The sequence below is a fragment of the Peromyscus eremicus genome, chromosome 8a (assembly GCF_949786415.1).
Source record: "Peromyscus eremicus chromosome 8a, PerEre_H2_v1, whole genome shotgun sequence".
Classification (NCBI taxonomy): Eukaryota; Metazoa; Chordata; class Mammalia; order Rodentia; family Cricetidae; genus Peromyscus; species Peromyscus eremicus.
The window spans coordinates 41,912,206-42,052,813 of NC_081423.1; the positions used below are offsets into that span (position 1 = coordinate 41,912,206).

Consider the following 140,608-nt stretch of genomic DNA (forward strand, 5'->3'; position numbering starts at 1 on the left):
ATGTTCGTCTTTTTTCAACCGTGGCACTGATTTCTGCAGGGGCTGCATCAATATGTGCCCCCAGCGTTGATGTACACAGGTTCCTTTCTCATTCTCCTCACCAGCACGTGTTCACTGCTTACTGGATGACAGCCGCTCTGACTGGTAGGAGAGGGAATCTAGATGCCGCTTTGGTTTGCATATGCCTGATTACTAAGAATGGCCAATGTTTTTACCATGTACCTATTGGCCATCAATACTTCGTTGAGGTGTCTATTCTATTTTAGTTGCCTACTTCTAAACAATTGATTCTTTTTTGCAGTTTAACTTTTATAATATATTTACTATATATTATATTGTATATATTGTACTATATCATATTATATATCTATATTAATCCCAGAACTAGGGAGGCAGAGGCAGTTATATCTCTGTGAGTTCGAGGCCAGCCTGGACTGCAGAGAGAGTTCCAGGCTGGCCAGGGCTGCGTAGTGAGACCTGGTCTGACATACACACATAAATAAATAAATAAATAAATAAATAAATAAATAAATAAATAAATAAATAAATAAATAAATAAGTAAGTAAGTAAATAAATAAATAAATAAATAATAATAATAAATAATAGATAGATGGATAAATAAATAAATAAATAAATAGTTTTATCATAACACTTTCATATATACATAGTTTGTCAGATGAATAGCTGGCAAATATTTTTCTCCTGTTCTTTAGGCAGGCTCTAATGTACTCTAAAATGTCAGTTAGAGATATTGTTTTATTCTGTCCCTTGAGTCTTTGATTTAGGATGACAGGACCAACCTTTGGGCATGTATTACTTCATACAATTTTCATTTCTCTGAGAAAAAAAACAAACTTCGCAACAGACTATATTATAGCTGTAGTCATTATGTTATATGTGTAGGGGGCGGTATGTGCACATGAGTACAGTGCCCTCAGAGACCAGAAAGTGTCTGATCCCCTGGAACTGGAGTTACAGACAATTGTGAGTCCCTGAATCAATGCTGAGACCCACACTCTGGTCTCCTATGACAGCAGTACACCCTCTTAACCACTGAGCCATCTCTCCAGCCCCTAACTAAAAGTTTCTACTTTAATCAACATTTCTCAGGCCCCTTTCTCCTGTAGCCTACAGTAAACATTTTTCTTGTATTCTATGCACTCAAACTTTAAAAAAAAAATATGCCTAATAAGTAAGAAAATGTGGCTTAGTTTTTCTGTGCCTGACTATTTTACTTAATATTAATGTTCTTTAGTCTCATTTATGTTATTCCAAATGATAATTCGTGCTATTCTAAATGGTTAGAATTTCTTTTCCTTTTTGAGGATGTAAAGCATCCCCATAGAAAATATTATTTATTATACTTTTTACCCATTCATGTATTAGTGGAACTCAGGTTAGGTAGGAAATGAAATAAGTACGTCTTGGCTATTGTGAATACATTTGCAGTGCATACAAGGTGCAGGTATTTCTCTTTGGCACACTGGTTTCGTTTCGTACAGGTAGCTAACCTGTCAGGGTCTTCAGTCCGGTGGGCTGACAGACCTCATGCTGACTTTACTTCTAGCCTTGCAAGCAGCTTCCATGCTGCTTTCTGTAAGGTCCGTTCTAATTTGCACTGTCATCAATTACTATATTCTTTTTCTCCTGATTCCAGTATCCTTTTTTCTCAGATGTTAAGTTAATGAGTATGAGCATCTAAGGAATATTGTCACTGAGGAAATAATATCCTCATGCCAAATAATAATAAGAGTGCATCAGGTCATTTGGCGAAAGACAAAGCCCATTTAAGGTGTATGAGAGGGAGAGGTGGTGGAGTACCTCTGTGATCCAGCAGTTGTGGAGGCAGGGGAATCAAGGTCATCCTCAGCTACGTAGTTTGAGGCTAGCCTGAGCTACAGGAGACTCTATCTCTAAAAAAGAAAAGAAAGAAAGAAATTCAGTTAGTATACACCTCAGTTTTGAAAACCATCAATGTTAATTTGCAGGTGAAAAGTTTTTGGCTGCTGCAGCTATGGGTAACATTGAAAAATCTTTGTACTATAATAATTAGCCCAAATAAAATATAAATTATGTATTAATACAAGATATCATACAAAAAGATGTCCTTGTAAATTTTTATTCAAAAATGTTTTATTTTTAAATATAGGCTATTAAGTTGAAATGTTAGAATTTTTATTATTTAACTGTACTTTTTTTTCACTTAAGTTCTTTCAGGGTTTTTTTTGAGAATTTCCTACGTGCATACTGTATTTCCATCATTTCCACCCCTCCCTGTTCCCTGTCCAATTCTCTTATTTAGGCAACCATATTACTGGGATTTCTTGAGACACCTTCCCAGTCATGTCCAGAAGACATGCTCTCTCAGCAGGTGTCCTGGTTCTAAATCTCTTAAAATCTTTCTGCTCCTCTTCCATGTTTTCCCTTGGGGTGTAGGGTTACGCTGTAGGTGTATCAGTTAGGGCTGCACCCCATGGTCAGTTGTCTGCATTTTAGCCAATTTTGGATTTCTGTAGTGATCTCCATCTGCTGCAGAAAGACGTTTCTTTGCTAAGGGTGAGAGATACACAGCCCTATGGGTGTAAGTATTTTGAAGACAGTCAGAAATTATATTTGTTTAGAAAAGTGGCAGGGCTAGGTTCTCCTCCAGAGTCTAGGACCTCCCTGGTCATGGATACTTAGCTAGGTGTGCAGTACCATACATGAATTCACTCCTATTGAACAGACTTACAGTCCAACTAGACAGCTCTTGGTTATTAATTTGAAATGTAATTTTTAGATGTCTATACCTTTTAAAAATGATCTTGCAACTGGGCAGTGGTGATACACTCCTTTAATCCCAGCACTCGGCAGGCAGAGGCAGGTGAATCTCTGTGAGTTCAAGGCCAGCCTGGTTTACAGAGTGAGTTCTAGGACAGCCAGAGCTGTTACACAGAGAAACCCCGTCTCGAAAAACCCAAAGTAAAATAAAATAAAAATGATCTTGTTGTGTCTTGAAGCATTCCTCAAATCCCCCATACATCTCCTTCAATTACCAACTACCAAATATTTGCTCACTGTTCAGTGTAATCTAGATCCAAATAATGAACTCAGTGCAATAGTGTTAAGTCTAGTAGTTTCCATAATTGTATTGAATTAAATGTTTTCACATGTGTTAAGAAAAATAAAATGATATTTGTTTACATAGTATTGTATTCTGGGATTCCTTTTCTCTCTTGGCTAGCGAGTAAACTAATGTGTTTTAAGTTTTTGTGACTAATACTGGAACAATGCAAACTAAAAGTTCAATATAAAAAAAAGAAGCACCAACTCAGTACTCATTTTAGCAATGAAATAGATTGATTAAAGTATGAATATGTTTATGTCGCATATGATGGCTTTTAAGTACTTTCATATGAACTGGGAAGGCAGAGAATATTGTGGCTTGCCATGTTGTACTCTGTACTTTGCTGAAGGGGTCTAGAGCTGAACTTAGACTCTTTGAAGGATATGTATACATCCTTGTAACTCATAGGCCTGCTTTATCAGTATGGCCCAGAATTCTTTCTCAGTCTTAAAATGTCACCAACCTCCATTTCTTTCCTGTCCATTATCAGAGCTTTTCTGGGTTTTGTTTTTCATTTGGGGTCTTGTTCTATCATGTTACATTTTTTGAGGTGCCACAGTCCTTTGGGTCTTCATATCCCTTAGTGTTTTCTGTGAGTTTGAAGATACGCAAACACTTTGGCTTTTATAGGTACTCTTTGAGGGTAGATGCTTAAGGGCCAAGTGAAGATGATGTGGGACAGCCCAAGTGTGCATGGTGTCTCTAACTGACTAAGGTGCTGCCTTTGCTCTGTTGTTGGATGAGGGGACCTGCTGGACTCCATTATCCAGTGAGACCGAAGGCAGAACTATGTGTGCATCGGATAGAACTACTGGCTGGGACTGAGGTCCACTGGACAGGTGTTCACAGACATTCGCTCTGGGCAGGCAGTTCTGCTATTGGGTTACAAACTGGGCACAGATGTTAGGTATAGAGTCATCCCTAAGGCGAGTCTTATAAAATCCAGTTGAAATTTGCTTTGTATCCAGCAAGTCCAGGCCCTGTCCTCTCTGTGTGGAGGTGGCACCTCTGTGTAGGTGTAGCTATTGGACACTGCATTAAGCAGAGCCACTGCTCAAGTTCCAGGTCAAAGTCTGGCCACTGTGCTTCTCCAAAGTGTTCAGACAGGAGTCTCCCTGTGAGCATGTGGTCACTTCATGCATCTTTGTTGTGAATAGAGAGGCTGTTCTCCTCATAAGCCAGGCCTGTTTACTTACTATCCTTCTCTGAAATGTGAGAAGTCTCTCCCCTAAGACATGAGAGACAGATAGGATTTATTTTGTTTTTATTGGCATGTGCCAAGCTCTGGGTACCGTCCTCATTTCTAGCATTCCTGTTCTTGGCATTGTGTTGGCAATCTATTGGCTGTAAATGCCTACATTCATTCCTAGGTTCTTTCTTTACAGCACAATATGGTTTTAGTTACAAGTAAAAATGAAATTTAATTTCATATCATACTATCTTACGATATAAAACTGCTATAACTAAAACCATTTGCTGAGGTAGGAATGATCTCTTTAAATATGAAGTTGTGGGGAAAAAAGAGTGTCCACATGGAGAAAAATGAAATTAGACACTTACCCCACATCCAAAAATCAGCCTAAATGAATTGCAGGGTTAAATATATGACGACCAATGTAAACATATTGGAAAAATATACGGGAAAAATTCCATGGTTTGGGGCTGGGCCTGATTTGGGAGGCATGACACCAAATCACAGGCAACTAAGCAAACACAGTCAAGTAAGATTATATCAAACCAAAAATGCCTTGTACAGTGAAGGAGAGAAGTAATCCAATGAAGCAAAAGGGAAAAAATGCAAACTTTACATCTTTACAAACTGAAAAAAAAAAACCAACATTAAAACATATCCCTAGTGGGTATGTGTATACCTTTTGACAAATATCTGTTCGAATACTTTGCCCATATTTTAATTTTTATTTTCCTGCTATAGATTGAGTTCTTCATATGTCTGACTAGCAGGCCCTCCTCAAAAAATAACAAAACTTGGGAATACATAAAGATACACATTAGAATTATAGAAAACAACATGCATGAATCTCACATACAAAATGTAAGTCAAAGAAGCCAGATGCAAATGTCAATCAGAGCATATTGGTAAATGTGGATGCCTGATCGTCAGATTAGCTTGGCTATCCATAGAGGTATGTTGATTGGGAGGAGGTACGAAAGACATCCAAGCTGATGGTCAAGTTTTGCTTGACCAGAGCTTTGGTTGCATAAACTTCTTCACGCAGCAAAATCACATAGACCTTTAGACTTTAGATTTGCATATGCTTCCACAATGACTTTGGCAAAGCTCAAGAAACAAACTGTACCAGAGTAGATATTGTAGAGAAAACACCAATAATGTAGACACACACACACACACACACACACACACACACACACACACACACATTTTGCTTTGTTTATCTTTAGACAGGACCCTGCTACATAGCCCAGGATGGCCTCAAACTCATAGTCCTCCTTGCCAGCCCCATCAGGGCTGGGTTTTGTTTTCTGTCCCCTAACCTAGATATATTTAAAATATGATAGATCTTGTTGTGAGCAATAGATAAAGAATTAGTTGTAAGCTTCAAAGGATCACTTATGGCATGTAATAGTAAGCCTGGCACTTAAATGATGTCATCCTTGGATATCTGTAAGGCAAGACAAGGCTCTGAGAGAGCAAGTGTTTGAGGTCACAGGTCACAGTAGCAGATATGAGTGTAATGGAGTTGTCTGATGCTTCTAAGTACCCTAAAAACTCAGACAAAGAAAATGATGAGTTCATATTTCACAATTTAATATTTGTGGCCTGAATAGAATACAGATATTTTTGTCTTAAAATAATTATCTGTCTCATTGAGCCTCAAATCTGAGCTTTCTAAAAATTCAAACCATAGTTTTGTTATACCCACTGGCAATTTCATGTGGCCCCAGGAAACATTTTATTTTAAGTTCTGTAAGATAACCCATAGGGACCCTGAGAAGTCTTAGTCAAAGGTATCTAACAGGAACCAAACATATTCCCAGAGCAAGCTCCCCAGGTAGGTCAGAGCAGGCTCTCTCCTTTCCCAGATGACCTGGAAGGTGAATCAGTTCACAGTATTTAAGACATGCAAATGGAATCAGACAGCTTCCTCCATCCACACCTCCAGCAATTCCCTGCCAGGGCAGCCGACCGACCTCCCGAGACAGTCCTGCTGCCTTGTCATCACTTGATGACCTTTGGACACAGAAAGTGAGCATCATTCCACCAGGTAAGAGCCGACTGAGATAAAACAAAACAACAAAACTCCTCTGTGGATAATCGCCTATCAATCAACTTGTACTTCTTTTAGGAAAATTGAAGGTCTATAAATTAGAGAAATTTCTATGAAAAAGCTGATCATTTTTATATCACAACTTCTCTGAATATGATTCCACCACTACCTCTTACTATATCATCAGCTGGGCACAAGACAAAATATGTGCTTTCTGCTTAATGGGCTTGTTTACATATTGGAATAGCAACTGCTATAAATTACTATTTCTAAAGTTGTTCAAGTATCTTCAGTCTAACTCAGAATATTGACAATAGACTGATAGTACAAAAATGTCAACCCAGCTACGTCAGAGGCAAAGGCAGGGGACATTAGGGAAGTGGGAGGAAATGGGGTTAAGGCCAATAAAGATTTAGACTGGATGAGAAAAAGCTTTGATTTTCAAACCTGAGCTCTGGACTCTATTGAGAGAGCACTTTGATTTCAATATATGGAGAGGTGTCTCACCCCATACTGGCGGCATATATATTTTGCCTATATATTTTGAAAATGACATAGGCTCTATTTAAACAGTTTCTGGCAAACTGCAAAGTAACTTGTTGAAAGCCCAGACTCTGCATCTTGGAAAATGTGATACCTAACACCAGGCCAAGTACTGAGCAGATCCCCATACATGCCCCTGAGATGACTGTCCCTCGTTGTCAGCTTGACTGGATTTAGAGTCACCTAAAAGACTGATGCCATTTCCTTTGTCTCTGGGTGTATGTTGACGTTAGCGACTCCTCCCTGCCTTGTCTTGCTCTTGTTGATGGATCCTATCTTCTAAAATTTCATACCCAAGTCAAGCATTTTGGTGACAGACATGGTACAGTAACTAAGACAATTTTCTAATAAATCATTTGCCATCAATAACCTAAAACGTTTACACTGTCATTGAAATATCTGATTGAAGGAAAAACGCATGGTTATATAGAGTGAGTTCTCCCACTTCACGAGTGTCTCAAAGCCATCCTTCATTGCTCCTGAGTACACTTCCCCCATCTAGATAGACTCAACCTCCTCCACACGTCTTCTGTCGGCACCACCATGAAGCCTGTCTGCTATCTCTCCCAGCCAGTCAGTACCACCAGTGGCCAGAATTCCACTTTCTCCAAGCATCAACTTTACAAATCGCGGATAATAGAATTGCTATAAATGAAGCCATGTAATTAATATCTGTGGAATTCAAAGAAGCCACTTAAATCACTGAGGTGGGAGATGGTGGCTGCCAATCCGAGAAAGAACGCCCGTTGAGGATGGAATGCAGAGCAGTGTCGGAGTTAACTGCTCTGCACCCCAACATTGTATTTGTCTCCTTTATTTTTTGGCCTGAGTCTAAGCTGGCCTTTCTCTCACAGCGTCTAGGAACTAAAATTACAAACTCATAGAAATTGGAAATAATATACACAACCAAAAAAATCTGCCTTTTAAATTCTATCTAAATTCAGTTAATGAGCCATTCTGGGGGGAAGCAGGATCCGAACACACTAGAGATCTGAATAATGAAGTTGACTGGAAATTGAAGCCAAGGTGAGCTAGGGATTCAGGCTGCAACAGAAAACACAGCAGGAGGAAATTCCTCCTCAGTTCACGTCAGGTGTCATGACTTAATTCCATCAACTGAGAGAAAAGGCAGGCAGGTCCCCACCTCTCATGCCTAAGGAACTACAATATTTAATCTCACTTGCCAACTTGATCAGATCTAGAATCCCCTAGAAGACAGAACTTCTAGGCACACCTATGAGGGATTGTTTACACTAAGGCTAGCCTCTGAGAATGTCTTGCTTGGATTAAGTGATGTGTGTTTCACATTACATGTGTTCCTCAATAGAGGACGTTTACCCAACAGTGTTGGTAGAATGATTTTTTTTTTTAAGTTAAAAAAGGCTCTTAAGAAAAATTAACAATGGAATTAATACTAAAGGTGTGTGAGGGTGAATCAGCAATGGAAAGAAAATGAGATTCAGAAAATCTATAGGATATTAAGAAGGAAATGTGTTAATAATGAGAGTAAAAATAAAACTGCTCTGTCCTTTAAAACAACATTGAAATGTTTATGAGTGGACTTGCTTCAACACATAGAAAGCAAATGCATGGGACTGCTTCCCACTTGACTCCATGGAGAATTAAGAGCAAGAGAACTTGGTAGGTGTGCCCTCTCTCCCCTCCTCTGTCTCCTCCCTTCCTCCTTCTCCTCTCCCTCCCTTTCCTCCTCCTCAGTTCTTTGAAATGCCATTTAGATAAGCTGCTTCTTGGCGTTAGTTTTCTGGTGAAAGCCATGACTCTGCAGACAACATGGAGCTGCAGACACATGTTCTGAGCCTGCCTCCTATTTCTGTCCCCTCCCTTAGCTGTGTGTGGTCCCTGCTTCTGAACACAACTTGAGCAGACATGTCCAATCACACAAGAGTGACTCACTTCATCCTCAGGGGCTTCTCAGATGTCCCACAGCTGAGATGGGTGGTCATCCCGTTTTTCTTGCTTGTCTACACATTTGGCCTCCTGGGGAACAGCTCCATCATCATAGCAGTGATGAGAGACAGTAGGCTTCACTCCCCCATGTACTTCTTCCTGAAGAATTTATCTTTCCTGGACATGAGCTACACTTCAGCCACCATCCCCAAGGCCGTGCTTATATCCTTCACAGGCTCGGGAGGCATCTCCTATCTCGAATGTGTAGCCCAGCTTTACATATTTATCACACTTTCATCTACTGAATGCTTCCTGCTCACGGCCATGGCTTATGACCGGTTCCTGGCCATCCTCAGACCACTGCTCTATGGCACCATCATGAGCCAGAAATGCTGTGTTGAGCTGGTGGTCACTGCCTGGGTGAGTGGGGCCATCTATTCAGCCTTCCACACTTTCAACACCTTCTCCCTCCCCTACTGTGGACCCAATGTTGTTGAACACTTCTTCTGTGACATCCCTCCAGTCATGAGACTGTCCTGCACTGATTACCGTCTCCATGAGGAGGTGGGCTTTGCTGTCAGCAGCTGCATTGTCATGAGCTCCTTTGCCCTCACGGTCCTCTCCTATGTGGGCATCGTGTCCACAGTTGTCCGCATCCCCTCAGTGGATGGCAGGTGGAAGGCCTTTTCTACCTGTTCCTCTCACCTGACCACAGTCGTCTTGTTCTATGGAACTGGAAGCTTCATGTACCTGAGGCCAGCCTCTCGGTACTCTCCCATCCAGGGTCGCCTGGCATCTGTTTTCTACTCTGTCCTCACTCCTTCTTTGAATCCAGTTGTCTATTGTCTGAGGAACAAAGACATGAAGTTTGCTCTGCAGAAACTTTATTGTGGAAGAAAGTCCTGAGTCCTACAAGACTGCAGTGTGTGACTCTTAGGGTCTGATGGCTGTTACTGGAGCCAAGTGTTACACACACACACACACACACACACACACACACACACACACACCCCATACCCCCTTTCCCTTCCTGTGACACTTGGCATTGCTGATCATGCCAGTTGCTGAACCTGCAGGAGGTCACCGCAGTCCCTGCAGTGACCTTTCAACTCCAGGGGATTCTATACCCTCTTCTGGCCTCCATGGGCATCCTGACCTATGTGCACTTATCTACATGCAGATATACACATCAAAAGTAGCATTTCAAAAATTCAACTATGTGTCTCAGAATGTCCTAAGAAATTACAGACTAAATGGCTTAAATCAAGTGAAAACAATTATACCTAGATAGATTCTTGAGACAGAAAGACAAACAAGCCAACAAAGAAATACATGTGTCTGCCACCAGAGACCTCTGACCTGTATTCAGCTGATGAAGATGTTCGGTGATTGGTGTTCAACCATATGCTGACCTGCCTTCTAACTCCCCAGTCTTGTACTAGAGGGTGACCTAGACAGTTCCTTCAGTCTTGTTCTCATCTCAGTTTGCAGAACCTGAATTTATACACGAGGAAATGGCCAGCCAGCAGGGCCTGTTTGACTCCCTCTTCCCAGGCTCTAGGAGAACTCTCAGGAGCACCGTTTTTATTGAGTGGCTGCGAAGTCCTCACATGGAATAGACTTTCTCCCCTAACCAGATCCTGTATCGCTCCCCCTATTTCACTGTGAATAATGTGCTATTGTGGGATTTCCACTGGATGTCTTCTACTGATCATAAGAGTGATTTTACTATGTCAGTCCTAAGCATCTTCACCCAGTTCTCAAATGTACCTTTTGGGTTTTACATACTTCAGGAACAGTGTTTCTCACTGCCAATGACAGACACTGTCTCTCTGACAAGCTCTGCAATGTGATTTTATCACAGGCCTTCGACTCTTGGTTCAGGGCTTTGCCTTTGTGTGTATGTATTTATAATCAGATACTGTCCACTCCTCCATGAAGTATTTAAGTTCCTTTATAATTAAAAATTTACTCAAATCAATTTATGAGAAATGTGGTCTCATCCCGTATACTTCAGGGATTGTTCTATAGTGCTGTTTTAACTCCTCCTTTTCCTGCCTCTGCTTCCCAAGTGCTGGGATTATAAGAAAGACTCACAAGGGTTTAGTGGTCAGTAAGAATTCTGAGTCCTGTTTCTTACTTTGTAACAATCATGGCACCCCCAACTCAGTATATTGGGGTACTTATCAAATTTTGTTTCTCAAAACTTACATTAGTGTTGGGTGCTGTGAACTCAAGTCAAACATCTAAAATCTAACATTTAAAATAAATAAAAATTAACTTTCTTAAGCTGGGTGGTGGTGGGTATGCCTTTAATCCCAGCACTGGGGAGGCAGAGGAAGACAGATCTCTGTGAGTTTAAGGCCAGCCTGATCTACAGAGTGAGTTCCAGGACACACAAGGCTACACAGAGAAACCCTGTCTCAAAAAGAAAAGAAGTAGAAAAGGAAAAGAAAAAGAAAAATAACTTTCATCTCAAAAAAAGATGTGATCATAATTTGTGATTATAAATATTTATAATGTTCGAGTATTTCCCTCTCTTAAATATTCATCAAGTTATACAGAAACAAAAAGTTTTCTCATGCAGTCCATACAAAAGAATCAAATATACATGAAGAATGTGAAGGTTCACAATTTATTTTTAGTGCTTTTCTGATAGGGAGTGTTTTATTTAATGCGGCATGATGTAGAATGGATATTATTTTGTGTATCTACATTACATAAAAAGTGGTGATACAGTGTTATTTTTACATTGGCCTAAGTTTTTTAAAAGATGCATTTTAGAAACTCAAGAACAGAGTTTTAAAAAATAAGTGTAACTAATACGCTAAAACAAAAAAATGAAAATAAAAAATAGAAGACAGAAAATGGTGAGAAATGGAAAAACAATTATAAAACATTTACAAATGCGATAGTCAAATCTAATTCTGTCAATAATTATTTTAAGTATAAATTATTAAAATATACCATTAAAAGACAGAGCCTTGCATAATTGCTCATGCTCATTGCTCTAGCATTTCAGAGGGAAGGATGAATAGACCTCTATGAGTTTGAGACTAGCCTGGTTTATATAACAAATTCTAGGCCATTCAGGGATACACAGTAAGACCTTGCCTTTAAAAATGATAGCTTAGATTTTTTTTAAGATACAACTATATTCTATCTATAATTCCATTTAAATAAATATATAGATACACACAAACTAAAAGTTAAGAAATTGAGAAATGTTGGGGCCAGCAAGATGGCTCAGATGGTTAAGGCCACCATCCACAGATACACACATCCACACAGATGCAAACATGCATGCACACATACATGCACACCACACACATACACATGAAAGAGAAAAACAAAAACAGAAACATGTTGCGATACTATCATAGACTCACTTTTCTAGAAAACCATGAAGGATATAAATGCCCCTATGTTCCTTGCTGATAGCATTTTTCTTCCCCATTTTTCTGGTTCATGAGGTCTGGAGGAACATGTTAATTTAGATTCATTTCTTTTTTTTGTTTTTGTTTGTTTGTTTTCTTTTTATTTATTTATTTATTAATGTTATAATTTGATTTAATTTTACGTATCAGCCAAGGATTCCCCTTGGCTGCCCCTCCCCCCGTCCTCCCCCCAGCCCACCCCCCATTCCCATCTCCTCCAGGGCAAGGACTCCCCTGGGGATTCAGCTCAACCTGGTAGATTCAGTCCAGGCAGGTCCAGTCCCCTCCTCCCAGGCTGAGCAAAGTGTCCCTGCGTAGGCCCCAGGTTCCAAACAGCCAGCTCATGCACTAAGGATAGGTCCCGGTCCCACTGCCTGGATGCCTCCCAAACAGTTCAAGCTAATCAGCTGTCTCACTTATCCAGAGGGCCTAATCCAGTTGGGGGCTCCTCAGCTCCCAATGTTCCTCAGCTCCCAAAGTTCCTCACATGAACTTCATGTGTTTCCACTAGTTTGGCTATTTGCAGGCAAATGGATGGATCTAGAAAAAATCATCCTGAGTGAGGTAACCCAGACTCAGAAAGACAAACATGGTATGTACTCACTCATAGGAGGATACTAGATGTAAAATAAAGGGTGACTAGACTGCTACTCACAACTCCATGGAGGCTACCTAGAAAACAGGACCCTAAGAAAGACACAGGGATTGCCCAATGACAGAGAAATGGATGAGATCTACATGAGCAAACTGGACTCGAACGGGGGGGGGGGGGGAGATGAAGGGCAAGGATCGAGGGAAAGAGAGCTTAGGGGAGCAGGAGATCCCAGCTGTAACAAAAACAGAGAGGGGCCAGGTGGTGGTGGCTCACGCCTGTAATCCCAGCACTCGGGAGGCAGAGGCAGGCAGATCTCTGTGAGTTCGAGGCCAGCCTGGTCTACAGAGCTAGTCCAGGACAGGCTCCAAAGCTACAGAGAAACCCTGTCTCAAAAAAAAAAGAACAGTGAGGGAGAACAAGGAAAAAGCAAAGTGCTAGAGAGGTCCCCAGAAATCCACAAAGATACCTCCACAATAGACTACTGGCAATGGTTGAGAGAAAGCCCGAACTGACCTACCTACTCCGGTGATAGGATGGCCAAACACCCTAACGGTCGTGCTAGAAATCTCATCCAGTGACTGATGGAATTGGATGCAGAGATCACAGCCAAGCCCCAGGTGGAGCTCCGGGAATCCAATCGGCGAGAAAGAGGAGGGATTGTATGAGCGAGAATTGTTGAGACCAAGATTGGAAAAAGCACAGGGACAAATAGATTCATTTTTATCAAATCTCTGCCTCAAAGACAAACATTATCTGACTTTATTTAACCTTTGCTGCTCAACACTTAAAGAACAGTATCTCAGGGAGAAATACAAACTTTCTACCTTAAATAATTCACAAGAACTTTTTGTTTTAATTAGCATACTCACTGTCCTTTCCCCTCTGAGAAGTGGCCCCATCTTTCAAGGCTACATTTTGCATCTCAGTTTCATGAACAAATAAGACAATTGAGATTCATGCAGGTCGTTTAGTACACAGACCCGTGTGAAATGACCATGGAACAAAAACGCATCCTGAGCATTCTTTCTGTACCTTTCCTCTTACTGTTCCCAGGCTTGGGTACAGCTCCTTGCATTCACATTGAACCATGTCACACAGGGACCCTGTGGTGACCTGGTACTCTAAGAATGATGCTCAGAGTCTGAAAGGCAGCACAGAAGCCCACAAGGACTGTGCCTGGTCCTGCTCTGAGGCTCAAACAATATAAGTGGCCTGTTCCACATGGAAACATTTGTCACCCTAAGGGAAAGTTCAGCAGAAGCCACATCTCCATTCACCAGGAACCCTATCTTCAAAGCAGAGAAGGAAAGACGGGTTTCATGGCAGGTGAGTTCCTCCAAAGTCCTGATCTTGAGATGTTGCTGATGGAGGTGTGACTAGCAAACACCTGTAACTGTGAGACCTAGATGAATGTTTAACTTTATTCATGGAGAACTCCAACTCCTTTCTCATATCTTACATTCTTTTGGTCAAATACATAATTATCTCACTTTATAAAAATGAATACATGGCTCAACTCCCACATGGCAATTCACAACCATGTGCAAGTCCAATGCCTCGTCTGACCTCTACAGGCTTATGCATGCACATGGTGCCCATACACATACAATTAACTAATTTTAAAATCATTTTTAAAGGTGGGCAAGATGTATTAATAGACATGTCTTACAAAAACATTGAAAATGAACATCTTCATACATAAACAAAGTAGGCCAGACTCAGAAAAAAAAACAAATATTGTGTGTTTTTCCTTGGAAGTAAAAACAATTTCATATGTAAGGTTTTATTTTTATTTACATGTTCTGAATGAGTGTATGCTCCGTGTTTGTGTGTGTGTGTGTGTGTGTGTGTGTGTGTGTGTGTGTGTGTGTGTCCATGAAGGACAGAAGATGGCATTGGATCCTCCGGAAATGAGGTTACGGGAGGTTGTAAGCTGCCCAACATATTATTGATTGGGTCATCTAAAAGAGCAGCAAGTGCTTTTAGACACTGAAAATAGTGGGGAAATGTTTAGAGAAAGTAACAGGACTTTGGCAAGAGAAAGGCAGAGCAAACAAGAGAAATAGGGGTGATGTAATTATTTTCAAATATATCACATTTGAATGAAAATACTATGAAAGCACTTTGAATAATGAATAAATCTTTATTGTAAGAAGGAATTGGCATTACCTTTTTGAGGAGACGTTTTATATGGTTTTATGTGTATGGTATAAAATATAAACTGGCCAAATTTGGGGGTGTGGCTATACAAATGGTAAGCCTTTAACATTAGCAAGTGTCAGGAAAATGCAAACTAAAATCACAATAAGTTACCATTTGTATGAGTGAATTTGTCAGTAACAGAAAAGTTGACAAGTGTTACTGAGAATGTGAAGATGAGCAACCCTTTTTTTTTGTTTTGTTTTGTTTTGTTTTGTTTTGTTTTTCGAGACAAGGTTTCTCTGTGTAGCTTTGTGCCTTTCCTGGAACTCACTTCGTAGCCCAGGCTGGCCTCGAACTCACAGAGATCCGCCTGGCTCTGCCTCCCGAGTGCTGAGGTTAAAGGCGTGCGCCACCACCGCCCAGCCGAGCAACCCATTTTTAAAAGGAGCTAAAAATGGACAGATGTTCATTATGGAAAATGTGAAGATCTCTCAAAAAGATTAAAATGCAACTACTGTAACAATTGGCAAGTCCAATTGTGAACATATAAATAAAGGATTTCAGGTCAATGTGCCCGAGATTCCTGCACTGCTATAGTTATTGAAGAACTATCCATAGGGGTCAAGGTATGACAATTACTTGTGTTCATCCATGGGTGTATGAAAAGGAGACGTGAATATCCACAATGAAATACATCTCAAAAATAGCAAAACCTTGTTACTTTAGACGACATAAATAAACCTGAAGGACGTCATGCTAAATGGAATAGCCAGGTAGAGAAAGAAACACACTTCATGATGTCGCAGGTTTAGTGGGAAAAGTCTAGGAATAAAGTGATAAGGACAGTCAGCCTTGTTCTATCAACGATTGGTACCCTTTACTGTCACTCAAGATATTCTATCCAATCATGGAGGAGACTTGGATCTGTCCAATCAGACCCATGCTCTGAGGCGGGGTGTACTTTCCCGATCTGTCTCCGGCTCCGCCATGTTGCTTCCGGTTTCCGCCGAGGTGGGCCCTGGTATCTTTGGCCCTACGTTCTCCTTCTGGTGAAAGCCACACAGAAGCTGACGTCCAGCACCAAGGTGAGTGCAGCCTCTGGGGAACCGGCGGGAGCTGGCCGGGGTCGGTCCTCAGCTCTTCGGCTGTTCCGGGTGCCGACGGCGCTGGGCTGGGAACCTGTGCGGGGCTGAGCTCACTGCCTATCTCTCTCCATTCTGGAAGCTGTGCTCAGCCTGGCCCTGTTCCTGAGTCCATCTCCTGCGGCTCCTGAGCTTAGTCCTCCCTCCACCAGGTTGTGGTGTGTGTCCCCACGCCGCAGTTCAAAAGGACATTGCAGACTGTCTGTATGATGTTTCATTGTAAGGGCTTCACCGGAGAGGAAGGCATTGAGGAGTCAGTCCCTTGACCGATTAGTAAGGGAAAAGCTGGTGGGAAGGATGTTGACTGAGAAGCGATGGCTGGACCCCTAGGTGAGGGACCAGCGACTTTGGGGTGTTAATCAGCTAGACCACAGTTACCAGAGACTTAGCCATCACTGCGTTCTTGCTTCATTGCTAAGGGCATCTCTTCAGACCTGTTGTGTCTGGAGGAAAGAGCTATGACACAGCGATAGTTCACAGAGGAGCCGAGCTGTCTGTCTTATTGTGGTTTCAGCTCCTTTGGACCCACACTCAGAACTGTGGCTTCCTGGAGCCTATGCTAGTTTTACTTCTAGTGTTCTGAATAACCAAATACTCTTTTTTAAAAAAACAGTATAGAAGCGGTGTGTAGGGACACAAAGTTACCATCTCAGCCAGTTCTCCTGGGATAACATTTTAAAAACTGTACAGATCTCATTTGTTGTAGCTACACTAGCTAGAGCAAGTGAATTTGTGAGAGGGAGCTACGCCAAGGCCTGACTGCAGGGAGACGAGCCATTGTGAAATATCACTGCAAAAGTCCTACAGTGAATTTGCCAGTGTAGTCTTGAGAGGAAACCATCTAGATTGGAGGAGACACACTTTCTGTGAAATTTAAATATGTAAAACACAATCTACTAGTAGACAGTTCTGTATGGTGCATTTGTATTGAACCGTACCAAACTGACAGGAACCTAAGTAATATTGCCTTTGTAGCTTCCTATGATTTCTGTGACTCAATAATGTTCATTAAACACCCATCCTTAAAACATTGAATTATTTTAGAATAACATAGTTGCTAAGCAAGCAGCAGGTGTTTCCATTAACCTGTGTATAATTGAATGATGAATCTCTACCATTTAATAAAATGCCTGGTGCTCCTTCAACAAGATCTGTTGTGGCAGTTTTCAAGTATAATACACTATTTCCGCACAGGGAGACATTTTCGTTGTCTTAGCTTTCTCCCGGTCTTTGTGAATTGGGATCTGAAAGCAAGATCATATCTAGTGAGTTAATTTCTGTTGACCTTCTCTTCTAGCTGTGATTGCACAGTCCTCTCGTGTCTGAAAGAGCTAGGACAATGGACACTTCTGAGGTAAGTTGTATAGTTAGCCTCACCTTGTTTTATACTGTAGTTTAGGACTTTTGAAAATTGGAATGGAAGAATAAACCTAATGTAAGGTAGATACATGCAGATGAGAGCATGGGATGTGTTGACGGAGCCACATTATAAGGTCTTTTGTAGAGTGATTAAGTCACATGCAACGTGGTCTCTAGTTTTCCTGACACGGTCTGTTTGTTGTAGGGGTTGGATTGACTCAGAAAGTGCCAGCTTCTTATGCTGGCATGGACATGTGCATGATGTGGACAGAGCTTCATTCCCAGGCTGGAGATGAACACAGCTTTCAGTAATGTCAGTTCACAAGTGCTCAAGCTCAGATCGATTCACAGGGCTCTTCTTTGCTGGCTAAAGTTGTATAGTTCCAGAGAGCTGTAGGAAGACCCCACTTATGTCACATGAGACCTGGAATGTATGAAGACAACGTACTGTGGGTCCTTCACTTCTCTCCCTGCGTTTCCTCTGCTTGTGTGTGTATGTAGATCATAATAATGTCCCAACATAAGTTTCTAGTAATAATTTGTCTTTACAGTTTGCATTTTTTCTCCTACTCACTGTACTCTTGGTTCAGATTCTCAACATCCATCGCAGTCAGATGGAAACACTGTTCTCTGCCGGCTGCCTTACTTAAATCTTCTGCCATGCTGCAGAGTTGTGCCCATCATCTTCACGGGAAGGTCTTCATTTCAGTCCTGATATTGCTGCTGCTTTCTTAGCTCATTTTCTTAGTTCTTTTTCTCCTTGTCATAGCTTACCCTTTTCTTCTGCTCAGTTCCCCACTCATCCCACCTTAGAGGACTTCTGTAATCCAGCCCTTTGAGTTTTAGTGACTAGTTCTTGGTAGCATGAGCCACTTGTTAGCTTTCAGATTTTAAGTTTAACTCCTGTGTTGATATGCAAAGGCATATCAAGCTCTCCTTGACAAAATGGAAGTCATAGCCTCCATTTTTTCCTCGTATATGGTATTGACACTGATCTACCTTATGGCCTTGATGAGTGTGCTGGAAGGAGGGATTTCTTTTTTTTTCTGGACCGTTTTTTTTTTTTTTCCCTCCACTTCCGTTCCCTGTCCTTTGCTCCCTGAGGTCTAATGTTAGGAGTTGCAGTTCCTGCTGGCTTTGTTTGTTGTTCATTCTTGGTCCAGTGGCAGCATGTGATGCTGTGGATGGTGAGGAAGTGTGGCTGCCTAAAGACGAGTATGTACTTTCTTGCTCACACTGGAACTGTCCATCTCTGCTAGGCTGGAAGGGTCTGTTCCTCAGTGGTGATGCCTGAGTGCTGATGAGCTGTACTGCTACAAGTGGGTGCAGTGCAGGCCTTGGGAGTGAGTGGGAGAAAATAGAAGTTAGTGGGATACCATTAGTGTGGGAGTCCTGAGAAAGGCACACAGAGCACAAGTAAAAACAGGAGCTTGGATCTGAATAATGTACATATCTTGATTATATATTTTATAATCAAGGTTTGTAAATCATAAAGAATATATTTCTTGCTCAAAAATGTCTTGACATTACTTTAAACACAGGAAACAGGACCAGCTAGATTGCAGTCCTGACAGGGTTGGGGCAGGATTCTCTACAAAGGCTATAAGTACACTGGGTCAAGTTCAACAGCTTGCCTGATGTTTCCCATAGACAGAAGCCAGAGTATAGGAATCCGCAGGTAAAAGTGAGAAGAGTACCATGCACTCGTACCTTCATTGACGTACACAATGGCTCAGATTCATGGTCAGTAGCTAAGAAGGAATTCTGGATTCAAAAATTGAGGCCAAACACATTTGGGTAACAGGAGTGTTGACATATTATCTGGATGGCAGAAAGAGATAAAGGTATTTGTGTCTCCTGTCAAACCTCATCAGAAATGACCTCAGCAGAGGACTTTACAAGTAAAGTACCCGGCACTAGGAACTTTTAAGACAAGGTCTCACTAGGTGTCTTTGGTTGGCCTAGAACTTGCTCTGTAAACCATGCTGGTCTTGAACTCACAGACCACCTGCCTCTGCTTCCCGAGTGCTGGCCTTAAGGTAAGCACCACCACACTCAGCAGCTAGGACTGTTGTTTTGTTTCTGTTCCCATAGCCACATGCGCTACTGGCCTTTCTCTCTTATATTGATAAGGGGCAGTGCTTCTAGCAAAGGCCACACCCATGAGACTGTTCAGCTGGAGGGACTGATTTTATCCCAAGCACTTTGCTGCTTCTGACTCCAAGGCAATAGGTGGAAAAGGAGCTAGTGGTGGTTTTCCTGAGTAATCTAGATTACCAAGGGAAAATCCGACTAGTCTACAATGGCGATAAGGGGGGATATTCATTACTTTTGTACTGCTGTGACCAAATAAATACCTGAAGAACCCACTTAGGGGAGGGACATTTATTCTGGCTCATTGTTTCAGAGGTGTGAGTCCATCATGGCAGTGGTGGCAGGTTGGAGTGGCTCCATCAGTGGAGGTGTGAAGAGGAGCAGCTGTTCACACCATGGCAGACCTGGAACCTGAGAGAGAAGTGGGAAGGAACCAGGGGCAGGTATAATCTTCAAAGACACCCCATTTCTAGTCTACTTCCAGCAGCCAGACGCTACCACCTAAACCTTCCAAAGCCTTCAAAGTAGCACCACACACTTTGGATCACATGCTCAAAGCAGTAAGCCTGTAGGGAACATCCCATAGTCAAACCACAAAAGGAAGAGTATGTCTAGAGTACAGGAGATCACTCAGGGCATCTCTTAGTATAACTGTGCCCTCTTGTAGCCAAAACACTCCCATCAGGAAGGACTACAAATATTCCAGACACTTTAGTTATGACTGTGGGTCAGGAATGTTTTTGTGTATGTCCACATATATCAAGCAAATATTTTGGATGCTGATTTTTCTCTGTAATTTTTTTTTTAGGTATAGAATTAGGAAGTAAATATTTTTAGAAGTGACTGCATCTTTTTGTGCCTGCTGTTTCTTTGTCTTGGGATCTAATTTTATTGTATATGAATTCAAATTTCTCAGCTTTTATTATAGTTGTGTATTTATTGACTACTTCCTTTTATTTCCTTACTGAAAATTAAAAGTAGAACAGTTCAGACCCAGAAGTCAGTGTAAGCTGTGAAACTCGGTTCAGTGTGCATGTGTGGGTGTTCATGAACGTTTGTTTGTGGTGTTCCTGGTCCATCCTCAGGCTTGGATCTTCTCTAGCTGATGCAGTCTATTTCCTTGGATGTCAGAGCTATAGGTTATGTTTTGATAAACAACACCTCCAGCTTTGGTGGTTATATAAGCAAGGTGTATATCACATCTGTGACCATGATAGCTTCACAGAATGGCCTTCCTGGAGTTTGCTGATGAGTGTGGAAAAGAGCAGCAAACCAAGTGCCAGCTTGAAGGTCATCAGAAGTGCAGGTCTCTTCTGTAGATAATTCTTTAGGCAGCATTAGCTGGTCCTGATTGAGTTGAAATGAGGTGGGAATGGAGGTATATGTTCTGTTCACATAAACAGCACCGGAAATGAGTAGGCAGTGGTCACTGTGTCCTGGAATCCTCTTCCACACATATGCCAGCACATCCAAAATACCATCTTTTTAGTGCTTTGTGCGTATTGTCTTGTGTCTCAAAATGATGCCAGGAATTCATTTAACACCCATTATGACTACTCTTGTCTCAGATATCTGGCATTTATAGATGAATTTCAACCTACCCTGTACAAAGTATAATAGATTGGAGTATGTGTGGGAACATGGTAATGAGCTGAAGGGGTAAACCTTGAGAGGCATCATCTTCACTACAGTCTTGGAGTCTTGGGCAGGTATGGTGGATGGCCTTAACCCTGAAGATTGGACACCTTCCTAGATGAGGCTCTGATTCTGCGCCCTGGTCATTACTTCCCAAGCTCATGGCTCTAGTTAAGGAACTTCTTATTCTGTTTCCTAGGAAGTTTGGTCTTTGCTGATGATAAATAAAAGCCTTTCCGATGTATTATGCTCAGAGAATAAGCAGCCCTTTCCTTCTCTTTCTCATTCACAGTCTCAAATGCTGCTTTTTGTCTAAATCAGTTACTAGGCACCAGCTTAAAAAGGTCATCAGAGATGACAGGTCACTTCTGCAGATACTTCATAGGCAGCATCAATTAGTTGTTACTGAGTTGAAGTAAGGTGGGAATGGAGGTATATGTTTTGTTCTGGTCTATACATACTACCATAATTTGCTTGTGTTCGAAAAGAAATTAGGAAACAAGTTATCATGGGAAAACAGTTGTTTCCAGGTTAGCAAAACCACAGGAGAAAAGAAAATCTATTGTTTCCTTCAAAAATTGCCTATCTTCTTTCATGTCACATAGTTAACACATCAGCTCCCATATAATTGTTTATGTAAAAAGTTTGGAAACAAACTGGCATTTTTATCAAAAACAAAATAAATTAATGAAAATGCTATTCTTAATTTTTATTTTCTGTTGCTGCTTTGTGTTTCCTTCTGTGATGAGTTCCCAATTCCTTACTACCTGTTTTGTCTGCCTAGCCCCTAACTCCTGGTCCCCCTGCCTCAGCCTTCCTGAGGAATGGGATCTGTGGAGCTTACCACATTGCATGTCTTCGGTTCTCTGTTCTTAGTGCTCTGTTTCCCAATATGGAAATTGTGGAGTGATTCTTCCCCTCTGGCTCTGCCCTAAGACCCTCCCCTTTCTCCTTTCAAGGGATGGCATTCAAAATGTCTAGGTGTTGAACTGGCTTCTGCTTGTTCAGATATTGCCCTATAGGATGCTAGTGATGTTTCTTTCTGTTGGATCTAGCAGTTCTAAATTTTGGAAGGGCATATGAGGGTGCCTATGACTGTACTTATGTAACTTACAGACAACATTACTTAGATTTGTAATTGTTAGAGTCAGAGATGTATTCAGTAGGGAAACCAAAGGATTATCAATTGCTTACATTTGTTTTCTGCCTTTTGTCTCTCATCATTGCTAAATTAGTTTGTTTGTAAGGCATTTTGCAGGTGATTTTTCTTCCAGGATAAGAAAACTTATATGCATATTGTGTGTAAATGATGCTTGTGGAGAGGTGTGACCTCCCATATTCCTATTTCTTGCCCAAGGCTGAAGGCTTGGGCTGAGGAATGTTGTTTCATTACAGGGGTTGGTGTCATTTGAGGATGTCTCTGTGGACTTCAGCTGGGAGGAGTGGCAGGACCTGGATGATGCTCAGAGGAAGCTCTACAGGGACGTGATGCTGGAGACCTACAGCAGCCTGCTGTCCTTGAGTGAGTGAAAGTCCCCAGTAATCCTATTAGAAGCTTTTTCCTTTTTCGTAAATACAGGAACTACTTCCAAGGATTTTTTTTTTTTTTTTTGGTGCTGGTGGCCAAACTGGTTCTTGTGCAGTATAGGTTAAGTACCCAGCACTGAGCTTAATCTCCAGACTGTTTGTATTTCTTTAAGATTTATTTTATTATTTTTTATATGTATGAATATTTTGCTTCCATGTATGTGTGTGCACCATGTGCATGCAGTGCCCAAGGAGGTCAGAAACTGCATTGGAGGCCCTGGAACTGGAGTTACAGACAGTTGTTAGCAGCCATGTGGTTGCTGGGAATCAAACCTTGTCCTCTTCAAGAACAACAAGTATTCTTAATTGCTGAGGCATTTCTCCAGGCCCTGCCCCATTTGTTTGTTTGTTTGTTTGTTTTTTGAGGTAGGGTCTCAACATAGCCCTGGCTGTCCTGGAACTCACTATGTAGACCAGGCTCTCCTTGAACTCATAGAGATCCGACCACCTCTGCTTTCCAAGTGCTGGGATAAAAGGCGTGCTCCACCACATCCAGTGCTATTTGTGATTTTAACTGGCACGTCATAGTTGTACATATTCATGAAAATATTCCTCCTCCCCAGTCTTGCAACATTAGGCTCGAAGAGCAGCTCCTCTGTAGTATTCTCCTGTGCCTCATTGTGGTGGAGTAGCCTGAGCTGTTAACACAGTGAGAAGCAGCAGAGAGAGCATCAGCACTGTCACGTTCAACAGCAGAAGCTAAAGTTTTGTATTCATTTTTTCAAAAGCTCTTCCTATATACTGCACATGATAGTGCACACCTTTGATCCCAACGCTTGGGAGGCAGAGACAGACAGATCTTTGTGAGTTCAAGGCCAGCCTGGTCTACATGGTGAGTCTAGGCCAGCCAAAACTACATAGAGACTCTATCTCAAAATAACAAAACCAAACACATTAAAAAAAAAAAAAAGAAACAAAAAAACCCAACTTCTTCCTGTTACCTGCTCTTTTGGTTTTGTGCTTGTATCAGTTTTTACACTGGTGCTCTCACTGGTATTTTCTTTGTACTGACTTCCACTTTGGTGTTTGTCCCTTCTCTGTTCCTCTTTCATCCCTTGCTTTTGTGTAAGAACTTACTGCTTTCTTTCTATTGCGTTTACCACATCTTACCACATTGTTGAATGGCGGTAGACTCTTTATTTGTTGCAGTGCACTTTGAAGTTTTTTGTTTGTTTTTGACAGTTCCTCATTCAGGACAGTGCTATCTACTTTCAGTATACTTTTCTTTTTAATGCCTGTCTTGGGTGGGGGAAGGACTGGATGTTTTATTTTTTGTTTGTGTGTGGTCCATGCACATCAGTTTGTGGAGTTTGCCTGACCTTTTACATGCATGAGGCAGCCACGGGAGGCTTCCTCTACTTTCCCCCTTATATCTTGAGGCAGACTCTCACTAAACCAGAAGCTTGCCTTTCCAGCCAGGCTATTGTTGGCCCACAATCTTCTGGAATGTGCCTGTGTCTATCCTCCTTCTGCCCCCACCCACCACCCCCTGCCACCACACCCAGCTTCATCCGATTACTGGGTTTCCTACCCTGATCATCTTTTCAAATCTGACCCCATTTGAAGATGGGCTCTTACTGTGTAGCTTTGGCTAGTGTGTTAGTTAGTTTTCTGTTGCTGTCAAAACACACCATGACCAAGGTAACTAGACAAGAAAGCATTTAACTGGGCTCCTGGTTTCAGAGGGTCAGAGTCCATGATGGCAGAACAAGGCATGGAGGCAGGAACAGCCGAGAGCTCACATCTTGATCTGCAAACATGATGCAGAGAGAGGACACTGGGAATGGCACAGGACTTTTGAAACTCAAAGTTTGCCCACAGTGACACACCTCCCCAACACCCAAACAGTCCTACCAAATGGGGACCAAGTGTTCAAACATGAGCCTGTGGACACCATTCTCTTTCAGAGCATCACAGCTAGGCTACGGCTCCCCATCCTTTGCCGCACTCTCCTCAGCGTGCAGATTATAGGTGGGAGCCACCATGTTGAGCCAGTCCTTACTGTTGATTTCTAGTCTTGTTCTTTGTGGTCTAGGACACCCAGGGTATGTTTCACTTTGTTTTGTTTTGTTTTACGGTACACTTGAAGCTTCTTTTGTTTCCTGACATTTGATCTGTTCTGGAGAGTGCTTTGTTGATGAGGGCAATGTGTGTTGGGTGGAATAATTCTGTAATGTTTAAAGCCTCTTTGGTCTCTAAGTAAAGTTTAACTGCACTGTTGATTTACTTCTCATGTGTTTGCATTGTGTAGTTGGGTCCTCCAGCAGTGGGGTGGGGTGTGTGTGTGTGTGTGTGTGTGTGTGTATCTGTGTGTGTGTGTCTGTGTCTGTGTCTGTGTAAAATGTTATAAAATGTCTACTATATATGTGACTGACTATTAATATACATATATCATTATAATGAGCCTTGTTTTTTTTTTTTTTACAATGTTTGGTTTTAAAGTCACTTTGTCTGACTTAAGTATATTTAACAGTTGTGTGGTCTGTATGTGTTGGCCATAGTTAACAGTTGTGAGGTCTGTATGTGTTGGCCATAGTTAGCAGTTGTGAGGTCTGTATGTGTTGGCCATAGTTAGCAGTTGTGAGGTCTGTATGTGTTGGCCATAGTTAGCAGTTGTGAGGTCTGTATGTGTTGGCTATCATTTCAGTCCTTAACCATCAATCTAGGTGTACCTTCATTGGCACACTGACTTTTGCTTAGGTAGTGAATCATCAAGTTTTTTTTCTGTTAGCCATTCGGCCAGCCTGTATTCTCTGACTCACAGATTACATTCTTACAAAATGCTGTTTTGGGAGTTTTGTTGTTGCTGTTTCTCTTCATACCTTCTGTTCTTTTCTCATAAATCTTGGTTGTTTTGTGGTTTCCTACATAGATAGGAATTATTTTAAACTTACTTTTTGTGCATCTGCTCTGCATTCAAGTTTTACCTTTCCATATGTTTTCATGATAGTATCCTGTGGACATTAACCATTTCTTGTCAAGTCAGCCTGAGGTAATAAAAGTTTTTACTTGTTTACATTTGAAAGTTGTTGTTTCTGTTTGAATGTTCTGGTTATGGTATTGTTGCTTGGAAATACTCTTTGATATTTTTAATATATGTCTCATTTTTTCTTGGTCTGTAAAGTTTCTGCATTTGGAGACATTTACTGTGCTATATGGGTATTGTTCAGTGTATGACATACTGTTTGTCTTAACGTTTAAAAGATTGTATTGCTTTTATTATATTTATTTCTGTGTGGTGGGGGCATGTGTATGCCTTGGGGTGTATGTGGAGGTCAGAAGACAACTTGCAGGAACTGCATCCTTCTTCCATCATGTGGTTCCTGAGGATTGCACTCAGGTCGTGAGTCTTAGATGCAAGTGCCTTTACCTGCTGAGTATCTCATCTGCCTTTTTTCCATTTTCTTACTGTGTAAAATTTAGTTTTTTTAAGCTATAATTTCTCGGCCAGGTACAGTGGTGTACACCTTTAATCATCTCAGCACTTGGGAGGCAGAGGTAAGTGTAGCTCTGATTTCAAGGCCAGCCTGGTCTACAGGATGAGCTTCAGGATTGCCTGGCTACACGAAGAAAACTTGTCTTGAAAAAACAAAAAAGAAAAGATCTCTCTCCACAGACTTTCCTTCAAAATTCAGTTCTGAAAGTATTAAAATATACCACATGCTGGCTCTCATGCTATCTTAGAGTTCTGTCTTTGTTTTGTAGGGTTTTTTAATCATATTTAATTATGTGTGTCTGTGTGTGCGTTTATGTATGTGAGTACAGTGTTCACACAGGATGCAAGAGGAAGGTAGATCCTCTGGAGCTGGAGTTTACAGTTGTTTGTGAACTGCCTGGGTTAGTGCTTAGAACTGAACTCTGGTCCTCTGCAGAAGCGTCCACTCTTCCTTCCTGGGTCATCTCTCCAGTCCTGTTTTGGACTTTAATAGTTGACTGTGATACACCTTGGGGATTGATCTATTTTGATTGAGTCTGTGGATGTTCTTAAAGCTCTTACGAAATGTTCTCATTGGTCCTGTCACTGCCCAATGCCCATAATAAGATATATATTGGTTTTATGTGTATGGGGTTTTTGCCTGCATGTATGCCTGTGCAAAACTTGAATACAGTGCCTTCAGAAGCCAGAAGAAGGCATCTGGTTCCCTGGGACTGAAGTTTGAAACAGTTGTGACCCTCCATTTGGGCTCTAGGAATTAAACCCAAGAGCAACCAGTGTTCTTAACCTCTAAGCCATCTCTCCAGCCCAATGTTTTGTCATTATTTAATGTACCTGACTTAGCAGTTAGCCAAAACTTGACAATTATTTCCTATTAATAGACCAGTGTGATCCCAAACCTGAGTTGATCCTGAAGTTGGAACAAGAAGCTGAGCCATGGAAGGAAAAAGATGTCCCAAACCAGAGCCTCCCAGGTCAGTGAATATACCCTGGACAAGGATGCCAAGTTGAGGAAGCTCATCAGATGGTGGCTGTGTTGAGCTCTTGTCTCCATTTTTCTCTTGTTCCAAACTTGAATTTAAGTGTTTTTACTCATCCAACAATCAGTATGTACAGTATATACAACAATCTGCAAGGAAGGCTCTTTCATGTAAATGCATACCTCTTACATTAGTCAGGGTTTCTTAGAGGAACAGAACTGATAGAACACACACACACACACACACACACACACACACACACACAAATACGGGATTTATTAGAGTGGATTACAGGCTGTGGCCCAGGTAGTCCAACAAAGGCTGTCCCAACAGAAAGGTCAAGATTCTGGTAGTTGTTCAGTCAGGTCAGTGAGACTGGATGTCTCCCCAGTACCATTTTGTGCTGGAGTCTCTGAGGATTCCTAGTGAGCTTCGGTCTTCAGTATGCATTGGAATCCTGAAGAGGTAGATCCTAAAACCAGTAAAGGAACGCCTCAGCAACAAGATAGATGCACTTGCCAGTGAGAGTGAAGACAAGCAGGGAAAAAGCAGAAAGCCCCTTCTTCCGTGACCTTTATATGGGCTGCCACCGGACAGTCTGGCTGATATTTAGAGTGGGCCTTCCCACTCAAATGATCCAATCCAGAAAATCCCTCACAGGTCTGTACAGCTGCTTGGGTTTAAGTTGGTTCCAAATATAGTCAAGTTGACAGCCAAGATTAGCCATCACACCACTTTAGTTATTTTTTGCCGTGTATTATCTTAGGCTTAGCAAATTCATTCCCCTTTCTAGATTTTTCAATATATTATCTTAGGCTAAATAAATTCCATTCAATCTGTGGTTGTTCTTAGACATGTTTGTTGGTGAGGTTATTTTATTTAAATTCTTAGTTGTCCTTTCCTCATTTGTATAGCTGTTTTGAGCATTTATTTATGTGTTTATTGCTTGTTATTTGGGTTTGATATTCTGGAACAAAAAGTGGAAGTCAGGAAATTTATCAACAGGCTAAAGAGCTCTGTTGTGTTGAGAAATAGAAATTTTGGCATTTAAGAAATCATCACCTCTCACCCAAAGTCTTCCCTGAATAAAAGAAGAAAAAAAATAGTTAAGGTCTAAAGAATATGCAATTTTAAGATTATCACTTTCTTTTGATTTAATTTAATTTTAGACCACTGGTTTCTAAACATAGTATACAATATGTAGTGGACAAGAACTCTCGAGTGCTTATTATTTTATTAAGAGTCCAATTTTGATGTTAATAGTTTGAAACTAACACTGAAAACATAGTCCTTTAGACAACTCACCAAGGGATTGATAAAATATGAGAAAAGTTGCTGAAAATAAAATCATGTATATGAAGATAGCAGAATTTGCGAAGTTAAGAAGCACCTAGGTAGATTCTAGGATGGAGTACATCTAGAGATTAGTGTGACATCTAGGAGACCTTGGACTTGAAGGTCAAATGACCTACAGATTGCTTGTTTCTGGGCTCATATTTTGTGAAGGGTTATGCTATTAGCCTTCCACTTTTCTCTTTGTGGAAATCACTCTGATTCAACATATGCAGTGAATTTGTAGAGGAAACTCCATTTGTTTTTAAATTTTAACATGGTCAACGTGCCAAAGCATAAATAAAGGAATAGATAAAGGAGAAGCATGATCCTATGAGTCAGTGTGTCTGTGTGTACACTGATAGGGAAGTGCCAGTCATTAATTTCAGACCTGTGCAGCAGTTCTCAGTATTGTGGGGACACCTTGGCTTAGGGAACCAAGTGTTTGCAGATTTCCCTATGTGTTGTATTTAATTCAGATTAAATTAGGAATATTAGTAATCGTTCTTCTGTATATGGAGGAAGATTATTAGTATTTGAAAAATACTGGAGGTGTCTGCATCATTTCATCAAGAAATTTTTTCTTAGGTAACAGACAAGTGTACCACACTTGATCTGTATGGGTACTAACCAGAAAACCTTCCCTTTCTTTATTTCTTCTAGATATGCAGCATGCGAATGAGATCAACCAAGACTATCAGAAGGTGCATGGATGCAATCTGGTAATTGCCAAGAGCAGCAGCACATCAGCTGAGCAGAGGGCTGTAGCAGGAAAAACGGTGACTAGCTCAAGCCATGTTTTAAGGCTAGCTGTAAAGAATGACGTGTCTTCTGGAATGAGACCTGGGAGGCTTAATATATGGGATCGTGTGCTTCTCCCTAGTGAGCCCAGTGAGATGCAGGCTATAGAGGAACTTGATCTTCCTCATGTAACCAGGGTGTCCCCCAGACTTCCTGAGCCTCTTAGTCTTTATCACAGTACTAAAGGTGAAGAAAAGCATTTTCAGTATTGTGGGCACAGTGAAGCTCTCCACACGAAGACAGTGTGGATACAGAACGCATTTCCTATCAGAGATCCCTCCAGTAAGTTGAAGAACTACAGGAAAGGATTAGAAAAGTTAGCTCTTCCTGCCCAAGGGGGGACCCAGGTACAGGAACACACTTTTGAATGTAAAGTGTGTGGGAAATTGTTCTATAAAAATTCTCATCTAACACAGCACTTAAAAACACACAAAGAAAAGGAATGTTATAAAAGTAATGATTGTGAACCAATATTCAATATACAATCAAACCTCCGAAAACATCAGAGTTTGAATGTGGGAGAAAAGCCTTATACATGTAATGAAGATGAGAAATACATTTGTCAGAAATCAGAAAAAAGTGTTCAGCAGAGAATCATAGGGGATGGAAGGAATGTGTATGAGAAAACTGTTTGCTCAAAATTAAATTGCAGTGTTCAACAGAACCCTCACAAGGATGAGAAATCCCATGAATACAATATATCTGGAAAAACAATTAGTAAGTCCAACCTCCAACTTGAGACACTGCACAGATACGAGAAAGCATATGAATGTAATACATGTGGGAAAACCTTTAACCATACACCAAATATCTACTCACATTCGAGAGCTCACACAGCTGAGAAACCCTATGAGTGTAAAGACTGTCAGCAGTCAAAACCCATTGTGAGTCAGCAAGCTCACACACAGGAAAAACGCTATGTATGCAATGTATGTGGAAAAGCCTTTTACAAAAGAGCCCACTTAAACGCACATCAGCGAACTCACACAGGTGAGAAGCCATATGACTGTAATGAATGTGGGAAATCTTTTAGGCTGAAGTCATTTCTTGTTGTACATCAAAGAATTCACACAGGTGAAAAACCCTTTGCATGTACTACATGTGGAAAAAGTTTTAAGCAGAGGACAAGTCTCTACACACACATAAGAATTCACACAGGTGAGAAACCCTATGAATGTAAAGAATGTAGGAAATCTTTTATTCTCAAGTCATATCTCACTGTGCATCAGAGAACTCATTCGGGTGAGAAACCCTATGAGTGTGATGTATGTGGAAAGTCCTTTAAGCAAAATTCCCACCTTCATGCACATAAGAGAACTCACACAAGTGAGAAACCCTATGAGTGTGTTGTATGTGGCAAAAGTTACAAGCAGAGTCCAAGCCTCTATACACATAAGAAAATTCATATGAGTGAGAAACCCTATGAATGTAAACAGTGTAGAAAATCATTTAGTTTGAAGTTCCATCTCACCAGACATCAGAGGACTCACTCAGGTGAAAAACACTATCAGTGAAATGTGTGTGGATGAGCCTTTAAGCAGAGTTCACACTAGTGTACATCAGAGAACTCGCCCAGGTGAGAAATCCTGTGAATGGGAAGAATATAGAACATCTCTCTACCACTAGTCATCTGCCCATGTTTATTAGGAGCTTTAGTGGGGAGAAACTCCATCAGTGTTATGTCTGTGGAAAGATCTGCTGCCAGATGTCAAGCTGGTACACACATCTGTGAATTCACACAGGTGACAGACTTTTATAATTAAAAACTAAGAAAATATTCCAGCCAAAGATACATCAGAGAACTCAGAAACATGAGAAACCTTAAGAGCATATAAATGTAAAAAATATCTCAACCATAAGATACAACTCATTAAAACATATGCAAATGGGTGAGATGTTGAAAAACCCTTCCCTAGATATCATATCTCAGCAGTTATTAGGTAATTCACATCCTATTAAAGAAACCCTATGAATGTAGAAAATCCTTCAACCATAGGTCATTCTTTACTGCATACCAAAGAAGACACATGGGAACATCTACATGAATGTTGTTTATGTGCAGAAAACACACACTCAAGACAAACCTTTGTGTCCACCTGAAAACTCAAAACTGAGAAACCCTATGACTATAAATACTGTAGGAAATATTTCAACCATAAGCCATCTGTTGCTGTACATGAAAGAAGTCACATAGGTGAGTAACCCTAAACATAGGTGAGTATAATGTAAGCAGAGAACCTTTTAAGGGATGCCAAGTCCATTTGCATTAGACATGCACTACTGAGGAACCCCAAGAGTAATGTATACGGAAATGCCTTTTTCAGTAGGCAGACCTCTCTGAACATCAGTGACTCTGCTCGGAAGCACATGAGTAATGTATGTGGGAAACTCTTTTACTAATGTCAAACCTTCACTCATACAGATGTAATCACTGTGTGTATCTGGAAGAGCCACATAGTATAAAGCAGACCTCAGGAAACATTTGAATTAGCACAGAGGAGACCTTGTAAAACAGATAATAATGTGGGCAGTGTTTCTAAGAAATCACTCAGCAGGAATTCATCCCACAAAGCCCTTAAGTCCAGGAAGCAGAGTACCATGTGCTTCCCAAGATTTATTTTCTTTGCTGCACTCATCAGCCTGTGTTTTGCAGTCTGTTTCAGTTTGTGGGACCTCGTGCTAAGCTCTTTAGTGGAATGTAAATGTACGTATCCCACTAACCCCCAAAATCTTAAACTCCACCTGGGAGCCCATCCATAGTTGGCCTGAAGTGCAGATAACCTTCAGTGTGTTTAGCAGCCATGAATAGAAGGGCACTGTAGCTTAGGAATGTTCTGTCCAGAGAGCTATGATCCTCCTGCATGTTTCTACCATCTCCAGTGTATGGAAGGGAAGTCTGCAGAATCTGTAATAGTGCAGAGCCACAGTCATTAGTTCACTCTAAGAGGTGGTGAGACAAACAGATTGTCTTTAGAAAACTATCAGGAAAGAGATCCTGTGGCCACTCTTCATTCCCATGCTGCCTTGTGGGGAAGAAGAAATCCTGGTAAAATTCCCAGAAATACTGAGTGTGTTTCTGGTAGGGATCTTCCATTAAACAGATCATTGAATGCACATTGCTTTTATGTGTGAAACCTTTCAATAAAATTTCCAGTCAGGTTTCGACCAAGGAAGATTATCACTATGGAATCAATACATTAATTTAGGGGGGTGGAATGTTAAATCTCATATTCCAGTTGTTTTTCAAAATCTGCATGCCAGGAGATGAATATTGGTAATGCCTATCAGTGAGCATCTGCCTGTCTGGGGACATTTGTGATGTTTTAGAGTTTGGGAGAGGCCAGTGGCACATACAGGGATGTAGCTGAACAGCCAGCCTACAGTATGTTGGATAGTACACTCATGTATGTATGGTTCATGGATATGAGTATGTCATATCAATTGTGTTCCATGATGAGAATAAACAGAAGAGACTCTCCATGGTTTTGTGTAATATGTTTTGCAGTGTGCATTGATTCATGTAATACATGTTGCAATATACATTGATATTTCCCCCATTTGATGCCATTCTGGCCTCTTTATATCTTCCTACCCTCAGACATTGTATTATATACTTTCTTAGTCTTGTGTCATCTAAATGTGCGTGACAGTTGTTACTGGCTCAAGTAAATAAAGGTATTCTTTTCCTAATGTGATGTCTTGGAGTGGGCCTGTGTGTCTGATAGGAAGAGTATTTACAGTCAAAAGCACAAAAAAAGGAGGTTTGTTCACAGCTGGAGTGAGAGTTGATTTTGGACTGTTGTGAACTGTAGTGCTCATTCCCTCCCACCCTCAGAGGGGTAATTTCCCCTTTGTTCCTCTTTCTCACACCTTTAAATGGGACATCAGCATCTGTGAGTATGTGCACCAAATGCTCTGTAACTAAGGTTCTTTAATATCCATTACAAAATAGAGCCTGTCTCAGTGTGATGTGCTGAAATTAAAGTACTTGCCATGTAACCTGGAACGTGATGAAACATCTGTCCTCTAAGCATTTTAGTGAATTCGTTTTCCTTCTTCCAAGTTGCTAGGAGCCTGCAGCAGAATGTTGAGCTATCCTCCAGCATTTCCTACTTTGCCAAAGCTGGATTTGATTTTGTTCCCAGTCCTACATACTGATCTAGGGATTTAGCTCTACTGTATTTCTAGTAATTACTTGTGATCAGTATTTTCATCAGTATTTCATGCTGTGCATGTGAGCCAGCTCTGCCTGTTGACATCCTGGGAAAGGTCCATGACAGCTCTTAGAATGTGCCAAAAAGACAAATGGAGACATGGAAGAAGTGAGTCTTCTGTTGTACACTGAAGGGGACAGACCTTCAGGTTCCAAATAATCCTTTATCAGTAGGATCCCATAAATTATCAGTATACAAAAACTATAAAAGCCCACTTCAGTGGTGCTGTGTAGAGCCACTGAAATAGCTGATATGAGAACTGAGGGATTTTTCTTTTGCAGGGGAGGGGGCATTTATTTACAGAATTGTGTTTATCTTGTTCCATAAAAATAGTTACCTCTGGGCAGTGGTGGTACATGGCTTTAATCTGCACTCAAGCAGAAGCAGGCAGATCTCTGTGAGTTCTAGGACAGCCAAGGCTACACAGAGAAACCTTGTCTCAAAAAACGGGGGTGGGGGGGGATAGTACCAAGTTACAAACCAATATAAGCAATCATGCTTGTGTGAAATTCAAGCACTTTGGAGGGATTGCCAGTATTATGAGTTTGAGGCCTATGTAAGGAGTCATTCTCAACCCATACACCTCCTTCCTCACACATGCGCACACGCACGCACATTTGTATCCTAGACTCATCAGTTTGAGTTAAGCAAAACTGCCAAACTCCCCAATAATAGACCTACTATAATAGTCATCATAGATAAATACTATTTTATGTGCAGACTTAAAGGAAAAATGGTGAGGCATGTAGAAGAAACAACATAGCCAGATTTAAAAAAAAAAAAAAAAAGTATTTCAAAGAATAGTAGATTACAGTTCAAAGTGGTATTTCAGACTTAAAAGCAAAGTAGATACAGAGTATTAAAACTCACTGATACAACATCTTTAAACGAGTATTTAACAACACTTCTTAGTATAAAAAGCAAAGCACTCAAGGGGGGCAGGCTTGGAACTAGAGTCCTGTGGTCAGAACATGAGGGCTAGAGGAGGTGTTGAGGGAACAGTATACATTTGAAGAAAACTTACCTTAAGTGAAAGCCATGGTAGTCCTGCTTAAGCAGACATTTGGATATGTGGAATCCTAATGCCGGGCAACCAGAGCCAAATCAATACCTCCCCGTAACAGGTACCTTAAGAAAATACGAGTGCCCAGAGCTTGTTGGAGTTGATTCTAGGCATGGTCAAGATGACAGACAAGCTTAGCCATCACACTAGACCATGGTCACTTACATTTAGCTCCAGAAGAAACCTTTATCTCCCATGAAATGAGCGATAAATATAATTATTTTATATTATTATTGACAAGTGCCGCCAGTCCATCACCTGTCAGTCTTCAGCCATCCCAATCTGGTGCTGAAGGCCTGGAGAGTTCTTCATGAACCACTGCTCATCAGTCTACACCAGAAACTAAAAAAAAAAAAAACAGGTTATAATAACAGTGACGGAATCAGCAGCAGCAACAAGGTAATTACAAAAGAAATGAAAAACAGCTTCCATATCATGGGAGATAAAGGTTTCTTCTGGAGCTCAATGTAAGTGACCATCGTCCAGTGTGGTAGTTAAGCTTGTTTGTCAACTTGACTGCATCTAAAATCAACTAAAACAAGCTCTGGGCACTTTTATTTTCTTAATGTTTAAGAAATTTGAATTGGCCGGGCGGTGGTGGCGCACGCCTTTAATCCCAGCACTTGGGAGGCAGAGCCAGGCGGATCTCTGTGAGTTCGAGGCTGGCCTGGGCTACCAAGTGAGTTCCAGGAAAGGCGCAAAGCTACACAGAGAAACCCTGTCTCGAAAAACCAAAAAAAAAAAAAAAAAAAAAATTTGAATTGAGTTTTCTCAGATTATTTGAAAATGGAAGACCCATCCTGAATCTGGGTAGTGCCTTCTGGTAAAAGGACATGAAAGAAGGGGACTGCTTTTTGCCTGCTTATCCTAACTCTCGCTGGTGAGTTCATCTATCCTGATGCTGCAGCATTCCTTCAACGATACAAGAACCAACATCTTTAGGATTCCAACAGAGACTGGAGACCAGTGACTCTCCCTCTCCAGGAATCCTCCGGGCTTTCAGTGCCAGATTGAGACTGCAGAGACATCCAGCCTCATGAACTGAGCTTACCCACAAACCAAATAAACGAAACTTCATAAAGCCACAAGATAGTCAAACTGCAAAAATCCAAAAATTAACACAACTGTCTTTAAAAACCAAAACTCCATTGGGACATTAAGCAGAATTCAAATGATTGCAGAAAATAACAAGCAAACCAAAGTATTAGAAATGTTTTGTACAACATTACAGAAGCAGAGATGATGAACAGTCCCGACTTAGTGACCTAACAAAAGAGGCTCAGAGTTTAGACTCAAAGAGCTGAACACAAACTTGTACTCTTATTGTTAGCTAGGGCCTCTTACAGCAATGTTAGCAATGCTGAAACTACCATGAACTCCAGTAAATACACTGTAGGAACCTGGTGTAGTCTCCTCCGTAGTCCACACAAGTACAAGTGAGCAAACACAGCACACTGCAATGAACCTGTGGCTCTGGGTTACAGTGGGCAAAGTCAACTGATTCACTGACAATGTCAGTATATCTGTGCAGAAAGTCAGACAGAGTGCTAGATCTGTCTTCAGCAAAGGGAAACAGGTTCTAGGGAAAACAGCTAATTCTAGGTCTGGGAAAGAAAATGTAAAATGAACCTTGAGTATTTCTCAGTGTCAGAAAGTAATGGAGTGGAGATGTAGCTCAGCTGATGGAATGCTTTCCTATTTCACTGCATGCACAATGTCCTCAATTAGATTTCTAGCACAGCGTAAAACCCCAATGGTAATTCATGCTCATAATCTCAGTACCCAGGAGATGGAGTTGGAAAACAACTCCCTGGGTAGGAACAAGAGAACATGTTCTGGAGTGAAGGGGTCTCTGTGACCACCATGGCCAGCAGAATAACAATTGGTGGGAGGCAAAGTAATTCAGTTCAGCATGACTCAGAAGTGGTGTTGGTTCAAACTTCAGGACTCTGACCCCGAGTAGTTTATTTTAGGCACATTTAAGCATAGCACAATTTGGTGAAAACTTTTCTGGTGATGATAAACTCAGTTCCATGTGCACAATAAAGCTAAGATATGACTACATCGAAACTCTTTGTAAAGTACACGTGACATTTTCCATAAAGATGGATTCTATAGATTGGCTACATGTGACACCTTCAATGAAGATAAATCCTATAGGTTGACAAGCTCAGGATAAGGGTCTGGGGGAGGATCCAGTGTGGTGCCACCAGATAGTGCAAACATCACCAGGCTACTAAGCACCTCCACTCCCAGCCTTCTGGGCAGATTACAGGTTATGCATCTTTCTCCTTGAAGGAACAACCCTATGTGTTTAATATTTCTGGTTCCCTTAGTGCTTGTCTGTGAGCACAAGGACCTCTGTGCCTCCCATGCTAGCGAAGTATAAAATATTAAAACAAATGAAGAATCTATGGAGGTATTTGTTTGTCAAAGGTGTACGTTTAAGGAGCTGGAGAGATTGCTCCGTGGTTAAGAGCACTTACTGCTCTTTCTGAGCATCCAGGTCGGTTCTCAGAACACACATGGTGGGTGGCTCAAAACTGTCTATAACCCCAGTTCCAGGGGGGGTGTAACATTCTTTTCTGGCCTCTGAAGGTACCAGGCATGCACTGGTGCACAGACATACATGCAGACAAAACACTCATACATATAAATTTAAAAAAAAATAAGTGTACATTGCTGTGGGATGGTCTGTATGTCAAGTGTGTTGCTGATTGGTCAGTAAATAAATCACTGATTGGCCATTGGCTAGGCAGGAAGTATAGGCGGGACAAGGAAAAGAATTCTGGGAAGTGGAAGGCTGAGAAAAAGACACTGCCAGCCGCCATCAGGACAAGGAAGATGTAAGGTACCAGTAAGCCATGAGCCATGTGGCAAAGTAAAGATTAATAGAAATGGGCTAAATATAAGAGTAAGAGCTAGACAATAACAGGCCTGAGCTAATGGCCAAGAAGTTTAAATAATGTAAGAGTCTGTGTGTTTATTTTATAAGTGGGCTCTGGGACTGGTGGGACTTGGTGGCGGGAGCTGGAGAGAAATTCTCCAGCAACAGTACATTTAATTGTGGCTTCATAAGCCAGGGGTGGTGGCACACACCTTTAATTCAAGCATTTGGGAGACAGAGGCAGGTGGATCTCTGTGAGTTCGAAGCCAGACTGATCTATATAGGGAGTACCAGGACATCCAGAGCTAAATAATAAAGAGACCCTGTCTAAAAAATAATAAAAATCTTAAAAAAAAATTGTAGCTTTGAGACTAAGAAGTGATTCAGTGGCTAAGAGCACTCACCACTCTTGATGGAGAACCCAGGTTTGGTTCCCATATTCAGGGGCTCACAATTGCCTGTAACTACAGTTCCAAGGGATCCAGTACCCTCCTGTGGGCACCGCACAAGAAGTGCACATAGAGACAAGCAGGCACACACACACATAGATTTAAATAAAAGAAAGCCAGCACTCGGGAGGCAGAGGCAGGTGGATCTCTGTGAGTTCGAGGCCAGCCTGGGCTACCAAGTGAGTTCCAGGAAAGGCGCAAAGCTACACAGAGAAACCCTGTTTCGAAAAACCAAAAATAAATAAATAGATAGATAGATAGATAGATAGATAGATAGATAGATAGATAGATAAATAGATAGATAGATAGATAGATAGATAGATAGATAGATAGATAAATAAATGAATAAATAAATAAATGAAAGTTTGCTGCTGGAGAGATGGCTTGGCAGTTAAGAACACTGCTGTTCTTCCCAAGGACCTGCGTTCAATTCCCAGCACCCACACTGAGTTGCTCATAGGAGCCTATAACTCCAGATCTGGGGGCAGGGAGAAACTCAAATGGATGCCTCCAGCCTCTTATTGTGAACAATAGGTTCACAATAAGACTGATTCAGATGAAATAGTTTCCAATATATGTAAAAATGTACATAGGCTTCAAAAAGAGATAAAAAGGAATATATACAGTTTTATAAACAAATAGTTTTTAAAAGTAAAGTCTTTAAAGAAACAATAAAGGTAATAAGCCACGTAAAGATGGCTATCACACAGAGAATCTGGATTATATTGTCTTTGATATTCGTAACTGAAGAAAAACATTTGATTGTAAAAGCTGTTCAGTTATGCCAAAATGTAAATTTTAAAAGTGCCTTGACTTCAAAATTTGGATATAAGGATATGTTACTTTGGAAAAGAGGTTCTGCTTTTGTTTCCACAGAAAGCCAGAGGCTATGGATTTGTTCCAGATTAAGATACATCAGGTTTGACCAGCCAAGACCCCCTGAAAGGTCTCCAATGACACCATGGCCCTGATGATCCAACATCCAGAACAGTTTGAAGGCATCTGGCTCAGACGATACACCCTCATGGACTACTCCATAATCCTAAAATTTTCTTTGTGTCCCCATAAGATACAGCGCCCCCCTCCAGCAGGAAGTAGCAAGAGAAGCTACGCCCAAATTCCCAAATATATCAAGCTGGCTTTAGGAGATGGAATTGGCTCACTCCCCCTCTAAACCCAGACATAGTGCTTAAAAAAAAAATGGTTAAAAGATTCTTGTGTCCCAAATCAGAAGAGCCCTCTGATGTGGGACAGAGAAAAACCAATGTTTTTATTTAAAACAGGTTGATTATAAATACAATCTCTTTCTAAAGAAAAAAAGGGGATAGTTTAGATATGATAGGATGAAAGGGTAGATTAATGAACCTATTTTTAAAGAGTAACAACTTGTTTAAAATGTTTTACATTGCTATAGATTTTAGTTTATTGATACAAATTTAAACTTAATTTTGTTATACTGTATATATATTTCTATTCTTGTTTGAGGTATTATGTTTATGTAACTCATTTAAAATTGTAATGGATAATTAAAAAATAGATTAATAGTTAGTCATCTATGATAATATTTGTAGCCATGTTAGTTAAGTCTTCTAGGTATACATAGATATATTTCAGATAGATAGGTAGTCTTCAAACACTTCAAAGACCTACAGAATATGGCATTTAAAATGTTTTAAAAGTTTAGACTTTTTGAACAGTGAGACATGTCTGCTCCTGACAGCACCGATTTACTTCAGAGAGGAGGATGGGCATCGAAGACACTCCATATGGAGTTTATCTTCACCTTGACAAAAATAGCCATTTGGGCAAGAAACTGTTCTTGCCTGGACTGCTTGATCAACTGGACATGCAGGACCCATAGAAAGATGACCACTGAACTTTGCTTGACAAAATGGTCCTTCAGGTTCCTGCTTTGCAGAGAAAACTGCCAGACATTCTACAGGACACAGAGAAAAATGAATAAGAGACTCTAGGCCTATGGGCTGAAGACAGATGCCCCAACTTTACAAGAGAACTTTGAATGACTGTCCAGGCTGCCAGCTGTCTCTGTCTACCCTACAAGACTCCTAAAAGTTGCTTATATCCTTCTCCATTTCTCAGGTAGTAGTATATCCTTCTGAGGTCTTTGATGTGGTTAAAGACTAGATACTTACAATTTTCCTTAGTTATAATAAAAGATAAGTTAGATATAAAACCTTAAACTTACAAATATAAGATAGATAGGATCTCTTCTTTAATATTGTAACTGTAATTCTTGCTTGATAATTGTTTTGTTATATGTAATTTTACTATGTTAAAGTTAAAACCTTCCTTTTTAAGAAAAGAAAAGGGGAAGTGCTGTGGGATGGTCTGTATGTCAAGTGTGTTGCTGATTGGTCAGTAAATAAATCACTGATTGGCCATTGGCTAGGCAGGAAGTATAGGCGGGACAAGGAAAAGAATTCTGGGAAGTGGAAGGCTGAGAAAAAGACACTGCCAGCCGCCATCAGGACAAGGAAGATGTAAGGTACCAGTAAGCCATGAGCCATGTGGCAAAGTAAAGATTAATAGAAATGGGCTAAATATAAGAGTAAGAGCTAGACAATAACAGGCCTGAGCTAATGGCCAAGAAGTTTAAATAATGTAAGAGTCTGTGTGTTTATTTTATAAGTGGGCTCTGGGACTGGTGGGACTTGGTGGCGGGAGCTGGAGAGAAATTCTCCAGCAACAGTACATTTAATTGTGGCTTCATAAGCCAGGGGTGGTGGCACACACCTTTAATTCAAGCATTTGGGAGACAGAGGCAGGTGGATCTCTGTGAGTTCGAAGCCAGACTGATCTATATAGGGAGTACCAGGACATCCAGAGCTAAATAATAAAGAGACCCTGTCTAAAAAATAATAAAAATCTTAAAAAAAAATTGTAGCTTTGAGACTAAGAAGTGATTCAGTGGCTAAGAGCACTCACCACTCTTGATGGAGAACCCAGGTTTGGTTCCCATATTCAGGGGCTCACAATTGCCTGTAACTACAGTTCCAAGGGATCCAGTACCCTCCTGTGGGCACCGCACAAGAAGTGCACATAGAGACAAGCAGGCACACACACACATAGATTTAAATAAAAGAAAGCCAGCACTCGGGAGGCAGAGGCAGGTGGATCTCTGTGAGTTCGAGGCCAGCCTGGGCTACCAAGTGAGTTCCAGGAAAGGCGCAAAGCTACACAGAGAAACCCTGTTTCGAAAAACCAAAAATAAATAAATAGATAGATAGATAGATAGATAGATAGATAGATAGATAGATAAATAGATAGATAGATAGATAGATAAATAAATAAATGAATAAATAAATAAATGAAAGTTTGCTGCTGGAGAGATGGCTTGGCAGTTAAGAACACTGCTGTTCTTCCCAAGGACCTGCGTTCAATTCCCAGCACCCACACTGAGTTGCTCATAGGAGCCTATAACTCCAGATCTGGGGGCAGGGAGAAACTCAAATGGATGCCTCCAGCCTCTTATTGTGAACAATAGGTTCACAATAAGACTGATTCAGATGAAATAGTTTCCAATATATGTAAAAATGTACATAGGCTTCAAAAAGAGATAAAAAGGAATATATACAGTTTTATAAACAAATAGTTTTTAAAAGTAAAGTCTTTAAAGAAACAATAAAGGTAATAAGCCACGTAAAGATGGCTATCACACAGAGAATCTGGATTATATTGTCTTTGATATTCGTAACTGAAGAAAAACATTTGATTGTAAAAGCTGTTCAGTTATGCCAAAATGTAAATTTTAAAAGTGCCTTGACTTCAAAATTTGGATATAAGGATATGTTACTTTGGAAAAGAGGTTCTGCTTTTGTTTCCACAGAAAGCCAGAGGCTATGGATTTGTTCCAGATTAAGATACATCAGGTTTGACCAGCCAAGACCCCCTGAAAGGTCTCCAATGACACCATGGCCCTGATGATCCAACATCCAGAACAGTTTGAAGGCATCTGGCTCAGACGATACACCCTCATGGACTACTCCATAATCCTAAAATTTTCTTTGTGTCCCCATAAGATACAGCGCCCCCCTCCAGCAGGAAGTAGCAAGAGAAGCTACGCCCAAATTCCCAAATATATCAAGCTGGCTTTAGGAGATGGAATTGGCTCACTCCCCCTCTAAACCCAGACATAGTGCTTAAAAAAAAAATGGTTAAAAGATTCTTGTGTCCCAAATCAGAAGAGCCCTCTGATGTGGGACAGAGAAAAACCAATGTTTTTATTTAAAACAGGTTGATTATAAATACAATCTCTTTCTAAAGAAAAAAAGGGGATAGTTTAGATATGATAGGATGAAAGGGTAGATTAATGAACCTATTTTTAAAGAGTAACAACTTGTTTAAAATGTTTTACATTGCTATAGATTTTAGTTTATTGATACAAATTTAAACTTAATTTTGTTATACTGTATATATATTTCTATTCTTGTTTGAGGTATTATGTTTATGTAACTCATTTAAAATTGTAATGGATAATTAAAAAATAGATTAATAGTTAGTCATCTATGATAATCATATTTGTAGCCATGTTAGTTAAGTCTTCTTAAATATACATAGATATATTTCAGATAGGTAGTCTTCAAACACTTCAAAGACCTACAGAATATGGCATTTAAAATGTTTTAAAAATTTAGACTTTCTGGACAGTGAGACATGTCTGCTCCTGACAGCACCAATTTACTTCAGAGAAGAGTATGGGCATCAAAGACACTCCATATGGAGTTTATCTTCACCTTGACAAAAATAGCCATTTGGACAAGAAACTGTTCTTGCCTGGACTTCTTGATCAACTTGACATACAGGACCCATAAAAAGGTAACCACTGAACTTTGCTTGACAAAATGGTCCTTCAGGTTCCTGATTTACAGACATTCTACAGGACACAAAAAAAAAGTAAATGAGAGACTCTAGGCCTGTGGGCTGAAGACAGATGCCCCAACTTTACAAGAGAACTTTGAATGACTGTCCAGGCTGGCATCTGTCTCTGTCTACCCTACAAGACTCCTGAAAGTTGCTTACATCCTTCTCCCATTTCTCAGGTAGTATTATATCCTTCTGAGGTTTTTGATGTGGTTAAAGACTAGATACTTACAATTTTCCTTAGTTATGATAAAAGATAAGTTAGATATAAAACCTTAAACTCACAAATATAAGATAGATATCTTCTTTTATATTGTAACTATAATTCTTACTCGATAATTATTTTGTTATATGTAATATTACTATGTGAAAGTTAAAACCTTTCTTTTTGAAAAAGAAAAAAAAAAAGGGGGGGAAGTGCTGTGGATATCGCTCTATATAAATAAAGCACTGATTGGCCAGTGACCAGGCAGGAAGTATAGGCGGGACAAGAAGAGAGCAGAATTGAGGAAGGAGGAAGGAAAGGGAGACCAGCTGGAGCCACCACCAAGACAAGGAAGATGTAAAGTACCGGTAAGCCACGAGCCACGTGGCAAAGTAAAGATTAATAGAAATGGGCTGAATATAAGAGTAAGAGCTAGACAATGATAGGCCTGAGCTAATGGCCAAGCAGTTTAAATAATGTAAGAGTCTGTGTGTTTATTTTATAAGTGGGCTCCGGGACCACTGGCGGGACTTAGCGGTGGGAGCTGGAGAAAAATTCTCCAGCTACAGTTCTTCCCAAGGACCTGAGTTCAATTCCCAGCACCCACACTGAGTTGCTCATAGGACCCTATAACTCCAGATCTGGGGGCAGGGAGAAACTCAAATGGATGCCTCCAGCCTCCTTAGATAACTGTGGGGTGTTACCCACCAACCCCACAGCTCCCCAGAGTTTTCTTGATTGTGAGCAGCAGGAAATATTAGATAGAAGGATTTATTGTGGAGATAAATGGATAGAAAATAAAAGATAGCCTCGAGAGGGCCTGGAACCTTTTCCAATGGCCCCCCGACGACTGTCTCTGCCCCAGGGTATTTATAGAGATGTCAAGGGGTGGAGCAAAAGACCTCCTCCCCCAGCACAGCCAAGTGCAGACCATCTCAGACACCTGCACTCAGGCCCGTGGTCCTAATCATCCTCTATGCGGACATGCTGGGTAAAGCCACGAGAAACCCGAAAATGGGCTCCCACAGATCCCCTTATGCAATGCAAAACCCCTACACACATAACTGATGAAACACTTTTTCAAAACTGTAGATCTCGATGTATGCACATCTGACTATACAAACAAAGGAACTAAAAATAAGCATGTATGGGTTGACGGGGTAGGGAATGGGTTAAAACAATGAAGAAAGTTTAAAGGCGCCTAATAAGTAGTTGTTGAAGCTGTGAAAAGTCTATTATATTGTTTAGTTCTATGTGTCTATTTACATAGGTATGTATATTTTTCTATAATAAAATATTTCCTAAGAAGCAAAGTTAAGCCAAGTATAGTAGCAAATGCCTATAATCCTAGATCAGTTCAGTGTTATCTTCATGGTACATTTACATACATACAGGCAAAACACCTATACACCTAGAATAAAAATAAATTAGTCTTAAAAACAACAACAGGCCGGGCGGCGGTGGCGCACACCTTTAATTCCAGCACTGGGGAGGCAGAGCCAGGCAGATCTCTGTGAGTTTGAGGCCAGCCTGGTCTACAGAGCGAGATCCAGGACAGGCACCAAAACTACACAGAGAAACCCTGTCAACCAACAACAACAAAGATCTTGGATACCTTTTGGAATAGGCAAGGCCAAAGTTATTGAAAGCATGGGAGAGGCTAATTTTTTTAACTGTTACACAAGTGTACTCATGTAATAATTCATTGAGCTTTTTCACATTTATTTTTGTTTGCATGCTATACATTAATAAAAACTTCAATATTACATATTGTCACAAAAAATTTCATGGCAGTGTCTTAGAATGATGAAAGAATTTAGTGTCCCTTAATGTTCATCTATCCCATCATCAGAAGGTAATCGTCTCCAAATCCTAAACCTTGGGCAACCCCATAGACTCATCAGTTGTTAGCTCAATTAAGTGATAAGCTCTACATTTAATTAAAAAAAGCTGTGTATGTGGGGGGAATGTGTAAATATGAGTGAAGGTGCCAAAGAGTCCAGAAGAGGGTGTTTGGGTCCCCTGGAACTGGAGTTACAGAAGGCTATGAGCTTCCTGGTGTGGATGCTAGGAACAGAACTTGGGTTCTCTGCTCTCAGGTACACGCATGCTTTTTACCAATGACACATCTCTCCAACCCCAACTCTGCATTTTTTTTAATGATACAACTTTTCCTTACAGTGTTCCAATACTGTGATGCTCCCCAGGCTCACAGTTAGAACAGTGTTCTTCACACAGCAGGGCACGTGTGGAACTGGGTTCAATCAGGAGCAAAATCAGTAGGAAAGGTTTTAACCAAGAATATACTTCTAGGAAGTCACTCTGGTTCTCCTTCAGGTCCTCAGGCATTGTTCTCCATCTAGTGAGATCAAATAAAACATTGCATCGTACAGGACATAGTTATTACAGAACAAGGTGAAACATTGTCAAGGGTGAGAGTGAGCATGGACCAAAGACTCCATTAGAAAATAGGCTTTTATACCACACACTGAAGTTTCTGGAGCAACTTCCCCAAGAGATTTCTATCCACAAGATTGACAAGCTTATTTGGATTAATTTGTAAGAATGGGGCAATGTTTTATGATTTTGTATTTATTGTCTTTATTTATTCTTTGATGTTTTATTTATTGTCTTTTGAGACAAGGTCTTGCTGTGTATCTTGGCTGTACTGAAATTCTTTATACAAACCAGGCTGGCCTGGAACTCACAGAAATCTGCCTGACTCCACCTCGTCAGTGCTTGAACTAAAGATGTGGGCCACCACACCCAGCCTGTGTCTTTGGTTTTATAATCCTTGAAGCAGTTTAAAATACCACACTTCTACCCAGAACCAGAGGTATGGCTCAGGTCCTCTACTTATTATTTTTAAAAATGTGAAAATATTTGAAGAAAGTTATATATCGGAAACAGCCTTCCCTTAAAGGGCCTCAACGAGCGGCTATTCTCTTCTTTCTCTCACGAAGAATTTTAAATTTTGAGAAGGGGCGATTGAATCCATGTTTCCCTCTTTTCATGTGGTGGTTTGAATTCTAAGGGCAGTTGTGGTACTTTGGTTTTCCTTAACTTAAGGTGCGTCCATCCACAAAAGACCTGATGGAATGCCTGTCTAGCTATTCTGGCTACCTAATAATTATAGTTTATTTTATGTATATGAGTGTTTTGCCTGCCTGTAGGTCTGTGCACATGTGTGCAGTGACCATAGAGAGTCCAGAGAGGATTCTGGATCCTCGGGGCTGGTTGTAAGCTGCCATGTAGGTGCTGGAAGTTGAACTCAGATCCTCTAGAAGAGCAACCAGTGCTCTTAACCACTGAACCATGTCTCTAGCTCCACAAGATGTGTGTGTGTGTGTGTGTGTGTGTGTGTGTGTGTGTGTGTGTGTGTGTGATGAAAAATAGGGTCTCTCTATGTAGACCAGGCTGTCCTGAAACTCAGAGATCTGTTCACCTGTCTCTTTGATGCTGGGATTAAAGGTGTGTGCCACCATGCCTACCCAGCTAAAGTTTTGTTTTGTTTGCATAAAGCAGTTGTTTCTGGGTTTAGCCTCACAAAGCATGCACTTTTAGAGCTTTGATGTATTCCAAAATGCACCGATGTCACCGGCGACCAGGATGCCCTAAACTGTCCAAGAACCCAAGACAGTTTCACACGCTCTGAGATCAGGACGGCCTCCGCCCACTTCCGGTCTGCTTCCGGAGCCGCCATCTTGCTTCCGGTTTCCGCCGGGGGTTGGATCGCTACCACAGTCCTGCGCCAGGCTGTTATGACATCTAGAGGTAGTAAGACGCCTGCCTTCTGGTGAGTGCAGCCGGTTTCTGCCGGCCGGGGCGGGTGCTCTGCGGTGTGCACACGGTGCGATCTGGGAGCCCCGTGCTGGGCTGAGCTGCGCCCCTGTCGCCCCCGGTCCTGACGTGGCTGAGCCTCCCCCGTCCCTGATGCTGCAGAGAGACTAGTCCTCAGCCGGACCCCTTCTCCTCCTCTTCCTGACCCCGGGACCACAACTGTAGTGTCTGGTGTCCCATTGTCTAGCAGTGACAGCCCTGGGACCTAGAGCAGCCTGAGGTGTGGGGTGAGCCTGGGCAGGGGCATCTCCTGCCCTCTCCTTCATCTAGAAGGCTCTTACAAGTGTTGGCTTCTATGGAGAGTGCACAGTAGTTGCACAGACTTTTACTGGGGAGACATACACAAATGTCTGTTCACCTCAGACGGGCACCTAGGAATGACTAAAGTAAAGACTTCATCATGGTCCAACTTGGTGATCCAGTGAGTTTATTGGGCTTACTTATATAGAGAGGATGGTACACACACACACACACACACACACACACACACACACACGCATGCACACACCCGACCACCAAGTCCCACCCCATTATGGATAGTGACCTCATGGAAGTCACCCCATCAAGCTCCATGTTCAGTTAATTTTTCATCTCCTGCATACTCTAGACCACTAGCAAGGTGAGAGAGGTGCCCTGGGCGGTAATGGTTGGAATCCCAGATGAAGGTCTGTAACGCCCCGCCTCTTCTACTTTAGAGTGTAACAGCTCCATTACCACTATTGCAGACCTGGGTTATTTGCCTTATTTCATTATTATGTCCGCCTGGTCAATCTTTGCTGCAAGATGGAGATGGGAGAATGACGTTAGCCCAGAGGAAAAAGCCATAGTACAATAGTGAGCAGTGAGCTGTTTTGTACAGTGTGATTTCAGTTCTTGTGGAAACATGCCAAACTGTGATTCCTGGATCCTGTGGTAGTTGTACTTTTAGTTTCTTGGGAAGCCTCGATGCTGTTTTAAAATGGATGTTATTAATAGGACATGGTAACACAGACTATAACCCTAGCAGGACGGCATGGGAAACCTCATTCGGAAACTGTACTTTTGTCGAATTGAGGCCCTGCTGGCCAGAGCACATGCAGAGACAACGCTAAGGAGCATCGTGGGAGGGAGCTCCCCCCAGGCATGGACACCATAGGCAGGCTCTGGTTAAACAGTACTTGGAAGGTTCTGCAGTAAATATGGGTCATGTTCATTTACAGAGACAGTCCTAGGCCAGAATGTTTAGACTGTACAAAGCATTTTGTCTGTGAAACTTAAATATGTAAACCAAGAGATGGAGATGGAATCCTCTGTGGTGCCTCTGCATTGACAGGAAAGTAGAAAATCCTGCCCGAGTGTTTTCTACAATTTCTTTGACTGCGTCTTGTTCATTAAACATCCGTCCTTAAAACGTTGCAGTATGTCTTCATGATATAGTCACTAAGCAGGCAGCAAATCACTAACCTATGGGTAAACCAGAAGTTTAATCTCTAATTCATTGTGTTCTTTCCTTTAGATCTATTGTGGCAGTTCTCAAGAGACTGTTTCCACACAGGAAGCTTTTTTGTTGTTTTCTAGCTTTTTCCCTCAGCAAGTATGTAGCAATCTTTGCACGGAATTCACCAAGGCACAGCAAATGCCAGTTCACCTCTGTTGGCCTTCTCTTCCAGCTGTGATTGCAAGGTGCTCCATGTGCCTTAGAGAGCGAGGAAAATGAGCACAGTTGTGGTAAGTGGTGTGATTATTCCCGACCTTGCTTTACGTTGTGGTTTCAGAGCTTTGTGAGAGTTCCTTAATTAAAATTGGAATGGAAAAACAAACGTAAGACAGATATGCACAGACAGAATAAGATCATAATGTAGACAGAACCATGTTATAAAGGCTTCAGAGTCCTTTGGACTGTGCACTGGTTTTTTCTTTCTTTTTTTGGGGGGGAGGGCGTTGAGACAGGGTCTTTTTATGTAGCCTTGGCTGTCCTGGAACTAGCTCTGTAGACCAGGCTTGCCTCAAACTCAAAGAGATTCAACTGCCTCCCTAGTATTGGGGATTAAAGGCATATGTCACCACCACCTGGCATCACTAGTTTTTCTGGTCCTGTGTCATTTGTTATAGCGTTTGGATTGACCTCAGGAAGAGGATATGATCAATTCTCATGGCCTGCGACATCTAAACAGGCTTCATAGACACATGCACAATGATGTGTAAATGCCTCACGCCCAATCCAGAGCCGAGCAGAGCGTTCACAGTTGTCAGGATTCTCTGGTACTCAGACACATGGCTTTCATCAGAATTTTAAATCATAGTCAAATGCCAGCACAATTCTCTAGCTGCCTTATGTGAAACTTCTGCCACATTTGAAATTACTATCAGTGATCTTCATGTGCAAATTCTTCCATTTCAAGTTTTTTTTTTTCTTGTGTGTGTGTGTGTGTGTGTGTGTGTATGTTTGTAGATGTGGGCAAATGTGCATTAGAATGCATGAGTGGGTGTATGCATGTGGAGACCCGAATTGATGCTGGATATCTTCCTTCATTACTCTTTTTTATTTATGTGGCAGTGTCTCTCACTGAGTTGATGAACTGGCTGGTCTAACCAGCCAGCTTGCCCTAGGGATCCTTTGTCTCTGCCTCCCAAGTACTGGGGTTACAGGCTGCCGCTGTACCTGCCTGGCTTTAATGTGGGTTCTGGGGGCCAGGACTCTGGTCTTGAACAGCAAGTGTGTTATCCTCAACCCTGCTTTCAGTTTCTGTCGTGACCCTGCTGGAACTTAACATGCGATTATCTTTGTGTTCAGCTCTGTGTCCCTTCCATTCCTCTGTAGACTTCAGGCCTCCCTGGCTTGCCTTTCTTAACTATTTCTCTGCAACTTGTACCCTTTGCTCAGCTTTCAGATCATAAGTTTGACGCCTGTGTAGCTATGCAAAGGCACCTCAAGCTTCCCTTGTCAAAGTGAAAATCACATGATCCATTCTTTCCTTATATGGTATTGATAACAATCTACCAAATGGCCTTTATCCTATACGAAAACGAAGAATTCATTTTTCTTTCTTTCTCTTCTCTTCTTTCTCTGGACTTTCTTCTTCCCTCCCTGTCCTTTGCTCCCTGAGGTCTGATGTTAGGAGTTGCAGCTCCTGCTGGCTTTGTTTGTTGTTCATTCTTGGTCCAGTGGCAGCATGTGATGCTGTGGATGGTGAGGAAGTGTGGCTGCCTAAAGACGAGTGTATACTTTCTTGCTCACACTGGAACTGTCCATCTCTGCTAGGCTGGAAGGGTCTGTTCCTCAGTGGTGATGCCTGAGTGCTGATGAGCTGTACTGCTACAAGTGGGTGCAATGCAGGCCTTGGGAGTGAGTGGGAGAAAACAGAAGTTAGTGGGATACCGTTAGTGTGGGAGTCCTGAGAAAGGCACACAGAGCACAAGTAAAAACAGGAGCATGGATCTGAATATTACATATTTTTGCTTTTGTATGTTTATGTCAGTGTACCAGCCTAGTTGGTAGACCACACAAAGTCATCAGTTTCTAGCTCAGACAACACATGACTTTTAATGGAACACCTCACTTCACAGGCAGCAAGCATGGCATGAGCCTGGGCTCTTAGAATTCACAGGTTTTGTTTGCCCTGGTCTCCACCTTCCTGAAGCTCCTGCCCTGATATAGAATATGGGATCATCATGAAGACACACGATGCAGAACCAGCTAGACTGCCATCCCCACAGTGTTGGCTGTCCATGGCTGTATGTGTGTTGGACTCAGGGTCAGTGCATTGCCTGATATTTTCTTCATAGGCAGAAGCCGGAGTGTAGGAATCAGCAGGGAAAGATGAGAAGAATACCACACATTCTTACCCATACTGACCTGCATAGTGGTTTGGGTTCATGATCAGCAGCCTGGAAGGAACATGATTGGAAAACTGAAGCCAGAGTCATTTAGGGGACAGAAATGCTGGCACACCTCTGTAAATACTGGAAGGAGTGAAGATGTCCGTGTGCCCTTACAAACCTCACCAAAAGGTGATCTCAGCAAAGGACTTAGAGTGCTGGGATAGGCACACTTTGCTTTCTCTTCCAAGTGACCTCATGCTCTGCTGGCCTAGAAGTCTCAGCTGCAGAAGGGCCATGCTTCTCTCAGGAGTCACAGGTCTGGTTCTGTCAAGCTTGTGGGTCTGTCTTCAGCCTGGACAGTGGTGATCTTTTTGACCTGAGGAGTACTCAGAAAGGAGGTAGGGTGCTGGTGAGGCTGGTGATCCAGACTGTCCTGAAGCACTAGCAAGCCTGGGGGACGGTCACTTCTGGCCTTAGGAAACCTGCCATTCCTCCTGACTCGTTTCTGACCTGAAAAGTTGTAGGTTCTGTTTGTTCCTGTTTGTGCCACCTGGCTAACACTGCTGTTACATACAAGCCGGCTAAGACTTGCCGACCGTACACCTCCCGTCTTTATGTCAGCTCCTTCCTCTGTCTGCCCTAGACCCAGACCTCCTGTGTGCCGCTTTGTACTGCTGCCTTATTATTATTGCTTAAAATTACCGTACTTTTAGAATTTTAAAGGTTTATTTTGTAAGTATGAGTGTTTGCCTGCATGTATGTATGTATAATGTGCGTGTCAGACTCAGAGACCCTGGAATTGAAGTTAGAAGTAATTGTGAACCACCATATGCTAGGTGCTAGGGACTGAACCCAGGTCCTTTGTAAGAGCAACAGGTGCTCTTAACCACTGAGCCATCCCTCCAGCTCCTAACATTATTTTAACATTTATTTGTGGGGTGTGTGTGTGTGTGTGTGTGTGTGTGTGTATGTGTGTGTGTGTGTGTGTGTGTGTGTGTGTAGGTCAGAAAACAACTTGTGAGATCCAGCTCTTCCACCATGTGGGGTCCGGGGGTCCGGCTCATGTTTGACAGACTTGCCAGCCAGCTCATTTACCAGTGGAGCCATCGCCAAGTCTTTAGGAAAAATCCCTAAAATAGAATCAAGTGAGTGACAGCCGCAGTGGCAGATGCGGCTGTGAGCCCTGTTGCTCACTAGCTGTCACTCAGTGGTGGTTACGTCACAGTTTTCCTTCTAAAGTTGTGTTTTCCCTTTAAGGGGCGTGGCACTACTTCCTGTGGTGTGCAGGCTTTGTAGTAACACAGGCGGGCTTCTTCCTGTCCTGCTCTGTGTCATGATCCCTAAAGACTTTATTCTGAAGCGCTAGAAGCCCACCAGACCATGTTTCCCCCCTGTTTGAAATGCTCATAGCTTTTTGAAGAACTTGAAAGTTAAACAAAGTGTGTTTACTTCCATGCTGGCCATTCTCAGTGTCGCTGCATTCATGAAGATTTCTACCTTTTTTCCTTGGTTTTTGGCAGCTTGGTCCTACCTGCCTCTGTGCGCTGACTTCTGTGCTGTTTCCTGATTTTAAATGTTCAGTTTCCCCTAAGGAAATTGTTGGTCACTACCAACAAGTTTTGAGGTTCCCCCACTCATCTACAGGTTTCGTAGTACCTAGAAAAAAAGAGAGAATTCAGAGATGTCATTGTACTTGTGGTTACAACTTATGCATAGGAGAGGATTCACTATAGTCAACGAGAGACCAGGAGCACAGAGTGAGGTCCAAGAGAGTCACCTTGTAGAAACTCCTGGCTGTCTTCGTCCGTGGAGGCCTGTGTCATTAGCTCTTTGTTTAGGCAACAGTGCCTGACAATAACCACAGCCAGTTAGCAAGTAAATCTCCTCCTAACCAATATTTTTAGCATTTCTTAGGATTCAGTTATATGCATGTCATTGACCACCATTGGCTGCTTTAGTCTCCTGCATATCAGGTCAAGCTGATAGCACATGATCCAAGCCTGTCCCCACAAATGCCTGCCACTGTGAGCATAGAGACCATACACAAGGCCCAAAGGCTTAGGTGAGTAGAGATTCATGCCCAGGATCTATGCAGAGGGCTCAGTCTTTCTTTGGGTAACTTTGACCCTCTACTACATACATAGCTTGTGATCTGTAGGCTGAGATTTATAGATTTGGGGGTTTGTGTATTATGTTATATTTATAAAATATTTGGCTTTGACTGTGGGTTATTTGTTCTGACTTTACATGATAGTAAATTCTCTAGTCACACGTGTTACACCACCTGTTTTGCCCTACTTATCATTGAGTTTCCAATGTTTTCAATTGAGAGTTCACAGTTTTTAAACCTTTTATGTGTATTATGTGTATATGTGTGTATGATGTGTGCTCATACATTTGTACATGGATTTGTATGCATGGACGTGAGTATATTCAAGTATGTGAGCGCCGTGACTTAGATGTGGAGGTCAGAGGACAGCCTGAGAGGTTGGCTGGCCCTCTACCTTATTTGAGACAGTCTCTGTTGTTTGCCGTTATATGCGAGGCTAACGAGCCTTTGAGACTCTCCTGTTGTTGCTTCCTGTCTTGTTGTGGGGCACTGACGTCACAGACATCTGCTTCCATGCCGATTTTACATGGATTTGGGCTTTGAACTCAGGTCTAACCGATCTCATGACACGTGTACTTTATGCACTGAGGCGTCTGTCCAGTCAAGGCTTTATATTAAATGGAGTCTTTCCCCTACAGTTTCTTTTAGAAAGGCCTTTTTTCTAAAAAAAAAAAAAAAAAAAAAAAAAAATGGCCGAGTAGTCCTAGCTTGTAATTCCTCAGTTCTTATACACTCTGTATGTGAATTTAATGTCACTTCATATGTGTATGTAGTGTAGTTATTCATAGCGTTTGTTGAGATGCTCACTGACCCAGCCTCAGGGTTCACGGTGCCTGCCGTCAGCTAGAACGATATTCTTTAACTGATGCCTCTTCCTGCATTTAGGATGTCAGGTGTGGTGGTGCTTTGGTAGCAACAGCTCCAGCTGTTTTTTACATGTTCATGCGTGTGTCCCCTCTGTGCCCAGGACATTATAGTTCGTTCTTGTTTTACCACTTGAAGTGCCATGTCTCTCCTGTCCCCACCTCCTGGCTGCTCTCCTCCGCCTCAAGTGGGTCCCCTTCAAATGTCGCCTGTGTGCTACTGTGCCCCCTTGATTCCTCTTCACTCTCCCGTCAGTTTCCCCCTCTTTCAGGGCACCTACATATATATGCACATATGGTGAGCATTGGAGTCTAGATCCCATAGCTGAGAGAAAACGTGGCGCTGGTCTTTCTGATTCTGCTTTACTTCAACGTAATAGTTAGCTCTAGGTCCACCCATTTTCCTAACTGGTGTTCTCATTCATTTTTTGTGGCTTAATAAAATTCCGTTGTGTTTTTATCACATTTTCTCATCTGTTGATGGACACTTAGCTGGTTCCATTTCTGACTAAAGTGAATATCACCACATTAAACATGATGATTGGATGTCTCTGTAAAAGGCTGGCTCAGATCTTTTTGAGTATATTTCCAGGAGTGGAATATCTGAATCACGTGGTAGTTTGATTTTTAGTATTTTGAGGAACTTTCATATTGATTTCTACAGGTGTATAAGATGTATAAGTGATATATAAGAATTCCTGTTTCCTCACACCCTCAGCAACTTGTTTTTTGTTGTTGTTGTTGTTTGTTTTTTAATTTGTTTGTTGGTTGGTTGGTTTTTCTAGACAGGGTTTCTCTGTGTAGCTTTGGAGCCTGTCCTGGAACTTGCTTTGTAGACCAGGCTGGCCTCGAACTCATAGAGATCCGCCTGCCTCTGCCTCCCAGGTGCTGGGATTAAAGGCGTGCGCCACCACCGCCGGGCTCCACTTGTTTGTTTTTAATTGATAACTGTTGTAATGGTGAGATTGGGATGCCAATGTAGCTTTTATTTGCATTTTCTTGGTAGCTGATAACAGTGAACATTGTTTTCATCTACCTATTGAGCATATATACTTCCTCATTTGAGGAGGATCTGTTTGGTTCTGGCCATTTATCAGTTGAATTGTTTGTGACTTTAGTATTTATTTTTTTGAGGTCTTTGTGTATTATATATGCTAATCTACTGTTAGATGTATAGCTGGCAAAGTATTTTTAACTCCATGCTGTCTTACTCATCAATTCTTGTAATAGATTCCTGAGCTTTTGAAGTCTTTTTCAGACAGTTTTGCCTGTGCCTGTATTTTGACAAACTCCTAGCCACTGTTATACTAAATGTGAAGTGCTGAAGCATTTCCTTTAACATCACTAACAAGACAAGGCTATTCAAACTGTACAGTGCTGGAAGTGTTGTCCAGGGCAGGAGAAGGAAATACAAGGAACACCAATGGGAAGGGCAGAAATCGAATCACCTTCATTTGAAGGTGATCATACACCTATCACTCTAAGGACCCCACCAGAAGATTCTCAGATCTGATAACACTTCCAGCAGGATGTCAGGAATACAAAATCAGCACATAAAACTCAAGAGATGTTCCATAAACTAGTAACAGTTGTACAGAGAAAGAAGTCAGTCACATTTACAATATAAATTTAGCAAATCTAATAATATGATAACTCTAAATTATGAAGTTAAAGACCTCTATAATGAAGACTTCCAGATATTAAAGAAAGAAAATGAGTAAGAAAGTGTAAGATTGAAAGAATTCCCATGCTCATGGATTGGCCATGTAGTTTTCCATAGATACATATTTATGTTGAAATGTTTGTACACACATCTGTGTGTGTGTGTGTGTGAGAGAGAGAGAGAGAGAGAGAGAGAGAGAGAGAGAGAGAGAGAGAGAGAGAGAGAGAGACTTAGACTTTTTAAAACAAAGTATCCTGGGATGCCTGTGAACTGCTTGTATAGCTGGAGATGGCCTTGAACTTCAGGTCCTCTTGCCTTCACGTTCCAAGTGCTAGGATTACAGATAAGAGCCACCACCATGCTCTTAGTATATTATCTAATACTGAACTTTCCTGTTTTCCCAGAATAAATTTTCAAATCTTCTGCAGTTCTCAGCATCTGCATCTTTTCCTCGGTCAGGGAATGCATTTCTGATTCTTTGTTTAGAGTCCTAAGTTACTTTAAAGCCATTTCACTCAGTTTGATGAAGTTAGATACTGCTGAAATTTTTAATTCTTTATGTTCCTGTAAAAATGTGTTGTAAGATCTTGTTTGTCCAATTGCCTGTTAGGCATCCGTGCATTTGATATAAGAAACTTTAGACAAGTATGTCTAAGATCGGTTGTAACTCCTCCCCATCATAGTGATTGTCATTTATCCCAAATGTTGAGGTGTCTCAAACTCAGAGGTCCTCCTGCTTCTGCCTCTTAGGTGGTTGGACTAAAGGTGTGCATCAACACACCCGGCCAGTTTACCCTTCTTTACAGGAAACTAGCGATGTGTATTTCTTTGTGGGTACTAGCGGCTCTTCTGGTTGGAGTTGGGCATGTGTTTAAGTGAAAGCCAAAGGAATATCCATTATGTATACATGTTTACTACCTCAGTCACTCATCAAGCTAGTGAGCAGGCAAGGTGTTTTGTAGGTTTTTGTTTTTCTTCTTCCTTAATAAAGAATGCCTGTAAAGTATATCTCACGGAAGAATGCTTGTGGAGAGGAGTGACCTCCCATATTCCTGACCTCCCATATTCCTATTTCTTGCCCAAGGCTGAAGGCTTTGGGCTGAGGAATGTTGTTTCATTACAGGGGTTGGTGTCATTTGAGGATGTCTCTGTGGACTTCACCTGGGAGGAGTGGCAGGACCTGGATGATGCTCAGAGGAAGCTCTACAGGGATGTGATGCTGGAGACCTACAGGAGCCTGGAGTCCTTGAGTGAGTAGAAGGCTACAGTAATCCTGTTAGCAGCACATTCCTGTTTTGTAAATACAGGAGCCACTGCAAAGAGTGGTGATTGTTGGTTTTGGGTTTTGTTTGTTTTTTTTCCTGAGCTAGTGGCCAAACCTAGAGTCTTGCACATGCTTGGTAAGCCCCTGCCCAGCCAGCTTTCACTGACACGTAGTAACTGCACATATTTATAATGAAAGTTGTCATTTCAATTCTTGTGTGCTGTATGTAATGATCAGTATTTTATAAGTCTGTAAACTTAGATTTATCATTTCTTTCTATTGAGAGCATTTAAAACCCTCCTTCTTGTTTGCTTTCTATTTATTTAATGTGTATGAATTTTTTGTCTGACTGCACGTGATGTGCACTTTGTGCCTGGTGCCCAGTAAGATCAGAAGATAATGTCAGATCCTCTGGAACTGGAGTTAAGGATAGTTGTGAACTGCTATGTGTGTGTTAGGAACCAACTTCAAGTCCTCTGCAAGAAAACCAAGTGCTCTTACCCACTGAGTCATCTCTCCAACCCCTAAAGCCCTCACTCTTACTTTCAAGTAATTGTTGCCAACAGTATTTAGTTTCTGTGTGCTATAGAGCAATGGGAGCTATGTCTCCCATCCAGCTGTTTCCCTGCATCTATGAACCATCTTCTCTCCTTCCCTCCGTCCCACATACCATTCCTAGGCTCTGGAAGCCAGATGTTCTTTCTTTGTGTTCAGGTTAACAGTAGCTTTCAGCCATAAGTGTGAATATGCAGTGTTTCTTTTAGCTTGATCTTCCTCACTTAATACAAGTATCTGTCAGTTACATCCATAGTCCCATGAGAGAAAATTCAGGGCCTTTTCCAAGCTGGATAAGGTCATCCTCTCTGTATTTAGCACATTTTCTTATCAGTTCATCTGAGGGTGGATACTAAAGTAGATTCCATATCATCTCTTCAGTATATGATGCTGCAGTAACTGTGTGCACAGAGTTCTCTCAAAACACTGAGGTGGATTTCCTCTGGATGTGTGTGTGTATGTGTGTGTGTGTTCCAGGGGTTGTGTTGTGTTATGTGGCAGTTCACTTCCCAGTATTTTAGTAAGCACCATGCTGTTTCTCATAGTGCCTGTTAATTACATCTCTAGGAACATAGACTTTCCTTCTGTGTGTCCTCACCAGCATTTGTAATGTTACGTGTAGTGTGTGTGTGTGAATGTGTATGGGTTTGTACATGTGAGTACAGGAGCAGTGGAGGCCAGAAGAGGGCTTCTCCCCTGGAGCTGGAGTTACAGGCCATCGTGAGTCTCTGTACCTGGGTGCTGGGAACTGAGCCCAGTTCTTCTGCAAGCTCAGGAAGTGCTTTTAACCCCTGAGCCGTCTCTCCAACCCCGAGAATTCTGGTTTTCAGTGCTGCTCTGTCGACTGTGCCTTTGGTGTCGGGTCTGAAGTTCATCTTTGCCTAGGTTATATCCTCTTGTGTTTTCCATATTGGTTTTAGAATTTCAGCGTCGACTTGACTTCCGTGTATGGTGGGAGGCAGACTTAACACCTTTCTCCATCACAAGGTTATCCAGCTTCACGGACATTGAGATAGATCTTCCTTCCAAACGCTGTTCTTTTTGCCTGGTGGGGATTGGCTGGCTGTGACCCTGTACATTGGCCTTTGGTTTTTCTGTTATGTCGTCGTTATATTCTGTGCTTTTTCTTCCTGCCTGTGCAAGCTGTTTTGGTAACTCTCTTCTGAGTATGTTTTGAGGTTAGGTTTTCTTGATTGTCTGTTCTTTTATTCTTTTTGTTTGTTTGGTTGGTTTTTGCTTTTGTTTTTAGAGACAAAGTTTCTCTGTGTAGCCCTGGCTGTCCTGGAACTCACTCTGTAGACCAGGCTGGGCTTGATCCTAGAAATCCACCTGTCTGCCTCCCAAGTGCTGGGATTAAAGGTGTGTGTCACCACAACTAGCCATTTATTCTTTTAATTAAAATTGATAACTGTTTCAGAATGTCGTTGGTATTGATTACTGTGAACATATGAATCACTTGTGTAGTATTGACACAGATGTGGGGAATTGAACTTTCCTTGTGGTACTGGGCAGGTGTTAAGCTGTGGAATCTTTTTAACGCTGTTTATGTTGATGATAAGTGCATTAGATTACTGTAAGCACTCCTTCGTGTGTCCTTCCCCCCTCCCCCCATAAGAAGCAAAGACTTTGAGAATTGGTAGTTTGATGAACTAGCTGCCCTGGTTGCCTTGAGCAGAAGGACTGACTCCCAGTTGATAGCCGGTGTAAGTCCTCTTAGGGCGGTACTGGCCGCTTTAACATTGCCAGGGCATTTTGAGGGCAGCTGTCTGTTCTCACTCCTGAAGATGCAGTACAGCCCAGCACAGTTTCAAAGTTTCTAACTGACTTTTTTTACTCTCACGGGTTTTAGTGGATTCTGGGTGACCAGGGGTCAGAAGGGGCATGTCCCTTGTGGCCTGACAGAGACGGTTGTGACTGATGGAAAGTAAATGAGGCTTTGACTGGTGCAGACAGTCCTCGTTGACATGCGTGCCTTCCTGTTTGTGGACCAAGTCCCTCTCTGGCTATGGCCGCAGACTGGTCAGCTCGCTTGGAGAGCTGCCTAGGAGACTCCCTTCTGTGCTGTGTCCCCTGGTGTTCCAAGAAAAGGCTTCTCTCCAGTCGGCTCTTCTTCCCTGACTAGTGGAGTAAGCTGATCTGGTAATACCAAGACTAGAGTAGCAGAGACAGGAACTGAACCCAAGACACCAAAAGATGATTTTATCTTTAAAAGAAAGGAACTCTTTCTGTTGATGCTCTGTTGCTGTTTTGTTTGTATTAAATTCTTATACATTGTTTTTCTCCTGCTTTCCTCTGCCTCCTGTTGTGTTGGGGATGAGGGGGGTTGTACAGGGGACAGGAGGTTCAGAGGTTCACTGGTCACTCATCTGATCTTGCCAACTCCTGCATCTTTTGGCTGAAGAGCTTTAGACTTTTGTAGATTCAATGCATTGTGAGATTCTTTTATTTGCTTTTCCCCCCCTTGATCCAGGTGGTCAGTCAGAATAACCCTTTTATGCTGTATGTATTGCTTTTATTTTAATGTCCTCAACATTGGTTATAAATGCCATGTTCTCACAGAGTGTTCATGTTGGTCCAGTCTTTGCTCAGAGTCTGAAACCAGTATTTTGTGTTTGGGGGTACAATTTGTACACTGTTTCCTATTACTAGATCAGTGTGATACCAAACCTGAGTTGATCCTGAAGTTGGAGCAGGGAGCTGGGCCATGGAAGGAAGAAGATGCCCTAAACCGAAGGCTCCCAGGTCAGTGAATGCGCCCGAGGCAGGGGGTCCAGACTAGTGAACAGTCATCGGGTGGTGGGAATGTGAAGTTCTTTTCACTCAATTCTGCCGTCTTCCAGAGACTAACTTTGTAATCAGATGCTTGCTGTCTTGTGTCCAGGGAGGCTCTCCCTTCCAGGTGTACCCGCCTTTCCTGGTTTTGCTGTGTATTTTGTAATCTAGCAAATTCTGCTCGCTCTTCCTGAACATTTTGTTAAGTAGTAACTCTAAGCCTCATTGTCCCTTCCCCTCTGTGTTTATGTGATGCTTCATTGTAAGCATTTATTCATGGCCTTATTAATGCATTTATCACTTTTTATTTGATTCCCCATAGACAGTGGTCTATTGTGTGGGACCAACAGTGGTGACCCTACAAATTTGCCTTGTTTAAAGAGCTTCTGCTGTGTTAAGACACAGAAATCTTTGGCATTGAAAGAATAACCACAAAAATATGTTTTCTCAGTTGAATAAATGAGTGAAAAAATATAGGATGGTTCTAAAGCTAAAGCAGTTTTAAGGAAATTGTTTTAAAATTCATATCAGATTAATTTTGAGACTTACCAATTTGGTACATAGTTCATAGTTTGATAGGAACTCTAGTCTTCAGAGTGGTTATGTTTTCATTAGAAGTTCCAAAGTGGCATTAGTCGTTCTATGTTAATATTGAAAACATAGGTTTCAGGCACTCACCTGTAGAATTCAAATATGTAAAAAGATGTCAAAATCAAACAGTGCATATCAAGATGCCAGAATTTATGTAATTTAAGGAGCATCTGCAAAGACTCCTAGTAGGATAGACCCAAGGGGTGGTATGTTATCCAGGAGATTGTAGGCATGGAGTCCAGATGAACCAAGTCCTGTTCAAAGGTTCCTGTTTGATGAGGAAATTGTAATATCTAGTTAGCCTTGGACCTTTTTCATTGTGGAACACACTCTAAGTCAACAGATTTGTGCTGATTTGCTATGAAATTGTAACCCAATGGAAGGTCTACAAGAGCAGCAAGTGCTTTTAGCCTCTGAGTCATCTCTCCAGACCCTGTTTTACAATATTACTTCATGGAGGGGCTACTTCTTCACTTTCGTGTTAGAATTCTATCAGATTGACTTCTGTGTTGTTCATGTAGGGCAACTTTTATTTCCTTTCAGCTGTGGAGAATGTGAAGAGACTGAACGAGACCAGTTGGGACAATCAAAAGAGACATTTGAACCACCTGGTAATCACTGGCAACTCTTCAGCTGAGAAGAGGGTCAAATTTGGGAAAAGATTTAATATGAGTTCCAACCATGTTTTACACCTGGCTATTAAGAATAGGAACTCTTCTGAAATGAGATCTGAGGTGCTTGATATATGGGAAAATGTGTATCTCCCTGATGAACCCAGTGTAATGCAGCCTATAGAGGAACTTGATCACCTTACTACAACCAAGATGTCATACAGACCTCCTGAGCCTCTTAGTGTGGATCACGGTGTTGAAAGTGAGCAACAGCACTTTCTGTATAGTCAACACGATGAAGCCTTCAATGGGAACACTGTGTGGACACGTAAGGTATTTCCTTTGGGAGATAATCCAAGTAAGTTAAAGGAATACAGGAAAGCCTTTGGTAAGTTAGGTCCTAGTGCCCAAGAGGGGACTCACATAAGGGAAGACACTTTTGATTGTAACTTTTGTAAGAAATCATTCTCTGACAAGTGTAACCATACTCAGCATTTTAAAACATGCATAAAAAACAAATATGATAAATGTACTGATTGTGAACCCACATTCAATACAAAACCAGGCCTTATAAACCTTCGGAGCACTCTGAATGCATGGGAAAAGCCCTGTGGGTGTAGTGACAATGAGAAATGTGTGTGTCAGATGCCAAAACAGAGGATTAATCAGGGTGTCTTCTCAAGTAAGGAGAGTAATTGTGTGAAAAAATTATGCCCAAAGTTAAATTTCAGTGTGCACCAGAGACCTCACACAGGTAAAAAACCCCATGAGTGCAATACATCTGCAAAAATCAACAACCAACCTCGTAGACATCACAGATGTGGGAGAACCTATCAATGTAAAGTATGTGGGAAAGCCTTTAAGCACACACAAAATCTCTACTTACACTACAGAACTCACACTGGTGAGAAGCCATATGAGTGTAAAGAATGTAAGAAACTATTCAGTGTAAAGTCAAATCTCAGTGTACATCAGAAAACTCATACAGGCGAAAAACCCTATGAGTGTAACATATGTGGAAATGCCTTTAAAAGGAGGTGTGACCTAACTATACATCAGAGAGTTCACACAGGTGAGAAGCCCTATGAATGTAAAGAGTGCAGAAAAACTTTCAGTATCAAGTCAGGGCTCATTGTGCATCAGAGAATTCACACAGGTGAGAAACCATATGAGTGTAATGTATGCGGAAAACGTTTTAACCAGAAGTCAAATCTCTCTACACACGAGAAGATTCACACAGGTGAGAAACCCTTTGAATGTAAAGAATGTAGGAAATCATTTAGTGTCAAGTCATATCTCACTATACATCAAAAAACTCACTTGGGTGAGAAACCTCATGCATGAAATCTGGGCAAGCCTTCTATCAGAAGACAAACCTCTACAGACATCATAGAGCTTGCACAGGTGAGAAACCCTAGGTTCATAAAGAATGTAGGAAAAGTCATTTGTCATCTCTCCCTGAACCTCAGAGAGTTCAGAGGTGAAGATCCCTGTGGATGTAAAGGCTGCAGCAATCATCAGTCTTAAGTCACATCTCATAATTAGTGAACCCAAAACACTGGTAGGTACCAGTGTGGGATATGTCCAAAGACTTCTGCTAGATGCCAGACTTGAGTTGTTGGAGAAATCTTACAGGTGAGAAACCCTCTGAAGGTAAGGTCTGGAAATAATCAGTCCTCAGCAAGACTGGAGAATTCATACTGATGAGAAGCCCTGTGAGTGTAGTTATGTGGAAAGCCTGTTAGTCAGAAGTCCCATCTCTGTGAATTTGAGTTCACAAAGCAGAGAAGGCCTGTGAATATGAGGAATGTAGGAAAGCACTTCAGACGTTTGTAACCTCTTCATGTGTCTCACAGAATTGAGAGTTGAGAGATACTTATCAGTGCAATCTATAAAACAGTCACCTATCACCTGCCACATGTCAAAGCTGTCTACACATTAGAGAAATCTCACAGTTGAGAGATACTCACCAGTGCAATCTATAGAAAGGTCACCTACTACATGTCAGAGCCGTCTACACATTACAGAAGTCTCACAGTTGAGAGGCCTTCTGAATGTAAGGACTAGGAAACATTTCCAACAAATGTACATCAGAGTACTCAGAAATGCAAAGGGGAGGCGCTCTCAGCAGCAGATACAACTCACTGCATGTCAGACATACACAGCCAAGTAACTGTTTGGATGCAGTGTGTAGAGAAACCTGTTCCTAGATGTCAGATCTCAGCAGTCATTAGGTGAGGAGCCCTCTGAATGTGAGGAATCCTTCACTGCATACCAAAGAAGACACATAGGATAAGCCATATCAATTCAATATGTGCAAAATCTTGGTTCTGTAAGATGGACATCTGCCTTCCCTGGAGAACCATATGGGCACAAAACCCTGTGAATATAGAAACGGAAAAAAACCTGTGAATTTAAAGAATGTAGAAAATATCTCATTCTTGGGGTGTGTGTAAGAGCTCACACAGCTAAACATGCTCCCACCTAGGTAAGTATAACAGACATTTGTGTGCATCAGAAAACCCCTCACTGCTGAGAAACCACAAGAGTGGTATATGTGGACAAGACTTTTACCAAATGGAAACCCTCTGGCTAGCTCATGGGCTGGAAGTACATGAATGCAATGGATGTGGACGCGCTTTTATAGGAAGTTGACCTCCACATTGGAGAATCCATTAGAGATGAAATGCTGTTAACGTGGAAAAGCCTATCTAGAATGGTAATGGATATAGAAAATGTCATTGTGAGAAGTCCTGTAAGCAGAGGTCTCATGTGCTAAGATTTACCGTTTTGTTCTAAGACTGGCAGCCTGTATGTGTAGTGTTATGGAGAGAACATGGCCAGAGCTCTATAGGAATTTTAACATTTGTGATGACTTTTCTTTCTTGCCTCAACCCCCAATTCCTGCAGTACATTATCCCGGGATTTGTACTTATGGTCTGAAAGCAAATAAGATTATCTGTGGAGAGAAGTGGGTGTAGAGAAGGACACTGATTTACAGACATGCTTCATTGGAGAGAGCAGAGGTTTTATATGTGTTTATAAATCTCTTGTTTGTATGAGTGATATAACCTTTTTGCAACATAATGCAAAATCATTGTAACCCATTTTAAAAGTATTTCAGATAGGGGACCTTTCATGCTAGAAAATTCACCCAGGAGAGGGCCCTTCTTGTCACTTTTGTATTTTCAAGCCATTTAAATGGAGAAAAAGAAACATGAAATTTCAGTAAATTCTAAATGCCTTACCTGGCACCAAGACTTTGTCTCAAGAAAAGATTGTTGAATATGCCAGATGATAAATATTTATGATGGTGCCTGATGCAGTGGTTTGGTCCACATTTGAGGACATCTGTGTTTGTCACAACCACAGTTTGAGAGATGCAGCTGACACTAGTGGATACCAGGAATGCCGCTGAACTGAAGGACTGTTGTCCTTTCCTGAGGAGGTACGGACAGATATGTACTCGGCCCAGATAGGGCACTGACAACAGACCAAATACACAGTTCTGTCAAACTGCAGTCCCACCAGTTGAGTGTGTGTGAGTATGGGTGAGAGGTTGCCTAACAAGCACAGGAGTGATTCCGCAGCTGCATCACTGAAAAGACCCCAGCCTGGGGAGGACTCTTGAAAACTGAAACAAAGTGGGTCACATAGGGTTAGGCAATCTCCCCCCACCCCCAGAAACCCTTCCCGCTTTTATAAACATGGGAATGGGCCTCGTGAATCTTATACATTTTCGGGGTATATTTCCTAGTCTTAATGAGCCTTCCTCCAGGATGGGAATGTTTTAATTCAGAGGGTACTGATACACATCAGGCACAACATACCCTGATGTATGTAAGGTTTGTGCATATGATTTTATCACATCAACAGATGTTCTCTGTATTCGGGGACATGCAGGAAATACACTTATTGTAATGGTTAGTGTGATTTCATTAAGGTTTTCTACATTAAATACTATCCTAGCCTGTTTACATCTTGTGAGTCTCTAGTTTGTATTTTCTTAATCTTTTAACATATAAATGTATATGGTGATTGTCACCAACTGTCTGCTAAGTATTGATGTTTGTGTTTTTCTAAGATGGTGATGTCTTAAAGTGAGCCAGTGTTTCTAAGAGAATAAGTATCAGGGTAGAAAAACATGAATAAAGATATTTTTCACAGCTATCTTGTGAACTGATTTAGAACTTTGTGAACAAATGGTACTTGTTTCCCTCCTCTGGAAGAAAGTCTCAGAATAAGTTCCTTTTCAGTAGTCTCTCATGCTTGCTTAAAAGAATAGAACCAGTTTCAACTCTCGACATGACATGCCTAAAGTAGATACTGTCAATGCTACCTAGAATTAGTAAACAGTACATCATCTCAACATAGTAATGAGAGTTACAGTTTATAAGTACATATTAATAATTTGGTAGGAGGCTACAACACAATGTTCTTTGACCACACAACACCATCTTACACTTTGCCAAAGTGCAATTTGGCTTTGGTCTCTTCTGGATACTATTCAGAGATTTATCTCAGCTGTACTTATTATAATTAGGTGAGATCAATCTTCCAATTTTTTTTAAAGCTAAGCATATGACCTAGCTCTGTCTATTAGCATACTGGAATGGGGTGGGGTGGGAGTTCCATAACAACTCTTAGAATAGTTCCTGGAGACATGGAGGAAGTCTGTCTTCTGTTATACACTGGTCTTTTCAGTCATAATTTCTGATTGATAATTTTGTCTCTCCAAATGTGGTTCCTATAATTGTTATAATACAAAACTTTCCAACCAGTGTGAATGATGTTGTGAAGGACAATAAATAGCCAATGAGGAAACTGCTTTTTTGAAGGACTTGGGACATGAATGGAAAACATTAGGTTTCTCTTGGTAAATAAGCAACAGCCATGTACTTACCCAAAACAAGCTTTCTTACCTAAAACAAGCACAGTTCCAGGATTTGGGAGGCTGATTCAAGATTGTACATAGGGCGAAGCCAACATAGGGTACATAGGACGTCAGCTCTTGCATGCCCCCCCTCCCCCCCCCCCCCGTGATTACAGAGAAGTCAGGCATCACTTCTGCATCCTCCCCTAGAAATAGCCCTTCTGTCCCTGGTGATACCTTGTTTTAGCTCCCAGATTATAATTGTAGACAAATCTTAAATAAATGCACAAATTTAAAGGGAAAAGTAGTTATGTATATAAGGAAATATATAGTCACATTATAAATTGACCAGAGGATAATTTACTATAGGACAAAAATCTTATTTCAGAATTAAAATTTTTTGAAGGGAATTTTTCCAATTGCTTGAAAAATTCATTGGAGTGTAAGTTTAGGAAGTTCCTGAAAATTAGAATAAGAAGGATGTGGGCTGTTGACATGACTCAGCAGGTACAAGGATGCAGGCTGTTGACATGGCTCAGCAGGTACAAGGATGCAGGCTGTTGACATGACTCAGCAGGTACAAAGATGCAGGCTGTTGACATGGCTCAGCAGGTACAAGGATGTGGGCTGTTGACATGGCTCAGCAGGTACAAGGATGTGGGCTGTTGACATGACTCAGCAGGTACAAGGATGTGGGCTGTTGACATGACTCAGCAGGTACAAGGATGCGGGCTGTTGACATGACTCAGCAGGTACAAGGATGCAAGCTGTTGACATGACTCAGCAGGTACAAGGATGCAGGCTGTTGACATGGCTCAGCAGGTACAAGGATGTGGGCTGTTGACATGACTCAGCAGGTAAAGCCTGAGGACCTGAATCAATCCCCAGGACCCACATGGTGGAAAAAAATAGACTCCCACTGGTTGTCCTTTGACCTCTACAGGTACCATGGTACAAGCACACATGCATACACAAAATGTGGACTAACAAGGATGAGAATGTGACTGCAGAAGCATTAATTACTAGTTATTTACAGTAGGTTTTTTGTTATGTTTTGGTTTTTTGATTGCCCTGGCTGTCCTGAAACAACCTATGTAGACCAGGCTGCCATAGGACTCAGAGATCTGCCTGCCTCCATGAGTACTAGGAATAAAGTCATGTGCCATCAGGCCTGGCTTATTAGTTTGAACATGTTGATAATGGCAGCAGGCAATACATGTATGTTAATTGGACAAAACAGGAAATGGATATAAAAGTAGAGGATCATTATTGTGGTTCTGTTATTCCTTGCAAGTCTTACGTCATTCAGATTTTATGTGCAGCAAATGTCATCTGTAAAGCACTGAAGTCTATTCTCCAAATTATTGGAATATATTAATAAACACTCTTTGTTCCTGTTCTCTGAAATTAAAATGTATTCATGATCTCAAGTATTAAGGTCAGTGGGTAAGGGAGCACAGAGAGAGGAAACTCATGGGGTGGGATGGAGACATGACTCATCAGCCAAGTGCTTTCATTACATGGTGAGATCCTCATCTGATGCAGATCCCAGCAATGGCTACGGTGCATCCCTGTAGTCCTGTTGCTGAGGTGGCAGAGAGGAGGATTACCGGAGATCATTAGACAGCTATTTTTGTCTAATAGTTGAGCCCAAGGCTCAGTGAAAGATCTTATCACATGTGCATTGATTACTTTTTTGTAACTATGATAAAAATAAGCTACCACAGCCATAAGTGAATTACGGAAGAGTTTATTTTGACATAGAATTGCAGCGGGATGAGTCCATCATAGCAGGGAGGTAAGGCAGCAGGAAGCTAAGACATCATGTCTCCACAAATACTAAGCAGAGAGTGAACAGGAAGTGGGATGAGGCTATGAAATCTCAAAGCCTGCCCCTAGTAACATCTTCTAGAAAAGCCATACATCCTAAACCTCCCCAAACAGTGCTACCAATTGGAGACCAAGTGTTCGAATGCCTGAACATATGGGGACATCTTAATTCAAACCTTGGCTCCCAGAGGCTCATAGCCATATCATAATGCAAAATGTGTTCAGTCTAACTCCAAAGTTCCCACTGTTTTAACACTGTTTCAAAGTCTCTTCAGAGACTGCTGGCACTTTTTAAAATTGTAACTCCTTATAAAATCAAAAAGCAAATTACACACTCACAACATAACGGTGCAGAATATATATATACATTACCATTCCAAAAGAGTAATGGGATCATAGTGGATGGGGCCTCAGCAGCTCTCTGAAACCACAGGGGAAGAATCTTTAACCCCCTCACCCCTGCATCCTTCATTCCTCTAAAGCCAGTATACCGTGTGGATGATAATGCACAGTTCCACTGTCATCTTAGGATGGACTCTGCCCACCTTGAACCACATTAGCATCAGCTTTTGTATTCAGTTGCTTCCTAGGAACATGAAACTTTTTTCCTTTTCCTTTCAAAAAGTGGAAGCTTATCTGGGTGGGATCCTGCCCTGGAGGAACCCTCCCCTTGTTCTAGTGCAGATGAGGTCTCATTAAGGGTGCTAATCTTCTTAACAATTATAGCCTGTCTTCTAGCACAAGCATTGAAGAACTGCATAAATATTATCAGTAACAACTATTCAACATTATGGTGTCTTGAAATTTCCTCCACCAAAGAAATTAGACCATTACTTTTTCCATTTACCCTCAAGCAAGTCCTTAGGACTTCCTCATGAGGCAGCTAGATTATCTACCAAAATATCACATGAATGGCCTCTAACCAAGTTTCTAATAGTGTTCCCCCCTTCTGAAACTCCTTGAGTCTCCACATTCTGCATAGTGCTCAGCACTACTGTATTCCAGGATCCTACTAGAATGTCCCATTAAGCTCTGCTTACAGCATCCAACAACTTTTCTAGTCCAAAATTGCAATGTCTACATCCTTCCAAAAAGCAACATGTTTAGGTGTAGCAAATCTTTCTCTGTACTGCCAGCTTTCAAATAACAACACAGAGACTTATTAATTATAAAAGCGTGGCCTTAGCTTAGATTTCTCCCACTAGCTCTTGTAATTTAACTCATTTATTTTAATCCACATTCTGTTGCATGGCATAGTACTTCATCTCTCCATACTGCTAACGCTTTCTCTGTGTCTGGCTGGAGACCCTGCCTTTCTTCCTCTCTGAGTCTTCTCTGTCCCTAGAAGTCCCACCTAACCTCTTCCTGCCTAGATATTAGCCATTTAGCTCTTTATTAAACCAATCACACTGACACATCTTCACAGTGTAAAGGAATAATCCACAACATTCAGGTCCTTCAGCAATACCCCACTCCTGGCACCATCGTATGTATTCGTTACTTTTCTGTTACTGTGATGAAATACCATGACCCAAAGTGACTCTTGGTAGAGTTTGTTTTAGTTTACAATTCCAGAGGGATAAGAGTCCATCATTTTGGGTAGGTGTGGCAGTAGGAGAAGGAAGCCTGAATGATCACAGCATCTCAACTACAAGCATAAAGCAGAGAGCAAAACAGAAGAGAAACACAACTGTGAAATCTGTTAAGCAAGCTCAATAAACTCATGGGTTCCTTAAGTTGGACTATAATGTAATATATATTTTTTTCAGTCTGTCATTGGTTCCCTGTCTGGGTTTTGTAGATGTTTGGACATCTCCAAGAAGAGCCTCACTGAAGTGTCAGAGGAGGGTGAGTTCTCTCTTCTGCTTATGTTGGAAAAGGACCATGATGAGAGCCTGTTTGCTGCATCTAGATTGATAGGTCTCTGTTCTGGCCTGGGTACTAAGGTCTCCAGATCTGAAACCACATCTCAATTCTACCTTAAGTGCTGCCTGTCTGGTTTGCCATTTCTGAACTGGTAGCTGTTCTAGCCAATAGATTATTCTCCAAAGTGTGAAGGATCATATTGGTTTGTGCCCCCTTAATGGACCCCAGCTGACTGTATGTAAGCTGCCGTGTGTGACTTGCAAACCAGTTCAGTAGTCTAGACTCCGGCATGCCTCTTTGCTCAGTTCTTCTCTGCTAACTCCAGCAGTGCTGGAGTTTTTCTAGGCATGGTTCACAGGGCATCTCCCTGACTTAGTTAGAAGCAGTCATCCTACACCAGGTCCTCATCAGAACCACTTGAGCAAGTGCTCAGGTATGTCGTGGAAAGAACTGTTCAGATTCTAGAAAGATACATGGACAACTGAGTTCCTCAGAGATTGAGAGAACTCATTAGTACCCAGGAGGACCTATCATCTCAAATACCTTCTGAATTTAGTCCAGTAAATATTAAAGATGTCAAATTATTTAGAGGAAGCCAGAGGAGGTTGAAGTTTTGGTGTTATGCCGAACAATAATTTTTGTTGTCAGAGAAAGTGTTTTCTAACTTCAAGATTGATGACACATGAAGAGAAAGGGAGAGAGGGAGAAAGAGAGAGGGAACAATCTGAGCACAGTTTCTACATAAAAAGAAGAAAACATAGGTAACTCTTAAGTCGGTTATGTGTTACTTTAGTTCTCTAAATACTGGGTGAATTTGAATTGCTTCCTACAAGCCATTCTACCTGTCTAAACTCTCTAGCAGATTTTAAAATTTCAGTATTAAGGAAATAAAAGACAATCCTATTCATACCAGAAATATGGAGACATTTTACTTTGTTTCACCAAGTTTTTGAAAGGGAAGAGAGGCACTTAGGTCCTGTTGGGCTGTTACAGATCAAGGGTTTGCAATGAGCAACTTCAGCTATGAGAACAAAGTTGCGTGAGTGTTAGAAAAGTTTGCTATGTATTGCCAAGGTATATTAGGAGCGTGACTGAACTCAGTCACACTTACCATGTGCTGCAGGGGTTGGGCCTGACCCAGGTGAGGTCTCTTCTTTAGAGTAGGGCAAGGGCACCCTGACAAACTAAGTTTAGGTGGAGGCTGTTTGCTGTAAATCCACAGAAAATCATGATCAGAATCAGCTTTTTGGCCATTTCACAATTGAGTTAGAGGACCAGCATCAATGCATGTGAGCTGCCAGCCACCTAGGAAAGCAAATCTTGAACAAAGAGCATGAAAATGATAGGGACACAGTAACCACTGAACTGGGCCAGTGTTGCGCTCACATCTTTCCTGGAAGTTGCATCTGGAAAACTATTCCAAATAGACAGAGAATGTCATCCCCACAGAGATGGGACAACTAGTCATGTATGACCTGGTAGTGCTGATGGAGCATCAGGACATCATCTCTACATCAGCTCCCCTCATCTTATCAATATTAATGTTAGCAAAGCAAGGTTTTATTTAATTATGGAGAGTTCAATCTCTAAGAATGCTACCGGTAGCTAGGCAATGGTGGTTCATGCCTTCAATCCTAGCACATGGGAGGCAGAGGCAGGTGGGTCTCTTGAGTTTGAGAGGCCAGCCTGGTCTACAGAGTTCCAGGAGAGTCAGGACATAGAGAAACCCTGTCCAAAAAATGAATGTTACCAGTAGGCAGCCATCCCTCACAACACCAGCCTCCATCATGCCTTAGCAGACTGAGCAAGCCATAGAGAGCAAGCCAGTAAGCAGCATTCCTTCATGGTCTCTGTTTCAATCGCTGCCCTGACTACCTCAGTCACAGACTGTGACATGGAAGTGTAAGCCAAATAAAACCTTTCCTCTCCAAGTTGTTTTTGGGCAGTGTTTTATCACAGTACCAACGAAGCTAATAGCTAATCAGGACAGTTTCTTATCAGCATCTCAAAAATGCTGATCGTAAGATACAAATCTCAGATATCAAGGGTTACAGATTTTTAAGGAAAAACAGTTTTGCACATTATACAAAACTATTTTATTCAAGGCAGTTAAGTGTAGGGCAAAAAACATCTTTAGAGCTAGAGCAGAATGTATTCTGACAAACGACTTGGGCTGTTGGTGATACAGCAGTGTTCAGTATGCCTTCCAGCTCAGTGAGAATTAGGCAACCTAAAGGAATCTTCAGGAAACCGACGACAGCAGTCACTTCTGTTCAGTGGTTTTCTATTGGAAATAGAGTGTAGAAAATTGGGGAGGGGATGCAAACAAATGACAATGAATTGTTGACTACCAACTCAGCACTGATGCTGACATGACATCTGTCGTTCACAGCTCTTTAATTTAGGTGCCAGCTCTGAATGCCTTAGGGAGTTCATTTGTCCACTTCTACATGGGCAATATTCCTATTAGATCAGCTAGCAGGCTTTATATTAGCTTTATAAGCTACAAAAAATCTTGCTTAAGGGATTATTAAATAGTTCGCACATACTTACACTAGGAGAAAGTAGGGAAAGTGCATAGTACTATTTGAGAAAATAGGTACATGTGCTAGAATAGTATTTGATGTAGAAATGTTTAGTTTATGCATGTATAGGGGGCTGAAACCAGAGCCTCAAATGTTACCCATATACTTTACCATTTCACAAAGAAAAACAAATACAAAGCAAATATGCTTTCTATCCTTAACCTAAGTCTCACCAAAGGAATTTCCCATTAGTATAAAACACCCGCATACATGTGAATGAGGGAATGCTTTGTGCACTTCAGGCTGTTACAAAGCACGTCTGGCCCCTATCTACTGTGTACGAGTACCAACTCCCAACCTCCAGTTACAACAACCACAAATGTTCCCAGACACAGTGTACTCTGACAGACAATAACATCACTCATATTATTTATTGGCACATGTATACCTCCATTTGAAAGTTAGTATTAAAACTACAAAAACTGGTAGTTTTCCTTCATTACAAACTTCTGACATTTAAGTTTTGTTCAAAGTGTCACACATTATCAACATTTATTCAAACTGTTCAACAAAACTTTTCTAATAAAGTATTCTCAATTTGCTATGGAAGTTTCCCTTGTGTACAAATTTTGAAATATTAAAGAGCATGTAAGTTCTCTCAAAAACTTCATTAAGTGAATTAGTTATGGAGATTTGCATTCTTTTCAAAACATCATGCACAATGATTTGAGAAAGTATTCCTCAACTAAACTAAGAGTATTTGGGGATAAAAATGAGAGCCTCTCTGCTCTCTCCAATCAGTTATATGTCTCTTAAATTGTTGACTCTCTGACAATGGATGTCAAGGCCATCTTGCAGGTCACATTCACTTCAGGCCCAGAGCTCATGTAAACTCAGGGAGAAAAAAAAAAAAAACTTACAGCATTTCTGTGGGCCTGGTAGAAACAATGATCATCATATATATGCACATTTTTCTCTACGCCTGTTATATGGTCAGACAAGACTACATAAGAGACTGTGTTCCAAAGAAGACAGCCAACTTGTGCCACACAGAATTTTCTATATAAATGTAATGCTTGCTAAGGTGGCCTTCTCACAAAAACATTGTCCTCAATCATCACATTTTTAGAATATCTCCTGTGTGTGTGTTGTCTGATGCCTGCTGACAGTTTCTGCTAAAAGGGCTTTCCACATTACACTCATAGGCATGCCCTCAGGTGAATTTTCTGATGCACAGTGAGGGATGACTTATGATAGAATGTTTTCCTACATTCTTGACATTCAAATCGTTTCTCACTTTCATGAGTTATCTGATGCCTGTTTAGGTATGATTTCTGGTGAAAAGCCTTTTTACATATCTTACATTCATAGGGCTTCTCACCTGTGTGAGTTCTCTGATGTACAGTGAGATGTGACTTACTGTAAAATGTTTTCCTACATTCTTCACATGAGTATGGTTTATAACCTGTGTGGCTCCTTTGATGGACAGTGAGGGATGACTTATGAAGGAATGTCTTCCTACATTCTTCACATGAGTATGGTCTATCACCTGTATGATTTCTCTGATGCCTGCTGAGACTGGACTTCTGGTAGAAAGCTTTCCCACATTCTTTACATTCATAGGGCTTCTCACCAGTGTGAGTTCCCTGATGCATGCTGAGGTGTGACTTCCGGTGAAAAGTTTTTCCACATACACCACATTCATAAGGTTTCTCACCTGTGTGTGTTTTCTGATGTACAGTGAGGTTTGATTTACGATTGAATGTTTTCTGACATTCTTCACATTCATATGGTTTGTCACCTGTGTGAATTTTCTGATGGATAATGAGGTGTGACTTAGAGTAGAAAGTTTTTCCACACTCGTCACATTCATATGGTTTCTCACCTGTGTGAGTTCTGTGATGTACATTCAGGTCTGACTTACAGTAGAAAGTTTTCCTACATTTTTTACATTCATAGGGCTTCTCACCTGTGTGAGTTCGCTGATGTATAGTGAGGGATGACTTATGGTAGAAAGTTTTCTTACATTCTTTACATCCATAGGGTTTCTCACCTGTGTGAATTCTCTGATGCCTGTTGAGGTGTGACTTCCGGTAAAATGATTTCCCACACATATGACATCCATAGGGTTTATAACCTGTTCTCTGAAATCTCCTGAGCTTTGGCTTCTCGTTAAAGCTTTTTTCAGATTGATACATTTCATACAGCTTTGTTCCTCTGGGGACTCTCTGACGTACATTTTGCTGTTTTTTCTGATGAAAAAATTTCTTACATTGTCTGCATCTGGAGGATCTGACTCCTGCATGTATTCTCTGTTTTTTGTGGTATGATTTCTTAATGAAGGTTTTCTCACAATCACTACACCTGTAATATTTCTGTACTTTGTGTGTTTTCTTATGTTTTGTGAGCTTGAACTTTGAACAGAATGTTTTCTTACAAATATTACATTCCCACGTTGGTTCCCTTACCCAAGTCATCTCTTGTGAATTAAGAGCTACCTCATCAGATGCTTTCCCAGACTCACCAACTTCACTGGAACTAGGTGCAATGTGGAACCTCTTACTTGTCCATAATGCCTTTGTGTTGCAGGCTGCTTCTTGCCTACAACATTGAAAATGCTCTTGAGTACTTGGAGCGCTGTTATACAACCTATGATGCTGTGCATGTATGGGGGGCTTGCTACTTAGGGAGCCATCAAGTTCCTTTCCAGTCTGCATGTTATCAGGCTCATTAGGGGGAAGTCCATTCTGCCATACATTAAGTGCTGCAGGTCTCATTCCTGAAGAATTTCCATTCTTTACAGTCATATTTGAAACATTCTTTGAGCTCACATTAAATATTTTTCCTAATTTAACATTCTCCTTAGTCGACGTGTTGCTGTTGGTAATTACAAGGTGCCACAAATGTCTCTCTTGATTGTCCTGGCTGGTTTCAACCAGTTCATTTACTTTCTGGATATCTAAAAGAAAACAGAAGTAGCCAAGCTCATATACAGCAGAAAGATAAAGCATTGCCTTCTCATTCTCACTGCATTATGATTTCAAATAATATTGATATATGATGTATACAGATTTGTCCCCAGTGAATCTATCAATTAGACAATGTAAAATCACATCACTTCATTGATTTAAAATGTTTTATTCAATTGAAACATGAGCGAGTTAAATATTCACCTATGCCTAGCCGTATATTTCAGTACACTCATTTCCACCTGCTATTTTCCTGTTCCTTTATTCTAGTTCTTAGTCATCCCACTTTCCTTTCCTAACTGACTTGTAAGGTCAGGTCCTTGTCAGTTAGCTATCTGCAGGTGGAGGTTCATGTGGTGTGTCTTTCACCTAATCAGAAATACAGTTTAGACTTAGGAAAGGATTGATACCTGTGTGTTCAGTTTTCACTTTTCTATGAGGAACCACAATAGAAACTTAGGGGGTTGGTTTATAAACACAAATGCCGTTATTTTCACATGAAAACAGCTAACTCTATCCCTCCAGTTTCCTAATCAAAATCTATTTTATGCTTCCTAGAACCCTGAGAGGGTCAGGAAGCTCCAGCCTACCTCCAATGAATTCATTCAGGAAACAAAGCAATGCCCATCATTCTTTGAAATGTTTTTCTGGATATTTCTGAGATTCACAGAACTGTCATTCTCCACTTAGGTTAAGGTACATGCACCCATGCTTTGTAACTCTTTGCTTCTGGAAGCTTCTATTTTGTATTAAGCTGTCTTCTACATTATATATGTAGCCTTCTACGTAAATCTATTGTCTTCAAATTAGTTTCACAAAGAGAGACTACTGATGAGAGACTTCTACACCCACACAGAAATCTCAGCCTTTCAACATGAAATCCTGCTGCAATTAAGTCTCTTCACATCAAAGGCCTACTTGTCCTGTCAAGCCTAGGTTTCCCCTTTCCATGCTGGGTCATTTGGTTGTGCTGAGTGTCCCCCTCACTTTCATGGATTCTGATGCTGTAGGACAGAAGACTTGATTCTAGGCTTCTTTTTCTATTTTTTCCCATCAATCACCTTGGTTAATACCTGAATAACTATAATAATAAATATTTACATTAACCTACCAATTTCCAAAGGACTAAGATCATGACCACTCTCAAGTCTATATTTTATGCCCACTTATATATTAGGTATACCAAATTTGGAAAAAAGTAATATCAAGATTAAACTAAATGAATAATAATCTCCTCAAAATTCCCTTCCCTTTAGACTTTTCCTGAAATAAAACAGTATATACTTTTATTTCTTGTTTTGTGATAAAACATTCTTTGTGACTTTTATCTTACAACCAAATATTTTGTGTGTTTAATATTCAACAAAATGTAAGCTCTTTATGTGCAGATGCATGTTTTATTATTACTTACATGTCTAATTTTAAAAGTGCAATGTTTAGGAGATAACCAAATACCATGTGATAAAGAACTAATGGAGTCAAAAATGCCTGGGGTAGAAAACACAAATAATTGAGAATTTAGAGAAAGTAGCGAAACCAACTAACCAAAATTATCTATGATAATTTTGTTCATGTGAGACTTCTCCTTGGAGAATGTACACAGGAAACATCTGATATATGATACCAGCTGATCCCAAGACTAGGACCAGAGCCATCAGTGAAAGCAGCTCAACATGGCCAACGTCTACTAGATTCTAGTCATTCTTGTCTGTTTGTCCAGGGTGCATTCACTGACCTGGCCGACTCTGCTCTGGGACTTCTTCTACTCTCCATGGCCCAATTCCTTGCTCCAACTTAAAGATCACCTCAGGTTTGGTAATGCAGTGACCTGTTAATGGGAAATAGCATAAGAGTCTATCAGATGCTAAGTCAAGAACACGCAGAAAGATAGCACCTTTGGGAACGGAGTGATTGCTAGACAAATCTGAACCCTTTGTCAGTGTCCACTCATGTCCCTCATGGTCTGCAATCTTGCCTTTATTAAGTAAAGTTAAATGGCCTGAGAAAGAAAGCAAAGCTGTGGTTAGTGCAGATCTGTGATCTCAGATGCCTGAGAGGCTAAGACAGAAGGAATACTAGTTGAAAGTCTGTCTAAGCAACTTAATAAGAGCCTGTCTCAAAATAAAAAATAAACAGAGTGTTGGGAATACAGCTCAGTGGCAGAACACTTGCCCAGTATGTATATGAATCCCTAAATTAATCCCCGGCACTAAGGATAAATAAATATGAAAAGGAAATCTAAGAATGAGTTTTAAAATACTTAAAAAGACACGATACAATTAAGTTTTTAAAAAAGGAAGGAAGGAAGAAAGGAAGGAAAAGAAGGAAAGAAAACAAGTAAGCAGACTCAGATATGTAGGAGATAAGGGTGACTAAAATCTGAAGTGATCTGGCTGTCAAGATGGGTTAGCAGGTAAAGGCACCTGGTACCAAGCCTCACATATGAGTTCCATCTCTAGGACCCGTATAGAGGAAAAAGAACACCAAGTCTGCCAAGCTGTCCTCTGAACTCTAGACATATGGCATGGCATGTGTGTGTGCTTAAAAAAATTTTAAGCAATCTGAATTTTGGAGCTAAAGCTCAACAAAAACTTAAGGAAAACAAAAAGGTGGGTGCCTCCACAGCAGAATTGATTAAAGTTTAGAATATTGTGGTCAGATTTTGTTTTTGTTTTGTTTTGTTTTGTTTTTGAGACAGGATCTTACTATGTAGCTCTGAATGTCTTGGTCCTCTGGAAGAGCAGCCAGTGCTCGTAACTGCTGAGCCATCTCTCTAGTCCCCAATATTTTTTTCTTAATGAAGAACACCTTCAACACTTTTGGTTTAAGTAGTTGTCTGACTGGTGTTCAAAAAAGAATAGAGAATAGATATAAAAAACAAAACATTCAGCCAGGCATGGTAGACTACACCTGTAAATCTCAGCATTCTGGAGGCTCAAACAAGAAAATCAGGGAGTTGGAGGCCAGCCTAGACTATGTAACAAATTCTAGGTAAGCACGAGCTACATGGTGAAACCTTGTTTCAAAAAAACAAACAATAGGAGGCAGAGGGGATCCCAGGAGTTTGCTAACCAGCCAGCCTAGCCTAAAAGTGAAGGGCCCTGTCTCAAGGTATCCAGATTGGGTTTTTTGTTTTTGTTAACTTGACAAAGGCTAGTTATCTGGGAATAGGAACCCCAATTGAAAGAATGCCTCCAAGGAAAGCTTGTGGAGAAATTTCTTGATTAGTGATTGATGTGGGAGGCCCCAGCCCATTGTGGGCTGTGCCAAACTTGGGCAAGTGGTCCTGGATGTACAAGAAAGCAGACTGAACAAGCCATGATGGAGCAAGTCAGTAGCAGCACTCCTCTATGGTCTCTGCTTCAGTTCCTGTTGTGGCTTCCCCTGGTGATGGCCATATAAAGCCTTTTATCCTCCAGTTGTTTTTTAAGATACAAAGGAATAAGGAGAGAAAGAAAGGTATACACCTAACATCTTCCTATCCTCTAGCCTCCAAATGTTTATGCATGTGTGTGTGAAATTGTACAAATTCATGCACACAAGCACATATTCCACACACATATACACACCAAGTTTTTTTATCCAAATAAATTATTTAAAAATAAAATAAATGATTTAAAAAATCCAAATTCAAGAGAAAATATAACCATCTAGATGCAACAGATTTGCCCAAAAAAGGTTCTGAGTTGTATTGTATATAATCAGACTGTCAAAAGCAAAACATGCATTAGAGGAACAACAGAGACCAAGAAGAATCCCCCAGGTGAGGACAAAAGATTGACTCAAAGTTAAACAAAAACCAAAACCATTGCCAGACCCAGAATACTGTATCTAGAGAGGTTAACTTTCAAAAACTGAGAATTGGACTTTCTAAAAGAAACAAAAACTAAAAAAATCCATCACCACTAGATCAGACTGTGGTAATTAATCTTGTCAACTTAATAGGGTCTGGAATCAATAAGGGACAAGCCTCTGCACAGGTCTGTGTGGGTTCTCCCAGGAAGGATTAACTGAGGCGAGAAGCCCCTCCCCCACTCAACAGCACCTTCTATCTGTGACCCAGATCCAGTGGGGTCTGAGGGAAAGCAGTGCTGTTTGCTGCCTTCCTGTACTTCTTGCTGGTGAGTGCATTCATCTCTGCTGCTAGTGTCGTTCTTTCCTGATAGCAGACTCTAGCTTCTCCAATTTCCAAAATGGATCGAAGCAGCAACTCCCAGGATTCTTTCAGGCTTTAAACTCTAGACTGAGACTGCTGAGGTATTTGGCCTTGTGGACTAAGAAGCTACTGGGTTCTCAGGCTCTCCAGTATGTAGATAGCCACTGTTTGACTACCTTTCCCTATCAGCTGTAAGATATTCTAATAAATCTTCTTTAATACACACAAGCACACACACACGCGCACACACACACACACACACACACACACACACACACAGATGTTCTGTTCCTCTAGAGCAGTGGTTCTCAACCTTCCTAATGTTGTGACCCTTTAATATAGTTCCTCATGTTGTAGTAACCCCCCCCAACCATAAAATTATTTTCATTACTACTTCATAACTGTAATTTTGGGGTTTTTTTTGGGGGGGTTGGTTTTTCAAGACAGGGTTCTCTGTGTAAGTCATGGCTGTCCTATAACTCACTCTGTAGACCAGGCTGGCCTCAAAGTCACAGAGATCTGCCTGCCTCTGCCTCCTGAGTGCTGGGATTAAAGGCATGCCCTACCACGCCCAGCACTTCTAACTATAAATTTTGCTACTGTTATGACTCATAATATAAATCCCTGTGTTTTCCAATGGTCTGAGGTGACCCTTGTGAAAGGGTCATTCAAACCCCAAGGGAATCAAGACCCACATGTTGAGAACCACTGCTCTGGAGAACCTTGCCTAATACACAGTCCTACAGGAAATGCTTAAGAGATGTTATACAATAAGCGAAAGGATAATAACCACCATTACTAAAGCATATGAACATATAAAATTAAACAATACAGCAGATACACAAAAGGAAAAGATGAAAGTGTATCAATACAAGAAAACCATTAAACATAAAAAATGGTGGCGCACGCCTTTAATCCCAGCACTCGGGAGGCAGAGGCAGGCGGATCTCTGTGAGTTCGAGGCCAGCCTGGTCTCCAAAGCGAGTTCCAGGAAAGGCGCAAAGCTACACAGAGAAACCCTGTCTCGAAACCCCCCCCCAAAAAAAAATTAACACAGGAAAAAATACAGAAAATAGCCACCAAAAATGTCAGAAATACATCTTCACTTATCAAAAATATCCTTGAGCATAAACGACATATTTCTCAATAAAAAATATAAACTGAATAGATGAAAATACTGTTATTTTCTCAATGACAGAAGAGAAAACCATTCACTAGGAAAGACATGTGGACTGAATAGGAAGGGGTGGATGTAACATGAAGATGGGAACTCAGAGCATCCAGAATTCAAACAAATTAAATCAAAACCTGTATTTAAAAAAAACAAAACAAAAAAAACCAGACACTTCCAGAATATTCCCCACTGCTGAGGAGTGCCATTCATCTCACAGCTCACATTACTTCTCAGGGCAGGACAAATGTTAAGAAATAAAGTAAGCCTCAACAAATTTAAAAAAACAAACAAGCAAAAACCCTGGGTTCATAGTTACTGTCCTCTCTAATCACAGTGAGATAAAAGTAGAAGCTAAAGTAAAAAGAGCATTATTAACTATAGTGTTTGGAAATTAAACATCCTACTGGATGACTAGTGAGTATGAAAGAAAGCAAAGTGCAAATCTGAGAATTTATTGGAACAAATGACTGCTCCAACTGCATCTAAAGCAATACTGCAAAGATACCATGTGTACCTGCATCAAAGTCAAATCAAAAGAAAAAAACTAACTTTTGAACAATTTTTAATTAAAATTTTAAAAAAGACATCACAAGTGATACCATAGAAATCCAAAGTATCAGCTGGGTGGTGGTGGCACACACCTTTAATCTCAGCACTCAGCAGGCAGAAGCAGGTGGATCTCTGTGAATTCAAGGCCAGCCTGGTCTACAGAGCAAATTCCAGGACAGTCGGAGCTAAACAGAGAAACTCTGTCTTGAAAAATCACAAAAAAAAAAGAAAGAAAGAAAGAAAGAAAGAAAGAAAAGAAAAAGAAATCCAAAGTATCCTTAGCGAATACAATGAACATGATCAAATTGAAAAAAATCTAAAGAAATATGTAATTCACTGTACATACACAAGCTACCCAACTCAACCATGAGAATACAATCTGACAGGATATTAACACATTTGAATCAGTAATAAGAAGTCTGTCAACAAAACCCACAGCATCACTGGAGAATGTTTTCAAATGGATCATCTTCCCCAGCCCTATCCAGTAGTCTCTTTAATGAAATTGTTGAGATGTAAAGACAGTAATACTACTCAAAAGTTACTAAAGCACAGTCATAAAGGATTATTACAATAAAAATGATAAGCTTCCTGTTGAAGCCCCCACTGAAGGGCAGCAACCCTGGCTCCAGGGTAGCCCATGGTTGTTGGCCTCATCCCAGGCCACATAGAAAGAAAGAATGTAAAAAAGCCGAGACGTGGCTGACAGTGCTGATGTCTCACTAAACATACCAAAATTTTAAGGGAATGTGCAATTTTCTGCCCTATGAGTGGTAGGCCATCAGATCTGCACAGTGCCTCCAAGGACACGCAAGTTCATCAAGAAGTGGGTGAGGATGCACATCTGTGCCAAGAGGAAGTCGGAGGAGCTAGCCAACATGCTGGCATCAAGGAGGACTAGATCTCTTTTGCCTGTCCCCTTCCTTAATAAACCTTTATCACACACACCATATATACGTAGTATGCATGTATGTGAAACACTGATGAAAGAAAATGAGGACCCCAAAATGAAGATCTCATTGTCATAAATAAATTCAATATTGATAAAATGTCCACATACTCAGATTGACTTACCAATTATCTAAGTATCAAGAGCATTTTCACAGAACTACAAAAAAGTCAGTCCTAATCTTTACAGAGAAACACAAAAGACCCCAGACAGTCAAAGCGTTCTTGGGAAAAAAAAAAAAAAAAAAAAAAAGAACAAATCTGCTCATTACATATGTAACCAACAGCACAGTACCTGCATAGAAGCAGACAAACAGGCTAATGGAACAACAGAGAAACAAGTCCATACATTACAGCCAACTGGTTTTTACCAGAGGCAGCAGGAACATTTAGAAAGGAGGTTCCCTTCAATAATTAGTTAAAAAAAAAACTATACACTCCTGCATACAGAAAGATATTAGATCCCCTATATCTTACCATATTCAGAAATCAAATTAAAATATATCAAAGACATAAACACAAGATCTGAAACTACTGAAATACAGGGAATACAGGGAAGCTGGATATTGATTCAAAGATTATTACCTTTTTGAGATTGGCCTCCCTACATTGCCACGCTGGTCTGGAAGTCCTGAGCCCAAGTAATGCTTCCTCCTCAATTTCAAGGGTGTGGGAAACACAGACATGCACAATCACACTCAGCACAAAGATTATGACATGACCTCAAACCACAGCCATCAACAGCAAAAACTGACAACTGGGATTTCATAAATAAAAAACCTCTATAAAGAAAGGCAAATGACAAGAGTGAAATATTAACATATACACTGAAAGAAAATGTCCAACTACACAAGATTTCTGGAATATACAAGGAATTTAACAGCAGAAAATAATTTAACTAAAAATTTAACAAGTGATTTGAATAGGTGTTTTCCCAAAGGCATATAAATAACTCACAAACTCATCAATAAATGGTCAATAGTTGTAAATATCAGAAAAATGCTAATCAAAACCACAGTGAAGTATCATAACACTTGCAGCTCGAATATTATCAAAACCACAAACAACAGGACACAGAGAAAGATACATTACCCTACACTGTTGCTGGGAATATAAAATTGTTACTATGAAAAACAGTATGAAAGTTCCTCAAAAAAAAAAAAAAAAACAACTAGAAATAGAACTACTTTTATGGTGCAGCTACTACTGAATATATTAAAAGAAAATGAAATCAGTATTTTGAAAGATCATGAGTTCAAGGTAATCTTGGGCTACATGAAATCTTGTCTTTTAAAAAAAGGTATTTATGCATAAGGGAATATTAATCACTAAGAACTCAAAAATTATCTCAGGTTGGAACTGATGTATGTTTTCACTAAATAAGTCAGGCACAAAAAGATAAACATTGCATATCCTTGTTTATATGTGGAAGACAAAGTTGCACTCAAAAAAACAGAGGCAAGAATGGTTATCATAGCCTAGAAGAGTATGCGAGGGAGGGACTGAGCGAAGACGGTTAATGCATGCAGGGGTACAACTGAATAGCCAGTGTAACTTTCAGTTTTCTATAGCACAGAAGCATGGCCATGGTTGAAAAATGATTAAATGTTCCAAAATAGCTAACAGAGATTTAAATGTTCCCAATATAAAGATGTGATATGTCTGCATAGACCTGCCAATTTCTGTAGGTAGGTTTATTTATACATACGTGTGTGTGTGTGTGTGTGTAAACAAATTTCAACTGTTCTTACTAACAAAGGAAGTGCTTCTAATACTACTGGGGACTTTCACTCACCCAAGGACTCCAGGCTCCTGTAGGTCTCCAGCATCACGTCCCTGTAGAGCTTCCTCTGAGTGTCATCCAGGTCCTGCCACTCCTCCCAGGTGAAGTCCACGGAGACATCCTCAAATGACATCAACCCCTGAAATGAAACATTTCTCCTCAACTCAAGATTTTGGGGCTATCAAAAGCTAGGAATGTGGGAGTTTGCTCTTTGTGAGTGTCTCTCATGCAGGCTGCATATTGGTTTATATTCTCTATCATGGGATGGAAAAATCACTAATATTTTATGCTTCCATACTAATTTAGTAACACAAAAGACTACTACTACAGAATTTTCCTTTCCTAACAAAAATGGATGGATTATGTGCAGTAAAACATGCACAAGACCCTGGATTCAATTTGCAGTAACACACACATATACAAACTCTCTCTCTATCTTAAAAGGAAGAAAGAAAAAGAAAAGAAACCTTGTTTACAAGTGGCCTGGTAATCTAGTCTGAATGAGGACACAGGCACACCTCATCCTTGAAATAATGTTGAATAAAGACACATGTCAGTGCAGAACAGGGGGATGAGGACTGCTACGCATCCTTGAAGTTATGTTTTACTGACGGCAGGCTTAGCTCTTCGACCCAATGAGTTCTCATGAGTAACAAGCCACAGAAGTCAAGTTGTAAAAGCACAAACCCATTGGCGGTTAATAGACCTATACGTAGACCCATACGTATGTGACTGTTCCTGGGCAATGGTGAGTTATAGTTACATGTTCAGGTGACTGACAACCCAGTGGTTCTGCATTCCAGACAACTGGTCTGATTCCAACAACTCGAGTACATTTGCAGTAATCTTTATATTTGCCTCTTAAATCTAAGATCTGCATTTTGAAAGCCATCTCAGGAAAGGAGGTCAGAGAAGAATGCAAATGAAGAATAATGAGAGAAGGAACCAGGTGACACATAATTACCTGCACTGGGTATATAGCCTTTGAATACAGAATAGAAACCACCCTTAGCTAAGTAGCAATAGGCCAGGTGAGGCTACATGAGATCCTGTCTCAAAAACCAAAAAGAAAATAAAAGAATGCAGCTGTGGGAGCCCACAGAGGCTTCCTAGTGAGAACTTACTCAGGGTCCAAGAATCTGAGCTTGCTTTACCCAGCAGGGCTGCATAAGGAGATAATTTGACCACGGGCATGCTTATCAGGTGTTTGGAAGGGTCTGCACTTGGCTGTACGGTGTGCTTTGATCTTGCAAGGGGGAGGTCTTTTGTCTCTCTCCTTGGTATATTATAAAAAGCCCTCTTGAATAAATTTCAAGGCTGTTGGGTATTGATCCAGGCCCTCCTGAAGCTATCCTGTGTTTCTGTCTTTCTTCTTGTCTCCATCTTTCATTCTGTCTGATATTTCCTAATTCCTCTCTCTTCCACCTAAGAACCCTTCAAAAGTTGGGAGCGGGCCCCCACATACAGCCAAGTGTGGTGGTGCACAGATCCCTGTTAAGTACAAGGCCAGCTAGGGCTACATAATGAGACCCCATGTCAAACAAACAAACAAATAAACAAGCACATATACAAAGAGAAAATAGAAAACACACCCTAGAAAAATGAAAAAGCGAAAAAATTCCAGGACTAAAATTTGGTAATTGTCTGTTGTGCTTAGAGTAAAAAGAGATATATACTTTCAGGATGTATACATGATAAGTAGAAAGTAATTTTGTAAAAATTAAGGGGAAGTTGTAGTGATAGATTGTGTACCCTAATAAACTTGCCTGAGGATAAGAGAAGCAGAACAGCCAGGCACTGGTTCTTATCTCTATGAAATCCTCAGCCTAAAGAGAGTGAGTTCCTGTTTCCTCACACCTTATATACCTTTCTCTGCCCAGACATCACTTCCTGGGATTAAAGGCACGTGTGCTTCCCAGTACTGAGATTAAAGGTGTGTGTCACCACTGCCTGGCTCTGTTTCCAACGTGGCCTTGAACTCACAGAGATCCAAATGGATCTCTGGCTTCCGAGTGATAGGATTAAGGGTGTGTCCCACCACTGCCTGACCTCTATGTCTAATCCAGTGGCTGGCTCTGTCCTCTGATCCTCAGGCAAGTTTATTAGGGTACACAATATATTACCAAAGGACGTACAATGAATATGATAAGTAATAGATTGATCTTAAAATGTACTATTGGCTTGGATAGTTTGTTTTTGAGACAGTGTCTCATGCAGTCCAGGCTAGACTCAAACTCTGCATAGCTGAGGCTGGCCTTGGACTCTTGATCCTCTTGCCTCCAGGGTACTACAATTACAAGCATGTGAACCACCATGCCCAACTAAACATACTATGTTTCTGTGATTAGACATGTGAGAACATTCAACTGGCTACTGGATACAGGACCTGTGACCCCATAAGGAGTGGCACTATTAGGAGATGTGCCTTTGTTGGAGGAAGTATGTCACTATGGGGGTTGAGCTTTGAGATCTCTTATGCTTAAGCTATGCTCAGTATGATAAACAGTTCACTTCCTGTTGCCTGTGGATCAGGATGTAGAACTCTCAGCTCTTTCTCCAGCACCATGTCTGCCTGCACACCACCATGTCCCCCCATGATGATAATGGACTCTGCAACTGTAAGCTAGCCCTAATTAAATATTTTCCTTTATAAGAGTAGTTGTGGTCATGGTGTCTCTTTACAGCAATAGAAACCTTATTAAGACAGGACCTAGCAATCAAAGGACAGTTTTAGCAGGAAAAGTAAGATTTCCTAACAGCAGAACCTCAGTCATACAAAGACAAAAGAGTAAGTGAAATGGCCTCAGGAGAACCCAAGAGATTGTTAAAATAAAAGTACAAAATCCACAGAAACATTAGCATTCAGTGACTACGGAAGAGAATCAGACCACAGGAACTGAGAAATATTCTTAAATACTTATCTAGAAATAAAGAAAAGCTCAATATTAAAAAATACATTAATGTATTTCACTGTATCCACAGTTCCACTGGTGGGAGTGTGTGATCTTGTGATAATCCTCAAAGACATGGAAAAGGCATTTTTTTTATTACTTATTTTATTTTATGTGGATGGGTGTTTTGCCTGCATGTATATATATGTACCACATGCATGCAGTGCCCACAGAGGCCAGAAGGCCTTGCATACCCTAGAACTGGAGTTACGGACGGTTGTGAGGTGCCATGTGGATGCTGGGTATTGAACCCAGGTCTTCTGGAAGAGTACTCTGTGTTCTTAACCACTGAGCCATTTTTTTTTTTTTAAACAAGAGCCCTTTGTAAAGATTCTCGGCCAAAAAAAATTCAGGACAGTCTTTCTTCTCATGATAAAATTTATGTCTCTTAACAAAAAAGGCAGCATGACAGCCGAGAAAAAAGACGGAGTGATAAGGATGCCCCGTCTTTCCAGGCAAGGTTTGGTAGGCCTGTAATCCCAGCACTTGAGGGGTAGAGGCAGGAGGATCCAAGTTTGAGGCCAGTCTGGTCTACATAGCAAGATCCTATCTACAAAACTCAAACATAAACATAAAGACCCACCTCATGAGCACCAGCACTGTATAAGACATGCCAACCAAGTTAAATGAAAAGGGAAAAATGAGGATTATGATTTCCATATCATTTAGAAGTAAAAACACCTGATAATCTCCTGTAAAGTATTTCAAATAGAAAACTCAATAAATTAAAACTATAAAAAATTAAATTCTACATGTGAGACTATTCATACAACAAAAGTACTGAAATAAAACCCTGGCCAGACTAACAACAAAGTATGCAAATATATGAAGGAAGAACAGGGTGGGGGATTTAAAAAAAAAAAAGCAAATAAAGAGAGTAGCATATTTATGGAGTAGAATTTTATATCATAAAGTCACTGACTCTCTGTAGGTCAATAAGCTAGTTTAACAGCAGTCCAACGGAAGCATCAAATTCATAGATGTGGACAAAGGAATTTCATTTTTATGGGGAACTGAAGAAGCAAAAATAGGATGTGATTAGTTAGTTGCTTTCTCCAATCCAAATCCCTCCCTGCGTTAGCTGCTTTGGGCTTCCATAACTTGCTGCATTTTCTCAGTTCTGCAGATCAAGATACCAGCTGATTCAGTTTCTGCTGAGGCCTTCCCAGGATTATAAAGGCAATTTCCTTGATGTGTACCCACACAGTGCAGTGAGAAAGAACTCTCTCCCTCTTCTTTTAAAGGCCCTTAGTCCTATAAGATTAGGGATAGTACTTTTTCAACTGCAGCTAACTCCAAAGTGCCCTAACCCCAGATACAGTGACATTTGGTTTTAGTGGTCAGCCTTTTACAGCCATTTACAGCATTTGTCATTCCTAACTCTGATGAAAAATCAAATGCCTACTTGTAGTCAATCCAATAATCAGATCCCCCACTTAGCTTGGCTAACCAAACGGTATTGTCCATGTAGACCAGAGGACAACCTCAGATATAGTTCCTCAGAGCCATCTTCCTTCACACTGTGGAATCCCTAGCCTCCTTCCTTAGAGCCCTGGATCCCAGATCCCTCCTTTAAATACCCATTGGTATAGTATGTATATGGGGTCCTTTAAATAAAGACAATGGGCAGGGTAGGGTGAGAGGAAGCAGTACCTGGTGTTCCACTTTTGGGATGCCCCTCTCTGTGGACTTCATTCTTCTGTCCATAACAATGGAGACAGTAACACACATTTGAGTGTGTAGGCCTCATCCTGAGCAAATCTGTAATGACGTAAAGGACAGAAACGCAATCCCTACCTCCTTCTATGAAAGTACAGACCCCAGAGCCAAGGGAAGAGGTGAAAAGGTGATAACCAATGACCCCAAAACAAACCATATAGTCTAGTTTTCAGTGATCAAGATTTCACATCTTTCAAGAAAGTTATTTTGAGTATTTTGCTTTTTAGTATCCTTCACTGGAATTGCTCAACTTCATTTTTGGACTCTTCCTTGTGTAGAGAAACACAGTTGACTTTATTTTTGACCTTTGTTACTTTACTCAATTTTTTCATGTCATATTTTTAATGAACACAGTGTCACCTCATCTCCAAACGCATATGATTATGACCCTCCGCTTCCAATTTACATGACTCTTAGTCATTACTGCTGCCATGGGTCCTCGAGAGCACCTCTAGGACAGTAATAATAGCAGTAGTGAGAATGGGTATGTCTTATTTCTCTTCTCAGGAAATAAAAATACTGGTTTTATTAAGTATGACATTAATTCCAAGGAAAATGTAACCTTATGTTCCTACACTGTTCTCCAGTTTGTTTTCGGCATTTACCGAAATGGTCATGGGAATTTTTAAAAATTCACTTAATTTAGTGTATGTGCATACTTGTGCCACAGAGCACACTTGGAGGTCTAAGGACAACATGTGGAATTCGGTTCTTTCCTTTCACCTTGTGGGTCCTGGAGATCCAACTCAGGTTGTCAGAGTTGAGCACCTTTACCCACTGATCCGTCTTGATGGTGCTCTTGTGGATTTTCGATTGTCAATTGCCATGGCATATTACATTAAATCATGTTTGACAAAAGATTTTATATAAATATATATATAATCTCATACTACTGTTTCTAGATAAGGTAAGGGAATAAAGACAATAACACGCTCATATATTACCTTCCATAGTTTCTTATTTACCTTCACTGGTGCCTTGTGTTTTCTTGCTCTACACCGCTGGGACCATCTCCTGTGGCTGTAAGTGACAGGCCTCTTCTTGTAGCTTCTCTTCTGCTTTCCAGTGTCAAGAGTTCGACTTGGGAGTTGACTCATGGAGTTCTCCACACGGTCCTGCTGCAAGTTCCTCTATAAAACCATACAGTGTTGAAGATGTGAGTGACTTAGAGCCACATTTACAGTGCAAAGACACATGAATGAAAGCAAAATTCAACAGAATGACCCTCAGTCTCCGAGAATGAGTCACACTGTGATTTGTCTTGTGAGCTTGGCAAATGCAGCGTCCTGAGTACAATTTAAACCTTTTGTAAAATTGTCATAAAAGCAAATGCTAAAAATGCCTCAAAATAATTGCAAAACACACCACGTATTGACACAAGTTTTGCTATAGTTATTTATAAAAAACTTTTTAAGTTTCTCCCCTACATGTAACATGGTCTTAAGAAAACACTTCCAATAATATCAACTTAAAACTTACAAGTCCTGTGGGAAATCATGTAAATTATAGCTACAGAACCTAGTCAAAGATGCAGGAATTCTGATTTGTTCTACTAACTGTTCTATTTGAGACTTTACACAGTGAGGGGAAATGGGGATTTTAAACGGGGTTTGAAAAGTTTCTAACCATTGTAAAGAAGTCCACAGGTTTCTTTGATGCCCAGGGCCACACTTGGGACCAACTTCCTACAACGCTGTCCCAATGCCTACTTCTCAGCACCACCCAATAATGTATATCATACTGCGGATTCATCAAGGGATTAATCTATTCATGAGGCCATTGGAATGTCACCCCGGGAAAGCCCTCACACAGCCCGAGGTGTGTTTTATTCATGTAGTCGGTCCAATCAAGCTGACAATCAGGATTGTCAGGCACACATACTTCACGAAGTTATGAAGATGGAATAAGATGTACATAGATCCATCGGGCTGGTGCACTGGGAGCAGAAACGTAACTACAGCGAAGGACCCGAATTCTGTGGGGAAGAGACGCTGCACGTCCCTGCTCACTACACTCTCCACACAAACCAACACAATAAAAACCTTCCTGATGAGGGAGAGGCCAGGAGATGCCCCAGCCCAGGCTCAGCCCACACCTCAGGCTGCTCTAGCGCCCAGGGCTGTCACTGCTAGACAATGGGACGCCAGACACAGCAGCTGTGGCACCGGGGTCAGCACCAAGAGGAGAAGGGTGCGGCTGAGGACTAGTCTCCCTGCAGCGTCAGGGAGTGGGGAGGCTCGGCCACGTCAGGACCGGGGGCGGCAGGGGCGCAGCTCAGCCCCGCACAGGCCTCCGGGAGCCACACCGTCTGCGTCCAGCCGGGGCCGGTTCCCGCGGGCAGCACTCACCATGGCGCCCCCGTCCGCCTCCCTCAGCTGACAGGCCCGAGGCGCCCGGACTGCCCAGCTCAGCTAACGGATCAAGCGCTAAGATGGCGCGAGACAAAGGCCCGCGAACGGGCGAACCCCCGAAGGCCCGCCCCCGCGCCCGGGATGCGAGCCTGATTGGATCGCATCTCAGTCCCCACCCCCTCGTGCCTTGAGTGACCGCAGAGAGCACCAATCCATGGCTGAGTAAGACAGACGGTCTGAATAGAGACAGCTGCGAGTGTTTGTTTTGTTTTGTATCTTGTTTTTCGAGACAAGCTAACCTGCGCTGACCTCGAACTCATAACAGTCCTTCTGCCCCAGCTCCAAAGTGCTGAGATTGCAGGAGCTGACCACCGTGCTCCCTTTGTCTGCAGCTCTCTGAAGATAAAGCTCACTCCAGGTGGATGACGAGGTTGGGGTTTAATCCTGATCATTGATAGACCCCAGACTCGGGGCACTATCCTCTCAGGTGGGCGCCCCAGAAACCCGGACTCCAGACCAGTTGATGCCATCACAAGAGGCTTTTTTTTAATCGTTTGAGCAAACGGACCCCCCTACACAATTCAGGGAGAGGAGGCCCGAACAATAATTGCAGGCATCTTTTAAGGGCAAAAACCACAAAATTAACATAGCATTCGGGGGAATACATAATTGGCTAGTTTAAAGATCAGCACCGGGGAGGGGGAGTGCAGCTATGAGGACTTTCCATGGGGGCTGCCTTTCTTCCTAGAATAGCCACCGGAGGTTCTGCTAGACCCAGACAATGTCACAAGGTTATTCTGCTGATGCCACAAAAAAATATGACAAGAATATTTCTGCTGAGGCTAACGGTTTGGGGACCTGGTTTGGGGGCTTGAGGCTGGTACTCGTCCCTCTTTCTCATGTTTAATTCTTTCATTCATAAAGTCATCTGAATGACGAATTCTATGTAGAAATATGTTATTCACAAATGTAAAGAAAGGCAATTATTGATTTTGGTCCCAGAGCTTTGAACAGAGAAGCTGACAGAAATCTAACAGAAGCCATCAGTTAAAGAGGATGTCGAGTACAAATAAAATGTGAGGCACATTGTCATTTAGGAATTCCTGGCATTCACATTTAAAAAAAAAAAATCAGACTGCGTTGATGGTAATTGTAAGACCCTTCGTGGGCACCCAGTGGCCAGGCCCCGCCACCTCCAACAGCTAAGCTCTGCCCACCGAACACTCTTAAAGACCTTAAGGACCAGAGGGCCAAGCCCCGCACCCGAGGACCTCCAACAGCTAAGCTCTGCCCACCGAACACTCTTAAAGACCTTAAGGACCAGAGGGCCAAGCATCTCCCTACACAGTAAAAAGTTCAAGCTCAGTACTTGAAAGCCCACCAATCCCTGACCTCACTCCAAGCTTGCCATCCCACCAATCTCCACCCTGGAAAGCTCCACCCCCAGTAAACCTTATGTAAAACCCACCTCCCACTCACCCACCTGTATTTCTCCCAGTAAACCTTGTGTGAAGTTTATTGTGTGGCGTGATTTTGTGGTATTCCTTGGCTCCCAGCTGCCAGGATACCTTTCCCCTCAGAGCTGTAACACTTGCATTGGTGACTTGATAGACTCTCCTGGTGCCCATGCTCCCCCGCACTAGGACTCTCATCCCTCCAGTCCGTCTACAACAGACTCACCTTCCGGCTCACTGATCGCTCGGCATCCTATCCACCAATGGCAATTAGTGAATTTCCCTTTTGGGAGGTGTAAATGCTTCTCTGAGTTGGGGGAAGTGACCATTGAGCGTCAGCACTCCTCTGGTACTCTTGGAGGTGGAGGTACCCCCAGCCAGGATCTTTAAGGCTATGGCTTTTCACCTGACCCCATCCCTCCACCCTTCGAGCTGCAATCATATATATATAACCTCATACTACTATATGAAACCCTATATAAAGCCCACCTCCCACTCAGTTCTTTACGCTTCTCTCCTGAGCAGAGGCTCCTGTGTTTTTCCCAATAAGTCTCTGTGTGAGGTTTGTTGTGCGGTATGGCTTTGTGGTATTCCATGGTTCCCAATTGCCAGGATACCTTTTGCCTCAGAGCTGTAACACAGAAAGGACCAATTGATCGTAATATATTGTAATATCTCCAAAATAAAGTGCTATGGGCCGCAGGAATATATTATAAGAACTCAGCTGGTTATGGCAAAGCCACTGCCTGAAGGGATCAAGGAACTCCTTCAGAAGAAGCCAAATTCCAGGGAGCTTTTGGTGTTATTCAGCTTACTGTATATCAGCTGTTATCTGTTATGAGAATCATGTGTGCCTTCACAGCTTTCCCAGTTGATTTTTTCCTAAGAATTGATAACAGTGTGGACTAATCATTATTTGGACATATACATTTGAGGTATTTGGATAACAACCTCAGGAAAGACTTCCTTCCCTCAGGTCCATCCGTTTCTTCTCCTTTTAGTGCTGGAATCAGATATCTCCCTTAGCCACATTCAAGGGCTAACAGGAATAACAGTCCAAACCACCACATAATAAGTCTCCTGAATTAAGGTAAATTCCACATGGAGACACTGCCTAGGTCAGGTGGACCTTAAGTAATAGCTTTGCACAATTTAGCTTGGACCCTTCTTTTCTTACAGCCTTACTAACTTTATAGACCTCTAACTCCTTTAGGAATATTTAGATAACCTTCTGTGCTGACAGCTATGCACAGCCAGAACTCCAGTTCAAGCCTCCCTGTAATTATTGTCATTGGCAGCATCCAGCCAGGTCCATCCCCAGAAGGAAGAAAGTACCTTATCAGAGATACCTCTGTACTCTCTAAGAACAGTTGTAAGCATCCAGACTATCTGTTTAAGGCCTGGCGGATGTGCTAATTAAGCTTAACTTTCTCCTTCCCAAAGTCTTATCTCTAGTTTTAGATCCACCCTTAACAATTAATTCAGAACTAAAGGGTTCCAACTTACAGGCACATTTAGCTGTGATGGAAGTTGTCTAGCCAAGTTGCCTAGCAACCGAGCACACTTGCCAGAAATGGTGGGAGCAGAGATAGCTTGGAGAGATAAGGGCCAAAGGGATAAAAGGGCAGTTTTATTTTCAGAGAGCAACTAGACAGAGAAGAGAAAAGAGAATGGAAGAACTAGATGGGTAAGAACTGGAGAGGAACGTATTGAGATGGGGAAGAACTAGATTGAAGGGTTAGACGAGAGTACTAGAGGAATGAGATGGAAGATGAGGAAGAGCCAGATGGAGAAGAACAAGACGAGATGGAGAACAAGATGAGAAAGAAGGAGATGGGAGAGGAGCTAAGATGGGAAAGAACTAGATGGATGAGAACCTGGATGGGGTGGAACTAAGATGAGGAATTAAGATAGAACTTAGAGGGGACAGCAGATAAATGTAGAGAGAAATCAGGCAAGAAAGGAACTAGGCATGAGAGCAGAATAGAAGCTGTGTAGAGAGAGAACTGACTCAGAAGAATAAAGTGTATGGACTAAGGAGTTTCATGTATATAGATTCATTTCTTTTCATCAAAGATTAATTATCAGCTGGTTGTAGATTCTTTCTGGACCCTGGAAGGGACTATCAAGGGGCTGGACCCCCATAGCCCCTGATAATAAGTTTAGATAGCCTTGGCACTAAATCCCCAGAAAACACTCACATTTTAAATCTCTAGCACATCTTAGCTCTTGGCATGGTGACATTAAGATCCTAGAATAGTGTGACATCTGCAAAAGAGTCTAACGGGCTAATCACCTGACTTAGAATCCTGTGATTGTGGAGAGTGGAGATTTTATAGGTCTAGTGCCAAGCTCTCTGGACTGTCTTTAGTCTCTTGAGATCCTGTCATTGCCTACTTCTGTGTTTTACTTTACGTTAACACAAGAGTCGGCTCCCTGCTGGAAAGAAGGAAGGGCATTGCTCCTGGTGGACCATGAGCTAGGGAGTTAGCTCTAAAATGATAAAGGTGACCATTAAATCAGGATTGATCAAGGAAACACGGAAATTAAAGAATAAAACCGACCTTCAACTGAAGCAGATTACCTTTCCATCAAGGGTCTCTCCATGGAAACGGGGACGATGTGCATGTGCCTCAGGAGGCTTGAGAGTTTTATGAGCAGGGGGAGTTCTGGGGGTAGAAGATCCTATCTGCCTGCTTGTTCTCCTGCAGCCTCAAAGCTGTAATTACCCATGGAGGTTGGTATGGCCTTACCAGGAGCAGTGGATGTTCTTCTAGAGGGAGGATTCCTTAATTTATGATGCCACACTATCTTGGACTCACATATCGAGAGCTTCCTGGATCCTAGCAGCCTGCAGATGTCATCAGTGTGTCAACACTCCTACCCTGAGTACCTTAGTGCACCGTTAGGCTTTGGATCATTAGCCCTTTAATGCCCACATCGTTCGACCACTCCCCTGCTGACCCCTCAGGTGGGGCTGAGGGGAGATGCATAGGGAAAATGAACTCCTCACCGGTTCAGCCTGCAGTGCACTCAGAATGACCAGTTTCTGTAAAGATTACTTCAGTTCCCATCCAGTTCCTGACATAAGTCTCACTCCCTCCTAGAACTTGGCCTAGCACCACCAGCACTCAGGAATCTTTTCCCTTCTCCTTAAGAAGTCTGTGTTCCCTCTGCTCTCTCCTTGGCTACATTTACTTACTCCTCTAGGGTGTGAGACAATGAACCTAGAAGCCACTGGCCCAGGGTAACTTTGGTGACTTGATTGTTGGGTACTCTAGCACTCTGGACTGAGATTGCCCTGGATGGAGCCAAGGGTAACTTTGAGTTCCTGAGTCCCCTGTAAGAAAATTGAAGCAGAGACACAGACAGAGTCAATCTCAATGGCTGCTGGAGCCTGTCTGCCTCTGCCTCATTTTATACTTAACTCCAGAGTGAATTCCAGGCCAGTCTAGGCTCCTTAAGACTATGTCTCAAAAAATACAAGCAAGCAAAATCAAAATCCTTTTGTTATAATTTTACCATGTATAAAAGACTAATACTAGTGAAATAATGGGCTTGTTTGTATTCCACAATACAGTCCAAAGATATTCTAATTTGACTCATGCTGAAGAATGATGGTAGGACAATAATAAAAGTGTTTTCTGGCCAGGTGGTGGTGGTACATGCCTTTGATCCCAGCACTTGGAAGGCAGAGGCAGGCAGATCTCTGTGAGTTCAAGACCAGCCTGGTCAACAGAGTGAGTTCCAAGAAAGCCAGGGCTATACAGAGAGACCCTGTCTCAAAAAACAAACAAACAAAAAATGTTTTCTGTTATTAAACTTCCATTATGTCTGTAAGAATGTAAAACTTTTTCCCTACAGTACAAACTGTTGTACCCAGAGTCCCCCAAAGACCACCGAGAGACCAAATCCGATGCAAAAGCAAAGAGTCTTTTGATTGTTGCGAGTTAACTCGGGTCTCTCCGTCCATCTGATGCAGCAGCAGAGCAGGAGAGACCCTGAGTAACAATGAAGTAGGGTTTCTGTAATGGTTAGGGTAGGGGGTCTGGGGGAATTCCAACTCTATAGTTACAAGCTCAGGATTGGTGCTTACTTCAGGTTAGAGACACTTGGTTTGAACTGATTGGAGAGTTGCAGCTGCAAGGAAATTGCCATCTCCTCTAGCAGTTTATGTCATCGCAGACCCATTTTCTCTGACAGTAAGACGTCCCATTTCTTTCTTTCTTTCTTTCTTTTCTTCAAGACAGGGTTTCTCTGTGTAGTTTTGGTGCCTGTCCTGGATCTCTCTCGCTATGTAGCCCAGGCTGGCCTCGAACTCACAGAGATCCACCTGGCTCTGCCTCCTGAGTGCTGAGATTAAAGGCATGTGCCACTGCCGCCCGGCTACATCCCATTTCTTATCTGCAGGAAACTTGCTCCCTCTGACAGCTATGATATACAATCTATAACAGCAGAAAACATCCCACAGGACATATCTGGTGTTTTGTTTATTATGCCAGCTATGCTATATCATATCCTTTAGGTTATGGCAGGTATGGCTCCTAATTGTCTGGGTCTAGGGGCAAAGGGGCAGGGCATCCTCTGGTGATTTTTTTTTTTAAGAACAGTTTGTCCAAGGGCCCCCTACCCCCTGCCTGCCCCTTCCCTAAGATGGCTGCAACCCTGTCATTCCCTCACAAACACTGCAATTCCCAACAGCTGATAGCCTCAGTTCCAGCTCCAAGTGTTTCAATGTCACTTACAATGTCTCGTGATGGCTTGCTCAACGCAGAGTGACAGGTGTGCTTTCAGAGCCATGGCTTCAGTCATGAGATTCCTGAAGGAAGATATTAGTCTTCTCATATCCAGTTGGGAAGGCATCTAGCCATCCCTTGAGAGTATCAACAAATATTTGAATCCCTTAAAGGAAGAACTGCATGTTGTTTATTTACCAGTCATTGCCTGGTTACTGCCCATGAGGTTGGGAGGGAGCCAGGAAGGGAGAGGTCTGGACCCCCAGGCTCATTCACAACATAGGAAATTTGGTCAATGGTTTTACAAAGGCTTGTGCCACTGAACACTTGTTTGCAAGTTTAGTATAATCATGTAGTTCCGTAATGATTGGGAGGGTGGAGGGGTGGGGGTGACCTGGCTGGCAAATGTGCAGGGCAGATCTGGCTCCACCCCTCATCTGCCATAAAGTGGAGTGGTCAAGGGAGTAAAGACCTCCCCTCTCCCCTACTCCTCTCTGCCTGTGGGTGGCAGATCTGGCCCTGAGGTCATGAGACTGAGAGAGTTGGCACTATCCCTCACCAGCTGCAGCACTCAGGAGAGCTGGCCCTGCACCTCACCAGGGCAGCACAGTAGAGCTGGCCCTGTTGGCAGGGCCGCAGGTGAGCCTGCCTGAGGGCATGAGAGCTGACCACCACCCATGTCTGCCATGTGGTGGCACGGGTGAGGGAAAGATGCCCTCCCCCTCCTCACCTGCAGCAGGTGGGAGAGCTAGCCCAGGGTCATAAGGGTGGGAGAGCTAGCCCTGTTCCTCACCAGCTACAGCACACAGGAGAGCAGGTTCTACACATCACCTGGCCAGCACAGTAGAGCTGACCCCCGTTGGCAGGGATGCAGGTGAGCCGGCCCTGAGGGCATGAAAGCTGATCCCCCCTCCCCCATATACCTCTTAGAGGAATCAGAGAGCAGACCCTGCCTCACACCTGGGCTCACAGTGGAGCGGACACTGGTCCTGTGAGTGGGGTGAACTGGACCTGAGGGTCCCAAGAGCAAGAGAACTGGCCCCACTCCTTGCTGTCAGCTAAATTGGGTGAGCTAGCCTGGGCAGTGATGGAGAGCTCACCTGGGTGATGATGATGAAGGAAAGCTGGAGGGCTGACCAACCCAGCTGCCACCCAGGCCCAGAACCAGGGCTGAGTTGGCCCATCCCAAAATCCACCTCATCTGTGAACTGCTGGAGCAGGTGAAGGCGCAGGACCTATAGATCCAAAACTTCAGGATCTTCACGACCCAGGGAAATAACAGGATAGCCAAGAAGAGCCCCAGTGGGAGTCCGTTACCGATGGTGTAGCAGAAGCCAGAGGCTTCGGATCAGACCAATGACTCATAGCAATGAACACCTACAAGTAAAGATGTATGGACTAAAGAGTACACTGTGGGACTCACTGGGCCACACTACAGCTTCCACACTGAGAATTTTGTTTGTTTGGTTAGTTGGTTGGTTTTCGGTTTTTCTTTTAAATTTGGTTTTGTTTTTGGGGAGAGGTTGCAAGGGCAGAGAGTGGTCTGGGAGATGAGTGGGATCTGGATGCATGATGTGAAATCCACAAAGAATTGATAAAAAGAAAAAAAAAGGAAAAGAAAAAAAACCCTCCTATGTTAAGTCTAACCGTGGACAATGTTTTCTCTGCCTTGGACCTGAGTTGGAGCTTAACAACTAATTGGTAATTCCAGTGTGGCGAGCTTTAACTCCCTGTCAGCGGTCCTTCAGTTATCCAGGGACGCTGTTCAGAGAGACTGCCACACGGCACAGGACCTTAGACAAACAGGAGTTCACCCGCTGGGGGACATGAAAGGTGGAGGAGGTTTATGGAACATTGGCCCTTGGCAGGCTAGCTACCTTCGATAGAATTTTTTTTCTTTTCTCATAGGACTGACCTCCAGGCCAGCTTACCGCAAACGGCATGGTCTTCCTCCCCACTTCTTTCCTCCATCCTTGTCCTCTCTAGGTTGCTGCTAGATTTACAACTTGTCGATCACAGGGTTTTTCTTTAAGACTCACGTAAATTGTCCTCGAGCTTCCATTTGAGGACCCCCCCCCCTTTTTTTTTTTTTTTTTTTTTTTTTTTGGTTTTTCGAGACAGGGTTTCTCTGTGTAGTTTTGGTGCCTGTCCTGGCTCTCGCTCTGTAGCCCAGGCTGGCCTGGAACTCACAGAGATCTGCCTGCCTCTGCCTCCCAAGTGCTGGGATTAAAGGCATGCACCACCGCTGCCCGGTGAGCCCATTCTTTTTATCAATGAGACCAAGAACCCCAAGAGTGGATCTTGTTTCCTGGGTATCATATAGTGGCTCCTCCCTGGCTCCCCAGGGTGCCTAGTAACACTTTTTGTCCTACCTTTTAATTCTTACTAGGTGGGTAAATGAACTTTTCCCTGCATCCCCAGATGACATCAGAACTTCCTGTTGTGGACCTGTGGTCCCATGACCGCAGGGTCCTTGCTTTGTATGGAGGCACAGCGAGGTTCCCATGGCAGGGGCAGCTACAGTCCTGGGGCTAGGGGCACAGCGTGAGAGGAAACCTCAAGACACACCCCTGTAGTTGCTACAAAAATGCTGTAAGCCCGGGCAGTTGAAACGGTGTCTGCCGGGGTGAAGCTCTTTGGTGAGGCCCAGGAGCCTGAGGACCACTTACAGAGGACCTTGGAGAGAGAAGAGTTCAGACTCCCTGCCCTGCTCAGGGTCTTAGGAGCAAAGCTTCTGCTGGTGGGAACCAGGAGAGCCAAAGGGAATTGAGGTGCAAATAAACCCTCTTCCTGGTTCGGGCTCCAGAAAAAAAAAAAAAAAAAAAAAGAAAGAAACTGGACATACAGATGTACTGACACACAAGCTCCAGCAGAGGGCGCCAAGAGCTAGAAATTCCGCTGTTTTTTAATTTTTTATTAATTTTATCCAGAGATGGTGGCGTGTGCCACTTTTCTTTTCACCTCATTTTTTTCTTATTCTTTTTTTTTCGTTGAAGCTAAATTCACAGCACAAGACAAACCACTTTGGCACTTAGGGCATTCACGCTGTATTCCAACTACCTCCTATATCTAATTTGAAAATATTTTCAGTGCCTTAAAATTCCGCAACCATAAGCGATCCAGTAATTCCACACCCACTTTCATCCTCATCCCTCATCAAACCATTTAGCTGAATTCCTACTGGACGCCGCCTTTTATGAACTTCAGGCCTTGGACTGAACCTTCACAGTTGAGGCAGGTGGCTGGATGTCACAAAGCTAGAGCCTCTGGGCCAGGCATCATCGGGTTGGCGAAGTGCACTCAGGCCTGGGCCAATAGCAAGAGGGTGCACTCTGAGTCTGCCTCCTGTGGGCCTGGGGGAAGCAGCTGCGAACCTACTGGAGTGTGGATGGTGGACTCCTGAAATCCTGGCGTTTGAGAGATGGAGTTAGGAGGATCAGGAAAAACTCTTAAAAAAAACTTTAAACAAATGATAATAATAATGAATTTATTTCAACGGGTATATTAAAATTACACATAGTTATGGGGTACCTGTGATGTTTTGATAATGTACACATGTGTAACATCTAAATCAGGGCAAACATCTGTCTCCTCAAACATCTATCATCTCTTTTTTAAAATTTTTAATTATAATATTTTTATTTTTACATACCAACCACAGATCCCTCTCTCATCCCTCCTCCTCAGCTCCTCTCCTCAGCCCATCTCCCATCCTCTTCTCCAAAAGGGTAAGGCCTACCATGGGGAGTCAGCAAAGCCTGGTATGTTCATTCGAGGTAGGACCAAGCCCCTCCCCCTGCATCAAGACTGAGCAAAGTGTCCCACCATAGATAATGGGCTCCAGAAAGCCAGCTCATGCACCAGAGATAGATCCTGATCCCATTGCCAGGGACCCCTCAAACAGACCAAGCTACACAACTTTCTCCCATATGCAGAGGGTCTAGTCAGGTTCCACAGCTGTCGGTCTAAAGTTCATGAGTTCCTATGAGCTTGGTTCAGTTGTCTCTGTAGATTTCCCCATCATGATCTTGACCCCTCTTGCTCATATAATCCCTCTTCCCTCTCTTCGACTGGACTCCTGGAGCTTGGCCTGGTGCTTGGCTGTGGATCTCTGCATCTGTTTCAATCTGTTACTGGGTGAAGACTCTATGATGACAGTTAGGGTATTCACCAATCTGATTACCAGGGAAGGCCAGTTCAGGCACCCTCTCCACTATTGCTAGTAATCTTATCTGGAGTCATCCTTGTGAATTCTTGGGAACTTCCCTAGCACCAGGTTTCTCCCTTACCCCATAATGTCTCCCTCTATCAAGATATCTCTTTCATTGCTCTCCCACTTCGCCCCTCTTTCAGCTCAACCATCCCATTCCCTCATGTTCTCTTTCTCCATCCTCTCCCCTCTAATGCCCCGCCCCCATACCCAGTTTACTCATGGAGATCTCATCTGTTTCCCCTTCCCAAGTCAATCCATGCGTCTCTCTTAGGGTCCTCCTTGTTTTCTAGCTTCTCTGGAGCTGTGGGTTGTCATCTGCTTATCCTTTGCTTTACATCTAGTATCCACATTTGTATTTCTGAGTCTGGGTTATCTCACTCAGGATGATATTTTCTAGTTCCATCCATTTGCCTGCAAATTTCACGAGGTCATTGTTTTTTACAGCTGAGTAATACTCCATTGTGTATATGCACCACATTTTCTTTATCTATTCTTCAGTTGAGGGGCATCTAGATTGTTTCCAGGTTCTGGCTATTATGAGTAATCTCAATGGCTGAAAGACATTTAAGGAAATGCTCAACATCCTTAACCATCAGGGAAATGCAAATCAAAACGACTCTGAGATAACAACATCTTATACCTGTCAGAATGGCTAAGATCAAAAACACTAATGACAGTTTATGTTGGAGAGGATGTGGAGCAAGGGGAACACTCCTCCACTGTTGGTGGGAGTGCAAACATGTTCAGCCACTTTGCGAATCAGTATGGTGACTTCTCAGAAAATTGGGAATCAATCTACCTCAAGACCCAATGATGCCACTCTTGGGCATATACCCAAGGGATGCTCAAGCATACCACAAGGACACTTGCTCAACTATGTCATGTCTCTTTTTAAAAGGAAAATTTATTTATCATAAATTATGTGTATGTGTGGATGAGTGCTAGTATTCACAGAGGCCAAAGGTGTTGGATCCCCTGGAGCTGGAGTTACAGGCAGTTGTGAGCAACCCACCATGCATCTTAGGAACCTTCCTTGGATTGTCTGGAAGAGCAGCAAGTATTCTTAACCACTGAGCCATCTCTCCAGCCCTTATCCTACTGTTGCTACCTGTAACCAGTATAGATCCTCTGTGCATTGGCTGACCAGAGCTTTTTGCTACTATTTAACTCTTAACTCAGCATCCACTGTTCACCGTGTCTCCCCTCTTCTGTCTCTAAACTCTGCTCACCACTATTCTACTCTCAACTTCTCTGAGATCAACATTTTAGCTCCCATGAATGAGTGCGATGGTGCTGTACTCATCTTTCTGTACCTAGCTCATTTTACTTAATACAATAATCTCCAGTTCTGTCCATATTGCTGCAAAAGGCAGACCTCACTCTTTTCTGTGGTTGAAGAGTTCCCCACTGCCTATCCATTCATCCTTCCATGGAGTGGGTTTATTTAATTTTCCTCGGCTGTCAAGAACAGGGCTGCAGTGAATGTGGAGTGCACCTGTCATTTTTACATACTGGTGTAATTTCCTTCCAGTATGTACTCAGTGGTGGGAGAGCTTCATATGGTAGTTTGATTTCCAGTTGTTTGAGGGGTCTCAGCACTCCATCATGGCCGCTCAGGAGCTCGCTCTAGACTTGTAATGTGTAAGTCCTCCTTCCTGACAAGTGGGAGAGGTTTCAGCTGGCGTTGTTGCCTAGCTAGCACAATTCATGTTTTCGTGTGGTGCCGCCTCATGTTTCTACATAAAATAACTTGTTTACCAGAGGGCGTGCCCCCAAAGAGGCGTGCTGGGAAGGACTTAGGGCTGGACTTTCTCAATAGCTCCGGGCCTAGAGCGCCTAAGTGTCCCTCACCATCTGCTGAATTAAAGTGAGCACTCCTTTTTGCACAGAGCCGGGTGGCCCTGCCTGGCAGCTCTTTTCTTACCCAAAGCTTCCAAGAACACCAGACCTTTAAGTCGATAAGAAGGAAGAGTGGGACAAATTCAGCCTGGCCCAGTACCTCACTCAAGTGACAGGTATAAATGTCCAGGACCTTACAGTGATGGGGGACAGGGAAGAGATGAGGAAGGATTTGGCCTGGATTTCTGGATAGGAGTCTCCATAGTCAAGGCCAGAATCAGGCCACTTTCAACACCAAGATCACAACGTTCCTAAAAGCAGGGGAGCCAGTGTGGCTGTTCCAAAGGTCTCAATAACCAGAGAACTTTATCGGAATCCCCAGTGCCTCCAACTGGCTGGGATCCCAGAACTGACAGTCTATGTCATCCCCTTGGGCTCCTGATGGCCCCAACCTGGCCCAGCTGCCACCCTCCCGCAGGCCACCCCCCCAATCTCCATGCCTGCCCTTATCCCCTGTTACCAGTGCCCTTATCTTCTAGGCTCAGTACAGCTGGTCGTGCCCCTTAGGAAGACTTTTTTTCCTCTGTTGCAACTTCCCTAAAGGTAAGAGCTGGTTATTTTCCGACGGCAGTAACGGGACTCAACAGAAGCTGGTGAGTTTGTCTATTCTTCGGTTTCTAGCCCCCCCTCCCATCACCCCTGGGAGACAGGCAGGCTCATTTGGATTGTGCCCTGTCTGGAATTTCAGGGAGCCAAACCAATTCCCTCAGAGTCATCAGAAGCCGTCCTGGAAAGCAGGCAGCAGGCTCAGAAGTAGGTAAGTGTTTTCTCCTTTAACGACACTTCTCAGTGTTTTAGTTTGAATCTCTCCCCACACTCAATGGGCAGGGAGACTCCTAGGCTGTCCTAGTAGGCAAGAACCAAAACACACAAAAGCCCTTGCCGACACGACATACAACATGTGAAGGGCAGTCTAAGGCTGTACCAGGAAGGACCTCTTAGGGCTGGCTGCTCTGCTCCCCAAACTTATTCTCTAAACAGATTATACTAACTACCCTAAATGACTGAGTTTTGAGGGGTGACCCTCCCTGCCAAGGAGGAAGCTGTGTCCTCTAACCCCAGCTGGAGAAGTTCTTTCAAGGCAATGGGACAGTGGAGGGTGTTACAGGATCCTGATGACTGGAGAATTGCCTATTGGAGCTAGTTTTTCTCCATGTGCCTGCAAAGGGCAGGAGCTTGGCTAAAAACCCACCCACGAGTGGGCGGTCAAGTGCAGCTCACTCACACACACAGGGCCATCTGCAGATTTCTGAGGATGGAGTCTGTGGGAAACAACACGGTATCTGGGACTAAGAACTCACGTGGTGTGTGAGTGAGCAGCTTTCTCTCTTAAGCTACTTTTCCTTTCTCCTGTTGGACTCCTAGCCTCTCTTTCACCATGTCTGAGGTGTGTCTAATCCTATATGTCCCCATAGGGATGGCAAGGCCACACCGTGGAGATGCTACTCTGCCAAGCTTCTTGGTCACCTTCATTTTCCTGCAGCTCCTGCCTGCTGGAAACGGTAGGACAGCAGCCCCTTCCTGACCCCGGGGGTGCCCAGAGTCAAGCTGAGGTCTCCAACTAGGGCTCAAGACTAGGGGAACCCTCATGCCCTCAAAGAGGAAAGTAGGTACAGGGGGAGCCCCTGCCTCCTGCATGTGACCTAACCTAGCCCTTCCGTTTGCATCTCTAAGGAAAATCAGACTTCTGTGTCCTTGGACCTCCTGACCCACTTCTGGCCCTAGTTGGGCAAGACCAAGAGTTGCCTTGCAAACTGTCACCCAACATCAGTGCGGAGGGCATGGAGCTGAGGTGGTACAGGGACCAGCCCTCACAGGCTGTGCATGTGCACAAGGATGGGGAGGACGTGTATGAAGAGCAGATGGAGGACTACAGGGGGAGGACCACGTTCGTCGGCAACCACATGGTCAGAGGAGAGGTCGCTGTGAGGATACGCAATGTCACCGTGTCCGATAACGGGACTTATCACTGTGTCTTCAAGGAGCACACATCCCACAGCCAGGCCACCCTGTGGTTGAAGGTGGCAGGTGAGGGCTGCTGTGGGGGTCTTTCCTTTCGCTTGGGGGGCTTCTGTCAGCACCAGCCCCAATTCCAGACCGTGGCTTCCAGAGCCCCGAGTCCTAGAGCTGGAGACGCTCTGGCAACAGCTGCTTCAAGATGAAACTCTCTTCCCCCAGGCTCTGTGCACCCTGTGTCCCCCCCCACCCCAGGATGTAGTTCTGAACAGAGGGCTGTTTCCCATCTGCCTTCCCTTCTTCACACTACCAGAGAGAGAGCACAGAGTGGGGGCTTGGGGGGGCGTTGAGGCATGGCAACAGCTGGGAGGTGGAAAGACAGAGCCCGAGATGGAGAGTCAGAGAGACAGGGAGACAGAGCGAGCGAGAGACAGATTGAGAAAAAAAAGTCAAAGAAAAACAGAGGGAAGGCAGGAACACAGAGAGAAATAACGAAGAGACACAGGAAGAGAGACAGGGAGGGAGAGGCCAGAACAGATGGGGATGAAACAGAAAAAGAGACTGAGATTATTTGGGGACATGGAGAAGTTTCCTTCATTCTTTGTGGTCACACAGACCCCAACTCCTTCCTTTTTCCCACACTTAGTGGGAAACTTTGTTTTTCCCATTAAACCTCCCCTGTTTCACTTGACTGTTTTATTAGGAATCACAACGCTGTCTTAGTGATAGAACTGCACAGATGGGTGATACATAGAGAGTCATAGAACCCACTAAACACCTGCAAGACGCCCGCCCCTCCATGGAAGCAACTGCAGTTACAGGATCTGAGCTGATGTCTCTTCCTTCAGGGCTAGGCTCATCACCGAGAATCCATGTGACTGGCACCCAGGACAAAAGCATACGGGCAGAGTGCACCTCAGCAGGCTGGTTCCCAGAGCCTAAGGTGGAGTGGCTGGACCTCAGAGGACAGCCAGTGCCGGCTGAGACTCACTTCTCGGCCTCAGCCAGCACTGGCCTCTTGGCCGTGGTGTCCATTGTGACTCCCCAGGACAGGGCTGTGGAGGGCCTGACTTGCTCCATCTCCAACCCCCTCCTCCCTGAGAAGAAGGTGGCTGAGACTTACCTGCCTGGTGAGTACCTGTTCAGTTCTGCCATCAAAGCCGCTAGCACAGGCATCCAGGTCCTGAGTGCCAGGGATGTTTGGAGAAAGCTGTGGGGGCAGAGCCAGGGAAGACCCTGCCTGCAGCCTGCCCAAGGGGGTCACGGGGATGTTGGTTTCCAAGATGAAACAGTGATAGAGTTGCAGGAAGATCTACCAGGAAAGCAAGAAACTTACATCCTGATACTGGTTGTTGTTGTTGTTGTTTTAATAAATGTTTTTTAAAGAGAAGTTTTAGTTCATGGCAAATTTAATCAAAAAGTACATAGATTTCTTTTTTAAAAAAAAGCTATTTCTCTTATTTTATGTGTATGAGTGTTTCACTGAGTGTGTGTAAGTGTACTGTGTGTGTGCAGTTTCCTTAAACTGGAGTTACAGATGATTGTGAGCCATCATGTGGGTGCTAGAAATGGGACCTGGGTCCTCTGGAAGGGCAGCCATGCTCTTAACCACTGAAATGTCTCCCCAGTCCCTGGATTTTCTACATAGTTCATCTCATAGCCATAACTCTCCCAGGTATGAAAATCCAGAAGGGGGAACGTCACAGGGATGAACAGGCAGAGACCTACCAGGGTCAGCAATAACGTGGGACTCCGTGGTACTGGCTGTTCTGGGATGTGGACATAGGAGAATGACGTCTGTCCACCTGTACTGCATGCTGCCTCCGAGTCCTCTACCCTCCCTAGTCACATCCTTTCTTCCCACTTATACCCGAAGACCCCTGGCCTTTCTTCTTCTTTGATTGGTTTTGCCTTTCCTCAGTGTTTCATAGTTGAAATCACACCAAATGCATGCTTCTCAGACTGGCTTCTTTCTGTTAGTGATGTGCATTTAAGAGTTTTCTGTGATTGTCCTTTGCCTGATATCTTAGTTACTGTTCTATTGTTGTGAGGAGACACCATGACCAAGACATCTTACAGAAAAAAAGCATTTAATTGTTTACCATTTCAGAGGGTGAGTCTTTTGTCAACATGGCAGGCACCATGGTGGCAGGCGGGCAGGCATGATGCTGGAGAAGTAGCTAAGAGCTCATATCTGATCCTGAAGTTGCAGGCTGAGAGGGAGACACTGGGCGTGGTGTGGGCTTTTGAAAACCTCAGCCCATCCCCAGAGACACACCTCCTCCAAAAAGGCTACATCTCTCAATCCTTCCTGAACAGTTCCACTAACTAAGGACCAAGCATTCAAATGCAGGATCCTACTGGAGTCATTCTCTTTCACTTAATAAATCATTTATTTTGAGGGCTGAGTAACTATTCCACTGTCTGGTTAGAACAGTTAATTTATCTATTTATCTACTAAAGGATATGTTTAGCTTTTCATTTAAAGCTTTATTTCTTTAAAAACTTGTTTTTTTTTTTTTTTTTTGACTTTTTGAAAAAGGATATCACTATGTAATCCCGGCTGGCCTGGAACTCACAATATAGGCCAAGCCGATCTTGAACTCATAGAGAGTTGCCTGCCTCTGCCTCCTAAGTGCTAGAATTAAAGGCATTTGCTACCATGCCTGACAGAAGTTTTATTTCTAAACGATGTTAAACTTACAGTTTAATTTTGCAAAATTATATGGTTTGCAAAAATAATAAGTCTCTGCACTACTTGCCCAGATTTACATTTTGAATATTTTGCTACATTTTAATTGACTTCGTTTTCTTTTTCTACAAATAGAATATCTAATATCTATATCTTACCCATATGGCCATGCATATGCAACCTCCTCAGTCCACTCTCCCTCAACTCATACCATACTTTGTCCTGGGCTCCTGAGCCATGAACAGGTGTGTGTTGTTAGCAGTCCCAGACAGACAATGGAAGCTCATGGTCACGGTAGGCAGGTTCTATGTCTGGTGAGGGCTGTTCCATAGTACAAAGATCTTCTTGCAATGTCTTTGTGTGGGGGAAGGGCCAGGACCTCTCTCAGGTACTTTTTATAAGGGCATTGACCCTAGTAATGAGGCCCCATCCTCAGGACTTCCCCACCTCCCACAGCCCACCTGCACCATCATCTAAGAGGCTGGGATTTCAATGTTTTGGGGGACACCAACATGTAGGCTATAGCACTGTGTATCAGAAGACATCTCATTTTTTCTGAACCTTTTTTAGAAAGGTCTGTGAACACTGTGTCCCTTGAGTCTGGAATGTTGTAGTGTGTGTGTGTGTGTGTGTGTGTGTGTGTGTGTGTGTGTGCGCGCGCGTGTGTAGCAAAGACAGTCCCTCCCATTATTCTTGATGCCCTGGAATCCTCTTAGCTGCCCTGTTTAGAAGGCCTCCATCCACGGAGAGGGGACCAGCTCTGCCTCTGATCCTCACGGCGCTGGGGCTTGTCACAGCAGCAATTGCCTGTGCCTTCGGGAGGTCACACAAAGAGGATAAAAGTGAGGAAGAAGAAGCGGATCCAGGAACTGGTGCTGAGGCTGAGCCCTCCCACGGTGAGTGAGCCCTGACCCTCTCACCAGGGACCTGGGTGCCAAACTCTGGCCTGAGGCTTGTGTCATCCAACACAGCAGGAATGGAATGACCAGTGGGGATTTTGGCTCTGAAATTTCCCAACCACAACCCACCCAGAGGAAACCCTTCATCACTGAGAGATTCCTTGCTCAGTTATTCTTCACAAGATAACTTTGGGCAGTCTACAGGGCCTCTTTCTGGGAAATGAATAGACAGGAGCTGGAAGCTTGGTGAATATTTTGAAACACTACTGAAACAAAATGCCTGAGGCTTGGTCATGTGTAAAGGAATGTTTATTTAGCTCACATTTGGGGATCTAAATGTCCAAGATCAGGTGGTCCATGTGGTGAGGGCTCCTTAGCTGTGTCAAATTATGGTAGATAGCAAGACAGAATAAGCAAAAGATTTGGGGATCAGGGTCAGATGGGAACCAGCCAGGGTCCCCAGAGAACTAGAAGATGTTCCCATGAGGTCATTACCTCAGAGGAGGCTCCACCTCTTAAAAGCTCCTCCACCTCCCACTGTTCACACTGAGGGCCAGGCTTCTAACAAGCAAACCTTGAGGATACGTGCCAATTACATGCAACCCACAGAAAAGCCCGCATCTGGAGTACTGGCTGTGGGGTGTGGGTGGGAAATTTCAAGTCTTTTGTCTGCTGGAGGTGGTCTCTGTGTCTGTGGCAGTTTTTCTGTCTCTGTCTCTCCTACACAGAGCCTGAGCCTCTGAGCTGAGTTTAGTACACAGTGGGGGCCATCTCGGGCTGTGCTCACACCTCCTCAAGAATCCCGCATTCCTCCCTCTGTCGCTGCTTGGAGGAATAACAAAAAACAGTTTAAATGGGGACCATGGGGATGGTAACAGATTTCTAGAAGTGGAAGGGAAACCTTCATGTAGGAGACAAACCTTGGCTCCCTCATCCATGCAAGGCCAAGACAGCAAAAGCCTCCACGTCTTTTTTTTCTCCACAGCCAGCCTGTCCCTGGACCCTGAAACCGGGAGCCCCAAACTCATGGTGTCTGAAGACCAGAAAAGTGTGAAGCGGTTGTTATTTGACCAGGACTTGTCTCCCAATTCCAAAAGATTTGACCAAGACCCCTGCATCCTGGCCCAAGAGCGGTTTGATACAGGGAGACATTACTGGGAAGTAGAGGTCGGGGACAGGCGGGCCTGGATTCTGGGTGTGTGTCTGGAAAGTTTGGGACGGGAAGGAAGGATCCCTAAGTCACCTCAGCATGGCCTCTGGGCACTTGAGTTTTACAAGAAGAAACTCCAGGCCCTCTCCTACCCCAGGACTCGCCTGTCTCCTCCGCAACCCCTCTGGCGTGTGGGTATCTTCTTAGACTTTGAGGCAGGAGAAATCTCCTTTCACAATGCAGCTGACGGCTCCCAGATCTATGTGTTCTCTGGGCTGTCTTTTTCTGGTCCCTTACAGCCATTCTTCTGCCTCTGGACCCATGACCCCAGGCCCCTAACCATCTGCTCAGTGGTCAGAGAGGCAGAAGAAGACACAGAATCCTCTGGAGGTCCTTGATCTCCCTGGCAATTCCCGAGACATCCTTAGGAAAGAGAGGCTCCTGCCTTCTTGTCCACCCTGGCTCCTGGTACTATTTATTGCACTCCTGTGTGGAAATATGGCAAGACACCAGGGGCTAGATATGCTGCCTCTGCCAAACTTCTGTGCTGAATGCTGACACCACACCCACCCCAGGATTTCTGAAGGTGTTATAATTTGGAGATGAGGCATTGAAAGAGGGTAAGGTTAAAGAAAGACATTGATGTACCTTAACCCCATAAAGCTGGTGTTCTTAAAAGAAGGGGAGATCAGGACACATACATACCCTGTGGGGTCTCAAGAGAGGTGCCACTCACTAACTAAGGAGACCAGCAACGTCTAGCTTCTGGGACTTAGAAAGTGGCTCCTGCCGAGTGAGAATCGTGTGACTCTCCTGTGCTGAGGTACTTTGTCATGGCTGGCTTCCCTCAGCGAGGAAGACTATACAATAAGCACAACAGGACTGTGTTTTTGCTGTGTTCTTAGAGGCATGTGTGGAATGCCCAGCTCAGTGGTGGGTTGTGCTCTGGCTGCACAATAACTGGGTCTTACCCTCCTCCTCCTCGCCCTTCCTCCATCTTGTTCATCTTTCTTTTTCCTTCCTCCCTGCCTTCCTCTCCCCCTCCTCACCTTCTCCCCTTCTCTTTCTTTCTGTTAAATGATTTTTATTTTTAATGACGTGTGTGTGTGTGTGTGTGTGTGTGTGTGTGTGTGTGTGTGTGTCTGACTGTCTGTCTTTTTGGCCCGTGGAGGCCAAAAGACAGCATCTGATTACCCTGGAACTGTAGTTACAGCAGTTGGGAGCTGACAGATGAGGAACAAAACTCAGGTTTTCTGCAAGGGCAGCCAGGGCTCTTGGTCCTAGAACCATCTCTCCAGCCCTTCCCCCTTCTCTCTCTTTTCTCACTCCTCCAGTCTCTTTCTACCTTAAACCTCTCTCTCTCCCTCACTATGACAGACTAATTTCCAGCCACACAAAGGCAAAGATCTGAAGCTTCCTAAGGCTTTGGTCAGAGTCCAGTGAGGACAGAAACCGCGACAGTGTTGACAGAGAACAGAAGCTGGTGTTGATGGACACTTGGGAACACAGGAGATAAAGCTAGACCATGGGAACCAGCTCTCGGCTACCTGAGGTTCTTCCACTCCGAGACATCTGGCAGAAGGGAGAACAGAGCCCAGGGACTGGGGTGCTGCTCCGCTTATTCCAAGGGTGCTGAGAAAATGCAGTCTGTCCAGTGCTGTGAGGCTGGAGGCCCCAAGAGAAACACAGAGTCACACTGTCCCCCAGACCCAAGCAGGGATCTGTTGGTGGGATCTATGTGGCATTCAGGATTCTACTCCAGGGAGACTGGGATTTAAGGTTAAGTGCTCTGGCCTAAAAGCCATGAAGGACTCTTCCCTTCTCTGGAGACCAGAAATTGAACTGAAGTGTTGGCAGGGTTGGCTTCTCTGGGAAGCCTTGGAAAATCTACTCCAGGCCTCCCTCCCAGTGTGTGGTGGCGTCCAGCCCTCCTTGGTGGGCAGGAGCATGCTCCCCCTGTCACTAGCCAGAGCCACTCGGTGTTTCTCTTTGAAATCTTTCTCTTAGGCACACTTACCCATGGCAGAGCCCACTTTAACACAGGCTGACTCCACCAGAGGTTTGTAACTTGATTGCATCTGCAAAGACCCCTTTCTCCAAATGATCCCAGTCACAGGTGTGCGGGGTTCAGACTCCCGCATATCTGGGGGGACACTCAACCTACCATACTGGCTGAGTGGTGGGCACACCCTTTCACATTGGAATGCCTCTTCAGAATGAGGAGATCATCATCCATAAGGGCTGTCGCAGTTATACATGTTTCAGAGAGACAAGGTCCTCAGACACAGCTAAAGAACGCCTCGTGTTTAGGGTTCACAGTCAAGAGCACAGCCATGGTTAGTCTGTGGAGTAGCAAGGACATGTCACAAGCACAGGTGGCCCCTGAGCTGGACTTTGGAGAGAGGCTGGCATTTATAACCCTCTGCCTTCCGAGTGCTGGGTTAAAGGCATGAGCCACCACTGCCCAGCTAGGTTTTTCTGTTTCTTTTTTTTTTTTTTTTTTTTTAGGATTTATCTATGTATTTTATGTATATGGGTGTTTTGTCTGAATATATGTCTGCACACTAGAAGGTGGTCCATGCCTTCAATCCCAGCACTTGGGAGCCAAAGGCAGGCAGATACCTGAGTTTGAGGCCAGCCTGGTCTACAGAGTGAGTTCCAGGACAGCCAGGGCTACACAGGGAAACCATGTCTCATTAAAAAAAAATAAAAATTTAAAAAAAAAATTAGCCGGGCGGTGGTGGCGCACGCCTTTAATCCCAGCACTCGGGAGGCAGAGCCAGGCGGATCTCTGTGAGTTCGAGGCCAGCCTGGGCTACCAAGTGAGTCCCAGGAAAGGCGCAAAACTACACAGAGAAACCCTGTCTCGAAAAACCAAAAATAATAATAATAATAATAATAATAATAATAATAATAATAATAATTGTGTGTCTGTCTTCGTGTGTGTGTGTGTGTGTGTGTGTGTGTGCACCTGCAGAGGCTAGAATAGGGCACTGGGTACCTTGGAGCTGCAGTTAAGGCATTTGTGAACTGCCCCACATGGGTGCTGGAATCAGCACTCCTGTTCTTATGATGGAGTAGCAGGTCCTCTTACTTGCTAAACCATCTCTCCAGCCTCAAGCTTTCTTGTTTGAAGGGTGCAACACGGTGAATGTTGGTTAAAGTTTACAATTAGGCAGCAGTGCCATCAAGAGATCAGTCTTTTGCCATTAAAATTCCTCTGGATATTTTAGAACTTGATCCCCACAGATGATTCCGCTGTAGGCACAGCCACTGACCTGTGGAGTTTTTGTTTTGCTTCCCCCTCTCTCGTTTGTGGACTTAATTGAAGTCAGTCCGTTTAAAGTGTGGAGCATTACTGATACCGCTGAGAACTTTCCTTTTCTCTTGTCCTCTTGGGCACATCTATATGATGGACTTTTACCTGTTCTGGAATTTAAAATAAATGGAATCATACTATCATTTTCTTGTCTTTTTTACTTCTGTGTTAGTTCACTTCCTGTTGTCACAACCAATCACCTGTAGCTGGGAAACGTAAACTGTTTCTTGGCTGACATTTTTGGAGAGCACATGGGAAGACAAACTGATGAACCCCAAGTGGCTGCCCCTCTACACCCTCCAGTCTACAGCTTCTTCTCTCCTCCTCTGTCTGGGTTTGTTGTTTTGTGACAACTTGACACAGCTAGAGTTATTATGGGAAGAGGTACCCAGCTGAGGAACTGCTTCCATCAGATTGCCTGTCGGACTGTAGAGACTGTAGAACAGTGGTTCTCAACCTTCCTAATGCTGCAACCCTTTAATGCAGTTCCTCACATTGTGGTGACCCCCAACCATAAGATTATTTTGTTGCTACTTCATAACTATAATTTTGCTAAGGTTATGAATTGTAATGTAAATATATCTGACATGTAGGATATGTGATAAGTGACCACAGAGGGGTCAAGACCCACATGTTGAGAATTGTTGCTGTGAAGGATTTTTATTGATGTATGTGGGAGGGCCAGTGGGTGGTGCCATGCCTGAGCAGGTGGTCCTGGGTGCCATAAGAAAGCAGGCTGAGAAATCTAGTAAGCAGTGTTCACTCATGCTTCAGTTCCTGCCTCCAGGTTTCTGCCCTAATTTCTCTTCCAGACGTAAGCTGAAATCTTTTCCTCCTCAAGTTGCTTTTGGTCATGATATTGTCACAGCTTTGTCAGACAGACAGAGAGGCCCGAGTTAACTCAAAACAATAAAAAGACTCTTTGCTTTTGCATTGGATTTGGTCTCTTGGTGGTCTTTGGGGGACTCTGGGTACAACAATGATACTTTATCACAGGAACTGAAAATTAATCCAGCCACTGAACAGGGAGGATGTTTTCAGCTTTATATTGATTTTTTATGAGACAGGATAACCAGGCTGGACTGGAACTCAGCTTCTGCCTCAACCTCGGGAGTGCCAGTATTAGTTTAGGATTGAGCTTTGTGCTCACGATCTCCTGCCTGCTGTCCCTTGCTCCAATGTGGCCATCCACATTGGTGAGCAGGGTTCTTCTTTAGCCACTGATAATTTCTTTAGTGCACTGTCATGGAGACTCCTAGAAACAGTATGTTACCAAGTCACTAGGCATCACTTTGTTGAATCCTGCTGGGACATTAACCACCATGGCTGGTTCACCCAGCCTTCATGGAAAGGTAGGAGTCTATCTCTAAATGTCAGTGAACAAGCCCAGGGGATTCCCAAGGGGACCTTTCCCTATGCTGTCACTGTGAAGTCCTTCTCCATCCCACTCCTTTATTCTCCATTAATTATATTTTGTGCGTGTGTGCATGTGTGTGTGCTAAATCGAATGCATATGCACTGTGGCACACGTGAAGGTCAGAGGACAAGTTGTGGGAATTCTCTCCTTCCACAATGTGGGTTCCCAGGACTGAACTCACTCAAGTAGTCAGGCTTGGTGGCAAGTGATTTTACCTGCTGAGCTTTCTCAACAACCTCCATCCAATTCTCCCATTAAAATGCCCAGTGACTTCTGTACACATCTAGGCAGAGCTCAGGTCCCCCAAGTCTTTCCCTACTGGGACGTCACCTTCCTGCTTAAAACTTGTGCTTACCCGCCGGGCGGTGGTGGCGCACGCCTTTAATCCCAGCACTCGGGAGGCAGAGCCAGGCGGATCTCTGTGAGTTCGAGGCCAGCCTGGGCTACCAAGCGAGTTCCAGGAAAGGCGCAAAGCTACACAGAGAAACCCTGTCTTGAAAAACCAAAACAAACAAACAAACAAAAAAAAAAACAACTTGTGCTTACCCTTCACTGTCTGGTTTCCTCACTGACAAAGGAAAACAGGAACTGAGCACCACTTAGCCCACATTTTAGGAGTGACTCACTTTAAGACTCTTCTGACCACCCGCTCCCCTACATGCTTATGGTGTCTTTCAGGTCCCCCTTCATGTCTCTATGATTTATTGGCATGGGCGGCAGCCATGTGAGGAAGACTCTAGTGGATTTTCTCATTCTCGGGAGAACCATGAGTAAAACCATTGTGCCCATGGTAAGCTAGGGAAAGCATGTGTTTAAAGACCCAAGGATGGGTTATCAAGACGGCTCGGTAGGTAAAGGTGCTTGTCACCAAGCCTGATGACCTAAGTTCAGTCTCTGGGACCCAAGTCAGGGAAGGAGAGGACTCAATCCCAAGAGTTTTCCTCTGACCTCCACATGCTTGCCCATGGTGCATGCACCAAAAATAAAAAATGTAATAAAAAATGAAAGACGTCTTGGTTGTTGGTGTGATCTCCAGAATCACTCACCTAGCCAAGCTTCATAAACTTCTCTGTTAATGAAAAGTCTGATGGGAAGAGGAATACCATTCAAAGTTATTGTGAGTATTGCTAAAATATAAGCACATTTTGGTCATTTTTGTTCATATATGTCTATACTCATCATCCAGGCTCTATTTTTTTCTGTTGTCACCAATTCATTGAGCTATTTGCGCACCATGTGCATGTAGTGCTCACAGAGGCCAGAAGAGGGTGCTGGATCCCAAGGAGCTGGAGTTACAGACTTGTGAAGCCCTATGTGAGTGTCACAAACCAAAACCCTGGTCCTCTGAAGAGCAGCCAGTGAGTGCTCTTAACGCTTAACTCTTAAGTGACTGGCTATGATCCACATTTATCAGTAAAATAATCAACCAAAGTTAAAATATTCTCAAAAATAATGGCCACAGTCTATATGGAAATATTGAGATTTCTGTAACATTTCTAAGAACTTTAGGTGGTGGTGGTGGGGGGGAACGGCAGGCTGTTTGCTTCAGTCTCTCTCACAGTCTTCCTGAAATTTTGCAAATGGATGGAAATGGGCTACAACTCAGATACCTTCATCAAGAGTAAGTATCTGGCACGTAGGCAGAACACTGTATACATAATACACAATAAATAAATCTTTTTTTTTTTTAAAGAGTAAGTGTCAGTGTTAATATCAGAGCAAAACGTCCACCATGTTTTGTTTTTTCCTAATGTAGATGTAAATGAAATAGCAATGGAATCATGGTAGTATAAGTTTCCCCAAGGAGGGCACCAGATTGAAAAGGCGGTGTGCCAAGCACTTGTGGGGCCTCCACGTTTACCTTTGCTCTTGGTGGAAGCTGGAGGGTTAACCTAGGATTTAAATCAGGGAACCCCGCCCTGCTGGGATTGGCCTGCCTTGGCCCAGATGATGAACTGTCATGGCGCTTTCAGGCCCTGTTGGTTATTTTGGGGTCAGGCAACTTGGGCTCTGCTCAAGCAGTGAGGTCATGGCCCACCACATTGTATATCCACAGGTAACCCGGGAGGAGGTGGACAAAGCCTCAAGTGGGGGGTGGCTTTAGTCCGTGAGACCCCCTACACCTGGAAAGTGTGTATTGCCCAGAAAATTGGATGTTGGCCTTGAAAAGGAGTCAAAGCCAAACCCAAATGTATATTAAAAGTATGCCTTCTCAAATTATTGCACTTTCGACGTGTATCAGCGGTCGGGGAAAAACTACTTTTGAAGCACTCAGGAGCTATATCAAACGTGTAGATGGGTAAGTGCTGGAGTTGACCTGTCGTAAATACAGCTTGACAAGTACAGTAAAGGTGGTGGTGTGGGGGGAGCTAGGCAATTAATTGGCTTGTCACTGTCAACATCTCAATACGATTTTTTAAAATTAGTTTGAGACAGGGTCTCACTTTGTAGTACTGTCTGACCTAAGTCCTGGGGTCAAAGCTAGGGGCAGTGCCTCCCCACTGAATCATCAAGCGAGCTGAACCTGTTTAGAATCCAAGAACTGTTTGAATGAACCCCAGCTGTTGGGTGCAAACCTCTCTAGCATGCCGCACAGTAATACCTCGCCAGGCCACCAGAGGGAGATTTCCCCCACTCTGGTCCATGTAGAAATGGCTTTAAGGTCAGGAGTCCATTAAAGATTGCCCATTAAGCTACCCAGCGATTCCGGTTAGCTCTGAAAGGAGGATTTGGTATTCACTGAAGGGCCCTAAGGGTGGACAAAACCTCTGGAGCTGGTAGCCTTGTGGCCATCCCTGCATCGCTGAGTGCGGAGCTAGACACTGTCAGCTCCGCGGCCCAGGGACCTCCGCCCTGGAGGGGTAGAACCTCAGCAACACCTGAGTCGCCAAAGCCCTTACGCGCTGGGAGGTTGGGCAGGGGGTGAAGGAGCAAGGTTCTCGTGGTCCACGTAGGCGGAGACAAAGGCAGGAAGCAGACCATCAGAAACGAACAAACAGCTTTTACAGCATTAACTCTCTGGCTCTGACAAACGGTCGGACCCTCGGGCACGAAAGGCAACCCGAAAGCCCCATTGGCTGCTCTGTGGAGACTTGTCCAATCAGAAGAGCTCAGGAAGCCACCTCATTTGCATATGACCAGAATTATATGAGAGTGGTGTTTCCCATGCATTTATCTTCTGGCACTGTTCCCTCGGAGATCCTTGCTTTTCCTCTTTGGGGACAACTGTCCCCAAAGGAGGAGTGCCCCTGGCCTCATGATACGTACTAATAAGATTTAGGAGTGTATATAACGGGCAGGGTGAGGAGCCGACCTGTATTTAGGAAAGGTAAAGCAGGCCTTAGCAATGGATGGAAGGCAAGACCCTTTATGATTGACTGAGTATGTCATTGACCTTGGGTCTGTAATCAGAGGCCACTATACACCCCTGGAACCTCTTCCTCCGGCTGGAAAACAGAGACAGCCTCTCTGCACTTTCAGCTTGGCAGGGAACCCCAAATTCAAAGTGAAAACAACCCAGGGCAGTGTATCCTGAGATTTGTTCATGTCCTTTAGGGTTGCAGGTCTGAGGCCAAGGAATAGAATTTCAGAACCTAGTCATCGGAATACCATTTATGAAAGGAACTACAGGGACTCAGGTGCTGCCTGTGCAAAAGGGGGAAACAATTATCCTGCTGCAACCCCACATCTCATACCCGATCCTTGGGGCGGCCTGTCCAAGGCGCCCTTGCAGCTCTTATAGCACAAAGTATGCCTGCCCTTGCTTGCACCCCATGAACCCCCAAAACGCAATCTTGCTAAAAACCACTGTTTTGTGAGTTTAATACTGGTTGGCTTGTGTGCTGCATCAATGGTGGTGTTTCAGCTACTATTTTTGCTTCTAAAGCCAGTACAGCCTTGTCTCCTAGAAATTCCTTAACAGCACACCTTTTCATGAATGACAGTTAAACAGAGAATCTTAGTATCAGCTCAATTATCTATCTCCAAATCAAAATTCTCTTAGGGAAATAAAGCACCTCATGTAGACATCAAGTGGCACAAAGCTGTGGAAGTCTCTTTCCCAGGACTTTTAGCCATCTTCTGGTTATTCGGGGGCCTTTGCTTAAGAAAATGAGGTGGATGTGAGAATGGCCTTTGAACCGAGCTTCCTGTGAACAGGTGCAGCCAGCCCTCACTTAACTATGGTGATGAGGGCAGACCTTAGAGCCTCAGCCACTTTTTACTGGGAAAGAAATGCCCGAGGTTTCACCCAGAACCTCACAAGAAGTCCCCAAAGGGAGTCAAGAACTTCAGCTACAGTCTTCAGGGAGGGTGCTGCCCGAGAAGCCCTGGATCAAGGCCCAACTAAATGACTTGCGTGTTAGAATACAGTTGGCCTGTTCATGGGCTCCACATCTGTGGATTCAATTAGAGGAAAAAAAAAAAAAAAGAAACACACACACAAACATACATGTCCCTTATCTATAGCATACCCTATACTTTTGACCTGACCATTTCCCCCAAACCATATAAACTAGTTCATAGTATCGGTTCTATTAGACATTAGAAGTAATCTAGAAGTGGTTTATACAACACTAGATGCTGTATGCAGGTTAGATGAGGACTCGCACAGGTACCTGAGCACCAGCCCCCAGGGGACAGGCACTGAGGACAAGTACTCTATTAATCCACTGTTTTCTAGTATGCACACTACTTGTAAGGCTCTTCACCAACTCTACTCAGCATGACAGTACTGCTGCAGAAAGCCCAAGCAAGGTCTGACTGAAGTCTGCCTTAAACCTGGCTGTTTTCCATATGGGGAAGGCCCTAGCAAAAACAACAAAAATACCTGCTGCTCCTCCCTGCTTTTGGTATATGGGTGGGGGAGTTCACAAGATTTTTCCAAGTAGCCACTAAACTCATGATAATCACCGTGCCTCAGTTTCCTGGGTGTGGCTTGCTTTCTTCCTTCCTTCCTTTCTTTTTGAGACAGGGCCTCACTATGTAGCCTTGCCTGGCCTGGAACTTGCTAGGCAGACCAGGCTGGCCTCAAACTCACAGGCATCAGTCTGCCTCTGCCTCCCAAGTTCTGGGATTAAAGGGATGTGCCACCACGCTCAATGTTATTTGAAAGTTGGTATTCTCTTCATTCCCCACATCCCAATCTTTTTCCATTTCCAATCCCATAGGCAATCGGTCCTTCAGATTCCATGATGCCTGACATGGTCTCCCAGCATATCCAACCCGTACGTAGCCTATGGATTTGGTGCAAAGGATATCTATCAAAACAATGCAGCACACCACCCAATTGTACTTACCTTTGCAGACAAATGTCAGAAGGATGAACACATCTGTACAGACCATGCATGTACTTCAATCTGGCTGTTTTTTATTTACCATGGTATCTTGAAGCCCCTCCCACGTAAAAACCTATCCAGTTCATCTCGTTTCATGGGCTCTACCCTCCATGACCTTCCACCTCCCTAGCAAAGGAACCATGGTGGCCTGTCTTGTAACAATGTGGTAAGCAGAGTATACACTACCTTGAGGACCTGGGAAGGGATGTCCTTGGGTCACTGTGCCTCTATTAAACTCCTGAGAGCTGACATTGAGCCAACAGTAAAGGTAGGGAGTAGAGTATGGTGTCTTTGGGATTCTGACCTTAGGCTTCTGCTGTGTCACTGTGAAATCTCTCCTCCAAGGGTAGTATTAGGAAGGTGAGACCTTGGGAGAGGATATGTAAAAAGGGTGGAGCCTCACAAATAGGATAAGTGTTCTAGAAGGTCCTAGAGACCTTTTGTTGTTTTTTGAGACAGGGTTTCTCTGTATAGTCCTGACTATCCTAGAACACTCTCTGTAGACCAGGCTGGCCCTGAACTCAGAGATCCACCTCCTAGAGACCTTTCCTTCTTCCCTGTTAAAACACAAGACATCTATGAACTAGGAAGTAGGCCTCACTAGATAGGGAATCTGCCACCAAACCTGACTCAACTCCATCAATGGCACAATGGGGAAAGACGACAAAGCTGGCCAGTGCAGGAGGGACCCAGAGGACCAGCGGATCCCCCTCCAGGGAGAAGAGGCCAGTGAAGGATCTGGTGGGTCCTGCTGCTGAGGTGCTCAGAGGTTCAAATTCTGGAGTGGACCAGGGTTATGGTGGGCATGGGGAAGCGTCCTATGTGGCAGTCACTTAGGGTGCTGTTGACAGTATGTGTGGACTGCAGGCTACCTGGCAAGCAGAGCTATGATGCAAAGGAGGCTTTCTCAACTGAAGACTGCACTTCACACGTCCAGTTGGTCTGCTGGGAGTCAGCGACAGGAAAGAGGGAGTCTCTGGGGCATGTCCATTGGGGTTGTAGACAAGGTCATACGGTTTTCTAGACCAATGCTAAAATCTGAGGGATGAACCCCACTTGTTTCTGAATACAGGTGGCCAGTCTGATTGCCTGGCATTCTCTACACCTGCCATTCAACTAGTCTGGTTTCCATTTTTGCCCCCAAAAGAGGTCAGTCTGTCAAAAGGCGGCTCAGGGCTACTGCCCTCACTGCCACCTGCACCTGTTCCTGCCTTCCTGTTCTTCCCTGGCACTCAGGAGGAGGGAAGCTCTTCTGCCTGCAGGGAAGGCCAATCCTGGGCATCCAGTCACCCTGAATAGGAATGGGACTAGTCTGTTATCTTCCAGCCCTGGGAGCATCTGCTCACCTGGCTGGCCCTCTGCAGGACCCTGTCAGGTGGGCTAAGCAGAGTCCCCTCGGCATGTCTCCTCTTGGCCCTACTTCCTGGGTGTAATTCCCATAGTCAACCCTAGCTTTAGGATGACACCTGCCTCTCTCCCTGACTGTCTCAGCGACAGTCTGCTTATCCTGCTTTCACAAGGATCGAAGGCCCTGGACCCAGGTCAAGAGCAGGGGTTGAAGCTATGTGGACAGAGTAGGAGGTAGAGAAACAGAGGCTGGAGCAGACCACTTTATTCAGCACTGAGAACCCAGCCCACCTGGGAGTCAAGCTGGAGCCAGTCACTACACCCAAGGCCAGGGCCTTCTGAGGACAAACGCTGCTACCCCCAAACCTACATGGGTCTGAATCTTTGGCCCCGGACCTGTGTCTGTGCACTCTGCTGGGTTTTGTTTCTTGGACTAGTTATCTACATACACAATGCTGCAGGCAACCACGCTACCACTACGCCACAAGTTTTGTAAAATTAACCTACCGGAGAGAATAGGGGGTGAGAAAAAGCCAAACACACAGCCAAGTGAAGCACCAGGTGGCCTGGAGATGGCACCCCTGCTGCTCCTCTGCAGGGAAGAGGGTCCTTCCGTGAGAGGTGGGTAACAGGAGGGAGCACTTTGGGGATGCCAGTGACACTCAAGGGGCACACGCTGGGAGGAAAGAGGCCGGGAAAACAGAGCAGAAAGCAGCTCCCAGGGTCCGGCCCAGCAAGACCCAAAGGGAGGGAGCAGGCCTCCGCAGGGTGGAGAATGCTTCACCTTTCTTCCCCAAGAGTCGGGTCTCAGCCACACCCCAGGGCCTCCTGCATCTCTATTCCCTGGCACTAATACAGGCTGACTGTGACTGGTATGCCCACGAGCCTTGCTGAGGGATGTCTGGGGAGCCAACCCTGTCACGGGCACCAATGGGGAAGGTGCAAGGTGTGGTTCCTGGATACTAGAGGGACATCGCCACACCAGGCCCCGAGCCACGGCGAAACAAGAAGAGGCTTCAGAGCTGCCCAGTGGTCTCAGACAGGGCTGGGACACACTGGGAAGGGAATCCAGGACTGCTCTCTACTAGCAACAGGTACAAGCCTGAGCACATTCAAACCCCAAAGAAAACTAAAAACACAGCTGAGAAATGGAACTACGTGGCCGACCAAAATCGAGGCACTGCTGACGCTTCACCCTGGGCCGACGTGCTGTCGGTGTTGACGGAGATGGGGACCTGTCCAGGACGAAGCGGTGCCAGGCAGAGGTCTCAGAGATGTAGGTAGGGGTGCTGCAGGCCAGCTGTGGAAAGTGGTTCCTTCTGCCTCATGCTCCAGGGGGCCAGCCTGCCGCTAAACATCATCACTGCAGGGAAAGAGACAGAGACAAAAGGAAAAGGCAGTGAAACAGAGAAAATGAAGGGGGATAGAGAGATAAAGACGACAATGAGCCCGAGAAATACACAGAAAGAGACAGAACAGGCAGTGAGACAAGACGGCTGTTCTCCTAAGCACAACACTCCCAGAACCAAGGTAACTTGACAACTCACTGAAATCCATCTTTGGACACAGGTCAAAGCCTGTGTTTCCAAGGCTGTACAGCATCCATCACCACCAGGACTGGACAGCCCCTAACAGCTAATGGGTATGTGGAATGGGGGTACCTCAGCTACATGTGGCTGCTGATGGCCACATTACAAGCCCAGGCTCAGACTGCCAAGTGGGCAGCCTCAGGTCTCAGGTGTTGGCCCAACCCCTGAGGCAGAGATGAAAATGGGAGAAGACAGAGGGGGTCCCGGCTGCTCTGTCCAGGAGTCTGAGGGGTGAAAACATCCCTCCCATGTGAAACCCAGGGTCACCTCATCTCTTCCTCAGCTCTAAGTTCCTTCCTACCACTTCCCTGACATTCAGACCTAGGCCACAGCCAGGGTAAGGCAGGCTCCGGCCCCAACCTTGCTCTCGGGTGGTCTCCATTCACTGGGGCTCTGAGCAGACCAGAGATGTGACGTGGAGAGGCGCTCACTCCCCACCGGGTGGTACCTGCAGAAGCATGCTAAGGCCCAGGTTCCGGTGCTTCTTCTCCAGCTCCGACACAGCCTGCAGTAGGGACCGGAAGCGTTCTGCCGGATCAGCCTGCTCGTCATCCTCAGAAACACCCTCATCCTTCTCAGCCTCCTGCAGAAAGTGTTCCTCCTCTTCCACGAAGAAGGCCCGGAGCTTCTTGTAGTCAGTCAGGGCCTTCTTTCTTCGGTCCATGACATGCCCCTGCAGGGGAGTGGGAGAAAGGACGACAGTCCACCTTGGCCCACACCCACCGCTACTGTGTCCAAAGAAAGAGAACCCCCATCTACTCTGAAAGAAACTAAGAAATACGACACCTCAGAATATGTTGGCTGGCTCTTCTGAATTAAACCTACTTAAAAAAAGAAAAAAGTCAAAGGTGAAATTAGATTCTCTTGCATTGTTTTCCTAAACAAGAAGTGATATCTCCACATGAAAGATGCCCCTGTGGCCCCTTATGGTGGTGTTAGCTTGGTTCTAATGTGAGGTGGAGTTGACAGGACCTTGAAGAGGTGGGGATTGAAGCCCAGCAGTAGCGGCACACATGCCTTTAATCCCAACACTCAGGAGACAGAGGCAGGCGATCTCCATGAGTTCGAGGATAGCCTGGTCTAGGCGAGTTCCAGGTCACTGATGGGTGTGCCCTCTGAAAAGACTGATGCTGGTCTCACAGGCTACCAGCTGGTTCCCAAGGCAGCTGTTACAGAAAGAGCAATCCTGGGTCCAGACACTTCCACCATGAGACCCCCACTAGAGACAGGCAAACAGAGCCTTTTGATCTCTGATGTTCAGCCTCTAGAACCAATGACTTGCCTTCTTTACACAGTACTCAAATCTTAGATAATTCTGTTACAGCAACAAAAAAAGGCTAACGCAACTCCCTGTACAAAGCAAAAGGGATGGCATTCTTATCAAGGCTGGAAGATGCTGCAGACCTTGTTAAAAGAATTCTTTCATGTCTCCCAAATTAATCACTTGTCACAACCTGCCATTCTCCGTCCAAGTCAATGTATTTGTTAGATTGTTAGATTGTGACTGCTTCTCTGGGCTGTTTCCTCATGAGGCCTCTCATACCACTTGAACTTCTATTAAGGCAACGTTCTGTCTCCCCGGCAGGAAATGCATTCCCAAGACACCAAAGTGTATAGATGCTCAAGTCCCTTTTACAAAATGGCCTAGCACTGCCATAACCTATCTGCATCCTTCCACATGCTGCAGGTCATCTTCAGCTGACACAATCTACCTAACACAACGTAAGTACTTCTTAAAGAGTGTAGTGGGGATTCATCCCACCAATTAGCTTTGAGGTATAAGCTGGATCCACTTGCTCCCGGGCAGAACGGATGGTGGCTGTTCACTTGGTTCTGTATTCATGAGTCTATCTTCCCCTTTACTATCTTAATGAATCCTTGTTACTCCCTTAAACAGACTCTTGTGGATTTCGCTTAAGAAAAGAGTTACTCTGCTATACTGTGACTAGAAGGAAGCTTATGTATTAAGTACACACATACAACAACTACAGGCCTACGGTCTGTTGTGGTGCTTGCTTTGTGTGATTACATTCAGAGCCTCTCACACGCTGGACAAGCATTCCACCAATGAGCAACATTCCCATTTCCAATCAGAAGTCTGTTAAGTCCTTGGACATAGAACCCACATATACATTGCTCAGCTTATGTGAAGACCCCACTCACAGCTTCCCAAAGGTGAACTCTGGGACCAAAGTCCTGTCAGAATGCACAGCGACCTTCCACCAGCTACTTTTCCTACTAGCCTCTGGTGAACCCGAGAGCAAAAAATCCATCATGCCACCCTCAGGCACTCTTCAACCAGCCTAACGTAGATAACAGAACTAAAAAACGACACTCCTGACTTCAGATCTTCATCCTGGCTCTGGACCACACAACACAGGTGACAGCCATGTTCCTAAGGGAAGAATGCTTCTGCTGAACAGGATGTAAATACCAGCCAGACAACTGCTGTCTGGACAAGCTTGTCCCCTGACTACAGGAACCTCATCTTCATATTAAAAGCTTCTATGTGCTAGAACTTGTCCCTGGAATTACTGTGGGCTCCTAGAAAGCTGGACATCCTCAAAGCTTTCCAGTTTTTGTGAGGGGTAGAGCAGGTGGCTTCAGCCTTCAGGCACAGGCCATCTGAGAGCATCAGGGCTTCTGGAGTCTACAAAAACACTTTGGTTTTATGTTCTTAAAAAAAAAAAAATGGGAGGAAAGTGGAAACTAATGAACTTTAATATATAGAAGGAAAAGTCACCAGAGTTTAAATCAATGTGCGGTTTTGTTGACAAGTAACCTTTAAAAACTGTAACATGATGTCACCTTGGTGTTTAATGCCATGGAAGGCATGAGATGAAGGCAAGCTGCTAAGTACCAACTTTTTGTGTCCCCCCAAATCCCTGTGCTGAAACCTCCAGGTAATGGTGTTAAAAGGAGTGGGCCTTGCCAGGCAGTGGTGGCGCATGCCTTTAATCCCAGCACTCAGGAGGCAGAACCAGGTGGATCTCTGTGAGTTTAAGGCCAGCCTGGTCTACAGAGCAAGATCCAGGACAGGCACCAAAACTACACAGAGAAACCCTGTCTTGAAAAAACCAATAGTGGGCCTTTGGGAAGTGGTTAGTCCTACTAGAGTAAATGGGATTAGTGCCCTAGCCCCAGAGAGCTCCTATCCCCCCTCCATGTGATGATACACTGATAAAGGCTACCAGTAAGTAGCCCTGATCAGATATGGACTTGACATGGCTTGCCTGTGGACTTCCAGCCTCCACAGCAATAATGTCTGTGGTTTTATATAGCAGCCAGAAAACAGTAAGTTCTACTGGGGTTGGTCAGAATCAAGAGTGCTACAAAGTGTCCTGTGTAGAAAAGGGAGCTGAAGCTTACAGAACTTCATGAGAAGGTAAAGCATGAGAAGGAAAGAGGATCCCTACTGACTTCTGGCTAGACTGTGTCCCATGACAGTACTCTGGCATTCATTAAGTCCACACAGAGGCCCCTCCTCCAGCCAGCCAGGCAAACAGCAGCTCAGTTTGGTTGCCCTGCTGGTTCCCCACATCCAGGAGACCCCACTTGCCTTCCACACAGCAGCCGCTGATTCTGCCTGACCATGCAGGTCCCGGGCATCATTTAAGTCCTTCCTCATGATTTCCACGGACCCCTTGTTCTCCTGGGAAAGAAAAACTGGTTATAGATTGGGAAGAAGGATTTGGACGCCCAGATCAGCAGTCCAGCCTCGGGCTGCTGCAAATCGTTTGTCTTTTAAAAGGGGGGGTCTCTTGTTCTCCCCATTTTGTCAGAACTAGGTACTCAGCAGACAGTTCTAGGTTTGCTGTGTGATTGCATGTTTTTAAACATTGATTCAGACAACGGCTTTCCTCTGACTCCTCCTCGTCCTGCTTGGTCTCTGTGGAGATTGCTGTCTTTGGAAGGAGAAAACAAGCCGCAGGACAACCCTAGCAGCATGTTCTGGCAGAGCATCCAGGTTAGGACCCCGATGTAACCACTGGCTTCCACCCCGACAGTGTTCACTAATAGTGACTAAATCCTATTCTGGAGCTCATGGTGCATCATTCCAGAACCTAAGGCTAACAGCACCCTCAAACACACTAAGCTAGTGGTTTCTCCTTTGGGGCAGAGAACAGGCATCACTCACTGCCTTCCTACCTGGCCTCTCAGAAATAGACACCCTGCCCCTCTCTGGGCCTGGGATGATACTCCAGACCCCTGGACCCTAGCTTTGCCCGGACTGTAATGGGCGGTTTCTACCCAATGGCAAATGTCACATGCAATGAACCAAGAGAGCACAGCAGAGACGGTTCCAGAATGAGATAGACAGGCAGTCCCTCAGAGGGCTGCAAGGGGTGGGTAACTGGCAGACAGAAGGCCACACTCAAGTCTCCACCAGCAAGTAGATGGGTGGGGCTTGCCTCAATGAGGTCACAGCCAGATAGGAGGAGGAAGAGGCCTTAGGGAATGAACCTAAAAAGAACTGGGGGGAAAATGACAGTCTAAGGGCGGTATGGAGACAAGGAACAAGTAGGCCAGAGAACTGGGATGAAAGGGGACAAAGGAGCATGCTCTAGAGATGAGAGATCGAGGATCAGAGCGGGGTCCGGGAGATGGTTAACACAGACCGGGGAGGACCGAACTCACGGACTCCAGGATTCAAGAACACGGCAGGGACCCACGGGGTAGGGAGGGTGCAGGGCTGTGGGGCACCGCGGAGACTCGGGGTGGGGAGGATGCTGGGCACCCATGGGATGCGGCAGAGGGAAGAGGAGGTCAGCGCCCCGATCGAGAGACCGACTCCAGGTGAGTAAGGCACAAAGGTGAGTAGTGTGCGGGGCCGCCATGCGCACCTTGCCGCGCAGCGCCTTCCTCCAGCGCGGCTCCCATTCGGGCGGCTCCGGGCCCGCGGCCATGCGGCAGGCGGAGCATAGCGGATCTCCGTCGGCACGGCACAGCAGCTGGAGCGCGGCCTCGCTGGCAGGGCCGTCGCGGGCCGGCGCCGCGGCCGCCTCCTCGAGTGCCAGGAGGCGGCGACTGAGTGGAGGGCGGCCGGGTTCTACGGCGCGCTGCCAGCAGTCGTCCGCACACTCGGGGCACGGGAAGGGCCCGTCCTCCTCGGCCCAGAAGCGCACCACGCACGCCCGGCAGAAACGGTGGCCGCAGTCGGCGCGCACCGGCTCGCGGGGCGCGCGCTGGCACAAGGCGCAGACGGCCTCAGCGGGGCCCGCGGGGAGCGCCAGGGCTGCGGGTGGCGGCGCCGGCGGGGAGGGCGCAGAAGAGCCGGGAATCGGCCGGAGAGCGAGGCCGACAAGCCTCAGCCCGACGACTCAGAACCGGACTGCGCCAACGCCGGGCACGCGCGCGCGCACGGGGCGGGGTTCGGGCTGCCGTGCGCTCTGACGTCCAGGTCCTGGCAGCTGCGCGCTCCTCCATCCAGGTCCTGGCAGCTGCGCGCTCCTCCATCCAGGTCCTGGCAGCTGTATTCTTTCCATTCAGGTCCTGGCAGCTGTACTCTCTCCATTCAGGTCCTAGTAGTCGCGCGTCGCCCCGCCCAGGTCGGAGCAGCTGCGCACTCTTCCACCCTGGTTCTGGTAGCTGCTCACCTCTTTGTCCTGTTGGTGTCAGTCGTGGGCTCCGAACCCAGATCCTGACAGCGGTGCTCTCTGTGTCCTATAAGGTTACTCACACTCATACTCCAGGGTGCCGCCGCAATATCATAGATAGTTGCTGGTCTCCCATAGATAACTCGGGAGGTGGTCTGTCAGGGGAGACTTTGCAGTTCCTGAAATCCAGGGTGACTGAAGGTTTAGGGTGACTTATCTCTATACCTTCAACCCAGAAGCGGGATAAGACAGGTCAGGTAGGCAGAAACTCCTAAAATGATTAGCATGCCTGTGTAGTCAAGCAGGCGTCTGACCAAACTACAGAAGATAGCGACATAAAGTGAAGGTGGAAATGCCAGGTGCTTTTACCTTGTGGGCCCAAATGAGGAGTCGGTGCTTCTAAGAGCATAAACAGCTTCCAAGTGCCTGATGTATATCCACTACCCAACCAATACCATCCCCACCCCGTCTCCAGAACTGTTTTCATCTGCCAAATCTGTAAAGCCATCCCCACCATTCTCCTTCCCATATTTGACTTTTCCTATCATCGATATGTCATAAACTGGGAACATTTAGGATTGTCCTTTTATTGTTTTACTTGTGTAAGGAATTATCTTTTTAATTCTAATGTTATTTAGCAATATATGATTTGATCACCAGATTAGTAAATTTGCTGTGGAAAGTTGTAATCTTACTACTGGGGGGAGGGGCCGTTGTGGAGAATAGAATCTCAGTGGTATGACTGGAATTTTGTGGGACTGGTTTCTTAAGTGGCTACAGTTCTAAAAAGCTCAAGGCATTAAATGTGTTGCTCATCTTTTCACTATCTCCACTCCACTTAATTTATCAGTGTCCTGTAGGGAATCTAGGTTCTTGTTGACTTGCCCATTGCCATGTGAATTTTGACTAGTCATTTAGTGATATATATGCCAGCTTTATAAAATAAAACAAGTTGCACCTCTTGGGGGAACCTCAACTTGTTTCGTTTGCAAGCTCAAGTGAAACTTAACTTGAGCTGTTTCTTGTAAATGTCTTATTAGAAGAAAACGAAATTTAAGCTCCACAGAGTATGAGTGCAGAGTGGCAAGTTTGGGAATAGGGTTCTGAATCTCTTGCAGATGATAGTCTTGGGAATTACTGAGATGCAGACTCAGGCATCGAATATTACTGTTGCTTATTGTTAATGTCTTGTTAATACAGGTTCGGCACCCAGAGAATCAAAATCTGAAACTGTTAAGACTGCTAACATGATGTCACCGATGGGAAAAATTCCCCATCGTGAGATCCATTCTGAACTGTGTACGCTGTACAAAAATACTATCAAGGAGAAAATTAGTTCTTGAGAGCGTGAGTTGTTGGTGAGGCTGCCCCATGTACTGGACCCTTTCACATGTGGACAGTCCCCTTTCCGCTTTCCTATTATATTGTAACACAGCTCAGAGGTCCTTGTCAGGACATGGGCATCTTTCAGTCACCACATCATGAGCCAAATAAACGTCTTTATTTATGTTACTCGGACTCAGAAATTTTATTATAACAGCCCAACATGATCTGAGAAATGAAGATATGGGAAGGTGCTCAAATCCAGTGTTCATCTGAAAAATATGGAATTAAGCAACAACATCGCACACAAAGTGTCACATTATATTTAGCATTAGATGATGGAATGCCCACTCAGTGCCAGGGGCCTGGGATGGCCATTCTGGAGCCACTCCTGCAATACAGGTCAAGGCAAGCAGAGACACCTTTAATCCCATGAACTTTATGTCCGGGTATCCAAAAGAACTCTTCCTAATGATTGCATTCTTACCAGCATCCAAGGGGGCGTGTGGCAGCATGTTAGAAGGCAAGAGTACATCCATAGGTAAGTGCAGAGGGGAAATACAAGGTCGCATACCACAAAAACAAGCCTTGGACAGTGCCAAAATATGGACAGCATATAGTGAAAAAAAGAAGAAATTGAATGGTATATGTACTGTTCAGGGTTCCCTAGAGAAACAGAACTGATAAAGTGACTACACACACACACACACACACACACACACACACACACAGAGAGAGAGAGAGAGAGAGAGAGAGAGAGAGAGAGAGAGAGAGAGAGAGAGGATTTATTAGAGCAGCTTACAGGTTATGGTCCAACTAGTCCAACAATGGCTGTCTCCTGATGGAAAGTCCAAGAATCTAGTAATTGTTCAGTCCACCAGGTTGGATGCCTCAGCTGGTCGTTAGTATATGCCAGAATGCTGAACAAGTAAGTTCTAATACCACTGAAGAAATGAACTTAGCAGTAAGAGTAAGAGCAAGCAGGCAAAGAGCAAGCGCTTCCTTCTTCCATGGTCTTTATATAGGCTGCCAGCAGAAGATGCGGGCCAGATTTAAGGCGGATCTTCTCACCTCAAAAGATCCGGATTTAGGGTGGTTTTCCCAGCTCAAATTATTCAGTTAAGAAAAAAATCCCTGATAGGTGTACCCAGCCCCCTGGGGTTTTAGTTAATTCCAGATGTAGTCATATCGACAACCAAGAACAGCCATCACAGCATGTACATGGTATTTATGTAATCCAGCGATGCTCAATGCTCACACAGAACAGCAGTGAGTTTTGCAGGAATGCACTCCAAAGAATATTATAGAAGCAGGTGTAGTCATTCACAACTTAGGACTCTTCTTCAGATTGAGATTAAAAATATATTGTAAATGTGATGTTGCCATTTATGTGTACTAAACACTACTACTGCAGTCATATCCGTACTAAAGCTATACAGTCCTGTTCATTTCCTAAACAATAGAACAAATATTCACACAATAATAATATCCTGTTTAGTATCATAAGTCATCTAGAAAAAATTTAAATAGAAAGTATTCATGTAAATATTATGATGTTTTAGCTGACTATAGTGGTACATGCTTTTAATCACATCACTCAGGAGTCATGGCAGGCAGAGCTCTGTGAGTTTCAGGCCAATTTTATCTACACAGTGAGTTCCAGGCCAGCCAGAACTGAGACAGAATGAGGCCCTGTCACAGAAACTTTGTGTGTGTGTGTGTGTGTGTGTGTGTGTGTGTGTGTGTGTGTGAAACAGAGAGTTTTGTCTGAGGGATTTGGGTGTCCTTAAATGTTGTTATCCCCTGTAGGTTTAAAGCCAACCTGTTCAACAGATATGACATGTATGCATATATATATATATATATATATATATATATATATATATATATATGATATTCACATTTGAAAATTTTTCTTCAGATTAAAAAATCTAATTGGGGACCAGCAAGATGGCTCAGTGGGTAAAAGTTCTTGCTTTGCAAGCCTGAAGACCTGAGCTTGATCTCTGGAACCCAGGTAAAGGTGGAAGGAAAAAATTAACTCCACAATGCTGTCCTCTGACCCTCACACAAGCACTATGGCATGGATGCCCACACACATCTCATACACACACACACACACACACACACACCACACTAATTAATTATAATAAATTTTATGAGATTAAATTTAAAAATTAGCTGTATTAGAGCACGTCTATATTCATCTAATTGACAATGGCCATATCCAACATGGTTCTCAAGTTGTTACTGAGGTCTTAAACTCAGGGCCTTATACATCCTAGACAATGGCTCTGCCTGTCTATAATCCCGGCACTTGGGAGATGAAGGCAAGAAAATTGTGAGTTCAAGGCCAATTTGAGCTACATAGCAAAACCCTGGCTTAAAAAGAAAAACCAGGGCTGGAGAGATGGCTCAGAGGTTAAGAACACTGGCTATTCTTCCAGAGATCCTGAGTTCAGTTCCCAGCAACCACATGATGGCTCACAGCCATCTATAATGAGATCTGGTGCCCTCTCCTGGCCTGCAGGCAAACATGAAGGCAGAATGTTGTATACATAATAAATAAATCTCTTTAAAAAAAAAAAAGGCCGGGCGGTGGTGGCGCACGCCTTTAATCCCAGCACTCGGGAGGCAGAGCCAGGCGGATCTCTGTGAGTTCGAGGCCAGCCTGGACTACCAAGTGAGTTCCAGGAAAGGCGCAAAGCTACACAGAGAAACCCTGTCTCGAAAAACCAAAAAAAAAAAAAAAAAAAAAAAAGAAAAAAAAAGAAAAACCAAACCAAGCAAAAACAACAACAAAAACATAGCAGCAATGGGAAGAGCTACACTGTAGCCTGAAAGTTGGGACAGCACACAGGCGTCCTGGACACTGCCTACGTGTAGCATCCTGGAAACCCAGGCTGGCACACAGTCATAGCCAAGATGTGGCTGGAAGAGCACTCTTCCGATGCCATGCATGTTACATGGGAAGAAGTATACAGCAAAGCGAAGGGCTAAGCCCGAAGATGAGTTGTCCTTTCCGAATCTTCAGTTCTGGGGATCAAATGAGGGCCTTGCATACACCAGGGCCAGCCGTCCACCACTGAAATACATCCCCAGCCTATGAGCTGCCTTTTGGATTGGATTCTAGGGATAAACATTAAAAAAATAGTTTATCGCCAGGCGGTGGTGGCGCACACCTTTAATCCCAGCACTCGGGAGGCAGAGGCAGGCGGATCTCTGTGAGTTCAAGGCCAGCCTGGGCTACCAAGTGAGTTCCAGGAAAGGTGCAAAGCAACACAGAGAAACCCTGTCTCAAAAAAAAAAAAAAATAGTTTATCCTTTTGACTTTAAAATTGCAGCAACTCACTTGAGAAGCCCACACTCACTCGGGGGTGTGCGTTACTGTCCTTTACTTAAGCCTCTCTCCTTTTTTAAACTGTTTAAATTTTAAAATACTTACTTTTATTGTATGTAGTTTGAATGTTTTGCCTGCGGGATGCATGCACACCACGTGAGTACATAGTGCCCAAAAAGGCCAGAAGAGGACTTCAGAACTAGACTTACAGACAGACGTGAGCAGCCATGTGAATGCTGAGGACTGACCTCAGAACCCCTGCAGCAAATTCAAGTGCTCTTAACCACTGAGCCATCTCTTCAGCATCTTCTCTCCTCTCTCGATACCTGTGCTTAAGCCTATCCTAAAACCTTTTCTTTTAAAGAAGATTGTATTTATATTTATGTGTATGTATGTCTATACATGTCTGTGGGTACCTGGGGATGTCAGGAAGGACATTGAAGACCATGGAACCAGAGCTGTAGGAGGTTGTATGCCATTCAACACGGGCGCTGAAAATCCAGCACTGATCCTCTGCGAGAGTAGCTCAAGTGCTGAGCCATCTCTCCAGCCCCCAATCTGTTAATAAAATATAACGCTGCTTCAAAGAAAATTGCTTCAAACCAGTTACCTAATAACTACTACCTTTCAAATATTTTAGATGTAAAAGCAAATGTTTCAGATGTTTAAAATTCATTAAATTATATAAGATCCTAAAAATCCAACTATACCTGTGGTGGTTACAAATGCAAACCACCACTAACAACAACAACAACAACAACAAACATAATAATAATAATAATAACAATAATGTGAAGAGTTTGAACAACTCTCTATCTTTCTGAAACAATTTCCTCAAACTGACTAAAGCAAACTGGGGTTTTGTTTATAGAGCTCTGAGTAGATGAATGATAGGAGACTGAAATGAATGGACTACAGGGTTCTGAAGTAAGTGAGTGATTAACTATCAAGGGGATAGATATAGAGCCCTGATGTTAATGATTAACAGGACACTGAAGTGGAGGGATAGAGCCCAGCTAGGATGAGAGACAGGGAATTAAAGTGGGTTGGATGATAAGGAAGTGGATGGATGACAAGGACCTGTTCATTTACCTTACAATTAGAACAAAAGTAATTGCTCTGATACAATTTTCTATAGTTGTAATGGTAAAAACCTAAATAACAACCAAAAAGGAGCTTCTCTAAAGAATAGTATTTGGAAAGAGCAGAACATCACGAAGGGAACACATGCCATTGTAAACAAGGAGACTGGGGCAAGTAAGTTTTGAAAAGAGAGAAGAGGAAGATCACGTCAGATATTCCAAAACAAGATTCTTTGGCCATGAGGACAGTTGTGGGCAGTAACCCCTGTAGTATTCTCTGTGAATGACGGCAGTACCCTCTGTACAGGGCTATACTCCTGGTAGAGCCTTTGAGATAGTCCTCATCTGGCACACCTGCTTCACAATTATATACTTTTGGTTAGGGCGGGACAGAGGTATTGGCTGACTTCCCAGGAAGATGTGAAGAAACGTCTATTTGCCCCAGTTAAGACACTGTTATATAAAAGAAACAATTCCACCAAGTTCAAATTGGTGAGCCAGGTAAGTTTATTGGAATTACTGACAGGACTTGGGAAGGGGTTACTTATAGGATCATGGGGGAATCAACAATTATATTACCAAGAAGTTCCACCTCAGCACGGATGATAAAAAGCTGCATCATGGGAATTCCCACCTCCAGCCAGCCTTCCACTCCCTATATGCTCCAGTAGGAACCCCCAAGAACCCCAGGATAAAAAGCAGGGATGCAATTATCTCCTCTTCCTGTGAGTGAATATTAACAGCCCCACTACCATTACCATAAACCTAGATGTCATTCATTCTTCGGGTCTTCACAGCATCTCTGCTCTATGATGACCCGTAGGATGGCACGTCAGGCCTAGAGGAGATCCCTTCACTATAACAAACAGTGGCTCTATTTTTGCTTCTGACGCTTTCACAGCATCGTCGGTCCCCTGCTCCGTTGGCGCGACCATACCTGAATTAAAAAATAAAATTATTGTTTAAGATAAGGAGACGCAGCCCAAGCGAGGAGTAACAAGTCCTTGGCTGCAGGATTAGGATGTGGGTGGAGTACTTGGTGCCTTGTGCACAGCGGGGCCTTCTTAGCGGGTGGAGAGAAGTGACTGAGAAATCCCAACACACTACCGCTGCAAAGAGACTGGCAGGGAAAGATGGAGGCTCCCAGGGCAGGTGGGGGATTGTCGGTTGTTTTCTGCAGCGGTGACTGAATACCATAGGCTGCATCATTTACAGAGAAAAGCTTATCTGGGTTCCTAACGCTGAGGAGCTGCATCTGGTGACAGCCTTCTTGCTGTGGGGACTCTCCAGAATAAAGGCGTTTCTCAGAGCATCACAGGGTGAGACAGACTCAGCGGCAGCCAGTTGTAACAAAAACACCCCAGCGGTAACCCACAAATCCATCCGTCCAAGAGTGGGTTAATCCAGTCCAGAGGCCTGGGATGATTTCAGTGTGTTGCATTCAATGCACCCTCCTACCGACACCAACCGCACAAGCCGAGAGCTGCACTGCCTGCCGCTCCGAAGGCTTGCCTACGCGGTCCTTTATTCCATCGCTCGGCTGAGGCCTTCGGAACAGGCCAGCTTACCTCCTCACCTCCTGATGAGGAATTTGTTATTTCACGAGCGTTTGTACCTCCATATTTTCCCCCTTGTTCTTGGACACCACAATGATTTCCTTAGATATGTGTGCTCTGGTTGGGAGTCGGGGGAGTAGGGAACCTGGGGCAGGGCAGGCTCTGGTTTTCCTGGGGAAGGTCTGGGATGTGACCTGCAGCTTGCTTATGGTTGCATCCCTTCCTGATTCTCTCGCTCATCTCCGGGTCCAGCTCCCTTTCCCCATCCCCCACCCCCAGCAGTCCTATAGGGCCACCATGACTCCTCTGCCCCTCCTCCCGACCCTTCTTTTTGCGCGAACGCCGCCTCTTTTGAGAAAACACATACTCTCATGAATCCCGAGTCGGGGAGAGTATTATGCAGTCATGTCTTCTCTACATACTGCTCGAAAGCCGCTGGTTCACTCCCAGCTGTCCCTAAGACGTTTAACTTCTGTGCTTAGGGGGAGAAGCAGGAAATTACTTAAGAGAATTAAGAAGGAAGTGGTCACTCGCAAGGAAGAAAATTTCGCCAGAGCCGCGGGGCTGGAGCGGTTAGACAGGTGCAAAAGGCACCGAACTTAGGGTACGTGCGGCTCTCAGAGCTGGGGATGGTAGCCCGGCTTTTCTGGGACTGATACTGGTTGCCAAGATTTGCCTCAAGAGCTCCCACCGAGGATCTTTAGCGGCTAAGGAGAAATGGCCACAAAAGACCCTTTGGCAAACACAGGCGAGAGGAACAGGCCAGCTTACCTCCTCAAAACCCCATGCCCTGGGTGCGGTCAGCTGAGGCCCTTGGATGCACAATCGGAGAAAACACTGTCCTTAACCGAAGGACTCTCCAGTGCCCCAGCCGCTGCCACAGAGATGTCCTGGAGTCAGGATAATGGTGGGAAGCAAGGCTTTGTCCAAAGGATGCAGGCTGGAAACTGCAGAGGACAAAAGATGCCTAAACCCCGTTCCTACTTCAAGCTCACTACAAACCCCTAGCCTGCACCTACTTCCTGGAGCTCCTCAACCCGGCAGGAAAGCCTGAAAACCTGTCCTCTGTATTCTGCAGACCCTTTTTCCCCCTGAGTAAAAGGAGTCTAGATGCCCAGTGCTACTGCTCCTCCAATTATCAGCCTCTTTTGGGGACCCCCTTCCCCCAATGTATGTCACATTGGCCATAACAGTATATCACTTGTATTAATTGTGGGAATTTTAAAGGAACCCAGTTTCGTTGCTGGGGTAGAAGAGAAGGATGTGTGCTTGTCATCCACAGCTGCACCCAAATCCAGGATGTCAATGTGCTTATGAATGCCAAAGAAATCCGTTCCACATGTGGACTGATGGCCTCCAGTGCCAGGCACTGTGCTTTAGAACCAGTGAAGACAGGGAAAGGAGGTGCAGACAAAATGAAACCTTTTACCATCTGCGTTTAAAGTGTACCAATGGGACTGCTGGGGGTGGGGTGAGGGAAGGGAGCCGGACAGGAGATGGGCAAGAGAATCAGGAAGGGGTGCAGCCTTTAGTGGCTACTACGGAAGCCATCATTTCCCAGACTCTCTTTTTCATTTTCTTCTCTTCATTTTCAAAATTACATTTCAATTCGTATTGTGAGCCTGTGTTGGAGGTCAGAGGACAAGGTGCTGGACTCCCTCCCCGCTTCCGCTGTGTGGACCCCAGCATTGGACTCTAGTCCTCAAGGCTTGACAACTGATGTGTTTACAGCCACTGAGCTAACTCTAGTGGCCCTCCTTCCTCTCTCTCTCTCTCTCTCTCTCCTCTCTCTCTCTCTCTCTCTTCCACTTCTTTCTCCTTGGTTCTTCTTCCTCCCTTCCCTTCCTGTACCTGCCCTCCCTTCTCTCCTCCCTTCCTTCTTCCAAGCACAACCCTCCAGCCTGCCAATGTTTTATCTGTAACCTTTGTTGGTTTTGCCAATCTAAACAACTGGAGAGGTTCTCCAGACCACTGATATTGCATTATCTATAACAGAATGCTGCCGTGGAAAAGCCATGTGCTGTAATGGAAACGTGTGTGCCAAAGTGATTATGTATGGCACATTCAAAGGGGCTGGAGCAAGGGAAGGGGGTGTTTTGTTTGTTTGTTGTTTTATTTTGTTTTGTTTTTTAAGACCAGGAGCTGAGCATGGTGGTGTACACCTTTAATCCCAGCACTCAGGAGGCAGAGGCAGACAGATCTCTGTGAGTTTGAGGCCAGGATGGTTTACAACTGAGTTCCAAGACAGTCAGAGCTGTTACACAGAGAAACCCTGTCTCAAAAAGACAAAAACAAAACAAGACAAACAAACAAACAAAAGCCACAAATGAGGAGGAATGTGTAAGATATTTTTAAACGATAATCTTTGGCCAAAATTACCAATAGCAAAAGTGGCACCAGTCTGAGATTGAACAGGCACTTGATGGGAAGATCTTCATGTAGAAGTAATTGATGTGTGTGTGTGTGTGTGTGTGTGTGTGTGTGTGTGTGTGTGTGTGCCTGAGGCATATTAATATTAAACTCAGACTGTATCTAACTAACCTATGGCCCTCAGTCCCTTAGAGCGTTCTTTAAGGTTTCTGGGGGTTCTGTAAAAGCTCCTGGCTCCGGAGTCTTGTAATGGAAAACTATGTCATTTGTGAGTAAATAGCCTTTCCCTCACAACCTCTCGGCTTTGCCCTTCCATGGCTCCCTCCAGTCTGTTAAGATTGACAGGAGTTATTTTACTCTGACAACTTTTATACTTTATACAATACCAGACCCACTGGGTATGTTTTTATAACAACAATAAACGATCTACAAAACAGGAAGTCTTCCTTCAGGATCACCCACCATAGGTGAGTCACCACTGCAATGTGGCCTTAGAGTGAGGGAGAGAGACAGGGTTTGTCCATTCTACACACCGTGTAGACACCCAGGAGCTGGGGTTGGGGATTTAGCTCAGTGGTAGAGGGCTTGCCTAGCAAGCGCAAGGCCCTGGGTTCGGTCCTCAGCTCTGAAAAAAAAAAAAAAAAAAAAAAAAAGGCCCCCAGGAGCACACTGCCAACATGGACTGAAAGTGACTAAGATGTTGACGTCACTGGGAGGAGCCCTTTATGCGGTTGTACTTAGTAAGTTTTGTTTAATATTGTCTTCACTTGTCATTAAATAGCCTTAAAAATGAATGAGCCAGCCGTGGCAGCTGTTATCTTAACCCGCTGGAGATGGAAGCAAGAGCATCTGGAACTCAAGGCTGGATGAGCTACCTTGTCTCAACGATAGCAAACTCCATTGTAAAAGCGAGCCGTGATGTGGTGGGGCCTCATCACATCTACATTTTTTTTTTTTTTACACATGCTATTTTTGGAAGTGAATGTTTATTTTTGCTTGCAAACATGTTACTTTGGGAGACTGCACTGACAGTGGGGTTTCTGCACATTGTAGAATATCTCGGTATATATTGCCAGCTTTCCTCTTTCAGGGCAGGGCAGTGTTCTTGCTTGAGCTACAGAGCCCTACCCACCACCATCTTAGTAGGTGAAACATTTGTCATTGTTTCAACAAGCATCTGTTTGCTGTTAGTATGATACATCAACAGCAGTAGTTTGGCGGTTTTTTTAAGATTTGCTTTCCTATTCCTGTTCTTAAACAATTTGTAAATGTTCTCTAAATTATACAGATAATTCTAATATTAACCTTTTGACTCTTAGTAGTTGCAGGTAATTTTTTTTTAAAGATTTATTTATTTATTATGTATACAGTATTTTGCCTGCATTATGTCTGAACACCAGAAGAGGGCACAAGATCTCATTACAGATGGTTGTGAGCCACCATGTGGTTGCTGGGAATTGAACTCGGGACCTCTGGAAGAGCAGCTAGTGCTCTTAACCGCTGAGCCATCTCTCCAGACCCTAGTTGCAGATAATTTTAACCCAAGGTTTATTTACATTGTGTGTATAGGAGGGTTGACACCCGAAATGTTTTCTTTTTTCCTAAGTGATTTTTGTTTTGTTTGTTTTTGTCTTTCAAGACAGGGCTTCTGTGTGTAGCCCTGGCTGTCCTGGAACTCGCTCTGTAGACCAGGCTGGCATCAAACTCAAAGATCCACCTACCTCTGCCGCCTGAGTACTAAGATTAAGGGCGTGCGCCACTGCTAGGCTCTAAGTGATTTTTTTTTTTTTTTTTTTTTTTTTTACAAAATTGCTTTGAAAGCATTTTCTCATGCTGATAACTAAGACTCTGGTTCCCTTCCCCTGAAGTCTTCCAATATCAAAACACCCAAGGCCTCAGCAGCTAGAGTGAATAGATTTCCAGGTTGGTTCTTTCACCAAGCGTTGGCTGGGCATTTGCTGGCTGCCATATTATCTTTTGCCCAGTAGACACTGCAGAAACAGCCACATCTCTGCGTGGGGGATTACAGTTCACTCTGTATTTTGGTGGGAGATAGAAATGCTGTGTGTCGCTGTGAAAAGAGCTAATAGGAATTATGCACTAGTGTGTGCAGGGCACCTTGCCAGCCTGTTCACCCATGTGAACTCACAGCATCTAACAGGCATTATACTATCACATGAGGAAACGGAGGGGCGAAGAAAGTAGATTACATGCCCCAGGTGTGGTGGCTATCCATATCCATATCCACCTTCAGACCAGGATTCCTCAACTGTGATATGCAGATCATAACTCAAGTGTGTTTGAAGCGGGGAGTTAACAGTCGGCTTTTCTAAAGCCAGCTCTCCAAGTGAGGCTGAAATGGGAGCGATGTGAACATACAGCCTTTTTATTTTCACTCAGCACCGTGTGTGTGTGTGTGTGTGTGTGTGTGTGTGTGTGTGTGTGTGTGCGCGTGTGTGTGTGTATACACGCGCACAAATTATTATGCGAGGCATAACTTCTGTAACCTGCTGTGTCCTGTAAA

The 140,608-nt window shown here is 43.5% G+C and overlaps 5 protein-coding genes across 6 annotated transcripts; 3 read left to right on the plus strand and 2 right to left on the minus strand.

The window, feature by feature from the left end:
- Positions 1-8,785: 8,785 nt before the first annotated feature.
- LOC131916977 (olfactory receptor 5AR1-like) lies at positions 8,786-9,712 on the plus strand. Its single transcript, XM_059270642.1, has one exon. The coding sequence runs from the start codon at positions 8,786-8,788 to the stop codon at positions 9,710-9,712; it is 927 nt and encodes a 308-aa protein (XP_059126625.1).
- A 10,180-nt stretch (positions 9,713-19,892) lies between these two features.
- On the plus strand, positions 19,893-65,279 carry LOC131917066 (zinc finger protein ZFP2-like). Of its 2 annotated transcripts, none has more exons than XM_059270706.1 (4): positions 19,893-20,018; positions 56,446-56,572; positions 59,791-59,883; positions 61,048-65,279. In XM_059270706.1, exons 1-4 carry the CDS (start codon positions 19,971-19,973, stop codon positions 62,457-62,459), a joined length of 1,680 nt encoding a protein of 559 aa, XP_059126689.1. In that variant the 5' UTR covers positions 19,893-19,970; the 3' UTR covers positions 62,460-65,279. The 2 variants fall into 2 exon arrangements, with proteins under 2 accessions (XP_059126689.1, XP_059126688.1); XM_059270705.1 differs by lacking the exons at positions 56,446-56,572; positions 59,791-59,883; positions 61,048-65,279 and adding exons at positions 22,606-22,732; positions 27,115-27,207; positions 29,209-33,041.
- Positions 65,280-72,765: 7,486 nt separating this feature from the next.
- On the minus strand, positions 72,766-90,918 carry LOC131917071 (zinc finger protein 39-like). Its single transcript, XM_059270709.1, has 5 exons — positions 90,807-90,918; positions 89,424-89,588; positions 83,801-83,927; positions 76,914-77,006; positions 72,766-75,168 (listed from the first exon to the last, which is right to left on the minus strand). Exons 1-5 carry the CDS (start codon positions 90,807-90,809, stop codon positions 73,409-73,411), a joined length of 2,148 nt encoding a protein of 715 aa, XP_059126692.1. The 5' UTR covers positions 90,810-90,918; the 3' UTR covers positions 72,766-73,408.
- Positions 90,919-104,528: 13,610 nt separating this feature from the next.
- Positions 104,529-110,206, plus strand: LOC131916978 (putative butyrophilin-like protein 10). Its single transcript, XM_059270643.1, has 5 exons — positions 104,529-104,613; positions 104,786-105,139; positions 105,916-106,197; positions 108,476-108,655; positions 109,644-110,206. The coding sequence occupies exons 1-5, from the start codon at positions 104,529-104,531 to the stop codon at positions 110,204-110,206; spliced, it is 1,464 nt and encodes a 487-aa protein (XP_059126626.1).
- An 11,271-nt stretch (positions 110,207-121,477) lies between these two features.
- On the minus strand, positions 121,478-128,273 carry Rnf187 (ring finger protein 187). The gene is made up of 5 exons (XM_059270644.1): positions 128,180-128,273; positions 127,661-128,136; positions 126,376-126,468; positions 123,265-123,489; positions 121,478-122,590 (listed from the first exon to the last, which is right to left on the minus strand). The coding sequence occupies exons 1-5, from the start codon at positions 128,271-128,273 to the stop codon at positions 122,588-122,590; spliced, it is 891 nt and encodes a 296-aa protein (XP_059126627.1). The 3' UTR covers positions 121,478-122,587.
- Positions 128,274-140,608: the final 12,335 nt, after the last annotated feature.

Bases quoted from the DNA above. Each gene is read 5' to 3' on its own strand.
- LOC131916978 (XM_059270643.1), top strand. From the start codon at position 104,529: ATGGCAAGGCCACACCGTGGAGATGCTACTCTGCCAAGCTTCTTGGTC. The intron at 104,614-104,785 runs GTAGGACAGCAG...TGCATCTCTAAG, and splicing joins GCTCCTGCCTGCTGGAAACG to GAAAATCAGACTTCTGTGTC. The intron at 106,198-108,475 runs GTGAGTACCTGT...GAATCCTCTTAG, and splicing joins GGCTGAGACTTACCTGCCTG to CTGCCCTGTTTAGAAGGCCT.
- LOC131917071 (XM_059270709.1), bottom strand. The intron at 83,928-89,423 runs GTAAATAAGAAA...GTTTCATTTCAG, and splicing joins AACACAAGGCACCAGTGAAG to GGGTTGATGTCATTTGAGGA. The intron at 75,169-76,913 runs GTCAGTGAATGC...GTTTTCTTTTAG, and splicing joins CCCAGAGCAGAGTCGGCCAG to ATATCCAGAAAGTAAATGAA.
- LOC131916977 (XM_059270642.1), top strand. From the start codon at position 8,786: ATGTCCAATCACACAAGAGTGACTCACTTCATCCTCAGGGGCTTCTCA.
- LOC131917066 (XM_059270705.1), top strand. From the start codon at position 19,971: ATGGCAGACCTGGAACCTGAGAGAGAAGTGGGAAGGAACCAGGGGCAG. The intron at 20,019-22,605 runs GTATAATCTTCA...GTTTCATTACAG, and splicing joins TGGGAAGGAACCAGGGGCAG to GGGTTGGTGTCATTTGAGGA. The intron at 27,208-29,208 runs GTCAGTGAATAT...TATTTCTTCTAG, and splicing joins CCCAAACCAGAGCCTCCCAG to ATATGCAGCATGCGAATGAG.
- Rnf187 (XM_059270644.1), bottom strand. From the start codon at position 128,273: ATGGAGGAGCGCGCAGCTGCCAGGACCTGGATGGAGGAGCGCGCAGCT. The intron at 128,137-128,179 runs GTGCGCGCGCGC...TCCGGTTCTGAG, and splicing joins GGCAGCCCGAACCCCGCCCC to TCGTCGGGCTGAGGCTTGTC. The intron at 126,469-127,660 runs GTGCGCATGGCG...TTTCTTTCCCAG, and splicing joins GGAAGGCGCTGCGCGGCAAG to GAGAACAAGGGGTCCGTGGA.